The sequence below is a fragment of the Girardinichthys multiradiatus genome, chromosome X (genome assembly GCF_021462225.1).
Source record: "Girardinichthys multiradiatus isolate DD_20200921_A chromosome X, DD_fGirMul_XY1, whole genome shotgun sequence".
Classification (NCBI taxonomy): domain Eukaryota; kingdom Metazoa; phylum Chordata; class Actinopteri; order Cyprinodontiformes; family Goodeidae; genus Girardinichthys; species Girardinichthys multiradiatus.
In genome coordinates this window covers 9879284-9987362 of record NC_061817.1, presented here as the reverse complement: position 1 = coordinate 9987362, position 108079 = coordinate 9879284, and the positions used below count along the sequence as shown (strand labels likewise).

At 40.5% G+C, this 108079-nt stretch overlaps 3 protein-coding genes across 4 annotated transcripts; 2 read left to right on the top strand and 1 right to left on the bottom strand.

The window, feature by feature from the left end:
* Positions 1 to 32276: 32276 nt before the first annotated feature.
* On the top strand, positions 32277 to 38520 carry LOC124863551 (dentin matrix acidic phosphoprotein 1-like). The gene is made up of 10 exons (XM_047357969.1): positions 32277 to 32529; positions 32715 to 32783; positions 33194 to 33327; positions 33405 to 33458; positions 33526 to 33856; positions 33953 to 34038; positions 34895 to 34940; positions 36995 to 37186; positions 37268 to 37373; positions 37462 to 38520. The coding sequence occupies exons 1-10, from the start codon at positions 32301 to 32303 to the stop codon at positions 37655 to 37657; spliced, it is 1443 nt and encodes a 480-aa protein (XP_047213925.1). The 5' UTR covers positions 32277 to 32300; the 3' UTR covers positions 37658 to 38520.
* A 10864-nt stretch (positions 38521 to 49384) lies between these two features.
* On the bottom strand, positions 49385 to 56064 carry LOC124863552 (coiled-coil domain-containing protein 97-like). The gene is made up of 7 exons (XM_047357971.1): positions 55778 to 56064; positions 55540 to 55704; positions 51122 to 51281; positions 50744 to 50832; positions 50482 to 50665; positions 50281 to 50404; positions 49385 to 49664 (listed from the first exon to the last, which is right to left on the bottom strand). The coding sequence occupies exons 1-7, from the start codon at positions 55940 to 55942 to the stop codon at positions 49526 to 49528; spliced, it is 1026 nt and encodes a 341-aa protein (XP_047213927.1). The 5' UTR covers positions 55943 to 56064; the 3' UTR covers positions 49385 to 49525.
* A 6240-nt stretch (positions 56065 to 62304) lies between these two features.
* Positions 62305 to 105988, top strand: LOC124862296 (myocardin-related transcription factor A-like). Of its 2 annotated transcripts, none has more exons than XM_047356119.1 (18): positions 62305 to 62753; positions 73326 to 73391; positions 81836 to 81891; positions 82487 to 82562; positions 82686 to 82847; positions 89490 to 89656; positions 89824 to 89910; positions 90028 to 90096; positions 90166 to 90338; positions 90492 to 90669; positions 92457 to 92640; positions 92835 to 92965; positions 94838 to 95761; positions 96063 to 96203; positions 99804 to 99935; positions 100021 to 100104; positions 100230 to 100275; positions 101331 to 105988. In XM_047356119.1, the coding sequence occupies exons 1-18, from the start codon at positions 62630 to 62632 to the stop codon at positions 101831 to 101833; spliced, it is 3303 nt and encodes a 1100-aa protein (XP_047212075.1). In that variant the 5' UTR covers positions 62305 to 62629; the 3' UTR covers positions 101834 to 105988. The 2 variants fall into 2 exon arrangements, with proteins under 2 accessions (XP_047212075.1, XP_047212074.1); XM_047356118.1 differs by having other exon boundaries at positions 90489 to 90669.
* The last annotated feature ends 2091 nt before the right edge of the window (positions 105989 to 108079 follow it).

Here is a 108079-nt window from a genome sequence, read left to right as displayed (position 1 = left end):
AGTGACCTGAAGGACCTGCTTAATAAGAACAAAAGAGCCTTCAGAGAGGGAGACAGAGAATTATTGAGGATTATACAGAAGCAACTTAAAGTCAAGATAAGAGACAGCAAGGAGGTGTACAAGAAGAAGCTGGAGAGCAAGCTCCAGCAAAACAATATCAGAGATGTGTGGACAGGGATGAAGAAGGTCACAGGCTTCAAGCAGAAGGATGATCAGACTGATGGAGGTCTGGACAGAGCCAATGAACTGAACACATTCTTCAATAGGTTCAGTTCAGAAACAAGCTTTGCATCCTCCTCTCCTGCTCACAGCCAAACAGACATTCCACCTTCCTTTGACCCACAGGACCCACAGCTGTCCAATAACACCTCACATTTTTTATCTTCCACCTCAGCCCTACACCCTTCTGCTTCTACATGTTTGCCTTCAACCATATCAGAAGATGCTGATACTTCCTTTGCTTCCCCCTTCCACCTGTGTGTCTCAAGAAGTCAGGTGAAGAGACAACTGGAGAGACTGAATAGGAATAAGGCTGCAGGTCCAGATCATGTCAGCCCTAGAGTCCTGAAGGCCTGCGCAGAGCAGCTCTGTGGGATTCTACAGCACCTCTTCAACCTTAGTCTGGCCCAGAAGAAGGTTCCGGTGTTGTGGAAGACCTCCTGTCTTGTTCCGGTACCAAAGAAAACTCACCCATCAGTCCTCAAGGACCATAGACCTATTGCCCTGACATCCCACATCATGAAGGTCCTAGAGAGACTCCTGTTGGCCCACCTGAGTAAGCAAACAGTAAACCATCAGGACCCCCTTCAGTTTGCTTATCGCTGTGGAGTTGGAGTTGAAGATGCCATCATACACCTGCTTCAACAAACCCACTGTCATCTGGACAAAGCCAGCAGCACTGTGAGATCCTTCCTGCCCACAGCCATCAGCATCTACAACGGCTCTTTGAAGAAACCTTCATAATATGAGCTATAACAACATTTAATTTTCCTTTGGGATTAATAAAGTATTTTTGAATTGAATTGAATTGAAATTAGTTCAAATGTATTTAATTTCTCTTCAGTTGTGCTGAGGTAAGCCCCTCTGTAAACAGGAGCTAAAGTAAAGGGGTTATTTCATTAACATGCTAAATTAATAGCGTGTTAATTATTGTGAGATAGTCTCTAATAATTATGACATAAAATGATGTGCTCCAACTCAAAAACTACTAGACATTTCAAACCTGGACTAGATTGTTCTAGACTAATAGCAGAATCTTATAAACACAATTTGGGATTTACGAAAGATTTATTGGATTTGTGAAAGTTCTATAAAGGGCCATATTAGTATTAGTGGCTTTTGGCATTTGGGCAACATTAGAACTGGCCCTGCTCCATGGCTTAGTGATCTGGACTTTATGAGATTATGAGATAGCTAAGTCGTCATTATGAGATACAAGTTTGTTTGTTTTTTCATCAGAGTTGCGGAAATGGGCTTCCATAAAAGGCTGATGATGAAGGTACAGCGGTATGATTTTAGCCTGATTTACACACCTGGCAAGCACATTGTTCTTGCTGAGGCACTGTTCAGAGCAACAGTGCCTAGTGAAGTACAGACCAACAGTTCAAAAAAGGCAGACGAACATGATAACTCAGTCAATGCAAGTGTCTGAAAAGAAGTACAAAGAGATTACGTCTGAAGCAGAGAAAACATAGTTCTATTTCCACAGAAAGCCTTCAAAACTTAAATGAGGGTTGGTCATAAGGTGACTGTGAACAGTATTACAACCTCTGAGCTGAGCTGAATTTTGTTGATAGTCTTCTACAAAGAAAGAACCAACTTGTTCTGCCACAGTCACTCAGACCAGAGATCCATCAAAGATTTCATGAAGGGCATCTGGGTATGGGAAAATGCAAAAGGAACACCAGAACAGCTTTGTATTGGCGAGGAATGGAGATATTGATTCTAGAATTGCGCTGCTCGAGGTGGCAGCAGATTGGAGTAGCTCTGTTACTTTTGATTCTGATTTATTCTTTTTTGGGAACTCTTCCTCTTGTGGTGGATACAGTTGATTTTTTTGTGGACGACTGTCTTCTCCGGTGTCGGATGCTGTGCAGCTTGGAGGATTTTTCCTAATACTTTTCTACTTTTGGACATTTGTTATGATGCATTGCCATGGCAACAGGGTTGTTTCTTACAACCAGGAGCAGCTGATTTATATCTCAAAAGCTCAAATAATACTTCAACTACAACCCCAAATCCCTGATGAGTTGAAAAGGAGACCCCGTGGATGCAGAGCAGGAGCTAAGAGAAGAGAGAGAAGGAGGAAGTTCAAACTATCTCTTCCGTCGATTATGATGGGCAATGTGAGATCGTTGGGAAACAAGTTGGATGAACTCCAAGCCCTACAAAGGACCCAGCCAGAGTACCGGGAATGCAGTATTATGTGTTTTACTGAAACATGGCTGCAGGATCATATCCCCGACTCCAGCGTCTCTCTGCCGGGCTTTATAACCATACGGGCAGACAGAGATTTAAAGAGGATCGGCAAATGTAAAGGAGGTGGACTGGCAGTACTTGGGAACAACTGATGGTGTCATCCAGGACATGTTACTGTGAAGTGTCGTCTCTGCAGTCCAGATATTGAACTGTTGGCAGTAAGTTTTTGTTCATATTATTTACCCAGAGAGTTCACCAGTGTTATTTTAGCAACAGTTTACGTTCCATCTTCCGCTGTTCCCGACACTGCATATGATGCCATCAGATGAGTTGTTGCTAAGATACAGACACAAAACCCCAATGCTTTTGTGGCAATTTCTGGTGATTTTAACCACGCTTCACTCTCTGCTACACTTCCAACGTTTCAACAGTTTGTCAGCTGTTCTACCAGAGAAAACAAAACGTTGGATTTGTTTTATGCAAATGTCAAGGACTCATACATCTCTACAGCAAGACCTCCTCTAGGCAAATCAGATCACAATCTTGTTTTTCTCTGCTCGAAATATAAGCCCCTTGTTCAGAGGCCACCTGTAATAAAGAGGATTGTGATAAAATGGTCACAGGAAGCTGAAGAAGCCCTGTGAGGTTGCTTTGAGGCTACAGACTGGGATACACTGTGCCCAGAAGAAGGTTCCGGTGTTGTGGAAGACCTCCTGTCTTGTTCCAGTACCAAAGAAAACTCACCCATCAGTCCTCATTGACTATAGACCTATTGTCCTGACATCCCACATCATGAAGGTCCTAGAGAGACTCCTGTTGGCCCACCTGAGTAAGCAAACAATAAACTATCAGGACCCCCTTCAGTTTGCTTATCGCTGTGGAGTTGGAGTTGAAGATGCCATCATACACCAGCTTCAACAAACCCACTGTCATCTGGACAAAGCCAGCAGCACTGTGAGGATCGTGTTCTTTGATTTCTCCAGTCCATTTAACACAATCCAACCTGATTTGCTTTGTCAGAAACTCCAGAAGACTCAGGTGGAGGGCTCAACAATCTCCTGGATCAAAGACTACCTGACAAACAGACCACAGTTTGTGAGACTGAAGGGTTGTGAGTCTAACCAGGTAGTCAGCAGCACAGGGGACTGTACTCTCACCATTCCTTTTCACTCTGTACATCTCAGACTTTCAGTACAAGATAGACTCCTGTCATCTGCAGAAATACTCGGATGATTCTGCAGTTGTGGGGTGGATCAGAGATGGACAAGAAGCTGAGTACAGGAAGGTGGTGGACCGCTTTGTGGCATGGTGTGGAAACAATCATCTCATCTTGAATGTGAATAAAACAATGGAGATGATTGTTACTTTTAAGAGAAACAGGAATAAGTCAAAAACTATTTCCATCATGGGAGAAGAAGTAGAGGTGGTGGAGGAGTATAAATACCTCGGTGTTCACCTGGACAACAGACTGGAGTGGAGATGCAACTGTGAAGTCATCTCCAAGAAGGGACAGAGCAGACTGTACTTCTTGAGGAAGCTTAGGTCCTTTGGTGTTTGCAGCAAGATGCTGCATATCTTCTATAAGTCTGTTGTGGAAAGTGTGATCTCTTCTGCCATCATCTGCTGGGGAAGCAGCATCAGAGCCAAGGACTTAAAAAAGCTCAACAAGCTGATAAAGAAGGCTGGCTCTGTTCTGGGGACTCCTCTGGAACCTCTGGAGATCATTGTGGAAAGACGGATTCTTCATAAAATGAAGAACATTATGGAGAACCCTGAGCATCCTCTTCATGAGACTGTCCTACAACAACAGAGTGTCTTCAGTCAGAGGCTTCTTCAGATCTGCTGTAAGACGGAGCGCTACAGGAGATCCTTCCTGCCCACAGCAATCAGTATCTACAACGGCTCTTTGAAGAAACCTGAATAATATGAGCTATAACAACATTTAATTTCCCTTTGGGATTAATAAAGTATTTTTGAATTGAATTGAATATCGACAGAATAGTTTCAGATTGTGAAACATGCTGGAAATATCCAGCCAACCAGGCAGAAGAACCAATGGCAATCACAGACCTACCACAAGGACCATGCCTGGAGGTTGGGATAGTGCTTTTGCACTTGTATAAGAAAAAATACCAGCTGGTGATTATTTTTCCAACTATCCAGAATTGGCAGAATCTTTTAGTCCAGCATATCCACAACCTGTGTGATAGGGCATATAAAATCAATCTTCGCAAAAAATGGATTTCTTGTAAAGACTGATTGCTAAAGAGTCTGAGTTTTGTCATGTGATGTCAAGGCCCCTCTAAGCTCAATCAAATTGTAAAGCAGAAAAAGGAGGTAAAATTGTCAAGCAGTTGCTCAAAAAAGCAAAAGACAGTAACTGAGATCCATATCTGGCTTTAGTGAGTTATCGAGCTTCACCACTTAAACATGGCAATTCTCCTGCATAACGTCTGATGGGAAGAAGCCTTCACACCACTGCTGTGAAACAAAAACATCTGCAAAAGAGAGGAAAAACATATTTTGATCATCAAGATGTCTAGTTTCATTGCAAAGACGATACAGTGAGGGTTCAAGATTTTAACATCTGAGGTTAAGTCCAAAACCTTACAATGTCAGGACAGGAGATGGTCAAATTCTGAGGAGTAATTGTCAAAGCATTTTGAAGACAAATGAGACAGTTGGAGAACAAACAGAGAAGGAAAATTCAGCTTACACCTGCTCTGAAATCAGGTGTGAGATCAACTCACAAAGTTAGACCTCCTGATAAGCTGAAACTATGACCTATGAACGTATGCATGTATATCCTTGTGAACTGTTATAAAATGTTGCACCTAAGTGCTAAAGGTCAGTCAGTCAATCATTTTCTATACTGCTTTTTCCATAGTGGGTCGCATGGAAGCTGGTGCCTATCTCCAGCAGTCTATGGGCAGAAGGCGAGGTACACCCTGGACAGGTCGCCAGTCCATCGCAGGGCAACACAGACACACACAGGACAACCAATCATGCACAGGGCAATTTAGAGAGACCAATTGAATCATGTTTTCAGACTGTGGGAGGACTGTGGGACTTCTGGGTGTTTTTTGTGATGACTGATCATCTATGTTATGAAATTCTGTTGTTTTTCCTTCAGTTGTCCTAATTTCTTCTTGAGGGAATGATTTCTTTTCCAGCTGTTTCTCATATTCCTTAGTTTGTTTAAGTTGCTTGTTCATCACTGTGAATTTGTTTTTATATTCAGTTTGTCATAAAGCTCTCTTTCCTGATTATGTAGCGGGCCTGTTACTTTTCTGATCTGAGTTTTTGCCAATTCCTTCTGTGTTGTTCCCTGCTTTTCTGTTTTCACAATTTAAGGTCACGGCCAGCTGTGGGATGTTGTCACATATAGAGTTGAACTACACTGGAATAAATTAAAGCATTAATATAATATATGTTACATTAATTTAATATATGTAATCTTTTAAATGTTTTCCAATTGTCATTTTTTATATATATTTTTAGATACCTACGACATTTGCAGTGCATAGTTAGTGTTGCAGCGACTTCAGGAGACAAATCAAAGGCTGCTGAGAGGCTGAGGTCAGGCCCTCACTTAACTGACGTGTTGGTTATAAAAGATCCACTGAGATTGAAAAATGCTTTTCATATCTTTAATAGAGAAAAATAAACAACGTAGAATAACATGTCCAAATATAACTTAACAAAAAATAATTGTGCCATCATGTTTGACCAGTTTTGTCCACAGGTGTGAGTCAGCAAAAAATACAGCAGCCGACTCAACCACTTTCCTTCCTGACACTCAAGCAGGTGGGTATGCATATGCATACCCACCTGCATATGCATTTGTATATATTTAGTTGACCTACATCTTTATAAACAAACAATTAGAATGCAAAGTGCTGTGTTTATGAGCTAGCTCTGGGAAATACCATGTAAAAAAATATTTCATTGATGTTTTTAGTTTTTGCATAATAAAAAAAAAGCAAAATGTGTTTAAACTATGCCTTGCCTACCCAAATTATAATATAAATATTACTGCAAATACGTCACTGCCTATTCTTGTGCAATACTGACCCTGTTCTCCCACCAACAAGTCACTGACTTGTCCATCACTCTGTTTTTGACGGACGACGGAGCTGTTGTTGGATGCATGAACAGATCCTAACTGCAGTGTGAATTGCAGCTCAGCACAATGACAGAGCAGACACGGAACGAGGTCTGTGTGAACTAGGGGTTATGAGTCAAATAGAAGAGACAGACTGTCAAAGCAGGTTGCTGTCTTTTAAACTTATCCCCATTTCTGATCCTATTTACACTCACTATACAATAATCCTGCTGTCATCCATGATATCATGATTTACACTAAATACTATTATACATCGGGCTGCACGGTGGTGCAGTTGGTAGCACTGTTGCCTTGCAGCAAGAAAGTCCTGAGTTTGATTCCCAGTCAGGGGTCTTTCTGCATGGAGTTTGCATGTTCTCCCCGTGCATGTGTGGGTTCTCACCGGGTACTCTGGCTTCCTCCCACAGTCCAAAGACATGTCTGTTAGGTTAATTGGTCCCTCTAAATTGCCATTAGGTGTATGAATGAGTGTGTGCGTGGTTGTTTGTGTGTTGCCATCCTGCAATGGACTGGCGACCTGTCCAGGGTGTACCCGCCTCTCGCCCATGCTGGAGATAGGCTCCAGCTCCCCCGCGACCCACTATAGAATAAATGGTAGAAAATGACTGGCTGACTATTATACAACATATCCGCTGCTTACAGGAGAAGTATGTATTGCAGTAAGCTGCAAATAATTACATTATCAGACTGCTATTAGAAAATAGAAACAAAAATGTAAACAGATTAAAGTTCAGACATATTAGAGACATTAAGGACATCCTTCAATCAAACGAGGTGTGAACATTTTGACAGGTGGGCGGGACTTCCGGTGGCTGGGACATCCTAGGGCGGGACTTCCGGTGGCTGGGCCTTCCTGTGACGTAACCGGATATCATCATTAATCGGATGTTGTCATTAGCCGGATATCATCATTAATCGGATGTTGTCATTAGCCGGATATCATCATTAATCGGATGTTGTCATTAACCGGAAGTTGTCATTACAAGGAAGCGACTCTTTCTAATTGTATGTTTTTAGATGTTTTTTACATCTAAAAACAAAACATGTAGTTTCTCCACTTTAAAAGGTCACTCAATTTAATGCAGGCACATCACACGAAATTCTGATAAGAAGAGAGAAGCTGATCATTTTGTTTTAACACAGGGGGTTATTTAGATGCTATTTAGAAAAGAAGGATGAATTGGCTTCTGTTGTAGAGATCTAAAACAGAGAAACCAATGAACTGAAAAAAAATTGTTATGAGTGCTCAATATCCTGTTTCCAAATTAGAAATGGATTCTACAGCTAAAAGACTTTGTTTGGAATCATGAGAGACTCCATTTGGTAAAATGGATGATAATTTTACTTACCTTAAGCTTTTCTTTTTTTTCATCTTAGAGCAATAGTTATTGATGATTTAGAGAAAACTGTTTTCTCCTCATTCCACGTGGGAGCCAGAGGTTGTAACCAGTATGTCTATGTAAAACGTAACAAGAAACTGAAAAAATAAAAAATAAAGGTTATAAAATCCTTAGACATGTCACTGTTTATTGAATTAAAGCAGACAACTTGTGTATTGTCTCAGACAGTCTTCACACCAACTGTAGTCAAAAGTAATCAAGAGGAAAATAGCAATTCCTGGCTATAAGTCTGGAGCATTGTCTGACAATACACATCCACTGTTTAATGAATTAACGCGTCTGCGCTGTTGCTGAGGTGTCTCGGGGGGGTATGGCCAAGGGGCGTAACTAAGCGCGCTAATAGGATTTTGTCATTAGGGGGCGAATCTAGAATCAACAAATTAAAAAACAGAGGGGCGTTCTTCATTGTTTGTTTTAAATACTAGCGGAAAATGCAACAATTTACCTGCAGCATTCGCTGGAAAAGAACGCTTGTTGAACAATGGTTAGAGTTAAGAGAGTTTTTCATCAAACCGGGGAGAAAAGCAAGATGTGCCAAGATGATGAACAACCATCTACATCATCTATTTCCTCGTCTGAGATACCTATCGGAATTCCTATCGTAACATACTCTGCAGATGATGATTCAACTTCACCAACAACAATGGATGAAAAACAGGCCTTAGGTCAGCTAAGACGTACATCTCTTCTGTGTGAAACCCCAGTAACCGTCTACAGGCATACGCGCCGTGAAATGGATGCCCCGAAGAAATCAACATATTACCTATGCAAGGTACAAAGGCCTCCGTTCGACACTCTGCAGGAAGAGTGGTCTTTGGAACCATATGGACTGAGCGGTAGCTGGGGGTATATTTTCATGTACGAAATAGGAGAGCTCTGCCTGTATCAATTGGATCAAGACGAGGTATTTAATGGATCATTGGCTCTGTGTACTCTCACCCACAACGACTGGGCTGTGTTACGGCTGGCAATCCCACACCTTAATGATAACCCTGAATCAGTCTCAGTGTACGAAAGGGAGGATGAAGATGAAAGCTCTCCTCGACCAGCAAAAAGGATGAGAATGTGTCCTTCCGATGTTGAAATAGCTGCGAGAGAACCTCTCTTTAGTGCAGTGTGGGGGTCAAAAACCACAGCAAATGGCCGCTGGTCTTTTCAGGCAAGCAAACGCAAGAATAACCAGACGACCCCCTCAGATCTGTTTGTGTTGGAGGCATTCAATCAGAACTGTGGTGCATTCAAGACTGTGCTGACTCTACCGTATGATGCTTGGGTTGAGAAGATGAATGAAATTGGACAGCGTCTTTCCAACCTTTTCGAAAACTCACGCTGCTGGATTGATGTTATGTCAATGAAAAGAATCCTGACGTTCCCTGTTGTGGATCTAAAGCCCACCCTCTTTTGAGGACCCACTCCCCTTCTTGAGGACCCTCCCACCTTCCTGCGCTATATATCAGGGTCTAACTGCGAGCTCACAGACTCTTCTTCTTCATAACGGCGGGCGGCAGACCTTGAGAATGTATGGAGCGTACGGGAAAACACCATACTGGGACCTCTACAGCCAGCGAGAAGAGACCGTCTTCTCTCCTGATCATGATGATAAAAGCTTCAACACCGGGCCATATCATCCACCTTCTCCAGACCTCTACTCACCAGCCGCCTCATCGTCGCAGCTCTTTGAGTCCCTATTCAGTTCAGGGACACCGACAGGATACAACCTCAGATCGTATCATCCGCCTTCACCCGGCCTCTATTCACCACCATGCGTGGCTGAGTCTGTACACACAGATATCCAACCTGAAGACAAGAGGGTGATCGTGGAGGACAAGGCAACCATCAGCTACTCACCCTCCCCACCAACTCCAGACCCGATACCTGCCCCTCAGCCTTCACCAGAGGAGGAGGAGAGTAATCAGAGTGATGAAATTGACGGCTGGATCTCAAGCGCTCTCATCAATCCGTTGAAAACAGCAATACTACATTTATTCAACATAACCTGTTTGAACTATGTCACCGAAACCTGTTATGGGTGCATTACGAACCACCCGAGCCAACGACAGCATCAGTGCCTGGAGATATTGGAGGAGGAGTATTACCAAGTCAACTTTCAACGCATCGTGCGACGACTCGTAAACCCCAAGCTCCTTCCTGCTATTCGGAAACTTCTGACACTTCGACGCATACAAGCAGATGACTTCAGAGTGAAAACGATTGCTGAGACGGTTTTATATGAACTGAAATCGGTACAAGGCTTCCATAGTGCAATCACTGATATGTACGATAAGATGAGCGGTAATGATTGTCTCAAGCAGCTTAACTCTGTCTCAGAGTGCTACGATCCGATCTCAGATGATTGATGACTTGTTTTGTCTTTTCTGTATTCTCTCTCAGCTTTCTACTGGTATACATATATAACAGTTTTGGTTTTTATTTAAAGATTGCAATGTTTGAATTGATCTTTATTATCTGAATGTGTTTTTTTTCTTCTGTTTCTCTATTAAATACGGGTATAAAATAAAAAAAGAAGTATAAATATACCCTCAGGTGTTTGTTTTATTCATTATTTAACAAGTAGTCATCAGAGTGAGCATAAAACTGGGATGTCTGAAAGAAGGATCATGAAAAATATATATTACAACCCATCAAATCCTGGAAGTTTAGGGGGTTTAGAAAGGTTGAGGAGGGTTATACAAGATGAAATGGGGAAGAAGGTAGCGGTTGAAAAAGTTAAAGATTTTTTATCGGGAGAAGATACCTATACTCTACATAAACCTGCAAGAATAAAGTTCCCGAGAAACAGAGTTTTTGTCACCAGACCATTGAGACAGTTCCAAGCCGATCTCTGTGACATGCAAGCTCTGGCCAAGGAAAATGACGGTTACAATTATTTATTAACAGTCATTGACATCTTTTCAAAGAGGGCGTATGTACGTGTTTTGAAGAGGAAAACTGCTGCAGAGGTGCTAAAGGCTTTTGAATCAGTTTTTAAAGAAAGTCAGGTCCCAAAAAAACTTCAGACTGATGCAGGGAAAGAATTTTTTAACAAGAAATTTAAGCTTCTAATGGAGAAACACGGTATTGAACATTTTGCCACAGCAAGTGAAGCAAAAGCCTCTGTGGTTGAGAGGTTTAACCGTATGTTAAAAACAAGGATGTGGAGATATTTTACTGCTAACAACACCCGGCGGTACATTGACGTCCTGCAAAATTTAACTAGAAGCTACAACCACAGCTACCACACCAGCATTAAAATGAGCCCAATGGAAGTGACCTCAGAAAATGCCTTTCAAGTGTTTCAGAATCTGTACGATGTTACCTCCAACAGATATTGCAGGAACTCAGTGACAATGTTTAAACAGGGGGATCTTGTCAGAATATCCAAGGTACGTGGAGTGTTTGACAAAAAATACAAACAGAGTTTTACGGATGAAGTGTTTACAGTGTATGAGCGGATACCCCGATCTCCTCCTGTATACAAACTCAAAGATTTGGATGGAGAACCTATTGAGGGTTCTTTTTACGCTGAGGAACTTCAAAAAGTAAAAATATTTAAGGACAAGATGTATCAAGTGGAGAAAATATTAAATCAACGCACCGTCAAGGGTGTCAAACAGGTTTTTGTACGCTGGAAAAATTGGCCTGAGAAATTCAACAGTTGGATCAAGTTTGATGAACTACGAAACGTATAAAATAGGTGTGTACTAAAACCTAATGATTCATACAGCATCATGGAACGCAAGGCAGAGGATGATGGTTTTTACATTACCCTTCCCTCTAATGCTAGCATGGAAGTGTTTAAAAATAATACCAGTTCGAGTTTCCGTGTAAATTTAGCTCAACATATTGATTTAGAAGGCCAATGAAAGGCAGGTAAAATCTCTGCAGACTCCACACACACTGCACACAAACTGTTCAGACTTTTTACCTTGAGGTCGGCGCTACAGAGTGCCGTCTGCTAAAACCAGCCGCCAAGACACTTTCTTCCCCCAGGCTGTTTCTCTGATGAAAACTTGACAGGCACAGTGCCAGAACAACACCATGCATACTTGGACTGATCTCACATTATATTGTATTGTAAAGTCAATTGTGTATAATTACAAAAAATATTCTTTTTATTGAGAGCAAAGTGTACCGAAGTCAAATTCCATTTTTGTACGAACGTGGCAATAAAGCTGATTCTGATTTACTTGGCTACATTCAGGTAATAATTTACAGAATAAAATTTGTGGTGTTTTTACATTACAGGAAGGACATAACTACCATTAACTTTTGGAGTTAAAGTGAAATGCTATAACTTAAATCAGGATAGTCCAGGATTCAACGTTATGTGCACAGAAATGTTTTCTTTACACACTTTAATGTTATTTTATATTTTAAATATGAAAGAACATAAATATCTGGTTTAGAGAAACGAAAAATTACCTTTTATTCTGCGAAGTTGCATTATTTGCAAATAATTTTTAGCAGCATGTCAAGGTGTATAAGGTGTATAATGTATTTCGATTTTAGGTGGCTCTGTTTTTACTGTGCACCTTGACTTGCAACTAAAGAGGAATGTGTTGTGCAAAGAACAAAAATTTTTAGTTTTCGTGAATGGGGTAAAGGTATTGATAAATGCAGAGTTTCCTACCAAATGTACTGTACCCAGAAACACAAATCAGCCTCCCGTTTCACAGTGTGGAGAGAACACTTCTCTGCACATGATGTGCAATTTACCAAACAATAATGACATCTCAATGATTTTTTTAAAAACAGCTCAGTCAGATCACCTGTTAATTCTTACTCTTAATTTTCAAAATAGATATTGCCTACATCTAAAACTTAAAAGCAAAATCTCCACTAATTTTCTCCTCAAAATCAGGACCTAAATCAACAAGTAAAAAAGTTGGTTTTGACAAAACCTTATTTACCATTGACAGTTATTGGAGAGATGGGAATAGATTTAAATCACAGCAACTTGTTTTACTTAGACTGTCTTTTCTTTTTGACTTTTCATATTTAAAATGTAAAAAACTAAAAATTTCTGTACCAGAGAAACAGGGAAAATTAAAGCATATTATCATCATTCGACAAGCAGGCACCCAGTTCTGCGACCATCATAGTGTTTGTTCTTGCCTTTCCTCTTTTCAGGAACGTGTAAATCGCTTAAACTTTTAGTCTGCTTAAACAGAGTAAACTTAGATGGAGAACATCTGTGCACTAAACTCAGATCCATCAGACTATCACATTGTGTAAAGAGCAAGGGCGCCAGGAATGTTAGGCTCTATGACAAAAACAATCTAATTCGGCCCCCCACACAGCTGCTGTCATACATCTTTAGGATCTAACTGACTTGTCCAAAGCTTTACATAGCTAACTTTAAAGGCTTGCAACGGTCTTCCTTTCCTGCAGTACTAACACAATATTTACTGCTAGTGACTTTTACGCAACAGTCTGCATTCAGTATGCAATTCACTACCTGATGTAAGATTAAAAGCATGAGCTCCAAGTCTTTGAAGCTGGAAGGCCCCCTTGGTTAAAACAAATAAACAGTTGGACTAAAATTGTCACTTTGGGATAAAATCATGAAATCTTTTACACAGTGCAGAGATAATGTGGAATAAAGCAATGTCTATGTGTGAAACTGACTTGTCAGCAGACTTACCAGGTCTTCAGTTTCTTTAGTGCACAGTTCAAAGCTGCACAATTTTTCATGGATTTTCAAGACTTTTGCCAGAAAGAGAAATTTAAGCAATGTCTGTTTGATTTCAGAATTTTCACCAAAAAATCCCCATAAACAGAGGTCAGAATCAGTTTAATAAAACAATACCATCAGTAAATGACAAAAGTTAAACACTGATTATTTCTTCCTACATAGATCAATTCCTTCCTTAGAACTAACTAAAAGCACACAATGCAAATATAATTTCTACTAAGGCCCTTGGGTTTTACACAGAGATACAGTTGTTTGCACTATTGCCCTGCAGCAAGATCATCCTGGGTACAAATCTTTTTCAAGGAGTTTGCAGGTTTTCCCTGTGAGTTCTATCTGGCTTCTTCAGCTTCCTCCATCCGTCCAAAGACATGCATGTTAGGTTGATCCGTCACTCTAAATTGCCTTTACATATTTATTTGGTTTTACACATTTGAATTAAAACTAGCAGAAATCATAGATCCCTGTCTAGTCAATATATGAGCTTGAATCTAACTGAGGTCCTGTGGCATGACCTTAAATTGTGCCCTTATTCTAGAAAACCCTCCAAAAGAGACTGAACTGAAACAAGTACTGGTCATAAAAAATACTTGATGACAGTTATTAGGATTGGGGGCTTTTCCCCTTATGGCCAGAGTAGTTTTCACATTATTAAATAAAATTATCATTTGAAAAAAGCATTTAACATTTATTCTCGTTTTCTTTGTCTGATTTTAAAATGTGTTTTTTTCAGATTTCAAACATTTGCAGTAAGGCCCAAAATTATTCACATTTCAGGCAGATTTTACTTAATTAGATTCCCTTGCTAGAAAAACTGTGTAAAGGTAAAAAAATAGTAAAATTTTCTTTTTATTTATTTATTTTATTTTCTTTATTATAGATTTTAATACATTTACAGTTTATCAGGTTTTTTGTAAAAAAAGAACATATGCTTACCTCTATGAGAACACAGAGGCGTTTTCCATCATACTCAATGTCCTTCCTCCAGCAGGCATCTCTTCGACCTAATGCTTTATGCACAAACTTTACTGGGGTCATCCAGCACATCTCAGTATGAATGCTTTTCCCACGTGACCCTTGTGGGAACAGGATGTACCTCAAGTAAGACATTTTATAAATTAACATACCGGAAACAGGAGCAGCAGTTCCTGACAGCAAAGGTGCAGGTGGGTCTGAAACATAATATACTTTTTTAACACGGTTACCTGATGCAAATCGTGTTTTGTGTAAAGTTCTTGATAAACCTCCACATCTCACTTTGAATATCTGCTTACAATAGTCAAGGCTGGGTTCAAGCTGCTCGTCTTGTTCTTCTTTTATTTCTTTTTTCTCTGTTGGAGACATATAAAGTAGATATCATAGACCAGTGGTTCCCAAGATACCAGATAATTCAGAGGGTGGTGCTTTAAAGGGGCTGGTTGTTTTGCACATGTACAAAATCCACCCATTTTTAAAAAACGTTTATTGAAATTTTGAATTTTCTTTAAAATAATAGAAAAGCAACGCATGAAAGAACAATACTATTACACTGGTACATTAGATCTAAGAAGACGGATGATAGATCCGAGATGGTGCTGCGGATGGCTGCCTCGGTACGACACTCACTCGTACTTATGTGTTTTTCTGCATTTGCACTATACTGTACTGTGCTGCTACTCTCCGGTTACGTTTATCAGAGATCATCTCCTAAGCACCAAACAGTTCTCCCTTGACAAAAGAACCTCATCAGAACACATATTTTGATTAATTGACTATAACCGCAAGTCAGCGTTTTAAACCCTTGCTTAGTCATTGAAAATATATTCTTCTCCTCCAGAACAGAACCAGGAGGATGGTAGCCCGTCTTAACTGAGTTTGATGGTTTTAAGTTGACCATCTGTATAGATGCCTAGAACACATAACCTCGGCTGACTAGTACTAGTCACTTGCACTCCAATATTATTCAGTTTAGAACAATATTTTTGAACTTCGGGCAATTCCATAAAATAAGATGTCTTTTACACAAAATATTTGCAGAAGAACTTGGAATGTCCGGGGACCAGATGTTAGTTAGGTTCTTATAAGTTATTTATACATAGTAACCTTATTCTTGTATTGATTGGTTGTTTCCTGGTTTTATAAAAAGCTTTTAACCAGTTGACTACATGTGTCTTCTCCTGAATATCTGGTTTTCTTGCCTCTAATCTGTTATTATCAAACGTCATCAAAGCTTATTAAAAACGTTTGAAAGCATGTGTGTTCTAATATTATTTGTCTGTGCTTGAATACAATAAAATGTTTAAGCTACAGTAATTAAGCTGAGTGTCTTTCAGGACTATTGCAGATGATCAAGTGTATAAAAGCTACAACAGAAAGGTTTCTTCTTTTGGTGGAGAAACGTGAGACTGAAGGTGTGTCCACAACAGCATCTATATTATTTTGAGAAAGGGGTTTGTCCCCTCAGGAAAAGATAGGAAAAACATTTCATACTAAAACAACGAACTGGGATCTGAACGACTGCAGTGAGATGCAGATGCTTTGGCCTAGTAAGAAAAAATAGGTGGATATAAAAAAGAAAGGAATGACTAAATCAAAAAAGTTTCCACATTGATTTAACTTTTTTCATTTATTTATTACTACAGGTCCTTCTCAAAAAATTAGCATATTGTGATAAAGTTCATTATTTTCCATAATGTCATGATGAAAATTTAACATTCATATATTTTAGATTCATTGCACACTAACTGAAATATTTCAGGTCTTTTATTGTCTTAATACGGATGATTTTGGCATACAGCTCATGAAAACCCAAAATTTCTATCTCACAAAATTAGCATATTTCATCCGACCAATAAAAGAAAAGTGTTTTTAATACAAAAAACGTCAACCTTCAAATAATCATGTACAGTTATGCACTCAATACTTGGTCGGGAATCCTTTGGCAGAAATGACTGCTTCAATGCGGCGTGGCATGGAGGCAATCAGCCTGTGGCACTGCTGAGGTCTTATGGAGGCCCAGGATGCTTCGATAGCGGCCTTTAGCTCATCCAGAGTGTTGGGTCTTGAGTCTCTCAACGTTCTCTTCACAATATCCCACAGATTCTCTATGGGGTTCAGGTCAGGAGAGTTGGCAGGCCAATTGAGCACAGTGATACCATGGTCAGTAAACCATTTACCAGTGGTTTTGGCACTGTGAGCAGGTGCCAGGTCGTGCTGAAAAATGAAATCTTCATCTCCATAAAGCTTTTCAGCAGATGGAAGCATGAAGTGCTCCAAAATCTCCTGATAGCTAGCTGCATTGACCCTGCCCTTGATAAAACACTGTGGACCAACACCAGCAGCTGACACGGCACCCCAGACCATCACTGACTGTGGGTACTTGACACTGGACTTCTGGCATTTTGGCATTTCCTTCTCCCCAGTCTTCCTACAGATTCTGGCACCTTGATTTCCGAATGACATGCAGAATTTGCTTTCATCCGAAAAAAGTACTTTGGACCACTGAGCAACAGTCCAGTGCTGCGTCTCTGTAGCCCAGGTCTGGGGAATGCGGCACCTGTAGCCCATTTCCTGCACACGCATGTGCACAGTGGCTCTGGATGTTTCTACTCCAGACTCAGTCCACTGCTTCCGCAGGTCCCCCAAGGTCTGGAATCGGCCCTTCTCCACAATCTTCCTCAGGGTCCGGTCACCTCTTCTCGTTGTGCAGCGTTTTCTGCCACACTTTTTCCTTCCCACATACTTCCCACTGAGGTGCCTTGATACAGCACTCTGGGAACAGCCTATTCATTCAGAAATTTCTTTCTGTGTCTTACCCTCTTGCTTGAGGGTGTCAATAGTGGCCTTCTGGACAGCAGTCAGGTCGGCAGTCTTACCCTTGATTGGGGTTTTGAGTGATGAACCAGGCTGGGAGTTTTAAAGGCCTCAGGAATCTTTTGCAGGTGTTTAGAGTTAACTCGTTGATTCAGATTATTAGGTTCATAGCTCGTTTAGAGACCCTTTTAATGATATGCTAATTTTGTGAGATAGGAATTTTGGGTTTTCATGAGCTGTATGCCACAATCATCCGTATTAAGACAATAAAAGACCTGAAATATTTCAGTTAGTGTGCAATGAATCTAAAATATATGAATGTTAAATGTTCATCATGACATTATGGAAAATAATGAACTTTATCACAATATGCTAATATTTTGAGAAGGACCTGTATTTTGCTTTTTCCTGCCTCCAGTTGTCCCTGCTTTAAAGAAATTGCCCAAACATTTTAGGGTAAGTAAACAACTGACAAATTCAGCAGAAAGCAGTTTTGCACAATTCCAAAAGCATTTTCCTATCAGCATCCAATTGGAATTTTATAAAACAAAAATTGAGATGTTGAAGATTTTACCATTTTTGGGGTGTTTTATTTGAGTCTATGGACATATAAGAGATCTTAGAGAGGGCCATCATTTTAATTCTTACTTTTCTTACCCTCCTTGAACCGTCACCTTAACGTGGTGGAGGGGTTTGAGTGCTCAAATGATCCTAGAGGCTATGTTGTCTGGGGCCTAAATGCCCCTGGTAGGGTCTCCCGTGGCAAACAGGTTCTAGGTGATGGGTCAGACAAAGAATGGTTCAAGAACCCCTCATGAAGAACACAATATCGAGGCACGTGACGTCGCCCGGTACGGCGGAGCCGGGGTCCCACCCTGGAGCCAGGCCTGGGGTCGGGACTCGTCGGAGAGCGCCTGGTGGCCGGGTTGCTCCTCGCGGGACCCGTGGGCCAAGCCCGAACGAGAGACGCGAGGCCATCCTCCAGTGGGCCCACCACCTGCAGGGGGAACCGTGAGGGACCGGTGCAAAGAGGATTGGGTGGCGGACGAAGGTGGAGACCTCAACGGCCCGATCCCCGGATGCTTAGGCTGGCTCTAGGGACGTGGAATGTCACCTCGCTGGGGGGGAAGGAGTCTGAGCTTGTGCGGGAGGTCGAGAGATATCGACTAGAAATAGTCGGGCTCGCCTCCACGCATAGCGTGGGCTCTGGAACCCATCTCCTTGAGAGGGGTTGGACTCTCTTCTACTCTGGAGTGGCCCACGGGGAGAGGCGGCGGGCTGGTGTGGGTTTGCTTGTTGCCCCCCAGCTCAGCCGTCTCGTGTTGGGGTTTACCCCAGTGGATGAGAGGGTTGTATCCCTGCGCCTTCGGGTTGGGGAGAGGTCTCTGACTATCATTTCAGCCTACGGGCCGAGTGGTAGTGCAGAGTACCCTGCCTTCTTGGCGTCCCTGTCGGGGGTGCTGGATAGTGCCCCTCCCGGGGACTCCATTATTCTGCTGGGGGACTTCAACGCCCACGTGGGGAACGACAGTGACACCTGGAGAGGCGTGATCGGGAGGAATGGCCTCCCCGATCTGAATCCGAGTGGTGTTTTGTTATTGGACTTCTGCGCTAGTCACGGATTGTCCATAACGAACACCATGTTCAAACATAAGGGTGTCCATCAGTGCACTTGGCACCAGGACACCCTAGGCAGGAGGTCGATGATCGACTTTGTTGTCGTATCATCAGACCTTCGGCCGCATGTTTTGGACACTCGGGTGAAGAGAGGGGCTGAGCTGTCCACTGATCATCACCTGGTGGTGAGTTGGATCCGCTGGAGGAGGAGAAAGCCGGACAGACTCGGCAGGCCCAAGCGCATAGTGAGAGTCTGCTGGGAATGCCTGGCGGAGCCCTCGGCCAGGGATGTATTCAACTCCCACCTCCGGGAGAGCTTCGACCAGATCCCGGGGGATGTTGGAGACATAGACTCAGAGTGGACCATGTTCTCTGCATCTATTGTCGATGCTGCTGCCCATAGCTGCGGCCGTAAGGTCTGCGGTGCCTGTCGTGGCGGCAATCCCAGAACCCGGTGGTGGACACCGGCAGTAAGGGATGCTGTTAAGCTGAAGAAGGAGTCCTATCGGCTGTGGTTGGCTTGTGGGACTCCTGAGGCGGCTGACGGGTACCGTGAGGCCAAGCGTGCTGCGGCCCGGGCTGTGGCAGAGGCAAAAACTCTGGCCTGGGAAGAGTTCGGTGAGGCCATGGAGAAGGACTACCGGTTGGCCTCGAAGCGATTCTGGCAAACCGTCCGACGCCTCAGGAGGGGGAAGCAGTGCTCTGCCAACACTGTTTATAGTGGGGGCGGGAGACTGCTGACCTCGACTGAGGACATTATCGGGCGGTGGAAGGAGTACTTCGAGGATCTCCTCAATCCTGCCATCACGCATTCCATGGTGGAAACAGAGGCTGGGGACTCGGGGTTGGACTCTTTCATCACCCAGGCTGAAGTCACCGAGGTGGTTAAAAAGCTCCGCGGTGGCAAGGCTTCGGGGGTGGATGAGATCCGCCCTGAGTACCTCAAGTCTCTGGATGTTGTAGGGCTGTCATGGTTGACACGCCTCTTCAACATTGCGTGGCGGTCGGGGACAGTGCCTCTGGACTGGCAGACTGGGGTGGTGGTCCCCCTTTATAAGAAGGGGGACCGGAGGGTGTGTTCCAACTACAGGGGGATCACACTCCTCAGCCTCCCTGGTAAGGCCTACGCCAGGGTATTGGAGAGGAGAGTCCGACCGATAGTCGAACCTCGGCTTCAGGAGGAACAGTGTGGTTTTCGTCCCAGCCGTGGAACACTGGACCAGCTCTATACCCTCTACAGGGTGCTCGAGGGTTCATGGGAGTTTGCCCAACCGGTTCACATGTGTTTTGTGGACCTGGAGAAGGCATTCGACTGTGTCCCTCGTGATGCCCTGTGGGGGGTGCTCCAGGAGTATGGAATCGGGGGCCCTTTATTAGGGGCCATCCGGTCCCTGTACGAGCGGAGCAGGAGTTTGGTCCGCATTGCCGGCACTAAGTCGGACCTGTTCCCAGTGCATGTTGGACTCCGGCAGGGCTGCCCTTTGTCGCCGGTCCTGTTCATAACTTTTATGGACAGGATTTCTAGACGCAGCCAAGGGCCGGAGGGGGTCTGGTTTGGGGACCAGTGGATTTCGTCTCTTCTTTTTGCGGATGACGTGGTCCTGTTGGCCCCCTCTAGCCAAGACCTACAGCATGCGCTGTGGCGGTTCGCAGCCGAGTGTGAAGCGGCTGGGATGAGGATCAGCTCCTCCAAGTCCGAGGCCATGGTACTCGACCGGAAAAGGGTGGCTTGTCCTCTTCAGGTTGGAGGGGAGTTCCTGCCTCAAGTGGAGGGGTTTAAGTATCTCGGGGTCTTGTTCACGAGTGAGGGAAGAATGGAGCGGGAGATCGACAGACGGATTGGTGCAGCTGCCACAGTAATGGGGGCGCTGTGCCGGTCCATTGTGGTGAAGAGAGAGCTGAGCCGAAAAGCAAAGCTCTCAATTTACTGGTCGGTCTACGTTCCTACCCTCACCTATGGCCATGAACTTTGGGTCATGACCGAAAGAACGAGATCACGGATACAAGCGGCTGAAATGAGCTTCCTCCGTAGGGTGGCCGGGCACTCCCTTAGAGATAGGGTGAGGAGCTCGGCCATCCGGGAGGGGCTCGGAGTAGAGCCGCTGCTCCTCCACATCGAGAGGAGCCAGTTGAGGTGGCTCGGGCATCTATACCGGATGCCTCCTGGACGCCTTCCTCGGGAGGTGTTCCAGGCACGTCCCACCGGGAGGAGGCCCAGGGGACGGCCCAGGACACGCTGGAGGGACTATGTCTCTCGGCTGGCCTGGGAACGCCTTGGGCTCCCCCTGGAGGAACTGGAGGAGGTGTCTGGAGAGAGGGACGTCTGGGCGTCTCTGCTGAGTCTGCTGCCCCCGCGACCCGGTCCTGGATAAGCGGAAGACGACGAACGAACGAACTTTTCTTTCCATAAGTGAGTGGTAGAGGCAGCTCCACCAGATATGGTCTTTTTCTATTTGGTGCTGAGATGTGGTTTAACAATGTTAAATCATTTACTCATCATCATTTAGGAGTAAACAGAATACTGCTTATAAAAAATAAAAAAAATATATAAATGAGTGTTATATTGGGCTGTGTCATAAAACCTATGATTGGTAAAAGTTTTTTTTTTCAGGTAATACACAGAAGTAACATGAGTAAATTAAGCAAAAAATGATTTAGACAAGCCTGTTTTCTCAAACCTTTGCTTCTGACCTTGAGTTGCCTGGGATGATGGACCAGGATGCTCTTCATTACTGTTGCTGGGTGTTGTCGTACTTTTGTCTTTCTTCCTCTTTTTAACTGACTTAGTTTCTGTCTTCTCATTGGCTGAAAGACCCGAACCTTTTCTTTTGCCATTCTCAGTCCTTTCCATTCCCTCAGGGAGGGGGGGTTCAGAATGCAATTCCTCTGTGAACAAGTAAAGTTCATGAATAAAGTAATTAGTAATGCTTAACAGCAAAGTTCTTTTTGAGAAGCAATATTTTTCACTGGCACCTGATAGTGATGTGCTCTTATGACCACCAGGTGTTTTTTTTTTTTTTTTTTACAGCCAGAGGGTTTATTAAAATATCAGTATCAGAAGTTCCAAATGGCATCCATATGGAACCCTTGTTCTTTCATTTGGAAGTTTATAAATGTGGCAAGTTAGTAAAATAACATGTATATGTGTCATAATAAATACCTTGATAAAATCTACTGAGATTTGCAAAACCACTAATTATTTTTCACATGTATTTCATTCATTGTCTTTTAAAAAATCCTTATCTTTTTAAAGACATACATATGTTTGTTTTAGTGAAATTAATTTTATTGCTGGGTAGTGCTCCCTCACCCGGATGTGGGTCACCAGGGCCCCACTGTGGAGTCAGGCCTGGAGGTAGGGCACGCTGGCAAGCGCCTGGTGGCCGGGCTTTCACCCATAGAGCCCGGCCGGGCACAGCCCGAAGAGGAAACATGAGTCCCCCCTCTGATGGGCTCACCACCTGTGGGAGGGGCCAAAGGGGTTGGGCTTGGGACGTGGAATGTCTCCTCTCTGGTGGGGAAGGAGCCTGAGTTGGTGTGCGAGGTAGAGAGGTTCCAGCTAGAAATAGTCAGGCTCACCTCGACGCACGGCTCTGGTTCTGGAACCAGTCTGCTTGAGAGGGCTTAGACATTCTTTCACTCTGGAGTTGCCCTTGGTGAGAGGCGCCGAGCTGGGGTGGGCATACTTGTTGCCCCCCATCTTGTCGCCTGTACATTGGGGTTCACCCCGGTGAACAAGAGGGTAGCTTCCCTCCGCCTACGGGTGGGGGGACGGGTTCTGATTCTTGTTTGTACTTATGCACCAAATGGCAGTTCAGACTACCCACCTGTTTTGTAGTCCTTGGAGGGGTGTTGGAGAGCGCCCCTCTGGGGGACTCCCTTGTTCTGCTGAGAGACTTCAACGTTCACGTTGGCAATCACAGTGAGACCTGGAGGGGTGTGGTTGGGAGGAATGGCCCTCCCGTTCTGAACCTAAGTGGTGTTTTGTTATTGGACCTCTGTGCTCGTCGTGGATTGTCCATAACTAACACCATGTTCAAGCAGAAAGGTGTCCATATGTGCTCTTGGCGCCAGGACACCCCAGGCCACAGTTCGATGATCGACTTTGTTGTCGTGCCATCTGGCCTGCGGCCGAATGTCTTGGACACTCGGGTGAAGAGGGGAGCAGAGCTTTCCACTGACCACTAGCTGGTGGTGAGCTGGCTCCAATGGTGGGGGAGGATGCCGGTCAGACCTGGCAGACCCAAACGAATCTTAAGGGTCTGCTGGGAACGCCTGGTGGATTCATGGGAGTTCACCCAACCAGTCTACATTTGCTTTGTGGACTTGGAGAAGGCGTTCGACCGTGTCCCTTGGGGAATCTTGTGGGGGGTACTCCGGGAGTATGGGGTACCAGGCCCTTTGAAATGTTAGGTCCCTGTATGACCGGTGTCAGAGCTTGGTCCGCATTGCCGACAGTAAGTCGGACTCATTTCTGGTGAGGGTTGGACTCTGCCAAGGTTGCCCTTTGTCATTGATTCTGTTCATAACTTTTTTGGACAGAATTTCTAGGCACAGCCAAGGTGTGGAGGGGATCCGTTTTGGTGGCCATAGGATTGCGTCTCTGCTTTTTGCGGATGATGTGGTCCTAAGGGCTTCATCAGCTCGTGAACTACAGCTCTCACTGGAGCAGTTCGCAGCCAAGTGTGAAGCAGCCGGGATGAGAATCAGTGCCTCCAAGTACGAGGCCATGGTCTTGAGCCGGAAAAGGGTAGAGTGCCTTCTCCGGGTCATGGGGGAGGTCCTACCTCAAGTGGAGGAGTTCAAGTATCTTGGGATCTTGTTCACGAATGAGGGAAAAATGGTACGTTCCTACCCTCATCTATGGTCATGAGCTTTGGGTCATGACCGAAAGAACGAGATCACGGCCAAAATTAGTTTCCACTGCAGGGTGTCTGAGCTCTCCCTTAGAGATAGGGTGAGAAGCTTGGTCATCCAGGAGAGACTCAGAGTAGAGCCATTGCTTCTCCACGTCGAGAGGAGCCAGTTGAGGTGGCCTCGGGCATCTGGTTAGGATGCCTCCTGGACACCTCCCTGGTGAGGTGTTCTGGGCACCACCCTCCGGGAAGACCCAGGACACACTGGAGGGACTATGTTTCTTGGCTGGCCTGCGAACGCCTTGGGATTCCCTCGGATGAGCTGGCCCAAGTGGCTGGGGAGACGGAAGTCTGGGTCTCTCTGCTTAGGCTGCTGGCCCCCAGACCTGACCCCGGATAAGTGGAACACAATGGATGGATGGATGGATGGATGGACGCTGGTTAGGACTGATGCTTGTATATTATTTTAACCCATACTGGATTGTCAGTGCCTTTTGGAAACAAAAGACAGGTGAATCACCACACAGAAAAAAAAAAAAAATGTATGTGTCACCCTCCTTAAGCCTTTGGTGCAACAGTTTCAGGGTGGGGTACTGGTTCAAGATAAACTCCTTGAAGACACATTTCCAGAATACACGGATACGAGCTGACTCCTCTTCCTCAATCCAGTCTAAAATATCATAAACAGCTCTCTCTATGTTTGTTTTATTCTTCATTTCAAACACCCACTGCATGCAAAACTAAGAAAATAAGCACAAAGGAAATCGCAATTAATAATTAATAAGACAATTTTATTAGTGATGTGATGAACTAGGAAACCAGATATTTACATACAGGGGTTGGACAATGAAACAGAAACACACGTCATTTTAGTGTGGGAGGTTTCCTGGCTAAATTGGACCAACCTGGCAGGCAGTCTTCATTGATTGCACATTGCACCAGTAAGAGCAGAGTGTGAAGGTTCAATTAGCAGGGTAAGAGCACAGTTTTGCTCAAAATATTGAAATGCACACAACATTATGGGTGACATACCAGAGTTCAAAAGAGGACAAATTGTTGGTGCACGTCTTGCTGGCGCATCTGTGACCAAGACAGCAAGTCTTTGTGATGTATCAAGAGCCACGGTATCCAGGGTAATGTCAGCATACCACCAAGAAGGACAAACCACATCCAACAGGATTAACTGTGGACGCAAGAGGAAGCTGTCTGAAAGGGATGTTCGGGTGCTAACCCGGATTGTATCCAAAAAACATAAAACCACGGCTGCCCAAATCATGACAGAATTAAATGTGCACCTCAACTCTCCTGTTTCCACCAGAACTGTCCGTTGGGAGCTCCACAGGGTCAATATACATGGCCGGGCTGCTATAGCCAAACCTTTGGTCACTCATGCCAATTTTGAACTCCTTTCGTGTTCTTTACAGGCAATGACAAAATGCAAGCTGATAGAGCATCTAAATGAAGGTCTGTGAGTATTTATGTGACAAATTAAATCATCTTACTTTAAAAAAAGTAAGTATTTAGTTTTTTTTGTGAACAGCAAGTTGGTGTGACCCTGTGGAAAAAAACACACCCAGTGAAGAGACTGAAGACCATCCAGCTGTCCCTGAAGCTGTTAGCGAAGGAGATTTAAAGGAGGAGAACAGCAATAATGATAACTTCCCCTGCACAGCTCAACACTAGTGATGAGACTGGTGAGCTTCTGTTAGTTTGATCAGTTCTAACATGATTCTTTTGACAATATTCATGTTGATTCATCATACAGTATTTTGGCTTTGCTTAAGATGAGAAAAAAATGTGCAGTTGGAGATGAAGTACAGTTAAAATAAAATGAAATGAAAAGAGCTCTCTTAACAGGCCTTTCCACAACTCCTCTTAATCTGTTGCTTTGATGTGATCATAAGAATGACACGGATAAAGTCAAGCCAGAGCATGACAAAGCAGTATTGGAAACGTCAGGGACCTGGTAAGATGAAACTGCCATTAATTAGATCGACAAAGAATCTGAATATATTTGCATTGTCGGACATCTTTTTCTTTTCCTCGCTGAAGCATCCAAGTCTCAGATTGCCCAAATGCCTCAGAAATGGTGGAGGACCGTGCTTCAGGCATCTCGGAAGGCTTTGACATGGATGCACTGGATCTGGACCAACTGAAGAGGGACAAAATAAAAATGCAGCTAAAAGTTTTAAAATTGCAAGAGAGATATTACACATTATTGCTGTACGACTTAGAAAAATTATTTGAAAAGTTTTAACGACAACTGATTGCCTGACTGTGACAAGGATTGGTATGGGCTGAAATAGACCCGGCGATCGATATTGTGAATGATTGTGGCATAGTTATTAAAATTGTTTTACATTTCGCATGCAATTTGAGGATTTCTGTCATTGCAGCATGAACCAAAAATGTAGTCAGTGCAAATGTTTAAATTGAAATGCATATTTTAGCCTTTTTACAACTTTTATTTTTAAAGAGTGTTGGTGTTATGTTTGGGAGGACAAAGAGATGTTCACCCAAGACTACAGTAACAATGGCAAGATCGTAATTGAGTTTATAACCATCAGGACCCCCTTCAATTTGCTTATCGCTGTGGAGTTGGAGTTGAAGATGCCATCATACACCTGCTTCAACAAACCCACTGTCATCTGGACAAAGCCAGTAGCACTGCGAGGATCATGTTCTTTGATTTCTCCAGTGCATACAATCCAACCTGATTTACTTTGTCAGAAACTCCAGAAGACTCAGGTGGAGGCCTCAACAATCTCCTGGATCAAAGAGTCTAACCAGGTAGTCAGCAGCACAGGAGAACCACAGGGGACTGTACTCTCACCATTCCTTTTCACTCTGTACACCTCAGACTTCCAGTACAAGACAGACTCCTGTCATCTGCAGAAATACTCGGATGATTCTGCAGTTGTGGGGTGGATCAGAGATGGACAAGAAGCTGAGTACAGGATGGTGGTAGACCGCTTTGTGGCATGGTGTGGAAACAATCATCTCATTTTGAACGTGACTAAAACAAAGGAGATGATTGTAGATTTTAAGAGAAACAAGAATAGCACTAACACTATTTCCATCATGGGAGAAGAGGTGGAGGTGGTGGAGAAGTATAAATACCTCGGTGTTCACCTGGACAACAGACTAGAGTGAAGATGCAACTGTGAAGCCATCTACAAGAAGGGACAGAGCAGACTGTACTTCTTGAGGAAGCTTAGGACCTTCGGTGTTTGCAGCAATATGCTGCATATCTTCTATAAGTCTGTTGTGGAAAGTGTGATCTCTTCTGCCATCATCTGCTGAGGAAGCAGCATCAGACCCAGGGACTTAAAAAAGCTCAACAAGCTGATAAAGAAAGCTGGCTCTGTTCTGGGGACTCCTCTGGAACCTCTGGAGATCATTGTGGAAAGACAGATTCTTCATAAAATGAAGAACATTATGGAGAACCCTGAGCATCCTCTTCATGAGACTGTCCTACAACAACAGAGTGTCTTCAGTCAGAGGCTTCTTCAGACCTGCTGTAAGACGGAGCGCTACAGGAGATCCTTCCTGCCCACAGCCATCAGCATCTACAACGGCTCTTTGAAGAAACCTTCATAATGAGCTACAACAACATTTAATTTCCCTTTGTGATTAATAAAGTATTTTTGCATTGAATTGAATTGAATTGAATTAATATGTCAAAAACTGATCAAATAGTCCATTTATAAAGCCACACATTATCATGTTACTTTAACCTAGAATAATACATTATATGCTTTCTCTGAACAAACTATTCATGTAAGACTTTATTGATGTAACAAGCCTGGTGAGGTTCTCTTCTCTTCGCTTTTTAAATATCTTTATTTAAACCAAAATTTCTTTCCCAAAGGTGAGAAGAAAAGACTAGGATTCTGAGATGAAGTATTGTGAACAGAAAGAAGTCAGTAGGACAGAAGAGCTCCTGGAAATGCCAGAACCTGAGAACAGAGAAAAACAGATGGAAACTGAAACTGGCATTTTCGACCAGTCCGGCTCATCCCATTGGGTAACACACACCTTTTTGGTCTTTTCGGTCTCTGAAATGTGTATACCAACTGTGCAACTCCTTAGAACCACACACCATGCAATGAGTTAATGAGAATCACTGAGTAGACACATAAAATACTTCCAAATTTACTTACACTACAAAAATGTATACTCCACCACTTCATAACAGAAATGAATCTTAAAGCAACATTCATCAATTCGGTAAAAAACAATGAATGTAGCTGAACCCCTGTCAGGGCTGTATCTGTAAACAAATCATACTATGGTTTCCCGAAATGTCCATATACTCTTTTGAGAGCATGTTTGGATCTTTGGACCACCTTGTCTCCCCAATTGGAGAGAGGCGTCTGTTGTTTTTATCTTGTTCTCCCACAGTTTGACCCGTTTAATAGGAGTCCTTGATGAAAACAGCAATGTCGTTCTGTGACCTGCTTTCAGTGGCAGTTTGCATTGTGTCAGACTGCACAAGATTAGGTAAATCTGCATTGCACCACACATGGACATGAGCGGGGGAGTTAGAGGTCATCAGTTCTGAAAATGTTTTGTAATGGCTTTGTATATTCGATTCCTCATCGGTAGCATTTCCTATGCACATGTCTTTGTCTAGCCTCTGAAGATAAAAGACATTGGAGACCAAGATCACAGTGTTGCCCAGTGGATGTCTCACACCTCAATAAGGCTACAAGCCTGTCATGCACAGTGTCAGTAACATACAGTGTCTTAAAATTATTGACATCACTTGAAATGCAGTCTTGAATGAGGTGCCTGAATGTATCAAGTATTATACTCACTGTAGTTTTGGAGAGAAGGGTAATATGAGATCCTCGACCTCTTGTTCTACTAGATTTGTGTAATTATTTTCTCTTTTTACTACAATTGTCAAGGTACTCTTTTTTTGGCAGACATATTTTCCTGATAAAAGGATTAGTTCCAAAAGGTTCCCATGATCAATTGTGTCATCATCCAGTGTGTAAGCTGCCTCATTCTCTGTGCCTGTACCTCAGCCCCCTCTTCCGTAACACTTTCACCATATCCACGACACGCTCCAAAACTTGCTGTCTCTTTCTGACCCATTGATGCACATGCCTCCTATCAGACATCCCAGTAATAAATGTGCTTGTGTCAATGCTCTTCCCAAAAGCGATACCCACACAACAAAAAAATATGTAATGTCTCTCACAATATGTGAGCCACCTCCTGTTTTTACTGGTAACTATTTTTTTGTTATTTGACACCAGATAGTTGGTATGATCCTTTGGAAGATCCTTTGGAAGAAAAAATACACAGTGAAGAGCATGAAGACCATCCAGCCATCCGTGAAGCTGTTTGCGAAGGAGATGTAATTAGTTGAACAGCAACAATGATGACCTCAGTACTTCTCCGCACAGCTCAACACCAGTGACAAGACTGGTGAGGTTCTGTTAGTTTGGTCAGTTCTTACATGATTATTTCCACAATACTCATGTTGATTTGTTATATTTTGGCATTGCTTAAGATGAAGTGAAAAAAGATGTACAGTTGGAGATGAGAAGTCAGTGAAAAGGAAAATGAAGAGAAAATAGCCCCTCGAAATATCGTGCAACTAAAAAGGTAGATGTGGCCTCAAGTCCACTTGTCAAAGAGGGAATCAGTGATCAGATGCACAAGTTCAGAAACTAATCGGAGGTGTAATTTATTTTAAAAAAGCTGTGAGAATGATATTTTTAAGAGGTTTTAATATTGCTAGAGGAATATTACATGTTGATGCTTAATGACTTAAAAAAATAATTTTTGGGGTTTCTATGAGCTGACATAGGTGGATCAATGTTGTGAATGATTGTGGCAGTTTTTGTTTTACTTTTTGTTTACATTTTTCAAGTAATTTGAGGATTTGGTTATTACAGCACGGACCAAATATTTAGTCAGTACAGATTAGATTTTAAATTTAACATGTACATTTGATCATATTTACAAATTTTCTTTTTAAAATGTATTCAAGATTGTAAATCACCACTAATTTCCATATCAGAAATCAAGAAGAATGAAGCAAGTTGAAAGTTGAGTGTTGATGCTATTTTTGGAAGAATCAACACATAAAGAAATGTTCTCCCAAGATTTAAGTAGCAATGACAAATTCTCAAGGTCATAATTGAGTTAATGAAGTGCAGATTTCTATGGATATTTATATAGTGAGGTGAAAGAAGTGAAAAGAACTGCGTTCAATAGCTTGAAAATTTGCTCAATTAGATGCCCAAAATTGGGCATCTGATTGAGTTTAATCAATCAGAATGGGTATGCCATGGGTATGCCATTTTTAATAACTGCACAGTATTTCTTTTCTTGTGAGGTAGGTTTTCTTTTGCTGCATAATCTGTTCCAACGTTTTGATTTTTTTATAGTTTCTTTTTTTTTTTTGCCTTTCCATTTGCTGTGCTGCTGACACCCCTGAATTTTCCCACTCTCTGACAGTAAAGAATATTTATTTTCTATTCTAAAGAAAAAAAAGCTCTGGTAGTTTCCGAGTATGTTAGTACGTAGGCGTGCCACAACCTAACTAAGAGGAAGAAGAAATGTGGGGCGTGTCTGCAACTGAAGTTTCTGTTTCATTTCTTCCGTTCATTTCACCAGAGGTAAGACGTTCACTGTTGATTTATAAGTTGTCTTAAGCTCTTGATAACAGGAATTTAGCAAAAGATCACCATCTTGATTCCTTGCCTTGGTAAACCCATTACAGTAGAAATGCAGAAAAGAAGAAAAAAAAACAAATCTTTTTGCCGGTTTCACTAAAGTTAAAACAACAGTGCTCTGGAAAAAGGTGACCCTTTTACATAGTTCCTCTGTGCTTGCTTTTTGTCAAACTGAAATGTTTCAGGTTGTCATACAAATTTTTATATCAGACAGATAAACTGAGTAATAAATAACCAATTTTCTAAAGATGACTGAAGTTATTAAGCGAAAAAGATACAGAAACCAACCTGACCATAAGAAAACATATGACTGCTTAAATCATGAATTATCTGCGATTTACCACCTTCCGTGGAAAGCCAATATCAGTTTCACTAACCATATCCAGGCCTGTTTACTGCCAGACCTCTAGAATCCAGAAGTCTGTTAAACAGAACCTGTCTGAGAACCGGAAGTTGGCTAAAAGACCTCAAAAACAAACACATTATGCACAGACTTAAAGAAAATCAGGAACAGATTAGAAACAAAGTTATTCATATTTTTAACAGCAGCAAAGGGTTACAAAGCCATTTCAGCAAATCACGATGAGAGCCTTTATCCACAAATAGAGAAAAGAACCCAGAGCAACATCTAAAGCCCTGCAGGCCTCACTTGCCTCAGTTAAAGTCCCTGTTGATTGATTCAACAATAAAGAGACTGGGAAAAATGGCCAAAACTATTGGTGGCCAAAAAGAACACACAGGTCCGTCTCACCTTTGCCAAAAACATATGAATGATTCTCAAAATCTTTGGCAAAATACTAACTGACTCATTAGGCAAAAGTTGAAAGTTTTGAGGCGATTGTTCTGTCACATCTGGAGTAAAATTAACTGCATTTCTGAGAAAGGTCATCACACCAGCAAACTTAGTATGTGTTAGTATGACTCTCTTTCCATAATTCGAGGAAATATGAATTATGAAATATGAATTCCCATTTACGCTTTACCCCTGCACAACAGCTGCGTCCACAGGACAATATTCTAAAGCAGACCAGCAAATTCGTCTTTTGAATACCCCCAAAAAAGAAACACATAAAAGGTTCTGGAGTGGCAAAATCAAAGTCTGGACTTAAATCTGATTGAAATGCTGTGAGGGAACTTTAAATAGGCCACTAATGTTTAAAAGCCCTCTAATGTTGCTGAATCAAAACAATTCTACAAAGAAGAGTTTGGTCAGAATTCCTCCAGAGCAATGTAAAAGACTCGTTGTTGGTTATTATAAATGCTTGATGGCAGCTGTTGCCACCAAGAGCAACAAATTCACTTCTTTGGTGAAATCATCATTTGAAACTGCATTCTGTGTTTACTCAGTTTATCTTTGTGTGATATTAAGGTTTGTTTGATCTGAAACATTTAAGTGTAAGAAAAAAAAGGTCAAAATCTAAGAAATCTGTTTGGCAGAAATGCTTTTTCACAGCACTGCATTAAATACCTGATAATCACAATAAATGCAATCTCTGACAAACTGTTGTTGTTGACTATGCAAAGATTATCTTAGACAGAGGGGAACCAGATCCACCATATACTGAACCTTGAGTCTTAAAGGCTGAGGCAAACATTTTGAACACTGTTAGAATACATTTAATTTTTTTATGATATGTGTATACTTTCCTTCAAATTGTAAATGATTAACTTTTCAGGACAGACTGCATTCAGTAAGAGAAGAAAATGAAGAGAAGATCTTTCCCAAGATCCAACAGTGGGCAAGAAGATGAGGAAGGACAAAGTTGTGACAGAAAACATAGCCTCAGAAAAAGAAAGTGTGTCATCTATTGGGATCATGCTGACAAAAATGATGATGGTGATGATAATGATAATGATGATGATGATAATGAGGAAGAGGAGGAGGAGGAGCAGGAAAATTACAACCAGATACCACCACACAACTGGGATAAAGGTGTTACCAATTTTTGTATTTCATACATATATTATTGACAACAAATTTCAACGCTAAGCATTTAAAACCATATTTTATACTGAGGGATGAAAACACATATTTCCTTGGACTGAACAGCTGATGAAATGTTTGGGGAATAATCTGCATGAGCAATGGCTGCTGTGTGTGGCTTTTCTGTTTGCAAGATCTAGAACTGTGGCCTGTAATCTGTGGGACCAAAGAGGGGATGATGGATGCCAAAAAGCTGGAGAAAAGTAAGCACATCGAGTTTGTGTGAAAGAATGAATTGGATCATGACTGGGCCGCTTTGCAGTAATGTGCTTTGGAATGACAAGTTAGAGTGGTTTAGTAGGAAAAAAGCTTTTTTAGTGGATTGGGTCAACTGTGAAGCACGATGGTAGGAGTCTTATAATGTGGGGTTGTCTCCACATTATTCCACAACCAATGAAATAATGTGGACATTTATTTGTCAATATTATAGCAAAGGAAAGAGAAAACCAAAATATTTTATTCAAGGCATGAGTTTTTGCATCAGGTTTTTTTCTGGTATGTAAACTTTAAAAGCAAAATATTATCTGTAAATATTATTGCCTTTAAATCCCTTTTTAATTCTTTGTTCACATTCATTATCTATTTATAAAAAATACATGGCTTTTGTCTGCAGGTCTGAAGTGTATTGAATGTGAGGGCCGCCACTTCACCCCACCTGCCTTTGAGGACTTTGCAGGAAAAAGCTTGTCTAAAAAATGGAAAGCCACCATATACTCTGATGGAAAGCCTCTTCAATACTGGTTTGATGTAATTTCAGCTTTTTTCGGCAGCTATCAAGAAAATACCATTTCTATTTCATGGACTAACAATTATCCTTATCCCAGAAAGGTCTCCTGGTCACTAGGGGATATTTGAAAAAAAGAACCGAGAGCATCAAGGTAAATGAGCGACAGTTTGACACAATAATATTTTTTTCAATAAGACTTATTTTTCTTTTTCGAACAGACGAAAGCTCAGACATTTCAGAACAACAAAGATAAATCTGCTCATAATTTAAGACAACACGACTCTCTGGGAGGCTGTATCCTCATGGAAGAGTCAGAAGCAGAGTTTACAGAAGACTCTGAGGAAGAAGATGTTAGTGAAAGACTTCCAGGCAGTAAAAACAGGGTCTTGAGGATGGAGGAAAAGAAAGGGGGGCATGATGATAGAAATGGTGGCGACTATGTGAACTCAGACCATCAAGAAGAAAAACAAGATGATAAACTGGATCAGCATGAAATAGAAGAGGATGGGGATGCGTCTGATGACCCTAAAGACCTCTGTGCTCCTAAAAGTGATGTTTTCCACACAAAATACAATCCTTCAGTCAGTGATTGCACCATAGCTACTGAGCAATAATGGATTTGTGAATACACCTCTTTTCTTTCAGAAACTGATCCAAGATTGATCATTTCAACACCTGAGAAACTTGCACTGCAGATGAAAATGAAAGTTATGTTAAAAAGAATGTCAGTGGTAAGACGAAAAGCTTAACTTCTCCAAAAATCTTCAGCTTTCAACTGAGGTCTGTAACTGTGCTCCTATGTGTACCATCAATGCACCAAAATGCCTAAGGTAGGCTTTAGGTGCAGCCCATGGCAAGAAAAGGGAAATAGGTGGAGGGAGGAGGGTGGGGTCTGAATGTTTTAATATCAGACAAAGATAACCTGATTACTCACAAATGTAGTTTTCAATTGATGATTGAATTGTTTAATGCATATACACAGAAGGTTTTGGAGCATAATTCTTTAAGGAAATAACACTGCATCTCATTTTAATTTAAGTTTTGACTTTGGAAAAGAAAAAGGGCTGGGTGATAGTAACAAATAACAGTGAGGCTTTACACATAAAACAAAGGCTAGATGATGCTAGAGAAGGTTTATCAGAGCAAATAAAAGCTTTTAGGTTCCAAAAAAAAGGTTATAAAAATAGGAATTACAGTTAACTGACATAAGGAGAACTAATCATGGTATAGAAAAATAGGGAAAGAAGAGGGTCTGTGGACGTACACCAAAATATCAGGCAGATAACGTAAATAACCCAAACTCAGAAACTCAAAAAGCATAAACATGGTTAACCATTAAACTGATTGGAACAAAGGTGGTAAAAATAAATAAATAATTAAAAGTAAAATTCCAGAATCAGTGTTAGACAAGTTTTATTGCTTTGCAAAACTACGTTATAGTCTTAAAAATGGTAACTACTTTACATAGATATATAACTATGTCAGTTGATGTTGAAACACAACAACAGCTGTTGTGGGACTGTCATTTACTCAGTCTCTGGAGGCTTTCTGTTGAACCTGCACTCTCTCTTCTGTGTCGTTCGACAGACAAGGAGTGACTGTCCGACCACCACTATGAACCATCTAATAGAAGGTTTGTGTTGATATATCCTCATTTTCACAACTTTTTCTTGTCAGTGTTCAGGTTTGTAGTTGACTATGGTTTATGTCGATCATGTAGATCGAGTAATATGTAAAACAGCATGAAGCCCTACTTAACTGAGAACACAGCTAAGAGTTGCTAAAGAGTTATGATGTTAGGCTAGAACACCAAACACAGGCACTGATCCATAAAACAATAGGATCCAAAGAGGAATGTAGTGATAACAAGGTCTGCTTCTTAATGTGAGTTTATATGTTATACATTATGCGGTAATTTGTCTACTGAGGAGGAAAAAGTCAGACAAATGAGAGCAGTACTTTTGAGACCTAACAGACCAGCACCCTACTCAGTCTGAGGTAAATTATCTGCATTGGAGAATGACCACTTATAACAAAAATACTTTATCTAACAATTAAACATCTTTTAGCCTTTAGATAGGCACAATTTCTTACATAATCAGAAAAGCCTATATATTATTGTGTAAAAACATAATAGTGAATGGAATGGAAATGGCCTGTACTTGTATAGCGCTTTATCAACTCCCTGGAGACCTAATTTATACACCCATTCATACACACATTCACACACTGTCAGTGGGGAGCTACAATGTAGCCACAGCTGCCCTGGGGCGCACTGACAGAAGTGAGGCTGCCATACACAGGCGCCACCGAGCTGTCTGACCACCATCAGCAGGCAAGTCGGGTGAAGTGTCTTGTTCAAGGACACAACGACTTAGACGGACAGAGTGGGGGGGGGGGGGGGGGGGGGTCAATAATAGTGAATGGAAGCAGCTGAAAGTCTCACTTGTTAATACAACCAGTGTTTGTTTTACTTGTGAGGAGTTCACAGTAATTTAGCTGTCAAATAAAAATATTCTGAGGACACTGTCACAGCACTCAAATTCCATTTTGCTCATTTACAATTAGTTTTCCCACAAGTTGTGATTTTACCCTACAAATATGCTAAAGTTAGTGCTACACATGTGGTTGTTGGAATGAAATATACAGTACAAACATATATTTCCACGTAGCAGCTGCTACACCCTCAAAAATTCTCATTCCTTTGGCTCTGACATAAAGAAAAAACTTATGTAACTTAAGCTAATTCTCATGGGTCAAAACCATGCAGATATCAGGTAGCAATAGGGCAATGGCTTTGAAAGAAAGATCCACCCACCTGTTCTTTGCTCTCCGTCTTTCTGCCTTCCTTCATGTCAGGTAATGTACATAAGTGCAGTCTCTCGTTTCTCTTTGCCATACTGATCATGTCTCCAGTTCATTGGTAACGAGGATTCCTTTCCGAATCAGCTTTTAGCACTCCAGGTATTACTTGAGCAAACTCAGTGCATCTTCCTAACCACCAGCAGTTCTCTATCATGTTTGGGTCCAGGCACAAAGCAACAAAGGGTCATCTGTCTCAGAAGTCCATGCAAGTCGCCCCACACTGAAAACAGAGAGCGATCATTTATTAAATAATGTGATCCTCAGACACTGGCAGACATTTTGTACTAATAGAAAACACAAAAAGTAAAAAACCATACAAAAGAGCACTTTCCTGAAATACTTTATGCTCACAAACAACACACACAGATGCCTCTGGGGCTCATTTACATTTCCTGCAAAGTGGATCTTTGGAGGAAGTAAAAGTGCCTCCTCTAAACTTTTTCTGTGTGGGGGTGAGGTTCTAAAGGATGATTTTCAGTAAAAAGGTCATTTTAAAATTACTTGTCTGCTTTAAAATACAGTGAAATAGGATATTTAATTATCACTTATGTTTTCAACATCTTGAGCTATTGTTGCTCTACAAGTTGTCCTTGGTGTAACCAATCTACGTTTTTACCAGGTGAGTATGATAAAGAAAATTGTCCATCTGTGGAACCATCAATATCAAGTTACTTTAACTTTAACTGGGAATACATTCTGTTTTCTCTAAACAAACAATTCATGTGAGACTTTCATTTATTTATTTGACAAGCCTGGTGACATTTTCTTAGTTTTCTAAGCTTTTAAAATGTCTTTATTTAAACCACATTTTTTTCCCCGAAGGTGAGGAGAAAAAAGACAGAGCTTCACGGATGACATATTGTGAAAAGGAAAAAGACAGTGAGACAGAAGAGCTCTTAGAAATGGCAGTACCCGAGGACAGTGAAGAACCAATAGAATCTGAAACAGTAGACGTTGCCACAAACAATTGTCCCCAACCACTACCTGTTGAAGAGGAAATCCATGAATCATTGAGTGAGTTCAGAAAAAATGCAGCTGCAAGATTTGTAGAAAAGCTTTAAATTTTGAGGTGTCTAGAGTATTTTAACTTTGCAGGGCTTTCTGCTGCACCTTTGAATATGCCTGGTCAGAGCAGATATGATAATCACACAGATGTAAGCAGCTCAGACCAAATCGAGTCACAAATTCTATCAGAGACAAGGTAAATTGTAACAATCCCTTTACTTTGATCATCAAAGCATCTTAATATATTTGGACTGCCTTACAACTATTCCCTTTCCTCCCTTAAGCATCCAAGGTTCAGCCAGTGCTCATCTCTCAGATAAAGTGGAGATCTCAGCGTCGGGGGTCTTAGCTGGTTCTGATGTGAACACAATGGATTTGCATCAACTCCAGAGAGAAATGCTAAAAATGCAGCTGGACGTTTTAAGACTACAAAAGGAATATTATACTTTGAAGCTAAAGGACTTAAACTGTTACAATTGAAATGGATTGTCTCAATACAATAGGAAGATCGATACAGGACGTGATGGATACTGCAACTTTAATGAGGATTATGTGTGGGATATAATATTTTCCATAACAAGACATTACAAAAAATAGAATTTGATTATTACAACATACAACATGTTACAAAAAGATTCCACTTTCCCTGAATAGTTTCATTGGCAGAGGAAGACACAATACCATAGGAGAACCCTTTCAGTATAATCTTAGTATGTATTTTACAACGTAGCATACAAAGTGTTGTAAATTAATGAATAAATTGTTATGAGTCTAAAACTCACACATATAAGTGTTAGAAGGGAGGATTATACTGATGGATGTCCATTTAGCCAGGCTGCCACAGATTGTTTGGACAGGTCAAAAGATTTGCCACATGGCTCTTACAAGCCATTTTTATGGTACATGTGCACCACCATTTGGAATCAACACAAATGCAATCCAGATATTGCAGCAATGACTCAATAATACCAGTACTCAATTCTACATTACGTTATGCAGGTGCTTTACTCAGTTCAGCAAGCTGGATGCTTAAAACTGAAAGTGAAACTGATGGTATAACCTCTTTTCTGATTTATTTGGTTGATGATTATCAAAATGCTTGGGGGCACTCAAAGAGCATTATAACGGTATTCCCAGGTGGTCAGTTGATCTTTAAATAAAAAATGTAAAAACATTTAATAAAACTGTTGGGTGTGAGAGGCCATACAGACTCATGGATACAGGAGATCCTTCCTGCCCACAGCCATCAGCATCTACAACGGCTCTTTGAGGAAACCTTCATAATATGAGCTATAACAACATTTAATTTCCCTTTGGGATTAATAAAGTATTTTTGAATTGAATTGAATTGAATTGAATGATACCTCAACTTTTCAGAGTCATACCCAACTAACAACACAGACTATTTGTTCTTGTTTGCCAGATGCATTTCCAATGGCCTGCTCTCAGGTTAACCTGATATTTTTTTCAGGTTCTAGAAGTTAGTTGAGATAAGGAGAATGTTTCGCCAAACCAACATGCTCTTACGGTAAACTCTCAAGTAAAGAAAACAGGGCAAAATAAGAAATTGCTGATTTGGAGACTATTTCTTCACTTTCTTCAACAATAGAATGATGTCATAAAAGTAACCTACCTGATCCTGATGCAGCATTGTGAATTTACCCCATTTATCCGAATACACGTGTAGCATTTAAAAGCAACAAAGATATGACAAGACCTAATATTCCTCAAAATCCCCTTCATATCCTGACGTTTAGACCCATGTCATGTGTTTTTAAAAACACCAGCATACATGGCAAGATAGGTAACAGTGTGACAGCAGCTTTTTTTTATTTACAAATGCATTTGTTGTGTAAAATAAGCTCTAGCACAGAAACCAATCTTTAAAAAGAAAAAGTGCATTAGTAGAAAAATGCATTTTATGAATCAGTGTTATGTGGAACTACCTCAGCCATTCACGTTGTGGTTTCTGGGTTTCCTGTTGGAAGTTCCACAGACATTTTTGTAATAAAACCTGCCCTATTTGTTATTTTGGAGTCTGAAAACAAATGCCATGAAAACATTTAAGTAAAACTTCAGAAGAAGGCTTAGATGAATGCTTATTTTCTACAGTTGTTGTATTACGATGTTTTAGTTCTGTTTTTTATTGAATATGAACTGTCCATTTGACTGTTATTATTTTCTTTCAAATTATGACAATGCCCAGTAGTGTTTCCTGGTCAAAAAACAACCTCAGCACTTTAGGTGAGACATTTCTCACTATGATAACAATACATTAAATTAGCCTGTTTTGGGTTGTTTTTGACTCAAGAAATGGAGAAACCTGAACCAAAACTCAGGTAAATTCAGGCAACATGCCTATAACCTCAAAAGACGTCAACTTCAGGTGGATATATGAACATTGTTTTTTCACATTTTCTGTCATATTTTCTGTTTTGATTTAATGTGTGGGTTTTATGGGTTTTATATTTTATATTTCATGGATGACTTAAGCCAAAGTCTTTCTGTTACAACTGTCAGAAATGTTATAAGAGGAGAATTGTTAGAAGATGATTTTTTGTGCAAACAGACAATGAAGTCTTAAACTGTTTCATGTGTGTCAAAGTGGAAAAAAAAAGTTATAAAATGTTTAAAACCTTTTCATCAGATGTTAGTTGGCCCAGGGCCCTGGTCTTTTGTGAAACTATCTAACAATAAGTTATACATTTAATTTGCCAAAACAAACAGTAAAAAGTTTTCATGATCTAACAACATTATATATATAACTTTATCATGTTAGAAAACACCTTCCCAACTTTAATGAAGGATCTTAAACCTTCTCAAAAAATGAAAATATTCCCAAGAAACAGAGAAGCAGAAAAAAACAAAAGCGATGCCTTGCAAAATCCACTCATTGTCTTCCACCTATCAGAGATGGGGTTGCAGGGGCAACAGGCCCAGGAAGGAACCCCAGACATCCCTCTCCCCAGCGACATTCTCTAGCTCATTCTGGGGGATCCCAAGGCGTTCCCAGGCCAGACGGGATATATATATATACAGGTGCTGGTCATAAAATTAGAATATCATGAAAAAACTGATTTATTTCAACAATTTCTTTCAAAAAGTGAAAGTTGTATATCATATTCATTACACACAGACTGATATATTTCAAATGTTAATTATTTTAATTTTGATGATTATAACTGACAACTAATGAAAATCCCAAATTCAGTATCTCAGAAAATTTGAATATTACTCAAGACCAATACAATAAAAAGATGTTTTGAAATGTTGGCACACTGAAAAGTATGAACCTGAAAAGTATGAGCATGTACAGCACTCAGTACTTAGTTGGAGCTCCTTTTGCCTTAATCACTGCAGCAGTGCGGAATGGCATGGAGTCGATCAGTCTGTGGCATTGCTCAGGCTCTGATAGTGGCCTTCAGCTCTTCTGAATTGTTGGGTCTGGCGTATTGCATCTTTCTCTTCACAATACCCCAAAGATTTTCTATGGGGTTGAGGTCAGGCAAGTCCTGTTGGGAAATGAAAAAGTTGGTCAGCAGCAGGAAGCATCAAGTGCTCTGAAACCTCCTGGTAGACAGCTACATTGACCTTGGACCTCAGAAAACACAGTGGACCAACACCAGCAGATGACATGGCGCCCAAACCATCACTGACTGTGGAAACTTTATAACGGACCTCAAGCAATGTGGATTCTGTGCCTTTCCTCTTTTCCTCCAGACTTTGGGACCTTGATTTCCAAAAGGAAATGCTTTCATCAGAGAATATAACTTTGCACCACTCAGCAGCAGCCCAGTCCTTTTCGTCTTTAGCCCAGGCAAGACGCTTCTGACGCAGTCTCTTGTTCAAGAGTGGCTTGACACAAGGAATGCGACAGCTGAAACCCATGTCTTGCATACGTCGGTGCGTGGTGGTTCTTGAAGCACTGACTCCAGCTGCAGTCCACTGTTTGTGAATCTCCCCCACATTTTTGAATGGGCTTTGTTTCACAATCCTCTCCAGGATTGTGAACAATCCACCATCCATTGTGCGGTTATCCCTAGCTATCCCTAGTGCTTGTACACTTTTTTTCTACCGCACCTTTTACTTCCCTTCGCCTCTCTATTAATGTGCTTGTAGCTCTGTAAACAGCCAGCCTCCTTAGCAATGACCTTTTGTGTCTTGCCCTCCGTGTGCAAGGTGTCAATGGTCGTCTTTTGGACAACTGTCAAGTCAGCAATCTTCCCCATGATTGTGTAGGCTACAGAACCAGACTGAGAGACCATTTAAAGGCATTTGCAGGTGTTTTGAGCTAATTAGCTAATTAGAGTGTGGCACCAGATGTCTTTAATATTGAACCATTTCACAATATTCAAATTTTCTTAGATACTGAATTTGAGGTTTTCATTAGATGTCTGTTATAATCATCAAAATTAAAAGAAATAAACATTTGAAATATATCAGTCTGTGTAATGAATGAATATAATATACAAGTTTCACTTTTTGAATGGAATTACTGAAATAAATCAGTTTTTTCATGATATTAAAATTTTATGACCAGTATCTATAGTTCCTCCATCAAGTTCTGGGTCTTCCACTGGGTCTCCTCACAGCTGGACATGCTTGGAAAACCTCCAGAGGGAGGTGCACAGGGGTATCCTAATCAGATGCCCAAACCACCTCAACTGAATTCTTTCGATGCAGAGAAGCAACGGATCTATTTTGAGCTCTCCCCAGATGATGGAGCCCCTTATCCTAATTCTAAGGCCAAGCCGGCCACCCTGCAGAGGAACCTCATTTCAGCCAATTAGTTTAGTTTATTTAACAGACAGACTCAAGGTCCAAATAGAAAAAACTTTTAAGACTCGCATACCAGTGTTTCAACAAAAATGACTGGTAGCGTATGTGCACTGGCTGAAGGATTTGACAATACTAGAATAAGACTGTTCTGGGAGCTGTCCAGACAACACAAACTTATACACCAAGGTTCTCCTGAGTGCCTGAAATGTCCTGACATGTGCATTATAGAACATCTCACTTGCACTACTGGACCGAGGTATCTTAAACAGAATAAAGGTGTACAATAAGCTTTAAATAGATTGATCTTTACATCATTTGAGCAAATGTGAAACTTCCTTGCTAGAGTGTTTGTCTGGGCATACAATATGCGACGCTGCCGATATATGTCATTATCATCATCTAGTTGGTCTGTGATGCAATGACCCAGATATTTAATCTTTTTACAAACATTTAACTTTTGCCCCGAGAGGCAAAAGTCTGGAAAACCAAGATCTTTGTCCCCTTTAGTCTTACATATTAACATGACACTTTTCTTAGCATTATACTGCACACCATATCTCAACCCATAGACAAAGCAGACATTCAGCAACTGCTAGAAGCCAGCACTACTGGGAGAGAGAACAGCCAGCTCATCAGCATACATGAAATGATTAACCAGCATATTACCGATCATACATCCAGTTTTACAGTTGTTTAGTTGATTTGACAATTCATCCATGTACAGGTTAAACAGGGCTGGAGAGAGAAGTCCACCCTGATGCACACCATTACTCACACCAAAACAGGCAGACAGTATTGCCCCATTTTACATGCATCCTGTAGACTAGGGTTCTTATAATACTGTCTGGGACACCTCTTTGTTTTAATTTATCAAATAATTTAAAGTGGTTGACCCGATCAAATGCCTTAGAGGCATCAATAAACCCAATTAAGACGGAAGACTTCAGGCCATAAATATAGAAGTCGGTGCCCAACTTGGCTTTGAAACCAAATTGATTATCTGTTGTACAAATAAACTGATTAGGACGATTGAGCAGTATTTGCTCCAGTCCTTTAGATATTGAACTAGCTAAGGCTATTGGCCTGTAGTTATACAGACTTCCTACCTTGCCAGTTTTATCCTTAATTACAGGGACGAGAAAATAAAGAGTCAGGTTTGTGACCCAAGCTGTCCATGGGTCACAAACCCAGAGAAACACATGGCAAACACCACAGCAACTTTTTGACTAGCATACATCAGATGTTCATCCGAACCTGTTGCCTTATTATCAGACAACTGTGCTATAGCTTGCTGAACTTCATTAGGAGTGATTATCATTATAACTCTCTTAGGAATACTTCCGATTTTATAGGGAGCACTTCTAACACAGTTAAATAAGGCAGAATAATGTTGTCTCCAGAGCTCTACTATATTGTCATTTCCACATACACCCTCAATGACACTGTGAAGTAATGTTGTAGACCTGTTTAGTGCTCCCACCTCATTCCAAAAGCCAGTAACATTATTACGAAGAAGTTTTTCACCCATCAGGTCCACTCTCATGCTCTGTTCATATTTAGCAATTTACCAAATGGCATATTTATCCATTGCACCTGTGGACTTTTTGTAGTCCAGAATAGGCCCATCTCTGGGTCTACCTGCTTCCGCCCACATCTTATATACCTGTTTAGCTTCTGCATGGTACGCCGCCACATGCTTGTTCCAGCCTGGCTTGATGTTATTAGACTTTGCACATGTGAGGTATGATCTAGTGCTCTCACAATACCATCATACATAGCACAAAAATCTTTACAATGAGAATTATCATTGCAATTAACATCTGAGCACATGATAGCTTGTAGAGGAAGTCTTAAATTACATCAGTCTTCATACACTATGTTACCAGGTCATCTCTTGAATTTGAACCATTGCAATTTCACTTTAGAGCCATTATTTACACCTTTTCTCAACTCTGAAAGACATTCAATGTCCGGCATCATTAAAAATGGTACATGACCTGATATAGATCACTCATACAGAATTTCTATTGATTTTACAACAGCATGGTCATTAGCAGTGCTATTGCAATGGTCAAGCCATGTTGTGGTATGCCATGCTTCACTTATGTAGGTATGCAGGATCTTGTTTTTTTGGTCATGATGATACCTTATGACCACAGGTGAGGGTCGGTAAGTAGATAGACTGCTATACTGAGAACTTTGCTTTTTAGCTCAGCTCTTTCTTCACCACAACCGGATCAGTGCAAGCATTACTGCAGATGAAGCCCCAATCTGTCTGTCCATCTCCTATTCCATCCTACCGTAATTCGTGAACAAGACCCCAAGATACTTTATTCCTCTGCTTGAGGCAGAGACTGACCACCAACCCATGGGGTCAGTCCACTTTTTCCCTGTCGAGACCCATGGTCTAAGACTTTAAAGAGCTGACTTTCATCCTGGCCGCTTCACACTCAGTAGCGAACCACTTCAGTGCATGTTGGAGGTCATTGCCTGAAGAAGCCAACAAAATCATCTGTGAAAATCAAACATGAGATCCTAAAGTTCCCAAACCAGACACCCTCCTCTCCACGACTACGCCTTCAGATCCTGTCCATGAACACCACAAACAGGGTTGGTGACATGGGGCAGCCCTGGTGGAGTTCAACAAGCACTGGGAACAAACTCCTCTTTGTGATGAGAAAGCAGACACAGTTCCTGCCTTGGATATAAAAGGCTTGTAGCCCTTAAAAGCCACCCAGATACCCCATACTTCCACAGTAACCGCACAGAATACCTTGCGGAACATAGTCATAGGCCTTTTCCAGATCCACAAAACACATGCAGACCGGAGAAGCATACTCCCATGACCCCTTCAAGAATTCTGCGAAGGTAAAAAAATTGGTCCACTGTACCACAACCAACACAAATGTCACAATGTTCCTCCTGGATCCAAGCTTCAACAATTAGTCAGAGCCTCCTCTTCAACACATCAGAGTAAGCTTTCCCAGGGAGGCTGAAAAGTATGATCCCTCAATAATTAGACCACACTCTCCGGTCCCCTTTCATAAAACCTTTAGACCACCACCCTAGGCTGACACTTCAATGGTGTTTTCCCAGTACTCCATATAACATTTAAAAGCTGTGTCAACCATGACAGCCCTGCGATGTGCAGAGCCTTCAGAAACTCAGGCCGAATCTCATCCACACCTGGTGCCCTGCCGTGAGGGAGCTTTTAAACTACATCAGCGACCTCTGCCACAGTGAAAGAATCACATTCTCCCGAGTCTTCACAGAACACAGTGACCGGATTGAGGAGATCCCTCAAAGTGCTCCCTTCACCACTTGTGGTGTCCTCAGTCCAGGTCTGCAGTTCCCCTCCCAAAGCATACACAGCTTTGGATGATCCCTGTTTCCCATTTCTGAGTTGTCAAACGGTTTTCCAGAACTTCCTTAAGGCTGACCAAATGTCTCTGTCCATGGTCTCTCCAAATTCCTCATGCCCAAGATTTTGCGTCAGCGGGTCCTTTGGTTGCCACTGTGACAAGCGGTGATAATCTTCAGGCCACAGGTCCTGAAAGCTGCATCTGCAATGAACGTCTTGAATATTGTCCATTCCAATTCCATGTCCCCAACCTCCCTTGGGACATGAGTGACATTCTCCTAGAGGTGTTAATTGAAGATCTCTCGAACACATTCTGCCGCCAGATGTTCCCAGCTCACCTTCACCGCCTGTTTGGGTTTTCCAGGTCTGTCCGACAACCTCCCCTGCCACCAGATCCAACTCATTACCAGGTGGTTATCGGTTGACAGCTCTGCCTCTCTCTTCACGAGTGTCCAAGATGTAACGCCGCAGGTCTGATGATACGATAACATAATTTCACCAACCTTTGGCCCAAGATGGCCTGAAGTACACCAACTCACCCTCTATTGAACTGCCACCTTAACGTGGTGGAGGGTTTGGGTACTCCTATGATCCTGACTGCTTTGTTTCAAGGAGCTTTAGCTCCTGGTAGCCCCTCCTGTGACAAATTGGCCTCAGGGGAGGAGTCAGACTAAGAGCGGTTCAATGATTCCGATGATATGGCTGACCACAGGAAGAGGCAAACCTCACCCAGATTATGGAGACCAGGGTACCCTCCTGGAACGAGGCCTGAGGGAGAACCTCGTCGGCAAGTGCCTGGTGGTCAAGCATTGGCTCCTGGCCATGCCATGACCAGCATAAAGAAGCTACAGGATGTCCCCTTTGTGCCGGCCTGCCACCTGCGGAGAGGAATATCGGGATCGGGTGCACTGCAAGTTGGATAGCAGGCAAGGGCGGAAGTCTTGGTGTGGTAATTTCAGGCGACCATGCAAAATATTTTTTTTAATTTACATTTTGACACATTACAGCCACAAACCTGAATGGATTTTATTGAGATTTTATGTAATAGGATGACTTTAGAATGGAAGGAAAACCAAACATGATCATGATCATAATTTCTACAAATACAAATCTGGAAAGTGTGGTGGGAATTTGTGCTCAGCCCTTGTTCTGTTAAGGTCCAGAGGTTTCTTATAGAACATTAGTGAACAAACAGACTGCTCAACCTTTAAACATCTCACAGAGTAGTTCAGTCATCTCAAAATGGAGAGACTGCACAACTGCAAGACTACCATGGCTTGGTTGCTAAGGTTAGAAAATCTGTTGACAGAGGTCGGTAGCAATTAGTGACATTTATTTGAGTACTTTTATTAGAAAAATATACTGCTAGGAGTAGTTTTACTAAACCATACTTTTTACTTCTACTTGAGTATCATTATTTAGAGTGACGCTACTCTTCTTTCAGTGCAGCTTCTGGCTACCTTTCCCACCTCTACTTGCTACCCTGGATTAAGAACATGTTTTAACCAAAAATGTGCTGAACACAGACACACACCTACACAGGTTTTCCAAAAGTGAGACATCTTGTTAGAACAATAAATCTTGTGTACGAACGTTATCAGCCTGCTGTGCCTTTTGGAGAACAACTGAATGTACAGTAAACAGTAAGTATTGTTACTGGAAGTATTTGCACTGCTCTTACATATTTATATTTTACTTTATATATGCTTCAAATCTATATTATAACACATAGATTTAAATCATCTGTAAACAATGTAGAATGATTTATACCAGCTTGTCTCAAATGTAGTCCTAATGCCAAGAAAGCATAGAAAAGGTAAAAAAATTCTGTTTTTTGTCACATATGAGTCAAAAATATTTGTGTCAACTAGAATAAAGGTTTCATTCATCAATGTTTCAGCAGCCCTTCACTCAGTGCACAATACTCTGGTTGAGGTCTGACTGGCATAAACATGTATGATTTTACAGTATAGATAAGCAAATGTGTCCAGATTAAAATAATAATAAAAACCAGCCCTTTAATTTAGCTCCAAATCATAAGATGGGAACCCGATACAAACTTCAACAACAACCACTGCTAGAATTTTAGTGATTACACTACACACTACATGGCATGCCAAGGTACTCAACATACAATTAAGCCATTGAAAAAATGTTCAGAGAAAAAGTTTTTGCCTCATGGCACTCCTTATGGTGTGCTGCCCTGGACAAAAAGCCATAGTGCAGATTTCAAAAACAGTCACCATGTGACCAAAATCTAACGCTGTACATCACCCCGAACAAATCATCCGAAAAGTGAATTAAGGTGTTGGCAGCTCTATGCTGTGGGACAGGGAAACTAGTTGATAAGAATATGGACGGAGCTAAATCTGGGGCAATGCTAGAAAAATTACCCTAAACATATACAGAGCTGCACAAAATTAATTAAGATTAATTATGTAAGTAAGTAAATAAAGTTTATTTGTTAAGCGCCGTTCTCAGATAAAACCATCACAAAGCCCTAAAAAGAAAACCAATCAAATAACAAAATAAGTGCCATAAAAAAAACAAGATACAATAGAACATACAATAAAAATAAACATTCAATAGAAAGCCTGTTTAAACAGGAAAGTTTGTAACTGCTTTTAAAAAGAGTCCACAGAATCAACTAAACAAAGCTGTAGAGGGAGACTATTCTACAGCCTTAGTGCCACAGACTGGAAGGCTCGGTCCCCCTTGGCCTTCAGTCTGGTGAGCAGAACAACTAGAAAATGTTGAACCTCTCAATGAAGACGACGAGCAGCAGTATATTTTGTGAGCAGATCAGATAAGTAATCTGGGGCCTGGCAGTGTAATGCTCTGTATGTTAATGTGAGAATTTTAAAACGAACTCTAAAGTCTATTGGTAGCCAATTTAAAAAGTATAAAACGGGGGTAATGTGAGCTCGCTTGCTAGAGCATGCGAGAAGTCTGGCCGCAGCATTTTGTATGGCTTGGAAGCGTAAGAGGGATGATTTATACAAACCAATAAATAGGGCATTACAATAATCTAAATGCAATGATACAAATCCATGGATTATTCTTTCCAGTTCTGCTGAAGAGACCATATGTCGCAGTTTACAAATATTCCTTAAATGAAAGAAACAGGAACAAGACAAAGATTTTATATTCAAGTCAAAGCCCATAGAGGAGTCAAATATTACACCAATATTTTGAATACTGAACTTAAGGGTTGGACAAACAGAGGCAAAAGCCTGACTAATTTTTGTATGTAGTTCAGGAGGAGCTATAATCATGGATTCAATCTTTTTAGTGTTTAAAACAAGGTAACTGCTAGAGCCAGTCACTGATCTGCGATTGACATTGAACTAGGGTGGACAACCTATCCAGCTGATAAGGCTTAAAAGACATGTAAAGTTGAATGTCATCTGCATAGAAATGATATGCAATGCCATTAAAAGATTGAATGATGCCAGGTAAAGGAAGAATATAAAAAGCAAATAACGGACTCAGAACCGACCCCTGTGGAATAATATTTATGTGTTAGAATATGTCAGAATCCAGACCTAACTAGTTGGGAATCCGTGGCAAACATTTATGTTTACAGACAGTCTAGGCCAAACCTTTCAGCCCCTGGACATGCAAAACTAGACATACTCCAAAAGACTGCAATATGTGTTGATATATCACATACACCCCTATAAAATACTCTGAAAAATGTTGCAAGATTTAAGAGGTATGAACACAACTGTATTTTCAACAATTCGTTAGCCTCATTATGCTAGGAGGCTAACAAATTTAAGGTCATTTCCAGTGCATCTGATTTTAGGCTCAAATCTTACCTCTTTACTTTAACTTCCCCTAAAGTTTATTTTTATGTGTCCATTTGTGGATTTGGCTTGATTATGAAACCTGCCAGCAGAGTTAACCGAAGTAAATAGAGCTACTTTAGTCTTCCGTTTAGTGTTCGATCACATCTGATTCCCCGAACAATGGGTGTGAGAATTGTAAAACTACTTTTTAGTAAAAACCTATAGAAAGACGTTTTTTTCTACGGTATGGTGTACACTGCAAGGTAAAACTCAGAATGGCAAAACAGCAATGTTTTATTGCAGGTTGTTGTTACAGTCATATGCAAAGATCCAAGAACTACACTGAGCAGTTATGTTTGTACATTCTTATTTACAGATTATCAGAGCAGTGGGGAGTTGTTCCTAAAAAACTATTCTCTATTGAGCCATGTTCTCTTCGTCGTCATCTTTTTCTATCTCCTCTTCATCTTCATCATCATCCTCATCGAAGTATTTATCCTCAGCATCTCTGCTGACGATATCCAGGTTGTCATAGTCAGGGTTATCATCCACTTCACTGTAATAGACAAACACAGGCTTCACTCTAAAGTGCTTGAAATTTTTGGGGTTACATCTTCTACTGAACCTTTCAGACTTGCGGCAGCCTTTTCAGGAGTACCTCTCACTGTAACAAACAAGTATCTGTATATTCTTTGCTAAATAAGCCCATGGATCACCAAGCATGAGTGTTCTCCTTGTTCTCCAAGCCAGGTAAAACACTTCTGATGTCTGTTGTTTGAGAGTCGTTTAATACAAGGAATAAAACAGTTGTAGCCATTGTCATCGATGTGTCAGTATGTTGCAGCTTTTAAAGCTCTGGTTGCAGTCCATGAATTGCTAATCTTCATAAACCAATTAAAGGGCTTTGATTTAGAATAATTTCAAATGTTATCCCTGTTGCTTGTGCGTCTTTTTCTACAACACTTTTTCTTTCCACAAACATAACATCTCTCTATCAGAAATCAATCTTTAATATTCTTATGCCATACTTGAACTTTTCTACTGACTGAAATCAACTTTTCCATTCTATTCTCATTAGGATGCATCTATAAATAAAAAAAGCGTCAAACAATGTTTCTCATTTTAGGGCCATAAACTGTGAACTTAACATTGGACTTAATTGTGTGACTGACCTGTAGTTGAAATCCTTGTCTTTGCCATCTAGGAAACGCTGATGCATCTGACTGATGAACTCCTCCCTCAGCAGAGCCTTCTCCTCTGCAGTAGGCTCCCACCCCCTCTGCTGGACTCCATCATCTACATAATGAACATGCAGCAGTGGGATTGAGACAGGAAGAAGGAAAACAATTTTTTACCAGTTCAAACACTCTTACCTTCATCATCATCATCCTCCTCTTGGGCACCATCTTCTCTGTCCTGCTCCTCCTGCAGACGGTTCTGGATGAGCCGCTCCTGGTAGGAGTTCAGGAGGAGATTGGCAAGCCCACATGAGCCTCCTCCTCCCGCTTGTCCCTCCTGCGCACCATCCAGCATGGCCTCCTGGGAGCGCTCCAATACCTCAAATAAAAATGTATTTTGTCAGACTTTTTAAAAAATTGTATACATAAACATTGTTGATTAAAACATAACAGTCACCTCTTCATCAGTCAGGAACTGGCCAATATATTGTTCATACAGCAGTGGCTCCCTCATCCGCATCTGTTCCTCACTAAAATACTCACCCTCTGCAAGAAGAAGAGAATAAACAAAGGATCATGATTCACTACTCCAGTTTATCATTATATGTTTTAGAAAATCATTTTGAAGCAGTGAAAAAGACGATTCGTGAAGAATTTCATATTTCTTATTACTCTCAGTTCAGAATTTCAAAGCATAACAATAAATACAAGAAGTCTAATCTTAGTGCCTGTGATTTCTGATCCATCAGACGTCACTGCATCAAGAACCCTACACAATGAGTTCTAGATAAATAATACTATTTTTCCCTCCACAGAGGTCTCTACTGAAACCAACCCTTCTGTAGCGCTCTGAGGGCAGCGTAACGCTGGTTTCTGACTCTGGTCCTGTTGGTGCATCCTGCAGCCCGTGTCTCCACCAACTGGCTGTAGTGCTGGGCCCTTGGGTCTGAGCTGACGTGGGCGAATGCAGGGAGGTGCTCAGGTTTCAGATGGGCCTAAGGATAGGAGAATACATAACACATGAACTATGATATCAGTTTGTGGAGCTCTTTTTTACATTATTACTGTTGTTTGTTTACCATGTTTTTATCTAGTCAGACAAATATTTGGCAGTGAAACATTTTTTTTTTACTGCCCAAACCATGTTTTTTGGTTTTAACATTTAAGACCTCTGCAGGCCTCCCTCTGGTTAGTTTCAGAATTTCCATTTGTTCTACAGCACTGATTAGCTGAGGACTGGGTGGATTTAAAACCTGTTCACAGGTATGACGCCACGTTTGACTACATAGTTCATTTTGTTTGCACACTACAACACTGATGTGAGTGACCTTCACACCATATATTAGAAATGTTGATATTGACATTAGTTTGTCTTAAAACAAATAACATTTTAGGACCCTTATAGATGGCCGGTCTCCCTTTTTATTGTTGCCTTAGACTCGGGCCATTTCAAACATTTTTAAAATAAGATCAAAAAATCATAAGGGTTACTGAAGAGCAAAATCTAAATTAAGGCTGTTGTCAGCAAATCCATCAAACTTACAGTTGAAATCAGATATTTAAAAACACCGCAAAAATATGCAGAACTTTTCTTTTCTGACTGTCTGACTTAAACTTAGATCATCGTTTTTAGCTGTCTTTAAACTCGGAAGTTACATTGACTAAGATTACTATACCTTAAAACAATTAGGGGACACCCAGATAATAATGTCATAGCTTTGTTAGCTTCTGGCATATCTGTAGATGTATTTTAAGGCAACATGTCAAATATACTGCTCCCTTGTGTGAAATCATGTGAATTTTTTTTTAAAAAAGATCAGTCAAGATACGAGCAAATGAATTGCGGATCTCTAAAAGTCTGGTTCATCCTTGGATAGAATTTCCTGAGGTTGACCTGTTCATCTGTTCAAATAGTTATATGCAAGTATAAACACCATGAGAACATCCAGCCCTGCAAATGTTAAGGAAGGAGACTGGTTCTGTGTCCCATGAATGTGCTTGGGTGCCAAGGGAGTGAATCGAGCCTAAAATAAAAGCAAAGACCTTGTGAAGATGCTGGCTGAAGCTGGTAACAGGGTGTGATTACCCACAAGAAGCAAGGACTGTACAGACAATCTCTGAAAGGCCACTCCTCAAGGAAGAAGCCATAACACCAATTCAAATTCAATTCAAAAATCCTGTATTAATGCCAATGGGAAATTACATGTTGTTATAGCTCATATTATGAAGGTTTCCTCAAAGAGCCGTTGTAGATGCTGATGGCTGTGGGCAGGAAGGATCTTCTGTAGTGCTCCGTCTTACTTAATGAGCGGTCGTTTTGCAATCTGAGGGTTGTGGGTTCGATTCCAGCTTGTCCACATGTCAATGTGACCCTGAGCAATTAACCTGAAATTATCTATTGATCTGCGCATTTGTGTATGAATGTGTGAGTGTTAGTGAGTCTGGATAAATGTGGCTCTAGTGTAAAGTGCTTTGAGTGGTCAGTATGACTGGAGAGGCACTGTATAAGTTCAGTCCATTTATACACAGCTCAAAAAAAATAAAGGGAACACTCAAATAACACATCCTAGATCTGAATGAATGAAATATTCTCATTGAATACTTTGTTCTGTACAAAGTTGAATGTGCTGACAACAAAATCACACAAAAATCATCAATGGAAATGTATTAACCAATGGAGGCCTGGATTTGGAGTCACACACAAAATTAAAGTGGAAAAACACACTACAGGCTGATCCATCTTTGATGTAATGTCCTTAAAACAAGTCAAAATGAGGCTCAGTATTGTGTGTGACCTCCACGTGTCTTTATGACCTCCCTACAACGCCTGGACATGCACCTGATGAGACAGCGGATGGTCTCCTGAGGGATCTCCTCCCAGACCTGGACTAAAGCATCCACCAACTCCTGGACAGTCTGTGGTGCAATGTGAAGTTGGTGGATGGAGCGAGACATGATGTCCCAGATGTGCTCAATCGGATTCAGGTCTGGGGAACGGGCGGGCCAGTCCATAGCTTCAATGTCTTCATCTTGCAGGAACTGCTGACACACTCCAGCCACATGAGGTCTAGCACTGAACCCAGGGCCAACCGCACCAGCATATGGTCTCACAAGTGGTCTGAGGATCTCATCTTGGGACCTAATGGCAGTCAGGCTACCTCTGGCGAGCACATGGAGGGTCATGTGGCCCTCCAAGGAAATGCCACCCCACACCATTACTGACCCACTGCCAAACCGGTCATGCTGAAGGATGTTGCAGGCAGCAGATCGCTCTCCACGGTGTCTCCAGACTCTGTCACGTCTGTCACATGTGCTCAGTGTGAACCTGCTTTCATCTGTGAAGAACACAGGGCGCCAGTGGTGAATTTACCAATCCTGGTGTTCTCTGGCAAATGCCAAGCGTCCTGCACGGTGTTGGGCTGTGAGCACAACCCCTATTTGAGGACGTTGGGTCCTCATACCATCCTCATGGAGTCGGTTTCTAACCGTTTGTGCAGACACATGCACATTTGTGGCCTGCTGGAGGTCATTTTGCAGGTCTCTGGCAGTGCTCCGCCTGTTACTCCTTGCATAAAGGCGGAGGTAGCGATCCTGCTCCTGGGTTGTTGCCCTCCTACGGCCTCCTCCATGTCTCCTGGTGTACTGGTCTGTGCCACTTGTGTGGGTTGTAGAGTCCGTCTCATGCTACCACGAGTGTGAAAGCACCACCAACATTCAAAAGTGACCAAAACATCAGCCAGAAAGCATAGGTACTGAGAAGTGGTCTGTGGTCCTCACCTGCAGAACCACTCCTTTATTGAGTGTCTTGCTAATTGCCGAAGATTTCCCCCTGTTGTCTATTCCATTTGAACAACATCATGTGAAATTGATTATCAATCAGTGTTGCTTCCTAAGTGGACAGTTTGATTTCACAGAAGTTTGATTTACTTGGAGTTATATTGTGTTGTTTAAGTGATCCCTTTATTTTCTTTGAGCTGTGTATTTACGATTTTGCTTGAGCATGCTCTCCAGTTTTTTCTTGTACAGCTCCTTGCTGTCTCTTATTTCGTCTTTAAGTTGCTTCTGTATACTCCTCAATAGTTCCCTGTCTCCCTCTCGGAAGGCTTTTTTTTGTCAACAAAAAAGGTTAGTGACAAGTGACAGTCTAGTGACCTGAAGCAGGTCCTTCAGGTCACTGGTGATCAGGGGTTTGTTATTGAGGAAGCATCTCACTGTTCTAGTGGGGATAGTGTTATCCACACAGAAGTTCATATAAGTCGGTAACACACTCATTGATGTCCTCTCCATGTGGCTGGCACAGTGCATCCCAGTCTGTAGCCTCAAAGCAACCTGAAGGTGGAACGTATACTGTTGCCAAAATAACACTGGTGAACTCTCTGGGTATATAATATGGAGAAAAACTTATTGCTAACAGTTCAATGTCTGGACTGCAGAGACGACACTTCACAGTAACATGTCCTGGATTACACCATCTGTTGTTCACAAGTACCGCCAGTCTACCTCCTTTGCGTTTACCGCTTCACTTTAAATGTCTGTCTGCTCGTATGGTCAGAAAGCCTGGCAGAGAGACGCTGGAGTCAGGGATATGATCCTGCAGCCATGTCTCAGTGAAACACATAATACTGCATTCCAGATACTCTGGCTGAGTCCTTTGTAGGGCTTGGAGTTTCTCCAACTTGTTTCCCAACGATCTCACACTTTCCAGCAGAACCGATGGAAGAGATGGTTTGAACTTCCTCCTCTCTTTTCTCCTGTTCTGCATCCACGGTGCCTCCTTTTCAACTCATCAGGGATTTGGGGTTGTAGTTGATGTATTATTTGAACTTTTGAGATATTAGTCAGCTGATCCCAGCTGTAAAAAACAACCCTGTTGCCATGGTGACGCATCATAACAAGTGTCCAAAAGTCAAAAAGCATCAGTAAAAATCCTTCCAGCTGTACATCATCGGATACCGGAGAAGATAACTGTCCAATTAAAATTTATCCACCACAAGATGAATTTGAGTTCTTAAAAATAATTAATCAAATTTAAAAGGAACTCCAACCTGATGCCACCCTAAGCGGCACTATTCTAGGGTTCTAAAACCAAGAGCAGCATGAAAAGCCAGATTAAAGGTTGTATTTGGGCCAAGCAATACAAAAAATGTAGTCATTTCCTGTGGTCAGAGGAAAGTAAAGTTGAGGTGTTTGGCCATAGTGATCACCATTATGCAGGCTGATTGATTGATGCATTTTTAATTAAGAGACACTTACATGGTACCTCTCCAGGAAGACCAGCGATCTGCTGCGGTACTGATCCAGCAGCTCCTCCCTCCGCTCCCCGTAGGTCAGTTCAGCCTCTCCGATCTGCTGGCTCTTCACGGGGCTCCCACTCATGGCTATAGACTCTATCATGGCTCCCACACAGCTGGGCTCTGTCTGTAGGGAAAAACGCAGTCAGTAAATAAACAGAAAGAACTCCAACATCTGACAATATCCTTTGGAGTCTCACTGAGGGGTCTTGCTGAGGGTCCCGCCGGCTATCTGTTCTGTGTTTGGGTCTGTAGGGGTCGCATCTCTGTAAAGGAGTCGCAGGTTCCTCTGGTAATACCTTCCTCCTTTCACCCTTACACAGTCTGAGCTGGACTTTAACGGGAGGATCGATCTCGCCCCACATAGCTAAACCGCAGCAGGTTTAACTTACCAGATGACGTTTTGAAATAAAATGTCTCCCGGCGTTAACTGACTGCGCTCAGTATGTTGTCACCAAAAAGAACGAGTGCGTTTTTAAATGTCTGAATGTGCATTTATGTGCATTCTAACAGAGAATGTTTTAATGCGTATAGCACACTAACTACATTTACTCATTGCTACCATAACAGTCCGTCATGATTATGGTCCCCCTTTTCAAGAGAAAGGATGGTTCCGTTCCGAGCCGCATAATACATGTGGTGTTTGGCTTTGTCGCCATCTAGTGGTAAACTGTTAAAAGGCCAACACAGCCGATAGATAGATAGATAGATAGATAGATAGATAGATAGATAGATAGATAGATAGATAGATAGATAGATAGATAGATAGATAGATAGATAGATAGATAGATAGATAGATAGATAGATAGATAGATAGATAGATAGATAGATAGATAGATAGATAGATAGATAGATAGATAGATAGATAGATAGATCTTTGTGATCTTTGGCTTAGTATTTTCTATGAATGTGATGATGGTGATGAGGTCAAAAAGCAAAAGGATCTGTAAAGACATTATCCCATCAGACTAGTCCTAAAATATGAGTCAGATCTCTGAAGATCAAATCCACATCTTTAAGTGAAAACAAGTTCAACATGGAAAAGGTCGGTGCAATGTTGCACTGTGGCAAGCTTTATCTCCATCTCAACAGTAGAGTGCGCTGTTGTTTTTCAGGTGATGTGCATTTCACAGCAGCAGTTTCAGAATATGGGTACATATACAGTACTTACAGTTACACTTATAACATTGTATTTCGGTTCATGTCATCACCTTCTGGTCAGTACAAGCACTAAAACCAGCAAGTCAGAAAAAAGTGTCCCCAGGTACATGAATTAATCTGTTCTGCACATCAGATACCCCTGAAGTCCTATACAACCTGTCTGGGTGTGACTGTAATCATTACCCTGCAGACCCATTACGTGCTGATAAATACATCCTGGATAAAGCAATGAGACCAGTTGGTCTAGCTACTTAAACCTCTGGCAGAGAGTACAGAGGTTAGAGGATATGCAATGGAAGAAGAAGGAAGAGGGGGCAGAGTGGGGTTGGTTGTGTGTTGTTAGCTAGAGCTGTGTCCAGAAATGTTTTTAAATGGGTGGTCATAAGGGGGCCACTTCTAATCGTCAGATGGGACACCAATATCAAAAGCTAAAATTGAATTTCAGGAGTCTTATACAGTACAGTAGGTTAATACACAATGCTTGATCCTATTTAGACTGAAAAAGTATATGTAATAATAATACAAAAATAAATATAAATCATATTTATAAAAGAGATACACATCCAGACTTTGAATTGCACGAATAAACTTTGCAGTATAATTATACAAGATAACTGTCACGTTAAGGTGTAAAAAGTTTGGACATTAGTTATCATGCTCCACCAGGAATTCTAACAGGCGTGAGTACATTGTAGGTTCGGCCTTTGATTAGGCCATTTTAACACATGAATATGCATTCTATTCTGTTGCTTTGGCTTTATGTTTAGGGTCGTTGTCCTGCTGGAAGTTGAGCCTCTGCCCCTGTCTCAAGTCTGTTGCAGTCTCTAACACGTTTTGCTCCAGTATTGTCCAGCTTCCCTGTTCTTGCTAAAAAAAAGCATCCCCACAGCATGATGTTGCCACCACCACGTGCTACAATGAATATAGAGTTTTCAAGGTTAGGAGCAGTGTTTTCTGCGACACAGCATTTTGCATGACAGCCAGAGCTTTTAACTTTTGTTTCATCATACCAGGAAACCTTCTCCTGCATGTTTAGACGATTTACAGAGGTGGTCATTGCCCCTGGGAAACTCTTTGGTCTTGCCACTATTGTTGGCTGTTGCAAACATGAAGTACTCAGAAATTTTAGAATTTATTAGAAAAAGCCTGACTTTTTGCACTAAATAAAAGTTATCAATGGTTAAGAAAGTGGCAATGTTTGAATGTTTTGCAACCTGTTGCTTCCTACAGGTATTCCACAACTTTCCTAATCAAACAGCAGACATGTTGCTCAGGAGCAAACAAGGCAAATATAATCATCAGATAATCACAACAATAGGGGGAGGAGGAGCAGCTGACACTTGTTTACATCTTTATCTTGTTTTAGGAAAATGAAACTGAACACGTAGCTATTATATTCTGAAACTCTCCACCTTACTGCTGTAATTTGGTCATTAAAGTGAAACAGAGCCCAGGGTCAGCTTGCATTCATAACCTTTATGAGATTAAATATAAACAAGTCATGACCCATATTGGCTGCAAAAGCTGATAAGGTAATTACAAAAACAATATCGAAATATGAGATGCATGCCTTTAATATTAGCAACCTGTATCCTGAAAGCACTCACATTAGGTTGTTATGCTGAAGTTTGAAGCAACCTCTTTTACCAAATTTTGTTGAATTTCCTCTTTACAACATGTCATCAAAAAACATTTGGATCGGTTTGAGACCGTTGTCCTAATGTTTGAGAGTATCAGCCACAATGAGGCTACATGTTTTAATGGTCATGTTATTTAAGCAAAGGCCTATTTTAAATGTTGATCTGTGCTCACAGGATGCTGTGGTTTATGCATCCTAATTTCGATCTAACTAATAATATTCTACTGCTTCCCCTGCCGAGGTGCTCCCAGCTCATAAAGAAGATCAGACCGTCACTGAAAAGTGTAAAGATATGGATTATGGTCGTAAAGGGTCGCCATTGTTTATAAAACTTACTTTTCATTTGCTTAACAGATTTTCTTCAGATTTATACCTTGTTTTAATGGGCTCCAAGTGATTGAGGTTGGAAGGCCTCCTTACCATCACCCTAATCTTCAACTCTTTCCAGATTCCCGATCATATTCAAGTCGGGACACTGGCTGGGTTGCTGCAAAAGGTTAATATTGCTTCGAGTCAGAAGAAGCAGGTTGGTAAAATTAAAACATTACTTTAAACCGAAATCTGCCAGGGGTAGAATAATGTTGAGCTTAACTGTATGTCTGTCTCACTCATGCACATCCAGGGGCAGAATATTTTTTGCCTGTTCTCAAGTTTAATTTTTAAATTTTTTTTACAGATTCTTAGTTGGAATTTGTTCTTGACTTTGACTAGGCCATTCTAACACATGGAAATTCTTTGATCTAAACCAGAAGTGTCCAGACTTCTTGCCCCACAAGTCAAAATTTCTATTGTAAAAACGTAGTCAGGGGCCATATTCTTTTCTTTCCAACTTAAAATGTAAACTCATTTTATTGTGACATGCTTTCTTTATACTTGCTCAGCAATAAATTAAACATACAATATTCTAAAAAGAAGAAAAGAACAAATTGCTGTAGATGAAAAAGGATTTCATATGTTAGTAAATAAAAGAAAGGTGTACAGTTTCCAGACTTTTTTGGTTGAATATTTTGTTTTTCCTCATTAATGTTTTCTGACAAGCCTTCACAGAACAGCTGGCATTATTATGAAATAAGGTATCAGAGAAAAGGAGCTGAATACAAATCCAAAGAAAAATATTGTGTAATGAAAAGTGCATAAACATGTATAATTTTCATTTACATTTGCAGTTATGCATGTCTTTGTGTTGGTCTGATGCATAAAATCCAGTGGTGGTTTGTGGTTGTGAAGTGAGCTGTTTTTTTTAATCCTCAATTCTATAGAGATGAAGGTCTCAACCAAAAAGGCAAAACTTTGTCCTTTTTGTCAGGTGACAAAGTAGCATTCAACTACACGTGAGCTGATAACAATGCAGAAACAAGATTAGAGTCTGGAGAGATGGACATCAACAGCAGCAGGGACGATTTAGACCATCAGAGCCTCCAGAAGGTCAAGCTTAATATATTCATGCTTACTGTGTTCTTTCTAAATTAGAGTCCACCATAGATCTGACCGTCCCTCATGGTGAGCAGCTACGGACAGTATTTAGAGCAGATGTTTCCAGGAATCTTACTGGAGCTGCATGAAGCAAACCTGAAGACACTGATAACGTCCATAGATGTGCCATAGAAACACATTCATATCAGTTAGTTATTTGTAACACTGATGTCACAGAAAAGCCTTCCCACCTGGTTTAAGCCTCTAATGTCAACGTTTTCAGAAAGTTTCCAGTTTAAGTGAACAGCATATTCAGTTGCACATAAACCCGATAGCAATGAGACACATTGAGAAGATGCTCCTGTACAGATTGAGACACACATTGAAAACAACAGTCTCTACATTATGCTGGGTTGAGTTCAGCAATGTATTCAATACAGTTCTAAGATACAGTTGAGCACAAACAGTCCTGCAGGATTTGTTTCTTCTCTCCTAAAATAATGAGATGCTTTTTCTGCCTCTGGACAAACACCAGCTGCATAAAAACTGTGCACAAAAACACCCTTCAACTTGACTATAAAGTCACTTAAAAAGGTTTATAGGTTCATTGTTTAAAAAACTTTGTTTTTCTAGAAGCAAAGCTGCCAATCTTCTTTCACCAGTATATCATGAACTTGACACCTAACCATTGGCTACTTTTAATTCTAACTGACAGATGTGAAGAAACTACTTAGGTTATTACCTTCAAAGTGGGCCTTCTCTCACCTTTTCATGCCATGTCATATTATGAGTTGTCACATTGGACAGAGCCTTAATAATAGAGACAACCGAAACTGTCAGTAGAGGAAAATGGGTGTTTGAAACCCAGAGGCTCGGGGAGGTGACAGACGCACCAAAGGAAAGCAAGAGAGACAGCTCTGACCCTTTAGGAACTGACCTGACCCATCAAACACAGTTAAACCCGAATTTTAAAAACAACCCAATATACAAATAGGTCATTTAATATTCTGCCCACTAATATCCATATTTTCTATAAATAAAACAAAAAAACCCTGTAGATCACAAAAATTTAGCTTTCCCTATAAGTTGTGGAATTTCCTTTTTAATTTTTACATTTTTGGTTTAGCGAATTATTCATAACCTTTGACCCTGTTCATATTATGCCACATTACAGCCACAAGCTTCAATGTTTTTATTAATATTTTATAGGAGTAGTGCATAATTGTGAAGACATAGTTTTGCCATTTTTATTCAGCTTTCTTGATTCTGATGTCCCTAAATAAAATCCACTCCAATCAAATGGCTTTTGCGGGTGACCTAATTATTAAACAGAGTTCACCTGTATGTAACTTAATCTGAAAATAAATCCAGAAGATTTGTGAAGTCTCAGACATTTGTAAGAGAACATTGAAGAACAAACAGCATCATGAAGACCAAGGCACACAGCAGACAGGTCAGGGAGAAATATGGGGAGAAGTTTAAAGCAGGGTTGAATTAGAATCTCTGAATGTCTCATGGAAATCAATCAGTAACAATGGAAAGAGTATGGAAAATCTGCACCTACCAAGACATGGCCATCCAACTAAGCTCCACAGCTCAGGTGAAACCATCAGTTCTACACCTCACAAACAAACCTTTATGGAGGAGCAGAAGGAAGAAACCCAATATAGAAAATAGTTTCATAAGATAAACATTTAAATATTGTAGGTCTACATGGAAAACACTGTGGTGGAAAAGGGAACACTATATCATCCTGTTAAACATGGGGGTGGCAGCATCGTGCTGTAGGTCCATCTTCCAGGACCACCATCCTAATTGTACACACAGAGCTACAATGGAAAAGTTATATTAAAGCATATTCTATGTGGTAGAATGGCCCAGTCAAAGTCCAGACCTAATTGTAATTGGTATGACTTGAAAATGTAGGTTTAGACATGCTCTTCATCCAATCTGACTGAGCTTGAGCTATTTTGCAAAAAAAAAAAAAAAACAGCAAGAATTTCATTCTTTAGATGAAAGGTCCAAAGCTGGTAGAGACATACTCTGAAAGAGAAAGATGGTTCTGCAAAGTAACAGCAACACCATTAAACAAATGGTTTGGTCCTTCTTCCACTGGGTTAATCAAACATGATCCTGGGTCTAAACTGACAGTAATCACTGTTAACAGAGTGAGGAGAAAACAGGGAAAGGGAACATTGACACACAGTTACAGTGTGTCTGCGTGGAGAGTGATTTTAGGGCTTAAAGAAAATGACAGCAGCAAAACTCCCGTACAGGTGAAAATCACTGACACCACACTGATCCCGGATCAGAGGTGCTAAGTGAGAGGAATTTGTTGTGTGTGCTTGAACGTGTGCATGCGTGCACATGGCCACGTTGTGCGCCTGTTTGTGTCTGTCACTGGCTGAAGGACTGAGTAAAGCAACAGCTGTGACAGGCTGCCTGATTTGCCGACATTTGACACACATGAAGGCACACATACGCCTCAGTCAGCCTTGCAACAACAGGCGAAGCTCTTCTGAAGCTCCACTGTGGTTTAAAACGTACAAGTTCTGATTGATTTATTTAACAAAGTGGATGGAAATAATTTTTGACCACCTTTGATTGGTGAAGGTTCCCAGAGCACGTCTTTTTAGTTTTTTTTTCTTCAGTCTGCAGGATTTTCTTTCATTCTCCCTCAGAGCTATGGTGACTTGCAGCTTAACTTTGTAAGAGGATTCCTTTGCACTAAAGACATGTGATAGCTGCATCACCCAGCACCTGAACCAAGCAGCTTCCTGATCTCATGCTTTTGTGGGGTGATGCACTCTGAGTGGAGTTTAGTTTAATTGCGCCCACCATGCTAGAGCACCTGCGTGGCATCAACCATGCCCCTTTCAGCCCTCATCCAATCAGCAGCAACATGGATGAGAGAGCCATAAGATTTGCGTTAGAGCGCCGGGCCTGTTTGAGCCTCAGAAAAGGTAGGAGGTTTGTTGTTTGTCACTGCAACCTGCACCACAAAAGCACAATATATGTTATTTATTTAATGGGACTGCATGTTCTTTTACACCAATATGGAGCTAATAGCCAACGTTTATCTTGAGTAGCTGCTCACAGCAGAGCTGCCTTCCAAGTTTATTTTCTGAGCTGAGGTGATCAGTGGATCAGATGACTTACATGTGGCTGGGTTACAGTTAGGCCTCAGCCAGCCTGAATGCTGCACACTTTGGCATCAGTACACGACCCCATCAACCTGTGCTGCAACTGCAACAGCACAGTTACAGTCAGTGCTTTGACATTCAAACCCAGGGAACTTTTCCCATTTTGTCACTTCACAACCACAATCCTAAGTGTATTTTATAGGGATTCTGTGTAATAGATCAACACAAATTTATGCACAACAGTTGTATATAACCCCTCTTGGTCCATATTTTGTAGAATGACCTTTCGCTACAATTGCAGCTTCAAGTCTTTTAAAACTTTTTTTTTGTTCTTTACAAAATAGCTCAGTCGGATTGGATAGAGAGGATCTCTGAACATTGGTTGTCAAGTTATGCCACAGATTCTTAATTAGTTTTAAGTTTGGACTTTGAACGGGCCATTGTATCACAGGAATATATTTTGATAAAAGCCATTTAATTTTAGCTCTGACTGTATGTTTAGTGTTGTCCTGCAGGCAGGTGAAACCTTGTCCAAGTCTCTGGTCTTTTGTAGCTTCTACCAGGTTTTCTTCCAGGATTGCACTGTATTTAGCTCCATCCATATTGCAATCCATCCACCCATCTTCACATCTACTCAAACCAACTTCTATGTCCTTATTTAAGAAAACCATTCCCACAGCATGTTGCAGCCATTACTATGTTATACAATGGGAATAGTGCATTTAGGATGATGTGAAGTGTTACTTTTCCACCACACTTATTATTTTGTATAAAGGCAAGAAAGCTTTGGATATTTGCCATATAGCATATAGCTTTGCTATACTCTTTATATTTCCCTGTTATTGGTTGATTTTCATTAAATATTCAGAGCTTGCTTTCGAACCAAACCCGGCTTGAAACTTTTCTACAACTTAATCCCTGACCTGCCTGGTATGTTTCTTGGTCTTCCTGATGCTGTTTGCTCGCAAATGTTCTCTAACAAACCTCTGAGGCCTTCACTGAACAGCTGGATTTATACTGAGATTACAAATCTGGTGTTTGTGGAGGACTGGCAAGAAGGAAAAGTGTGTTAAGAGTCCTGTTTGCAGTTTGACAAAAGCCATGCAGGGGACATATTAAACAGGTGGAAGGCGGTGTTCTGGTCAGTTGAGATAAGAATTGAAATAACATGAAAACACTATTTGTTGCAGAAAGCATTGTACAGAAGCCTGAACAAACCACCCCTACAGTGGAGCATGGTGGCAGCAGCATCCTGCTGTGGGGATGATTTTCTTCAACCTGTCAGAGTAAGATGGTCACACTTACTGCCAGAGCTACAATTGAATTGTTTCAATCAAAGTACAATCTGTGGCAGGACCGGAAAAATTCACAGATGATCTCCATACAATCTGACTGAATTTAAGGCATTTTGCAAAGAACGCACAAAAGTTGTCTGTAATGCTGGTAGAGAGATACTCTGACAGGACTGCAGCTGTAACTGCAGCTAAGGGTGGTTCTGTGCAGTATAAATTTAGGTTGGCTGAATACATATGCCACACTTTTCAGATATGCATTTCTTTCCACTTAACAATGTAGCACAACGTTGTGTTGGTTTGTCACATAAAACCCTAATAAAATGCATTGAAGGTTTTGGCTATAACATGACAAAATGTTAAGAGGTTCCAGACTTTAAATTTTCCTTGTTTCTCTAAAGCTAAAATAAGCATGTTGGTCAAATTTACACCACAAGCGACACCTAACAGGAAAAACTTACAGATACGTAAAATGTTCAGAATTTGTACACTCTTAATTATGGTGTTGAACTTAAATTGCTGTAACTGTTGAGCAGAAGCACGTTCTGTGCTGCATAGTGACATTTCAGCAATGAGCACATGTTCCCAAAATAGATTCAGTATCAGCACGTTGCATCACGTTCCTGTCATCTCTGAGCACAAATCATGTACCTTCCAAACAACAGTTTTAAATGTGTGCAGGTTTCCTATACAGCACATATGTCATGATTGCGTCTGTGGTTGCTTGTGTGCGTACTTGCAAACATTGGACATGCTTGAAATGGGGCTTGTGCGACGGTGCTTGTGTTGTTAGTCTGCTCATGTTTGTCTGCAGGAGCCAGCTCAATCCCTCTCGCTGCCAAGGCGGAAACACAGAACTATCCTGCGTGTTTTGTATCTGAGACTTCTGAACGACACACATAGAGGGTGTCTGCAGCTCAATTCCGGCTATTCTTAAACATCCGAATAGTGCATCTTTACATAAAAAACAAGAATGATTTTTAAAACCAAAGGCATGATTTAAGTAAAGATTAACACAAAGGTGGATGAGGACAGGTACATTTTATTAAAACAAAGGTTAAAAAAAATAAAAGAGTAGTCTATTAGAGAAAGAAGACAGATGTGCTTTAACAGTTTACACAGTGATAAACAAAAGATAAAGAATGAGGATTTGAGGATGGAAAATTAGCGAAAGAGAGCTGAAAAGATTTGAATTTATACTTATGCACAATTATGCACAAAAAGTGTGACTTTCATGGCCCTACAGCCCAATAACAGGTCCTTTTACTGCAAAGGGACCCGTTACTGTTTTCATTACTTTCTGCCTTGATAGCACAATTCTGGATGATGTCATAAAAGGTTTCTAGATTTAATGAACAACTTTATTGTTGTTACAGCTATGCAGTGTTGTATTTTATCTAGACAGCAGAATTAGTAAGTTTGGCAAATAAAGAGAACTGGAATCTCAGCTTGGAAAGCTCAAGGCCTCTTAGCAACAGCAACCTTAAAATCCAACATGGCTGCTACTACTAAAACATAAAAAAAGCTGAATTTATTAACAGCTCGTCTGACGTTCTTACAGTTTGTATCTCATTAATTCAATCACACACAGCTTCTGTTAATAAAGGTGTTGCTACAGTGTTTTAATGCATAAAATGTGGAGCAAATGATCATTAGCTTGTTTTGCCGATGGAAAATAGCCTGATCATTAAGCATATTTCAAGTGGTTTTCTGATGTGCAACTGGAACAAAATGAGGTTAGGATTGAGAGCATTTCCAGATTTGAGGCAAATGAAACTCACAACCAGGGGTACTCGTACCCTTAGTGGTACAGAGGCACATTGCAAGGGGTACCTGGATACATTTTAATATTGTATTTCCAAGATAATGGGTAAACATCATCAGTTATTGAGATAACTCCTGGATATGTGATGCTTTATTGGGACCAGTTGGACAGTAAACCAATAAAACATCTACAGATGGGAAAAACTAGAGCAGGGGGTATCATCGCTGTTCACCTGCATCTGCACCGGGAGAGGCAGAGAAAGAAAATAACAGCTGTTTCCACTCTGCCTCCAGATCTATCAAAGTTTATTAAAGACAAGCAAGCTCAGGTGTCTCATTTAAGCTCACTTAAATGATGAAAACAAAGTAAAACAAATGTAGTTTGCCTGAATATTATATTTTAAGTTTTTTGTTCCTGATTTTTTAAGTTCAAATGTCTGTTTACTTATTCAAAAGAACTCCAGTTTTTGTTTAAACAAAGACAGGTTTATTTTTTATGTTGATTTTATATTTATATAGATTACTTAGTCACTGGGGACAGTGCCTCTGGACTGGCCCACTGGGGTGGTGGTCCCCCTTCATAAGAAGGGTGTGGCAAGAAGGGTGTGTTCCAACTACAGGGGGATCACACTCCTCAGCCTCCCTGGTAAGGGCTATGCCAGGGTATTGGAGAGGAGAGTCCGGCCGATAGTTGAACCTTGGCTTCAGGAGGAGCAGTGTGGTTTTCGCAATACGGAATACTGGACCAGCTCTACACCCTCTGCAGGGTGCTAGAGGGTTCATGGGAGTTTGCCCAACTGGTCCACATGTGTTTTGTGGACCTGGAGAAGGCATTTCACTACGTCCCTCGTGGTGCCCTGTGGGGGGTGCTCCAGGAGTACCGAGTCGGGGACCCTTTATTAGGGGCCATCCGGTCTCTCTACAAGTGGAGCAGGACCTGTTCCCGGTGAATGTTGGACTCTGGGAGGGCTGCCCTTTGTCACCGGTCCTGTTCAAAACTTTTATGGACAGGATTTCTAAGCGCAGCCAAGGGCCGGAGGAGGTCTGGTTTGGGGAGCAGTGGATTTCATCTCTTTTTTTGCGGATGACGTGGTCTTGCTGATCCCCTATAGCCAAGACATGCAGCATGCGCTGTGGCGGTTCGCGAAGCGGCTGGGATGAAGATCAGCTCCTCCAAGTCCGAGGCCATGGTTCCCGATGGGAAAAGGGTGGCTTGTCCTCTTCAGGTTGGAGGGGAGTTCCTGCCTCAATTGGAGGAGTTTAAGTATCTTGGGTTTCTGTTCACGAGTGAGGGAAGAATGGAGCAGGAGATCGACAGATGGATCGATGCAGCTCTAACAGTAATGGGGATGCTGTGCCAGTCCGTTGTGGTGCCAGTCTGTTTGAAAAGTGAAGCTCTCGATTTACCAGTCGGTCTACGTTCCTACCCTCACCTATGGCCATGAACTTTGGGTCATGACCGAAAGAACGAGATCCCGGCTACAAGTGGCTGAAATGAGCTTCCTCCGTGGGTGGCCGGGCACTCTCTTAGAGATAGGGTGAGGAGCTCGGACATCCGGGAGGGGCTCAGAGTAGAGTTGCTGCTCCTCCACATCGAGAGGAGCCAGTTGAGGTGGCAATGGCATCTATTACCGGATGCCTCCTGGACGCCTTCCTCGGGAGGTGTTCCAGGCACGTCCCATCGGGAGGAGGCCCAGGGGATGGCCAAGGACACGCTGGAGGGACTATGTCTCTCGGCTGGCCTGGGAACGCCTTGGGCTCCCCCTCGGAGAAGCTGGAGGAGGTGTCTAGGGAGAGGGATGTCTGGGTATCTCTACTGAGTCTGCTGCCCCCGCCACCTGGTCCTGGATGAAGTGGAAAATGATGAGTACGAGTACTTACTCACTTTCACTGTGCTAGAGTTGTCTATATGTTCAATTTAAGCTGAAAAGAATAAAACGCCCAAGAACCGCCTAAGAAGAAATGTTCAAGTTAAGGAGATGAAATACAATTATTTTTATTTAATATTCTATTTCTAATATTCAATTCTATTTTTGCTAAGACTTTTGACTGAGGGGGTACCCCTGGTATAACAAAATGGCTTAGGGTGTACAGAAGTAAAAAAAGGCTGGGTATCACGCAAACTTCATGGTTTCATCAATGAAAATATTCTCTAACACTGTGGATTGGTGGAGTCCTAATACCCAGAATCGGCCCTGTTGCCTTTTACCCAATTGATGTCAGTGAATTTGTTTCTCATCTGTTTCTGAATTTCTCAAGATCAGGGAATGATGTGTTGCTTTTCCAGGTCTTTTAGGCCACTTCATGTTGTCAGAGGGTTAGTAATACTGAACTCACTTTTCCAAATAATGTGGTTAATCACAGTTTATTGATGATTTAACAACACTGGACTACTTTTTCACAAAAGGCCAAGCAGGGTTGGAAAGCTTTTGTGTTTTAACTAGTTAATATTAGTTTGATGATCTGAAACCTCTAAGTGTGACAACAAAGCAAAAAAAAAGAAGAAGATATCTAAAGGGGAAAAATACTTTTTTACAGCACTTCTTACATACAGTGAAAAGGGAAGTGTGCCAATGGGGCTTATAAAGTGTGTTGAAGTTTAAACTGTTTGATTCTCACTCAAGGCAGAGTTGATGGCTACTGATTAGGTGATCCCACGTGATTTACGTTAAAGTGACTGCAGTCCAGAATATCTACAGGTCCTTCTCAAAATATTAGCATATTGTGATAAAGTTCATTATTTTCCATAATGTCATGATGAAAATTTAACATTCATATATTTTAGATTCATTGCACACTAACTGAAATATTTCAGGTCTTTTATTGTCTTAATACGGATGATTTTGGCATACAGCTCATGAAAACCCAAAATTGATTCAAAAGATTCCTGAGGCCTTTAAAACTCCCAGCCTGGTTCATCACTCAAAACCCCAATCATGGGTAAGACTGCCAACCTGACTGCTGTCCAGAAAGCCACTATTGACACCCTCAAGCAAGAGGGTAAGACACAGAAAGACATTTCTGAACGAATAGGCTGTTCCCAGAGTGCTGTATCAAGGCACCTCAGTGGGAAGTCTGTGGGAAGGAAAAAGTGTGGCAGAAAACGCTGCACAACGAGAAGAGGTGACCGGGCCCTGAGGAAGATTGTGGAGAAGGGCCGATTCCAGACCTTGGGGGACCTGCGGAAGCAGTGGACTGAGTCTGGAGTAGAAACATCCAGAGCCACCGTGCACAGGCGTGTGCAGGAAATGGGCTACAGGTGCCGCATTCCCCAGGTCAAGCCACTTTTGAACCAGAAACAGCGGCAGAAGCGCCTGACCTGGGCTACAGAGAAGCAGCACTGGACTGTTGCTCAGTGGTCCAAAGTACTTTTTTCGAATGAAAGCAAATTCTGCATGTCATTCGGAAATCAAGGTGCCAGAGTCTGGAGGAAGACTGGGGAGAAGGAAATGCCAAAATGCCAGAAGTCCAGTGTCAAGTACCCACAGTCAGTGATGGTCTGGGGTGCCGTGTCAGCTGCTGGTGTTGGTCCACTGTGTTTTATCAAGGGCAGGGTCAATGCAGCTAGCTATCAGGAGATTTTGGAGCACTTCATGCTTCCATCTGTTGAAAAGCTTTATGGAGATGAAGATTTCATTTTTCATCACGACCTGGCACCTGCTCACAGTGCCAAAACCACTGGTAAATGGTTTACTGACCATGGTATCACTGTGCTCAATTGGCCTGCCAACTCTCCTGACCTGAACCCCATAGAGAATCTATGGGATATTGTGAAGAGAACGTTGAGAGACTCAAGACCCAACACTCTGGATGAGCTAAATGCCGCTATCGAAGCATCCTGGGCCTCCATAAGACCTCAGCAGTGCCACAGGTTGATTGCCTCCATGCCACGCCGCATTGAAGCAGTCATTTCTGCAAAAGGATTCCCGACCAAGTATTGAGTGCATAACTGTACATGATTATTTGAAGGTTGACGTTTTTTGTATTAAAAACACTTTTATTTTATTGGTCGGATGAAATATGCTAATTTTGTGAGATAGGAATTTTGGGTTTTCATGAGCTGTATGCCAAAATCATCCATATTAAGACAATAAAAGACCTGAAATATTTCAGTTAATGTGCAATGAATCTAAAATATATGAATGTTAAATTTTCATCATGACATTATGGACAATAATGAACTTTATCACAATATGCTAATATTTTGAGAAGGACCTGTATACAGTGGTGTGAAAAAGTGTTTGCCACCTTCCTGTTTTGTCACACTTCAGATCATCAAACTAATTATAATATTAGTTAAAGACAACACATGTAAACACAAAATGCTATTTTTAAATGAAGGTTTTTATTGTTTAGGGAGAAAAACAATCCAAACCTAAATGCCCCTGAGCCAAAAAGTAATTGCCCCCCCTCTTAAAACATAATTTAACTGTTGTTTATCACACCTGAGTTCAATATCTCTAGCCACACCCAGGCCTGATTACTGCCACACCTGTTCTCAATCAAGAAATCACTTAAATAGGATCTGCCTGACAAAGTGAAGTAGACGAAATGATGCTCAAAACCTAGACATCATGGTGAGATCCAAAGAAATTCAGGAACAAATGAGAAAGAAAGTAATTGAGATCTATTAGTCCTGAATAGGTAATAAAAGCATTTCCAAAGCTTTGGGACTCCAGTGTACCACAGTGAGATCCATTACCCCACGAGGGCAGCAACTACTCATCCAAGAGGTCACAAAAGACTCCACAACAACATCCACAGAAATGCAGGGCTCACTTGCATCAGTTAAGGACAGTGTTCATACGTCCACCATAAAAAAGTGACTTGGCAATAATGGCCTCCATGGCAGAGTTCCAAGATGAACACCAATGTTGAGCGAAAAGAACATTAAGGATCGCCTAAGCTTTTTCAATAATCTTACTGTATTACTGTAGTTCTGTGGTAGCAGCTTGTTGCTCTTTTTCAATAGCTGTTTGATAATTGCTGTTTTTAGGGCCTAGGGGATAACACCTGACAAAAGGGATGTGTTTATTATTTGAATTAAATCAGACGTTATGAAAGGCAAAGCTTTCTTAAGGAAAGCTGTGGTTAAAACATCGAGATAGCAGGAAGAAGAGCTTAGTTGGTGTAAGATTTCTTCTAAATTTTCATAGTTTATTTGGTGAAATTGGGAAACTTTGTCAAAATCAGTTCTAGTTGGAAACAACTTTGGTACTGGACCTGATGTGGATGTGCTGACTGTGCCTCTGATCATTTGGGTTTTTTCAGTGAAGAAGTAAGCAAATTTGTTGCAGGCCCTTGTAGAGTGGACTTCATATGCTACAGTTACAGGAGGGTTTGTTAACCTGTCGACCGTGGCAAATAATGCATGAGCATTGTTAATGTTTTTGCTGATGATCTCAGAAAAGAAAGATTCTCTCGCATTTTCAGTTGTAAGTTATATCTGTGGAGTCTCTCTTTATAGATGTTATAGTGAACCTGGAGTTTAGTCTTTGGCCACATGCGTTCAGCTTTTTGACACTCCTTTCTTTGTCTTCTGACTGGTGGAGTACTTCTCCGTGGAGACTTTTTCTTCTCAGAAACGACCATCATTTTAATTGGAGCAATTGAATCAATAATGTCTGAGATTTTAGAATGAAAGTTGTCTACCAGCTCATCTACAGTGTTACAGGGCAAAGTGGAGGTAGAAGAGTAAATCCAGTTAAAGGTTTCAGTGGCACACAGTGGTTCACACTGAGCACATGAGACAGACGTGACAGAGTCTGGAGACACCGTGGAGAGAGAGATCTGCTGCCTGCAACATCCTTCAGCATGACCGGTTTGACAGTGGGTCAGTAATGGTGTGGTGTGGCATTTTTTTGGAGGGACGCATGGCCCTCCATGTGCTCAACAGAGGTAGCTTGACTGCCATTAGGTACCGAGATGAGATCCTCAGACCCCTTGTGAGACCATATGCTGGTGGGGTTGGCCCTGGTTCCTCCTAATGCAGGACAATGCTAGACCTCATGTGGCTGGAGTGTGTCAGTAGTTCCTGCAAGATGAAGACATTGAAGCTATGGACTGGCCCGCCCGTTCCCCAGACCTGAATCCGATTGAGCACATCTGGCACATCATGTCTCACTCCATCCACCAACTTCACGTTGCACCACAGACTGTCCAGGAGTTGGCAGATGCTTTAGTCCAGGTCTGGGAGGAGATCCCTCAGGAGACCATCCGCTGTCTCATCAGGAGCATGTCCAGGCGTTGTAGGGAGGTCATACAGACATGTGGAGGTCACACACAATACTGAGCCTCATTTTGACTTGTTTTAAGGACATTACATCAAAGTTGGATCAGCCTGTAGTGTGTTTTTCCACTTTAATTTTGTGTGTGACTCCAAATCCAGGCCTCCATTGGTTAATAAATTTGATTTCCATTGATGATTTTTGTGTGATTTTGTTGTCAGCACATTCAACTTTGTACAGAACAAAGTATTCAATGAGAATATTTCATTCATTCAGATCTAGGATGTGTTATTTGAGTGTTCCCTTTATTTTTCCGAACAGTGTATATACAGTATATATCTATATCTATATCTATATCTATATCTATATATATATACACACATATATATATATATATATATATATATATATATATATATATATATATATATATATATATATAAAGATAGATAGATATATATCGAGCCACAGACTGTGAGACAAAGACCTCAGTAGTAAGACTGTTTCCAGGAACACCCTGTTGTTTCACCTCAGTGTTGCAGATCAAACAGTTGATCTGCAGAAAAGCACTTCCTGCTTCTTCGAAATTTCATGTCATCTTGGATGTTAGATCTGTTTTCCTCAAAGAAACTATGGCGTTTGCTCAGAATAAATTTAAGAATTTATATGATGAATAAAATAAAGTCCAAAACTGTTAAAATATGATGCCTTTATTCTGTTTTTTCACACACTGTCAGTGAAGATCAAGTGTTACAACTTGTTGTGCTGGTTTTTTATCTCAAACTTGAAACAGGAAACAGCTCAAATGTAAGCTTCTGTGTGTTCAACTTCCCTTTGTATTGTGTGACACAATCATTAAGAGGACCACAACCGTTGACTGCAGCTATACCTCAGTAGGTAAATCCTCTTACAGCAACCTAAGTCTTGTTGCTTTCTAAAGCTATTGACATTTTTATAGTTTTATAGTTTTATACCTGATGAGTAATGACGCTACTTCTGAGTTTTTTGTGCGTCTGAAAACCGAGGTAAAGATAGATGATGCACTGCTGGTTTAATGATACATTCCATTAAACTGGCACTGACATTTGTATCCTCTTTTTGTGGTTCAGTTCTTCAGCTGAAACTGCAACAAAGAAGAGCCAGAGAAGGATTGCTGCGCTGTGGGGTCATGCCTCGTAAGTTCAATCTTTTTTATATAAATAATGTTGGCATTGTTCTAGATACAAGTGTGGTTCACTTTTATGCAGATGATAGCATTATATATGTAATGACACCATTTTTCCAAGCAATAACAGACTCTGTTCAGACTGCAGTTGAACCTTTTCAAACTCTAGCCAAATACATGCCAAAATAAATAGTTTTCACATACTCCTGCTCAATAACTGCTGAGGTTGCAGTTACTACAGTAAATCTTCTTTTTGGTTTTAGACTATTGTCATATGTTGCTCTACGTTGAGTAACATGTGTAAAAGCAAGGACTCACCTTTGCAAAATTCATTAATTGATAATTATGAAATTGTTATCGCTCAGAAAAAAACCCTCATATTTAAATTTTTGCTAAAGCCAAAGCGCTGATGGGCAAGTTACCACAAATATATCTGCAGTCTGCATAAATACAGCTCCGTACAGCTTTAGTTGTGTCACAGTGATTATTGTGTTTGTTTTTGTCTTTTTGTAATACAGTCTATGTATTTATGCTTGACAAGACATTTTTATAGCTTATCCTGACCAGGCAGATGAAATGGTGTAACTCAACTGGACATTATTCGTTAAATAAAATAAAGTTAATTATTTCATCACAAATTCAAACATTCATGGGCTAAGTCTGGATTAAGCATAAAACACACATTGTTATATAGTATATGTACATACAAGGGTTGGACAATGAAACTGAAACACCTGTCATTTTAGTGTGGGAGGTTTCATGGTTAAATTGGACCAGCCTGGTAGCCAGTCTTCATTGATTGCACATTGCACCAGTAAGAGCAGAGTGTGAAGGTTCAATTAGCAGGGTAAGAGCACAGTTTTGCTCAAAATATTGAAATGCCGACAACATTATGGGTGACATACCAGAGTTCAAAATAGGACAAATTGTTAGTGCACGGCTTGGTGGCGCATCTGTGACCAAGACAGCAAGTCTTTGTGATGTATCAAGAGCCACGGTATCCAGGGTAATGTCAGCATACCACCAAGAAGGACAAACCACATCCAACAGGATTAACTGTGGACGCAAGAGGAAGCTGTCTGAAAGGGATGTTCGGGTGCTAACCCGGATTGTATCCAAAAAACATAAAACCATGGCTGCCCAAATCACGGCAGAATTAAATGTGCACCTCAACTCTCCTGTTTCCACCAGAACTGTCTGTCGGGAGCTCCACAGGGTCAATATACACGGCTGCTATAGCCAAACCTTTGGTCACTCATGCCAATGACAAACGTCGGTTTCAATGGTGCAAGGAGCGCAAATCTTGGGCTGTGGACAATGTGAAACATGTATTGTTCTCTGATGAGTCCACCTTTACTGTTTTAACCACATCCGGGAGAGTTACGGTGTGGAGAAGCCCCAAAGAAGCGTACCACCCAGACTGTTGCATGCCCAGAGTGAAACATGGGGTGGATCAGTGATGGTTTGGGCTGCCATATCATGGCATTCCCTTGGCCCAATACTTGTGCTAGATGGCGGCGTCACTGCCAAGGACTACCAAACCATTCTTGAGGACCATGTGCATCCAATGGTTCAAACATTGTATCCTGAAACCGGTGCCGTGTATCAGGATGACAATGAACCAATACACACAGCAAGACTGGTGAAAGATTGGTTTGATGGACATGAAAGTGAAGTTGAACATCTCCCATGGCCTGCACAGTCACCAGATCTAAATATTATTGAGCCACTTAGGGGTGTTTTGGAGGAGCGAGTCAGGAAACGTTTTCCTCCACCAGTATCACGTAGTGACCTGGCCACTGTCCTGCAAGAAGAATGGCTTAAAATCCCTCTGACCACTGTGCAGGACTTGTATAAGTCATTCCCAAGACGAATTGACGCTGTATTGGCCGCAAAAGGAGGCCCTACACCATACTAATAAATTATTGTGGTCTAAAACCAAGTGTTTCAGTTTCATTGTCCAACCCCTGTATATTTCCTCCTAATACACCATTTGTTTATTTAGATATTCACTGTACCACAGACACACTAATAGACAGTTTTTTCAGGGTTGGTCTAAACAAATACAAGCATTGATTTCTTGCTTCATATGAATGTTATGAATGAAGAGTATGTTGAGCTTAAACTTTTTAAAGATTTTAAATCCTGTTAACAACATAAAATATCTGATTATTGATGGCATTTCATCCACTTCTTAGTGCCCTGGGCAATATCCTCTTCCCGCCATCCCCCAACCAATCAAAATGCAGGAAATCATCTAAGTATCTGGAGCCAGATAAAATGCAGTCTATTCCTATACAAAGCATGTAATAGAGTCTCCTTATTCTAAGCAGAAAGTGGGTAGCGCCTACTCAATTTACTGGGGTGCCAATTCCCCATTGACTGCACATGTGCTTAAGTAATAGAAAACAGAAAAGAATTGTTCATGGCACAATTGATAAATAAACAGATCATAAACAATCCCATCAAGGCTTCAAACTGCTGCTTTTCTAACCTCCTGTAACAGTTAGCCATTCTGCAGTGCTAATAGTACAGCATTTTTCTCTTAGCATCTGCACTTATTAAGAACACATTGTTTTGTGTCTTGTGTAAAACTATTTTAGCTCCAGCAGCATCTCACTTATTAGACGGATACAAGCGGAGCATTGAATCCATCTAATAAGTCTAATTGTATTCGTCCATCTTCTGCATTATTTTTATGCATATGGCAGTAGAAAAATATAATAAATTTAAATTTTGATCTTTCAAATTGTCCTCGGCATTTAACCCTTCCCTTAGGGAGCAGTAGGCTGCCATGGTGCGACGCCCATGAGCATTCAGGGACCCAGAGTGGTAGGCTGTGGCTTAGCCCTGCTCTCAAACCATTAGGTAACCATTCGCACATAAACCACACATATTTCATGATCAGAGAACTTGTGGACGCGTATCCACACGCAACAAATGACACATTACTACCTGTAATGGTGAGGGCAGTGTGGTGCAGTTTAGCTCATATACAAATAGATAAAGAAACAAAGACAAAAACGATAACAGAAATAGCAGAACTTCTTTATCCACATGTTGGGATGTATCTGATGACCACACAAACCACTTCTGTCTATTGCGGTGTCTCTCTTCATCTCTCTCTCTGAGAACACACAGTATCAAGATCTCCTCCACTGTCGCCATGTTTGTGATTGCCTGTAACTTTCCTCTCAATTGGAACCTCAGAACTGCCCTCCAGTGGCCACATTGCTTAACAACTATAATGATGTAATAAACTTATTGAAGGCATGAGAGCAGTGACTATACCTTAGAATAAATGGAGCATATATGGGCCTTTATACTTAATACAATAAGGTGGGGGGCAAAAGGAAGGGTACACTTAATGTTAAATTACCATAAAATAGAAAATAGGTTGCATTTAAAAGAAAGAAACATTCATAATCAGTATGCTACATTGTAAGATTATATGAATCAATTTCATACTGATATTTAAGGTAATTCAATAAGTCTTTTAACACGATAAGACTGTTCCCTCAGTAGTTAAATGTGCAAAAAAAACCTTAGTACCTGACTGTAATCCAGGTGCTCTTACTTCAGGTTGAGGTTTTTCTTTCAGTCAGCACCGTGAGAATTACCTTCAACTGTTTCTGGTCTGAATGGGATTGTGGTAAAGACAAGGCCACTGTCTCCTGCTAGACAGCAGTTTCAGTCTTCAAAGCGAGGCACATAAAAGTATTGCAGCAACTACGGATATGAATATTCAGAAACTGCTTTCACGCTGTTTGTGAGATGATTTTCCATTTCCCATTAAACCACAAAATGTTATGTTTCAGCTGCTTGCAGAGCTTTTAGCTCTGTTCGAAGCAAACCCCACCTTTCGATTTCATTAATTTTCATTACAAAGCACTTTAGAAAACGTATTAATATGCTGTTCCCTGCATGCATTAATGCAATCATATTCTCGCACATTTTGTATAGATTTAGAACTTCTTTGAACTATAATTATTGCCATCCTTTCTCCCTTTTTATCCATACATCTGCTCATTTAAGCCCATTGCCATTATTTATTTGAATGAATGGTGAATTCAGTCTTTATCCTCTACAGTTGTTCCTCTGCATTCAACTCACTGCTATTCAGCAGTATAAACACATGCTGATTACTTCTTCCTTGGTAGATGTGGCAGGCTCTTATCTTAGCTGGCAGACAGAAGTAATAATAATGCTTAGATTAGTTAGAGTGCTTAAAAATGAGATGCATGGAATGTAATTTGCTACTGTTAACAATGACAAATGTAAAAGTTAAGGTTTTCATCATCAGTGGATTGAGAAAGTCTCTGTTCTTATCCATGTCATTTGTTCACCCTTATTGTGGAAACTGGCAAAGATGAAATGACAATGGTTTGTTCACATGCCTTTCTATTGGCAAACATATTTTTGTTCTTTCTATGCAAAGCCTCAGTATTTGTGTCAAACCTAGTTGCATTACTTGGGAGAATTTAGCTTTTGTTTTGAATTCAACTAACTATAGAAGCTCATTTTCAGATAAAAAGGTTTCAGTTGTTTTGTAAAATTAAGAAAAAAACTTCCCCAGGGTTAAACAACAAAAAACATTATTCAAATAGCTTTTTTCTAGTTTTGCCACCTAAGTTCTTTTTTGCAGTCATGTTTTGATATAGTTTACCCACATTCTGTCTCCATCTGCATCCATCCTGAACTTTGTACAAGATTTAAAATTTACTTCACCTTACTTCATAATACTTTGTAACAAACAAGCTGTATGTTCTTGTGATTTAAAATAGGTCTTGGCCACATGTTCTCCAGGCTTTATTTGCCGTGGACTTCACCTGCTTTGTAATTCATTTTGTCTGGTCCCTGTACCTTACTTTGGCAATATATAGTGCAATTTAAGCTTCAATATGAGGAACAGATGACAAAAAGCAGAGGTTCGAAGCCAAAAAAGACAGTAGATGAACAGTTTCTGAAAGTGATCTCTTAAAGAAGTAGAACGTCCAGCAAACACCTGATATAGGGCCTGAGAGAGGTGTCGTCCTTTAGCTGATCATATTCTATAAGATTATTTACGTATCAGAGATTTATGGCTTATGCCAGACTAACAATAACTGAAACTGATTAAAAAGCAGCGTGTAAAATCTATACACATTCACACTGTTGCCAAAAATATTTGCTTGTCTGCCTTAACAAGGTTTAGGATTGTGTTTATAAGAATTTTTTACCATTCTCCCAGAAGCAAATTTGGTATGTCAGACACTGATATTGGACTAGAAGGTCTGCATTTGCAATCCAGTCAAGTACCTACAACATAAACCTCTCTGCACCAAGCATTACACTTGACACAAGGCAGTCAGGCAATTGCTGTTCTCATGGCAACTGCCAAACCCATTGGATTGGCAGAAGGGGAGGCATGGTTTGTCACTCCAGCACTCCAGAAAACACATCCCGACTGGTTCAGTTACGGCTTTACATAACAGCATTCAACGCTTCGTATTGTGCTTGGAGACTTGGAGCGGCTTGGCCATGGAGGTCCATTCTGTGAAGCTCTCTATGCACTGTTCTTGAGCTAATCTCGATATCACATTTGAGTGGAGTTGACTGAGGAATATTTAGTAATGAGGACATTTCTTGGCTGGCTGGACCTACCTACCCTAGTTACCTACCTATCTACCTACCTACCTACCTACCTACCTACCTTTAAATAGGTATTTTTGGGTCCTAAACTGACAAAGGACTAACTGGATTTTTTTATGTTGACTTTCATCATTAGAGCAGGCCATAAACCCCATATTTTGTAGGTTTTCTGCTGGTGCACTTTAAATTCTTGAGGTTGTATAGTGCGTGGTAGAGCTGTCATGACACACTGAATTGGGAGTGTGACTTTTCCCCTCGCTTATTTTTGCACCTCACAAAAAAAGCTAAGGTTTATAGACATGCAAAACAACTCATGGTTCACACGCAGGTACATTTGATGATCTAAATTAAACCTTACAACAGAACAAGACTGAGCTAATCAGCATGCAAGTCAACCTGTGTTTTTGAGTGTTATTTCAGATGTACTTATTTCTTCTGCATGTCATCTTCTCTGAAGTACTAGATTCACTCTCTGAAAGAAGCAGAGCGTCTGATATCTCTGATCTTTGGATTTTGTGACATTTACACAGTTTAAACAGCTGACCGGACGGGCAGTAAAGTAGAATGTAGAAAATGCTTTCAGTTCACACACAAGGGAAAACAGAGGACAGTAAGCAGCAGAGTGAACATCAAAAGACCATCAAGACCAGAGCAATGATGCTGCTGGATGTTTTCAAAGTTTAAACATCAGCAATGTTGGTTATTTACTCAAGCACATAATGGGGTCTTTTTCTCTTTGACCTAAACCCAGCCCTCGCTGTTTTTCCCTCTGCATATTCCCTTTGGTCTGCTGGTCTTTTTATTTTTCTCTTTCAGCAGTCTCTTTTCAGTGTATCGTACCTCCTTCTGTTTTAGGGTTAACCTTCATATGCATTTCTATTTCTTTTTTTTTCTTTCTTTTTTACCGTGTCCTGTCCGGCAGAGTATCGCTCAGAATTGTTGCCTGAGTGCCAGGAAATTGCCCAACAGATTTACTTTCACAAGCAGAGCATCACAGCTAATGCTTTAAAGGTCTGCTTGATATTTATAAAAGAAACTTTATTATAAACTTCTTTGGGAATATTTCAATTGTTACGGACATGGAGACTGAAATGAAAAGGAAAAAAGAGAGAGCCGTCCACGCCCGAGCAGATCCAGCCATGGACCCAGAGGCCCAAGACCCCGGGATACACCACCCCCCAAGGAGAGGCCCGACAGAGCCCAGGGGGCCAGGCCCCGGCAAGCAGCCACCGGGAGTGAGCCAGCCCACACCAAAGCACCCGGCGGCGGACACCGAGAATGCATTTCTATTTCTTCCATTTTTGAAAAGCTGACTCCCTGCTGCTCTATCCATCACGTGCACAACTCATTTCCACCCTCACCACTGACAGTCAGGTTCTCCCCGTGAAAGAGTGAGGGGTCTAAGAGGGGCTGATGTTTCTAGGGAGTGCAACACCAGAGTGACAGTGTGCAGTGACGTGAACTGAGGCTTGAGAAGGTACCCGGAGTCTTGCTATGGAGTTGCTAATCCAGTCATATAGCTGTGGACATGTCTACAGGGCAGAGAGACATGACTGGGACAAAAACACATTATCTGCAATGAGCTCCAGTAAATTTGGCTTGACTGAGACCATGAAATTGCATTACCAGTATCTTTGATGACCTACTGACCTCATGGTTAGCCACTGCAAAATTATTGAAAACTTAATTAGTGAAAATGTTTGGGAAATTTGGTGATTGTAAAAAAAAACTAAACTGAAATGTCAATGCTGACATATTACTACACGTCTTCTAGATGTTGACTACTGCATGTTGACATATGAATACTAGCTATTTATGCAGAGAGACCATCTGAAGTTTAATAATCCATGTGTAAGTTTTATGCCATGATATCCTTGATAGCCATGATAACCTTGAGTAAAACACATGGATTTCAGCAAATATCTATACCATGATCTAACTGTCTTAATTTAAAACAGAAAAGCCCCAATTATTCCTAACGTTGTAAAAATATAACAATAATACACAATATTATTCTTTTTGTTTGTTTTTTATATAAACACACTCACGAAGAGTGAGCCATTATGTACTGATGACAATGGTTTACCAGATATGAGTTTCTTTCAGCTATAAAATCAAAGTCTAAATTCTACTTCATTCACAAGCACTGAGATGTAATATAACCTGTCAGCTAAAAATGTATGTAGACAGTCCACTCTGTTTGGTGTCACTATTTAAAGCTGCGCTACAGAACCTTACATTGGTCACTTAGTTCAACATTCTGCATGTGTTCAGGTATACCAACCAACACAAGGCTGCACCAGATATTGTTGGTATGACTACAGGTATATTTACATACAAACTTACATGTGGAAGCTGCACAGTTCCCAGAGGTTTAGCTGCTTTAGTTATGTGTTTTGGACAGAAGGCTTGTTTTCACCGGATTATTGATTGATTGATTACTTTATTCAACAGACTCATGGTCCACAAGAAAACAACAACGATTAGATTAGATTAGATTTCCACTTCGAGTGATTTCTGTCCTTTTCTTGTAGCAGCTCTCAGAACCACTTCCCAAAGTACAATGTACTTCCTTCTGTTGTTGTGCAAGGTACACAAGGATGTAGAATGATAGCAGACATCTACTATCCCGATATAGTAATGAGGCAAAGCTTTGGCTATAAAAGAACAATAATTGTGCCAATCAATAAATCTATTTGTACTTGACTGTTGAACGAAAGATCCATTTGGAGCTATTTTGCTCTCCTCATGTATATAAATAGGCACATGGCCATCTTAATGCCTTCTGTGCTTTTCTCTCAGTTAATGTCTTTATTTTTCCAGCACTTAAGAGCTCATCTGCCTTCCACGAGCAGAGACGGGGCTTGGAACAAGCACAGGTGAGTGCATCACCCTCAGAGCAGTCACTAAAGTTAAAACGGGTTCACTTTTTGTCTTTAAGAGGCTTAGTCAGAAGTGAAATCGTTCCAAAGACTCTTCAATATTCTGGGTTATACATAATATGGGTTAGCTCAGAATATGAATAATATTAGAGGAGCAAAAGGGTTCCAAATAAATTTATTCATAAAATCTGCGATTGCAGCACAGTTACTTTCTCTGCATTTAAAAGATGGAAATGGAGAGACACTATTTGACACAAATTCATATAAATTGCACCTTTGGTTACCAATTTGTGAAGCATTTAAACTAATACAGCATTGGACGATTTGTTAAAGTAATAGAGTAGACAGCTGTAAGTGGACAGCTGAAATAAATTGAAAACAATTTAACAGCTGTCAGCTGAATCATTAAGGACACTATTTTGCCAAAAGTGTTGAGGTGCCTGACTTTACACACACACATGAACTTTAATTACACCTTATTCTTAATACATGGCCGTTAATAATTTGGCTCACCCTGTGGAGATCCAACAGACGTTTGTAGCCAGTGTGTTGCTTTTTATGTAATTAGATAATCGTAATATTTCTTTTGCAGACCGGGCATTGTCATAAAAGGAAGAATAGGAGTGGGTCAGAATGTCCTGAGGCAATCAGGATGCACATCTTGGATGGTAAGTGACACATTGTACCCCAACATCCCCTTATATCAGGCCAATCTGAAAAACATTGATTAAAGTTTAGGATCCCATTCTTTCGCTTAAAAAATCTCCTTGTCTGTTTTGTCTATTCTCTAGAGAAGTCTGCAAAACCACTTCTTCAAGCCAAGCAGCTTCAGCAGAAGAAAGTTCGCCTTGCTAATGATTTAAACAACAAGATTGCCCACCGACCAGGGCCAATGGAGCTGATTCACAAAAATATCCTACCCGTTGACTCATGCTTCAAACAGGTCATCGTAGGTAAGCAATACTAAGGATTCTTTTTAAAGGCAAGCCTTGATTACAAAATTAAATAGTGTTTAGTGCTTAAAGGCTCAGAATGAACAACATATCTTTAGAAACTGTCCACCAAATACTGAAAAAATATCTAACTATTTATCATTTGGGAAATGGTATCCAACTAAATGGCAAGTGAAGGCGATCAAATCTTAGTGTAACATTTTAGGTAATCTTGTAAATCCAGGGAGTGAATGTGATGTATTTTATTTAGGCTAACTATGTTAGCTTTACAACTTAAAGAAACCAGAAAATAATATGATTCAGGATCTTCTCAGATTTCCATCATACATCTAGGAAGTCCACTTGATGCTTTTCTCCAGCAATCTTTTCATGAATGCAGGATCTCTTCTTTCCCGTACTCTTTCTACTTACATGTTTGTGCACTACCTGTGCAATGCCTGAGAAACCCTAACACTTTCACAGCCTCGTGAAGTATGACACCTAAGGGGAACTTGTTTGTCAAGAAGATTTGTTTCCATTTCAAATAGCTAAAAGTCATATAAAGGCATATTGCAAAACAGAAATTTGTTATTCAGCATTTTGAAAGAGCCTTGTCCTGTTTAAACCTGAGGCATTTAGTTTGGTGTGCTCCTGACTTTTGAGGTGAAAGTGAACATAAGGGTAGGATTGAAATAGATATCCAAGGTCTTCAGAAAGAAGATTGTAGCATAACAACTTATGACTCAGTTGGGGCTTTTATCAGATCACCAAAAAATTTGAAATTAGCCTTTCCACTGTGCAGAAAATAGTCGCATAGAATATTTAAAATAGTTGCCAACATGCCCACATCTGCCCATCCAAGTGAGTTCACCCTGAAAGCAGATCGCAAGATCGCAAGATGCTAAACCCTAAAATATCACCACAGAAGCTACAGCTGGCTCTCTATCATTGATATGAAAGGTTATGCATGTACAATCAAGCAAAGACTGCCCAAGATTAACTCTTATGTGAAGAGTACAAGTAGGAAGCGTTTGCTCTCTGAGAATACCAAGAAGGTCAAATCAAAATGAAGTGAAGTGTATGGAGGTAAATTTGTCTCAATATTATTCAATCAAACAAAAATTAATCTCAATCAAAAAATATTAAGTTGTGATCAAAACTTTCAGAGTTGTAACCTTTTTTTTTTTTTATGGAATATTTTATTTTGGGGAGAAAAATAATTATTTGAAAAAACTTTTTTTTGATTAAAATGACTCATTTTTTCTCATGAAGAGAAAAAAGTTATTTGCAAAACATAAACTTTTATTTGCGCATGTCAAAAATCTTTGGTTTGGTTTTGATGCTCTCTGTTTTTGGTTGAACTCAACGAATTTTGAGTGCTGGGAACATGAACATCCTGGGCGGGGCCTAAAGACGAACGCTGTAAGACGTTTGCCTATTGGTTAGCGCTGACTAAAGCGGCAGACTCTGATCCCCCGCACCTCTGAACTTCTGTTCGAACTGCAGGACTTGTACAGAAGAAACCTGCGGTCAAGTGAGCCGACAGTCAGAAATACGCGGTCATCCCAGCCGACACTAGCTCTCTCTTAAAGATTAGCGTCGGACGGCATTACGGTAATGGAGCAGAAAGGACCCTGATCCTGGCAACGGTTGAGAAAATAAGAGGAAAACAGAAAAGAAACCTACAGAACATTTATATTAATTACATTTTTACAACTTTCACATTCATGTTTTATATAAAATAATAAATATTTAATATTTTACTGTACAGTTTTGGAGAAATACCTTGTCAAAGTACCTCAAAATGCTTAACCAGCACATGCTTTTGCTTAACTTTGAGGAATTTATTTCTCCAAAACCATGAGAGGTGACAACACAATCTCTTCAGATTTTATTAGAGGGTTATCTATATTATAATCAGAATTAATATTTCATAATTTTACTGTAAAGGTTTGGAGAAATACACAATTACCCCAAGTGTAGTATAAAACAGAATCCATGTCGGGCAGATGGCATCCCATAATCCTGTGTGCTGTCCTCACCACCCGTGATACTTCTTTCCTCTCCTGTGCAGTTCCCTCACCACACTGTCATGCTGAGACACAGAGTGCTTTCCACCGTGGCCCTGTAGACATTTGTAAGCAGCCGAGGAGAGAGAACAGTCTGTTTTGATGTCCTGATGAAGAAGAGCTGTTGTACCTTCTTCAACAGGCGAGGGGTGTTTCCAGTCCCTGGAGAGGTCAGAGTAGACTGGATGCTCTTGCACTTTAAGCTGTCCAGACCACTTCCCAGGATCTCATTGACCTCACCAAAAAGAAGCGTTTGTCGTACTTTGTTGGGGTAGTTGTGTATTTCTCCAGAAATCTACAGTGAAATTATGAAATACTAATTCTGGTTATAATATAGATGACCCTCTAATATAATCTGAAGAGATTGTGTTGTCACCTCTCTTGGTTTTGGAGAAATAAATTCCTGAAAGTGGGACAAATGTATATAATGGTTGAGCATTTTGAGTTATTTTGACAAGATATTTCTCCAAAACTGTACAGTGAAATATTAACTATTTATTATTTCACATAAAACATGAATGTGAAAGTTGTAAAAATGTAATTAATATAAATGTTCTGTAGGTTCCTTTTCTGTTTTCCTCTTATTTTCTCAACCGTTGCCAGGATCAGGGTCCTTTCTGCTCCATTACCGTAATGCACCTTGTATGCGCTGCGCTAATCTTTAAGAGAGAGCTAGCGTCGGCTGGCGTGACTGGCGTTTTCTTCTGTACAAGCCCTGCAGTTCGAGCGGCCGCATTAGTCAGTGCTAACCAATAGGGAAACATCTTACAGCGTTCGTCTTTAGGCCCCGCCCAGGATGTTCATGTTTCCAGCACTCAAAATTCGTTGAGTTCAACCAAAAACAGAGAGCGTCAAAACCAAAAGAGCGAGTCATAACCAAAGATTTTTGACATGCGCAAATAAAAGTTTATGTTTTGCAAATGACTTTTTTCTCTTCATGAGAAAAAATTTGTCATTTTAATCAAAAAAAGTTTTTTTAAAATATTCCATAAAAAAAAAAAAATTGTTACAACTCTGAAAGTTTTGATCACAACTTAATATTTTTTGAGTGAGATTAGTTTTTTTTTCATTGAATAATATTGAGACAAATTTACCTCCATAGAGGTGCTGGAAGAGAACTTAGACAAAAACCATGATCTTTGGGACAATGAATAAAGAATAATTTAGTGAGTCTAAAACTAAATTATTTTAGACACCATAACAGAGTACATGTTTGCCATAAACCAAATACAACATTCCTGGAAAATGACCTGGCGCCCACTGTGGTGGAAGTGTCGTGGAGGTGGAAGTGTCATGGTTTGGGATGCTTTGGAGCAACAGGAGCTGGCCAGCTCGCCATCATGAAATTCACCACAAATTCTATCTTTGTATCAGGGGGTGTTTGAGAAAAATGTGAGGCTATGTTAAAAAAAATAAATAAAAGAAATAAGCTGAAGCAGAACTGGTCCCTGGAACATCTAAATAACCAAAAACATACCAGCAAATACACCTTGGACTGGATGAGAATAAAGAAATGGAAAGTGTTGGACTGAGTCAAAGCACAGATCTTGATTAAAATAATCTCGTTAAAATGCAGTGGGGTGGCTTGAAACAGACTGTAAATGCAAGAAACCCCTCAAACATATCACAGCTGAAAATGAAGAACAGGGTACACTATCCCCAGATTAATGTCAGAGACTGGTAGATGGCTACAAGAAGATTCTTAATGAAGGTATTTCAACCTGAGTGGCTATCACTATTAGGAGGTTGGGTGCCCTAACTTATTCCTGCATTTTTGTTGTTTTTGTTTCTTTAATTAGTAAAACAAGTTAATGTTTTGTTATCTGAGTACAGTCAAATCACTTTGATCCCATAAACAATGAAAAAAGATTAGACATCGATATGGAAAAATTTTTTAACACATGGGATTAACATTTTTTTTCATAACTTTATGTTGGAAAAACAATTTAAAACATGACATGTTGAGTCATGTGTCAATACTTATGAAGATCAGAGGCAGCAGGTTTGATTGTTCTATACAGAAACAGTGCAGAGATTCAGTATCATCATATGTTGCTGTCATCGTTAGACATTAACCACAAATTATGCATGAGCTTTAAAAATGACACAGCTCTGACATGCAAAGATACAACTCTACACACACATACAGACACACACATGCAGCTCAGCAGTAGGTAACCCAGCACATTATTGGATCACAGGATAATAAATCAGCCTCATGTTGTGTTTTCATCATCGCCTGGTGATGATGAATTAATGGCCAGGAGTGTGTTCTACATAACTCTCTCCCTATTAAATAACACACATCTATTACAAAAGAAAACTCACCACAGCAGTCCAGGGGATCGTAGCAGGTGCTGTTATTCCCTAAATCCCAGGAAAGGCTGCTATGATAGGCCTGAGGACGATTTGCATGGACAAGGTGCCTTGGATGTATTGCTGTCCCATAGGATGACTCAACCTATTCAGTGATTGCCAATGTGGAACATTTTGTTCTGGTCTTAACAGGTGCTCTTTAATTTGTACGGTCTCTATTGTTTCAGTACTATTAATTAGTTGCCTGCAAAATAGTATGTGATGAGAAGGTGATCAGAAGCAGCGATAGAAGAAAATTCATCCTAAATATAACTTGCCATGTGTTGCATAGAAACTCCGTGAACTGCCAGCTTCATTTGGCAATAGAATAAGAACTTGCTTTGTGTTTTGTTCTCTCAGGAAACTGTGCTTCATCACAGTTTTAGACCCAGATAATTCAAATAAAAGCAGAATCTGTAGCCCCTAAACTAATTCATTTTTTATTGCAATATAATCTCACTCTAAAATATTGAAAAATATCCGAGCTTTAGTTTGAGCCCATCCATCCCTCCATCCATCCATCCTTCCATCCATCCATCATTGTCTTCCATGTATCCAAAATCAGGTGGCGGAGGCTACAGTCCCAGGAAGGAAACCCAGACACCTGTCTCCATAGCGACACCCATCAGCATATTTTAGGGGACCCAAATGTATTCCCAGGCCAGATGGGATATAAAGTCCCTCCAGCAGGTGCTGGATCTTCCCCCGGGTCCCATCTCACTTGGACCAACCTGGAAAACAGCTCTGGTTCCTTACATAGAAAGGGTGTCCTGAAAATCATCTGAAAACAACGTGTGTAACATTAAGAAATAGTTTTTTTTACCAGTAGCAAAATAATTTATTCCTCTAATAATCCCTTAAAAATAAATGCAAAAGAAAAAAGAAAAATAAACATGTTGATTTTGTCAAACTTTTCTGGGACTAACTGGAACTGTGTACCTTGTACTTTTAAGCAGCAAACACCCTAGGTGGGTCTGGCTTTATACAAAGGATAAATATGTAAAAGAGCTCCCCATGTACCCTGTTAAGTTCCTAGGGCCTTTCCCTTCCAAAGGCCCTAGGAACCCTATAATGCTCCTTTTCTACTAATCCGGTAACAGCTCTACTCGCTTATTAGGCATTTCCATTAGTAACAGTAACTATTTTAAGTACATGTTTGCTTGCAGTTTTAACCTTGCAGAGTCTTGCTGAAATAATAATAATTAATATCTAATATGTAATATCTAACTGTTAAATTGTTGTATGCTGGGCCTATTGTGTGTGTCACACATCCTCTAGCTTGTACTGCTCCATGGCTTCCCTCTCTCTGCTGTACTTATCCAGAGTGCTTCGTTTTGGCGCTCACAGCCGTCTCTGGCTCGTCTTTCACTCTAAGTCTGACAAAAGCTAAAGGTCAAGCAGCAGGTCATTGTTGTTGTGTGTTTGTCACATACAAATCACATTACGTTACTTTTTCTGACTCTGAGGTCGCCCTGCTATTGAGAGTCCTGCCCACATTTAGATGGCACTCAATTGTAATGAAAAACAAACAAAACAGTGTAGAGTTGAACTGACCTTAGACAAATTGCTCTAAGTAGGTACCAATCAACAAGAGGCATTAAGGTGCATGGTATCAACTTTGTAGATTCCAACTAAACTAAAAATTGGTTCTCATTAGGTCTTTCAACATGAAAATGACCCAAAACATGTGGCCAAATTTAAACAGAAATGGTTCACCAGACACAAATGCAGACCTAAATCCTGTAGAAAACCTGTGGGATGAGCTGAAAAGAAATGAGCGTAGGAAAAGGAACCAAGACTTTGGATGAACTTCTGAGATTGTACAAACAGGAATGGTATAAGAGCTCTCTCTGCATGCACCAGCCTTGTAAAATGTTAAAGGAGAAGACTAACTGTCCTATTAGCAAAACATTGTTTTACAAAGAATTAACAGCTGGGATCCCAACAGTAATTTCTCCACTGATTATTTATTTCACCACTGAATAAATGTACTCAAATTAAAAGATCATCATGAGTTCAGTGAAAGATTGAACAACTTTATCAAAAGCTGAATTTATTTCAACTCTTTGTACACCTACACTTATATATATATAATTCTGGTCAAGGTTTCCAATGACTGAATTATGTGAAATACATGCATTTAGCGAGGGTTATCCACTGGCCAGCACTGCCTGTTGTTTTTGTAGTTAAAATTTGTAGGTTATAAATGACTTTCCTTCCACCCTTCTGCCTCTCTTAGAGAGACGACTTCAGAAGCCCTCAGGGGGGAACTCATCATGCGATGAGGACAGTAATGACAGTCTGTCTCCACGTCAGTCAGAAAGCCGGGAGCATCCTGTGGGCATTGAACCTGTGTGCTGTTCAGCAGAGAAATTGACTCGGAGCAACCTCACATCTCCAACTAAGGTACAATTACTCAGCAGTGGGCATGTGATCTAGGTAGGCATTATACTCACATATTTTACCCAAGAATACTTGGCTCAAATGCAGTAAGATGTGTCCAGCACACTTTCACTGATCTCTTTTTCTCTCAAAATTTGAAATAAAATTTACCATCTGTAATCACCCATCAGGCCATCTCATCAGCTCTTCGTTTTCACCTCTCCTCCACTTCCCTGAACTCCTCTGTGCAGAAGACTTGTGGAAATTCTCAAACTAGGGTAAATACATATAAAAAGACAACATTCTGAGCTTGCTGGACCTGGTCCACCGGTCTTGCTTCATCAGCTTAATGATGTGTCAGCATAAAGCTTATTATAAGCACTTCTCTTTTTCAGTGCCCGCGTAATTTAATTGCTGACAGTCTTACTCAGAAACATAAGAAAACCAAGGACAACAAACCAAAGGTCGGTATTCCTCCTTCGGTTTTAGTATAGTCTTGTTATGTTGAAAGACATTAATGTGTCTCCCTCTAGGTAAAGATGCTAAAGTACCATCAGTACATTCCTCCTGACAAGAAAGGAGATACAGAACCTCTTCCTAACCTGGACTCATCCTATGCCAGGATCCTCCAGCAGCAGCAGCTCTTCCTTCAGCTTCAGATACTTAGTCAGCAGCAGCACAACGACCCCATGCCTGCACCACCCAAGTGAGTGTAGAGAATCTGTTTGTAGCCTGATCCACCTCTCTTGCCTAAGTTGTTCCAACAGCACCTCGGAATGTCCAGGGTGAAGCTGGAAACACTAATATGCTAACCGTTTGTGGAGGTTTACTTAAGTTTGACTTTCTGTGTCATCAGCAGGGATCAGGACCCACCTTCTTCCTCTTCTTCCAATTTGATGTCCACTTCCTCCCCACCTGAACCCTCATCCACTCCTTTAACAGTCCCCCGTCTACAGCATTTCCAGATTTGTCCAAGTTCTGCTCCTTTAGGTGGGACAAAAGTCTTATCACTGGATCCATATCTGGACGAAATGAAGGTTAGTTCAGGGCCAGTGTGATGAAGGTTATCTTTGATAATTCATCCCCAGGTTTTGCATTTTAAACTGTTCTTTTTCAAGGTAAAATGATTGTAAAACAACTTTAATGGTAGATGTTTTTTTCTGTAATGTTTAATTTTGTTTTGTTTGGAAGGTCTCCTGGCATAAACCTGGCTTTTAAGCATAGCTTGTTAATTCATAGTCTTACTGGGGTTTGATTTCAAGGCCAATTACAGAAATTAATTGCCTATTCTTAATATCTTTTTGGTGTTATTGTCACAGTATAACACTTGGTGATTACCAAGTGGTAATCATGTAGGTTTTGAAATAAAATGATTAACTACAATCTTGATTACTCCACACACTTTTTGTAATTCACCAGTACCACTGACAGCAGAATAGCCCCACAGCATGATGCTGCCACCACCATGCTGTATGATTAGATTTAGGACTCAGGAAAAGTTTATTAATCTCTCATACAATTTGTTGACAGCCACCCAGTCCACGTGAAACCTGAAAAAGAATGGACAGACAAAAACACTCATCACATACAGTGGCACAGACCCATCAGGTGTAGTGTACAAAACACAAATGTAGAATAAAATGTAACAACAAGTACTCATAGTTATTTCAGACCAACATTCAGAAGTCTAATCGCAAATTGAGTAAAAGTTTTTGGTATAGTGTTCATTGGTTTAAAGCTACATCTTGACCTTTTAGCACCAAACCAGCCCACAGCATAATACTGCCACCACCATGCCTGACAATTGGTACAGTGTTCTTAAGTTTAAAAGCATCTTCTTGATTCCACCAAACACACTTCTTATTCCTGAGGACAAAATGTTCAATGTTTGTCTGCTTCAACCACAAAGCTTTTGCCAAAAAAACATTTGGCTTGTCCATGTGAGAAGCTGCAAATTGTGGTCAGGGTTGAAGGGTTGTTTGGATCAGGGCCTTGATTTTTGGTTTAACACCCTCTCAGTCTTTGATGATGTGAAACTTGCTAAACTGTGCGTGACACTGGTGTTCCAGCCCTTTCCACTCCATAATAGGCTTGGGCCATTCTACTTGATTCTCATTCCTCTAAGGGTCAGAGTTTTTGGTTAGATGGTTAGATTTTTGGCAGAAATGCCTGTGATCTCACAAGCACATCAAAACTAGAGTTGCAAGAATAAAACAGGCATCTAGAATGGCCCTGAGCTCAACTCTATTGAAAATGTATGCACTGCTTTAAAGCTGGGTTTGTGCTAGGAAATTAGCCAATTTAAGTGATATTCTCCATTACGGAAAATAATATTAAGGCTCATGATGAGTGTTTATAAACTCCTTACTGCTGCTGGATGTATGGTTCAACACAGGAGCATTCATGTATTGAAAAATATTTTAATATAAAAACCAAAGTGACCAAAGAGAGAAATTTTATAGAAGGACTAAGAAGAGCTTGAGATAAGAAAGAAACATGTGGATCAGGGGAACCACAGACAAGACAGAAAGCAACAGCACAATTATATTTAATGCATGTAGACTTATAAAGACAAAATAGGAAACAAAACTGATCATAATTTATAGGTGAAGCTTCACTAAAGGGAATAGAAGTTGAAGCTTGAAAGAAGTTTTTTTTTTTTATCATAGATAGTCACAGCGACAGTGACAAATTATTCTGTCTTGCTCTCTTTCTTCTCTAATTCTTTTTCAATGTTTTTTGTTTTTTCAAACCTTCATCTATTATGCTTTTCCTCACCTTCCTCCCTTATTTCCAATTTGTCCTTTACTCTGTCTTCTGTCAGGTTGCAGAACTAAAGCGTGAATTGAAGCTGCGCAGATTGCCCGTCTCTGGCACCAGAAAGGATCTCATTGAGAGGCTGCGGACATACCAGAAACTCAGCCAAGGCAGAGACACTGTCTCCTCTCCAACAGCAGGGGGAACCACAGAGCCAGAGCTGGAAAGAGCAGGAGCATCTTCCAAAACTGGTGAAAACAGCGCATCACAGAAACAGCAACTTCAGCTCCATCAGACATCTTTTCTCATTGGTCCATCAGCTAATTGAAGTTTTAAACCTTTTTCCATGTAGTTAAAATAGGTGACCAGAATTATATTAGGGGTTTAGGCATTAAATTTAGGCATTAAAACTCTAACCCTACCTGAATCTTTCTGTGTGATGCAGGTGGCAGTTTCAGTGAAACATCTTCTCAGGAACTCTTGAGATGTGATGGAACCATCAAACCCTTCAACCAACCCAGCATGCCGAATGGTGCAAATCCAGAAGAAGTCAACTCTGACCCACTGGGAGAACTGGTCAGACACTTGGATAACTTACACAACATTTATTGTTCAAACGATTTCACTAGTTAGACATCAAGATCATCTGTTTCAGTCTACTTCAATATACTGTCATAAAAGGTATGCTGATCAAGACTGCCTGATTTTCTATTCATGTTTTAACTGGATTCAGTTACATTTGCCTTTAAACCTTTAAGCAACATAATGATGGATGCTAATTCAAATAGTATTATCTTATCTCACCAGCCCATGTAAGAGTTTTATGAAAAATATTTCAGCATAAACCCAAACCAGATTCTGTAATGATTTTGAGTAGATGCATCTTCAGAGCACAAACTCAGCCCTGGCACTACTGCGTATCCTGCCCGTTTTGGTGCGCCATGGACAGCTCTGATGACTGTTTACAACTAACTACAGGGCTGTGTAAAGTATAACCTAAGTAATTATAAAATGCTGTTTTAATTGATGATTTCGTTGGTTGAGGACAAATGCAAACCAGCCTGACCGTATGTAAAACAGTAATTACCCCATAAACCTAATAACTGGTTGTGTTATCCTTGCCGGACATAGCTGCCATTAAGCTTTTCCAATAACTGGCAGAAGTCTTTTACATCACAGTGCAAGAGTTTTGCTCCAGGAAATTGTTTCCCTTCAGCCATATTGGATTCCTTTAAAGGATTTAAAGAATAGTCGGTTTTATTGTAACACCACTGCAGCTCAATTGGAGAAAAGTCCAGACATTTACTAGGCCACTCTAAAACTTAAAGCTAACATTTTTGTGAGCAATTGAGAGGTGCACTTGTTGGTGTGTTTTCACTGCTTTGCTGCATAACCCCAAAGCTCCTGAGCTTATGCTCAGAGTTTTTCCTTCAGGATTTTCTTCTACAAAATACAATTCATGGTTCCTTCTGTAACAGTGAGTCATTCAGGTCCTGAAGCAGCAAAGCAGTAGCCCCAGACCATTAAACTACCACCACCATGTTTGACTGCAACAACTTTTGGTTGTTCACAGAATATTTCCCAAAATTTCTTGAGGATCATTAAGATATTTTTGGCAAATGGAAGACAGACCTTTGTGTTTTTTCTTGTCAGCAGTGGTTTTGGCTTTGAAACTCTCCCATGGATGCCATGTTTAACCAGGGTCTGTCTTGTTGTTGAATCTTAAACAATGCCCTTAACTGAAACAAGTAAGGCCTGGATTGCTTTGGATGTGCTCCTGAGACAGATTCTATTTAAATAATTATTTGATCTTACAGGTCACACAGTAATTAGGCCTGGGTGTGGCTAGTGAAATTAAACAAAATCTGGTTAATTATAGTTAATTCATGATTTAAGGAGCAAGGCTATTACTTTCACATGATGCAGGTTGGTTTGGATCATTTGTGTCCCTAAATAAACAAATAAATCAAGTGGAAGTTGCATCTTGTGTTTACTTACGTTATCTTTTTTCTGATCTAAAATTTGTTGATCTGAAACATTTAAGTGGATAAGAAAAAGCAGAAAACAGACAAATTTGTGTGGGGGAAAATATTTTCACAGCAACAAATGCAATTGTGTCCTTATTTTTAATGTTTCTTAAACAAATTATTCATGCTCCTATACAGACCAGGAATTATGTTATGACTGATGAAACTGATTATCTAATCATTATGGCACCTCCTAGATGTATTAGGCAACAAGCTAACATTTTCTTGTTAACATTTTCTGATGGTATGCCTATGCAATGAAGAGCACAGATTGGCAGTGAAGTACAATTTAATTATGTTTTACCAATTGTATATATATATATATATATATATATATATATATATATATATATATATATATATTATATTATATAAGAGTTTGCAAGACCATTACTAGCATTTCATTTTATTCTCTCTATAGATGAGCTCTCCTTGCACCGATCTCAGCCTTCAGCCATTCATCAGGGCTCCGTTCTCTGCTTCCATTAAACAGGAGCCCCGATGCTCCAGCCCGGCACCTTGTCACTTCTCCTTAAACTCTGCTTCTCTGCAGAAACATAGCTTGGTCTCTTCCGCTGCCCCCTCCACCACAGCTGCAGCTCCTCTTGTGACTATTGACAAAGACAAAATGCTGCAGGAGAAAGATAAGCAAATTGCAGAGCTTACCAGGATGCTATGGCAGAATCAGAGGCTGGTGGAGGAGCTGAAGATGCAGCTGGAAAATGGGAACAGAGATGCTCCAGATGCACAAATTCTCAGAATAGTGAAAGAAGAACCTCCTGATAAGTTGAATGAGGATTTTTCACTGCTTGATCCCCAAATATCAGTCCTTTCACATGAAAAGGAGGTCACAGAGGTAACCATCAAAGAGGAACCCATGGAGATAGAGATAGGGTCCAAGATTTTGGTGCAATCACCAGATACATTACTGCAGTTGTCTACCCCAACTCAGCAGGCTCAGGATCAGATCCATCTCCAACTCCAGCCAGAGCAGAGGAGCTTGCAGAAGCAGGTTTGCCTCCAAGACTCTGCTCGACAGCTGGCTCAGCAACAGGCCATCAATAGGCTCCTGTTATTCCAGCAGCGAAACACTCAGAAGCAGCAACACACAGTTCAGAGCCACAATCAGGCGCAGGAAACTCAGCAAAAACCCTGCCCTCAGAGGAAAAAGAGATCTCAAAAACTGCACCAGCAGATACTGATGTTGCAATCTGAGCAACAAAAGAAACAGGTTCTGCTAAAGAAACAAGAGCGTGTTGAAAAGCAGCAGCTAAAGAAGTGCCACCAACAGACTACTAAACTGCAACCCATCCAGATGAAGACCAGGAAACATCTGCCACAGCAGGTACGAGTGGAGTAAGGAACATCACATACTTTACATTGGGGCGTATCACAGTTGAAGTATGGGTTTTATGTAAAGGACACAACGTGATTTTTATGGTTTGATCTTAGTGTGTAAAGGAATTTCTTACATTGATCTGATCTTGTTGATTTTAGAAGAAACAAAGCAAACTAGCAAAGACTCTGATTTGATTGTATCTTGCTATGCTCAATTGAAATATTCTTTAAGCTTCACACGAGTAAAGAACCTCAAAAATATACTTTTTTCTCTCAACCAGCAGTCAGACTCTCTCTTCTTCCTACAGGATCTTCTGAAAAGTGACTCCTGCCCAGCTCTGGCCAGTGATAGAAAGCGTAAGCATATCCTGACTCCTCTGACCAGTCACATTACTGGAGACCAAGAAAGTTACTCTGAGGGAAAGGCACTAAAACACATTTTGCTGCAGGTATGTTGAACAAGCTGTTCAATTATTTGTTTACCTGATAATGTCTATCTACAACCTAATTTCTGTATGACTAAAAACCACGTGAGCACAGTTGATATAAAAGTTATGTGCAAGAACAATTAATTTAACATTACAAATGCTCAAGCTACCACTGATATCTTTATGCAGGGCTTTGCAAAAGTATTCATAAATCTTGACCTTTTTCATAGTTAGTCACTTTACAACATTATGTGACAGACCAACACAAAGCAGCATCTGATTATGAGGTGGAAGGAAAATGGTTTTAAAATGTCCAAATTAGTTTTTTAACAATAAAAAAACCTGAGGGTGTCATAATTGAAGGTTTGGTGGAAGGACCAAAGTGCAGATCATGGCGAGGAGGCCGCATGGTGAGTAGAAGACATTTTAATTTTAAAGCAATGACTTACAGGCAAGTAGACCAGGCTTACGGTCAGGAGACAAACAAACCATAAGAAGGAACTCGGGAATACAACAAGGGTTGTCAACGTAAGGAACCACTGGGGAACAATGAATACTAGAGAGCTTATAAGCTGAGGGAAGTGGAGTATGAACCAATGAGACAGGGAGGCAGGTAATCAGAGGAAACATGAAACAGGTGTGGACCAGGCTGCAGGGAACTGAGGGAACTGAGGGAATATATGGAAACGAGAGCCAGAGAATGTAGAGACTGGAAGGGAGAACTAAACTTAACTAAACTAGAGACAACTCTAGGGAAAAGAAACCTAAACATATACTAACATAAATAGTAATTCTAGGAAGAACTAAACAGGGGCATGAGGACTAGCTAAACTAATGGAAAACAGACCTAATGAAACCTATATAAATAAAAACCCTAACATAAAACACAAAACTAAATCCGGAAGAAACACTAACTAGACAAAGCAGGGACATGAAGAACTATACTAAAGAGGTAGGCTGGGAAAGAACAACTAATCTTAAGGGGAACAAGCAACTGGGTAAATAATAACAAAAAGGGGTCTTAGGCCAAAGGGAATAGGGGAACTAATAAACTAGAAGAATGCAGCAAGAACAAATAACCTAACAGTAAATAAGCACAGAAACACTAAGCGAGAAACTAAACTAGGAAACCCAAAGAAGCAAAGAGAACTGTTCTAATAATAATAATAATAATAACCAGAGGAGAAAACCATTCTAAGTAATAAATAAATGAGAAAGCAACCATCAAGGGAACTATGGGCGAGGGGAGAAAGAACTACTAAAACTAGGGGGGAGGGGAGAGAACAAAACTATCATGATGACAGAAGGAATAAACAAACATAACTACTAAACCCAAAGGAATAGAAACACCTAACTGAGAAAGTAAACAAACACGAAACCCAAAATGGCAGATCCTGACAGAGGGTCCATTTGTATTTAGTAACCCAGGTTTATACTTAGTAGGACTAGCTGTCTTTTGGGGTTTGTCCCTACCAGCTTTCCACATTAGGAAACTCTTTGCATTCTTAACAAAAATTCTCAACTGGATTTAAATCTGGATTTTGACTGGGCCGTTGGCATGTTGACCAAAAAAATCCCATTTGGTCCAAAACACCTTCTTCCACATGTTTGTTTCCCCTAAGGCAAACAGCAGATGGGACCTCTTATGGCTTTCTGAGCTGTGGATCTCTGCACCTCCTCCATTCACTGTGGTCTTCTTGGCTGCTTGTCTGATCAATACTCTACTCTATAGCACATGTTTTGTAGATTAATTATTAATAATGATGTATTCTTTTCCTTCCACTTCTCAAATATGGATAATCATATAAAATCCCATAAAAAATTTATAATTCAAGTGATATAAATACTTAAGCAAAGTGCTGTAAATACAGGAGGCATACTATTACTGGCTATTACAAAGCATAATATATTTTCCTTGAAGTACCATCACAGTTGAACTACACCACAGAGTTCCAGAGTGTATTTTCTTGTCACCAGTGCAGTAATAGAAATTAGAACAGCTTGTTAATGCTCCACGGTGAAATAAGACTGTGAGAAAACTGCCATCGTGAGTCTGATTGCTGTGAAATTAATGACCTATGCTGTTTGAAACAATAGCAGCAGTGCTTGAGAAGTGTCTGATGCTGATTATTATTTTTACCCTGCTAATTACCCTAACAGCGTCCTCCATTAATATGATTAATGGTGTTAACAGATGGGGAACAAGGACTTCACTATATCTTGGTTCATAGAGACTTTATAACATCCCCTCCTGATTTTTAAAGCACAGAAGCCGTGACTGCTTTAATAACATCTGGATTTATTGTGATGTGGCAGCTTGTGCTGAATATATTTAGTGCTTTTCTCAGATTTTCTCTTTCATGGTTTCCTTATGTCTTTTTAAAGTCGGAAAATAACAGAATTAAATTTGAATGTGCAGATTAGGCATTATGATGCATTCAGCACCCACAAATGTTATTGGTACCCATGGAAAATATATGTAAAAACGCAAAAAATAACTTACTTACTATTTTCTATTGAAGTAGCTTAATCTCACTTTGAAAAGTTTAGAAAAAAAAACAAGGTTTGATTTAAGTAGATTTATTGACTGAGGGGGGAAAACATCCAGTGTTAAGAAATATATATATTTATAGGACATTCTGCCCCCCATTTTGCCCACAAGATAGCACTTAGTCTTCTCCTCTGACATCTCACAGGGTTGGGGCATAACCAGAGTCCTGGGTGGCCTCTTATGTTCTTTTCTCCTCAACCCAATCCACAGGTTTCCTTTCAATCAATGTGGTGCAGAAAGGCTCTGTTTTTAGTTTTCTGGTTGAGTTCAAGAGATTTTTATCTAATATCTCTTGGCATTTCAAAGATCTCATGACACATTCACTCTAACAAAGCTCAAGCAGCCCATAAACAAAAAACAGAGCCACAATATTAGATATCCTTAAACGCAATTAATAGTGGGCAATGAATTGCTTTTTCACATTTCCTTTTTTGGCAGACCAAACCCATCTAAAGCATTAGTTGTCTAAAGAGCTTAGTGTGATCAAAGCACACGGCTCTTATTAAAGTTCCTATAGAGGTTAGAAATCTCAACATGTTGAGATTTGTGGTTTCTTGATATATCCCCCAAAACACTGGTTGCTTTAATTCCTTTACCATCCTTCTCACCGTGTGTGTTGGCAAAATAAACTTGGGTCCAGACTTGGGTTAGATATGAGCTAGTTCAGACAAGTAAATATTTGATTTGACATAAAAAAGTAAAAGTGATGAGAAGGGCTTTAGTCAGTTTCATGTCGTGCTTTATTTTTCTTCATGCTGTGAGAATATTTGAGAAAACCCTCATTAATGACCTTTCGGCTTTAGGGATGAAAATTTACTTCTTACAGCCATGATCATACTGAGATCATGATAGAGAAGATAAGGATGGAAACTATATGATAGTCCTATAAACTCTAATTAAGGCCTAGATGCTTAAACCACCAATAGAATTACTCATTTGTATTTATTCATAAATATGAAACTCTGAAACAAAATATTCTATTAAAACCTTCAAATTACTACTAAGTTAGGAATAAATATGAAACATTTGTATGAGTGGGCTTAAGGTGAGTATGACTATATTAATTACAGACCCAAAATGAGGCACATTCTGAGCAATTTGCGGAGCAACCATGGCAGGAGGCAGCTCATCGTCTGGCAGAACCACCCAGTCTGCAGTCTCTTCCAACATGGAAAAATTCCTCATCACCTTTCAAACAGACTGTAAGCAAACTGAACATTCATACAGATTATCAGTTCAGTTACTTTCAGCATTGTTTTTATTTGACCAATGTATTCTGACCTACAGGAGATATTTCCTGGTCTGGACGTGTTGTTGAGTCCTCTGTCTCCAGATTCTGTTAAAACAGCAGCTTCGCCATTTCGTGATAAAGTATGTTACAGCACAAGTCTACTGAAAATTCCTAAGTGATATATTTCATTGAATGCTTAAATTTCACAATGTGAACTGTTTTATTTTTCCGATTGTAAAATCTGTTGTTCTGTGTGTGTTATCAGCTGAGTGAAAATGGGGATTTCATGGACATCATCCTGCAGGCGGCAGGTACAGTGCGAGGACTGTCTTTGCTGCTAGCTCTAAAATAAAATTTTTATAATTTCTATAAAAAAATTTAAGGAATAATTTAATAATTGCTTAAACTTGGAACACTTTGCTGCGTTTTACATTAACTTGCAAAAGTGTTCACACCCCTTGAACTTTTTTTCATTTTGTCACATTACATCATAGGTCAGCACAAACTAGCGAATAACAGTGAAGTAAAAGTGAAATAAGTGATTTGCAAAAACTTAAAAAATCTAAAAAGTATAGAATGCATTTTTATTTACCCCTTTTCATTCTGAAACCCCTAAACATACTGGTTTTTGAATGAGAGTCCACCTCGCTAGAATTTCACTCCCAGTATAAATCCTTGCTGTTCTGTGAAAACCTCAGATGTCTGTTTAAGAACATTAGAGAGCAAACAGCATCACGAAGACCCAGGAACACAGCAGACAAGTCAGGGAGAGAGTTGTGGAAAAGTCAGAAACAGTGTGAGGTTATAAAATCATATGCAAGCTCTGAACCTCTCATGTAATACGGTTCTATCCACCATCTGGAAATGGAAAGAGCATGGTACAAGTGCAAACTTATGAAAACATGGCCTTCCATCTAAACAGGCCAAGTAAGGATAGCATTAATCCTAAAGGAGGTTAAATGGCCCTTAGTGACTCTGGAGGAGCTGCAGAGTATTAGTAAGTATTAGTCATGCACTCTAAGAATCTGGCCTTTATGGAAAAGTGTCTGAAGAATGCCAGAAGAAGTCATTCCTGCAGTTTGTCACAAGTCACGTTGGGGACACAGTAAACATGTGGAGGAAGGTGATCTGGTCATATGAATCCTTAGTTTTCTTCTAATATATTTGAAAATGTCATAACCAAAACTTATGGTGCCATTTCACCTTTTCTTTGAAAACTATGTATCTTTGTCCTTCCACTTAACAAGTATGAAATCCCATCAAATACATTGATGTTCATTGTTGTAACGTTACAAATTATAAAGAAAGAGTTTAAAATGTATATCTTTGCTAGGTTATGTACAGTGGTCTTCATTTCTTCTTTCAGAAACACCCAACACATTGAAAGTCGCCCAACACTTTTCTGTTTTCTCACCTTCGCCATCACCGCTCCACCTCCTGCTGTCTCCACCCAACTCTCCCACAGGTGGTACTCTACAACCTCTGCAGGCTGATCCTTGGATACCACCCAAAACCACAGACTATAAACAACACTGCGGTCTTTCTGGTATTGGACGCCTAGAGGACTTTCTGGAAAGCACCACTGGAAAGCCTCTTCTAGGGGTGGAACCGGGTGGCCCCCTCACTTTGATAGACGACTTACACAGCCAAATGCTTTGCACCGCCAGCATCCTGGACATCCCACGAGCTCCAATGGATACCTTGGACACGGCCGGGGACAGGGGACGGAGACCAGACAGTAAGAACTGGCTGGGCTTTGCCATAGGAGGAGAGAGTGCATGGGAAACACTGGTCCCCCAAACTCCCCCGAGTGTGTTCTCGGCAGACTTCCTGGACAGTTCCAACCTTTACATGGACTGGGACTCCTGAACACAGTCAGAAGACTGTGTTCGGATGTGCCCCAGCACTGACTTTGGAACAGAACAAAACGTAATTCATATCTGAAGTTTCAGGATTTAAACAGACAAACAAGTCTCTATCATCTCTCACTCTGGTATAATCAGTCTTCATCAGTTTTACCCTTTATTTATTTTATTGACCTGTTAATTCTTCTCAGGCTGGTCCTTGTTTGTGTCTAATCTAGTACATAGTTGGACACAGGAGAGTGTTCTGTGCATTTAACTCTGATTTTTAATTGGGCTTTGTTATGAATTTAAGGCTTGTTGCAGCAAAGGGACATATATCTGTAAGTTTAAAATGCAGACTCCTTAATTGCTTCCCTTTTAGGAGAGTATAGGCAATTAATAATCACAGAGATGAGGCAAACATCAGGAAGCGGGCATATTTTTTAAGTTTTAACACATCCCCCAAAAAATTAGGGTGTAGAATTGATCGAACCCTAATCTTAAGATCTCTTAATGTTTGAGATGTTTCATGTGTTGTGTATGACATTCATAAGAACTGTGTTGAGGATAAACTACACTTAGGCAGTCCAGCATTGTTGTTGAAGTTTCAGGGGCAATTTTAAAGTAAAATTTAATACTTTATAATTTAAATTCAAATTGTGGAGCCTACAGGTTTATTTCTTTATACTAATCATAATAAAATTTTATGCTCAAAGCATTATATTATAAGCACAATATTTATTCGATTTTTAAAAGTACTCATTTACACTATATTGTTGACATTTGTGAAGCAGTCTGAATGTAACCAAATGGAAATCACACTACTCCGTCTTACAGGAGAGGCATCTACAGGTTTAACATCTTGTTCTAAGGATGTGTCATGGTTATACCTTCACACCAGATTAAAACCCAATCGTGGTAGGGATGGGCGTTTATCATATCATTTATTGTTATTGTGAAAGATTTCTTATGATGATAAGATTTTAGATTTATTGTGACAACGATAAACCCCAATTAAAAACTTTTGAAAACCCCCAAACCTGACAGAATTGTCACATTTTTTTTCCATTTTCTTCAAGGTTCCATGCGAGCATCTATAAATATCAATAAATTAGACAATATAATGAAATGCTGTTACTGTGTTCAGTTTAGTGATAAGAATTGCTCTTCTTTATGTCACTGGTGTCCTAAAGAAGCCTATTTCAAAAATGACTATGTTTATTTACAGTAAGAGCATTATTTGGGGCTTTGACAGCAGTGACAGCCAAAGTCACAGCCAAACCACCTGAAAAAGACTGCAAAGAAGTTTCAGTTATACTTTTTTAGTCTCACTTTTATCGTTATCACAATAAATACCCCAATATATCATGATAAAAAAACAAAGTTCATATTGCCCACCCCTACAATATGATGTTAAAATTAAAAAGAATGTGGATGATAACCGAAGGGTCTTACAGAGGTCTTCTGAGGTGCATCAACAATAAAGAAGATGGTGTGGTAAAAACTGTATTTAACAAAGAAAGACATCAATGATCATCACTTAGTCAACTTTTATTAATTTTGCCTTGCAAGGGAAAACAGCGTACAGCATCAGACATGTGCTCAGGAGCTGTGCCGTAGCTGTTCTGAACAAGCTAAAAGCAAAAAACTCCCTTATCCCCCATGTAGCCTAGGCCCCCTGAGGAGAGGCAGAGGTGAGAACTGTTGTAAATCTTCCCCAGATGTGTTGGTTACTTTGCACCAAGTGTCCTTTTTTATCTTGTATTTCACAGACCCAGAACCATCTGCATAATTAAAACTGAGCCAGTTGCCAAAAGTAATACAGCAGGCATGATCAGCAATAGGGAACAGGGGGGAAGTGAATACTTTTGTCAGGCCAGACAAAGTATCGGTTCATAAAACAAAAGCACTTTCGAAATTTTCATCAATATTGGAGAATGAGAGTTCCCTAACTCTTTTAAGCTTCTATGGTAAGATTGTGGTGGTTTATTATTGTAATGGCAGCATATGGAAGTCCTGGATGTGACGTGAAGGAGCCTGGTCGCGGCTTGTAGATGCCATGTATCACTTGTGCACACATGTGGCTTAAAATAGTACTCCCATCTGTGGTGAACAGCGCACCTCCAAGTTGCACATAAACTAGTTGATGGGAAACTGAGTCTTGCAGTTAAGGGAGCAGTTGAAATAAAACATGTATTTGTCAAGAGACGTCCTGGCATCACATTCAACAATGATGAGGAGAAAGAGAATTTACAACAACCTAATAAGGTTTTTATTACCTTTAGAAAAATCATAATTCGATTCATACAAAACAGCTTTGGACATCAGATTACCTCAGAGTGATTTGTAAAAAAAAAAAAAAAAAACGATTTTGGATTGTGTGTGCATGATTCCTTCACAAGGTTTAAATTAGGATGCATGGTGCTCTGTACAGAAACCATCCTTACCCTCTTATGCTGCTGAGAAAATTATGGAGGTTCCAAATTTGTTTCTTTTTCCCCCACAGCAAGGCTAAAACTGACGATGGAGATGCAGAAACCTCCCATGAACATAGGAATATGAAGTTCATTGCTAAGAAACAACCTAATGCAGATGATAAATGTGGCATTGTGGTGGGAAAATACTTAGGGCACAGTCACATCATGAATGCCTTCACATAAATAAAGTTTTCCAGACTACTATGACCCAGTTCGGTTCTGGGGGGGGCTAGATTCATCTGACAGGGGGCCTTATCAGATACCAGATTATGCTGGTCACTTTTGTTTAAAAGCTATCATATTTTAATTTGACTCTCTGAAATCGGTCCAATTGTTGGTTTAGTTTGGTAAAATGCTCTGTACCTACTTAAGTTGTACTGTAATGGTACAGAAATAGACCAGTTTATTTACAAATCTTTCATTTTTAATTTCTAATAGTGTAAATTAAAATCTTGTACAAAAAGACATTTATGAACACTTTTGTTTTAAATTTCCATCTGTGTGAAACACTAGATCTGTGTATGCCGTTATGGTTCTAGTATCTGAGAACATTCATTTGTGATCTTTATGTAAAACCCTGAATATGTGCCCATGCTTGTCATCCAGGCTTTGTTAATAATTAGGAAAATCCCTGAGATGGTAATTGTATGTTCTTTACAGCTCAAACCTGGTGTCCTGACTCTCTACTGGCAAGGTCTTCTGACTGCTAAAAGGAACAAATCACATAAAATCTCAGCATTTGAAAACTGAGGCAAATATACTTAAATACTTTAGATTTTGTAAACCTATAAAATTATGAGAACTCTTCTGTAACATTTGGATTTAAGCCACCCGTAAATGACATGAACTGTTCAACAACCCATGGATGCAAAGTTTTAGAGGTATACTGCTTAAATTCTTTATACATCTTGAATGTAATATTTATTTTCTAGATTAATAATAAAATACAAATGGCTGGATGTTAAACATTTTAACCTAACAGAGAAGTTGATATCAGTGTTATATATAATTATTTCCTTCCGGTACTTCATTGTCTGTCTGATTGTACATCCATCCAGTCTGTCTTAATTAATGCCATTTTCTAGTATATTCAGAGGATTATATATCGTTGCTAATATAGTGGACACAGTTAGAGGAATCAGATCTTAGATCTATCCATTTGCAAACAAGACGGGTCTGTATATGTGCCCTTTATATAGCGATGCAAGATTATGATCTCATAAAGCATGGTGTCTTACTAATTGTGTTCTTTATGACTGTGGTCCCAACTACCTTCAGGTCAAGCTCCTCCCATGTGGTTGTGGGTTGATCCCTCAACCCACATGGAAAGATCCTGCGCAGAGCTATAAACTGAGAATGATTCATTGTCTTTTTATACTTGCTGCATTTTTTATACAGGATGGTGTTGGAGCCCATGCCACCCTTGTGTAGCTCTGCACAGGGGTGCATGGTCCTTCGTGTCCTTTGACAGCTTTTTGGTTTTGTTCATGGCAGTGGAGAGGTTGGAAAGGAAGACATTTATTTTGTGTATACATGTGCGTTGAACACAACCAAGTTGAGGTCAGGAGCATCTTGATTGACTGACTGAAATCAGTGCAACAAGTAACTTCTGGATCTTGCAGAACCAGAAATAGTTACTTAAAGTTCTTTTGCTGTAAGACAATAAATGCATTGAAAGGAAAATAAAATTCAGTTGTGGTTTAGCTGTGTGTCTTTGTTAAATAACATCATCTTATATTTCATAAAATTACATCTATACAAACTGTTCGTTGACCCTATTTATTCTACCACACATGGCTTCACCTCTGGCTTATAAGATGTGTGCTTCAGAGAGGTGCAAGCATATGCTCAGGCACACACAAATTAATTAACAAACATATAATATATACACAAACACACCCTGAAAGCAGTGTTCTAATGTTGGATGCAGCTTAGAGGGAGAATCGCTATTCAACAGCCTGAAGTGATTCTGCAGATGCTTTGATGAGTTTCAGCACCACAGCAAAAGGTCTGCCTGTGATGTGCGACTGTGGTTCCATGCAGAGAAAAAATATAAGCACACAAATATGCACAAAACACACAGAGGGCTTAATTCTTTAACACACACATATAATGTACATAGGCATGCTTTTGTAAAATTCCCACAGGTAAAAATATGTTAATGGATGAAGCATAATTTCTCATTTCAAGGAGAAATGGAATTTAAACGAAAATTCAACATGGAAGACTCACCACCCCTCTCGTCCAATCACTCCTCACTGGCTGCTCCAATCAACGGCAGGTCCGCACACCTCCTCGGCCAATCATCTCCCAGGGCATCACTTTTAAAGACCTTCTGCATGGAAGACACCGCTCTTCTGGTGAGCTTTGACCCTCCTCCACCCCTTCTCCACTAGAGGCTCCCAACTCCTTCCAATATACCAAGGGCTATGCCACCACCAGGATCAGATCCCAGGGGGCAAGACGTACCTAATCATAATAATAAGATGTTTATTCAAACTCATTTCATCCTCAGCGTTCACTCCTTCCTCAGGGGTCCGAGTGCCAAAGAAATAATCTTTCATTAATAAACTCTTTAACAGTCTTCTTGTTGTTTCTCCATTTTGTGAGTCTTTCCAGGTTGAAATAAAGAAGTACCCATTCATTGTGCACACTGTATATTATAAGGAGTATTGCCCATCCTGGCTTTCCCCACTGTTATTCACACCTTGTGCTTGAAATAAGGTTCAATGTCCTCCAAATTGAACAAAACTTGTGTTGCATGATAATAAATATATGTCTTTATATTAGAAATTTAATTATTGCTGATTTAGTTTGAATAACAAAGATTATAGTCTGGGTTGCCTTCAAGCTAATTCAGGAAGTCGACTTGAGCTGCTTTTCACACACTCCGAACATGCAGAATATATTAAGCATAACCTACCAATTTAGGTGGTCTATTTAAGCATCCTGCTGCACCCTGCATTTCATCTGCTTATGTTTGGTTCTCTTCAGCTCCGTTTTCCATCAGACATTTTACTTATATCTGTTAAAAAGATCATCATTCTATTAACTCTTGTCTCTGATCATCATGTCCCAGGCCACCTGGGATATTTAAGATCTTTTCTACAAGCGTTTCTGTCCCTAAGAGCCTCAGTTAGAAGGGCTCTCCAGCATTTTCCAATGCAATCCAAATAAAGACTTGCTTGCCTCTCCCCTTCCGTGTGATGTTGGACCGCTGGCTACTGTTAATAGCAGTTCCAGCTCTTGCCATGGGTTCAAGGCTTTTCTCCTCTGCAAATCCAGAGGTTCACTGAGAACATATTGTATTAGCCAATGACAAGATCATGCTTCTTTTTAGGATCTAAAACCTGTTGCACCCTCCAGAATAATATTCTTTACTTTCTAAGAACTGGTTCAGTCACATTGAGGACACAAATAATAATCCTTCCTGTTATCCAAGGGAGGAACATTGTAAGAAAAAAGCAGTGGTGTAATTGTTTCTTGAAACTAAAGTAGTATTTTGCTAAGGACTCTGTTTCCCAGCTTCCATCAGTTCCGTCAGCTGCCTGCCACGCACACATCAAACACCAAGTGCTAAATGTGATATGAGCGAGGAAAATAAAACTTACCAATGAAAACGTACATCGCAATTTTTGAGACTCTAGGGGCGGGGACTGTGGTTGATGTTATGTGTACTCTGATTGGCTGATATGTCGTGCGCTCGGCTAACACGCGTCATTTGAGACTAAATAATGCATTACATTAACTTCTTCTCATGGGTGCTTCTAGACTGGGGCCAACAGGGGGCAGAG

Excerpts from the sequence above, each read along its gene's own strand:
- LOC124863552 (XM_047357971.1), bottom strand. The coding sequence starts at position 55,942 with ATGTGGGGCGAGATCGATCCTCCCGTTAAAGTCCAGCTCAGACTGTGT. Across the intron at positions 50,405-50,481 it reads GGAGGATGATGATGATGAAG|ATGATGGAGTCCAGCAGAGG; the intron begins GTAAGAGTGTTT and ends TTCATTATGTAG. Across the intron at positions 49,665-50,280 it reads GACAAGGATTTCAACTACAG|TGAAGTGGATGATAACCCTG; the intron begins GTCAGTCACACA and ends TGTCTATTACAG.
- LOC124862296 (XM_047356118.1), top strand. The coding sequence starts at position 62,630 with ATGCTAGAGCACCTGCGTGGCATCAACCATGCCCCTTTCAGCCCTCAT. Across the intron at positions 82,848-89,489 it reads CTTCAAACAGGTCATCGTAG|AGAGACGACTTCAGAAGCCC; the intron begins GTAAGCAATACT and ends TGCCTCTCTTAG. Across the intron at positions 89,911-90,027 it reads GTGGAAATTCTCAAACTAGG|TGCCCGCGTAATTTAATTGC; the intron begins GTAAATACATAT and ends TCTCTTTTTCAG.
- LOC124863551 (XM_047357969.1), top strand. The coding sequence starts at position 32,301 with ATGAAGAGAAGATCTTTCCCAAGATCCAACAGTGGGCAAGAAGATGAG. Across the intron at positions 32,784-33,193 it reads TGCCAAAAAGCTGGAGAAAA|GTCTGAAGTGTATTGAATGT; the intron begins GTAAGCACATCG and ends TTTTGTCTGCAG. Across the intron at positions 34,941-36,994 it reads TATGAACCATCTAATAGAAG|GTGAGGAGAAAAAAGACAGA; the intron begins GTTTGTGTTGAT and ends TTTTCCCCGAAG.